Genomic DNA, 144,179 nt, shown 5'->3' with positions numbered 1-144,179 from the left:
CCATCAGGGATAGAGGTGAGAGTGGGCTTAGCAGCCTACGCACAAACTTCTGCGCATGTAAACAGTCAGCTATTGAGTGGTGTTACCGAGTAACATACTGAACCCCACCGCATCTCTGTGGCTTCCTCTCCATTGGGTGAGTTATTGATAAAGAAAACATTGTATTCCCCCAGGGGGTGCGGTGGGTTGGACTGGGTCTTGCTCTCTAGTGGGTCTGGGGTTCGAGTCCCACTTGGGGTGCCTTGCGATGGACTGGCGTCCCGTCCTGGGTGTGTCCCCTCCCCCTCCGGCCTTACGCCCTGTGTTGCCGGGTAGGCTCCGGTTCCCCGTGACCCCATATGGGACAAACGGTTCAGAAAGTGTGTGTGTGTATTTGCCCCATACCTGCAAATATACAACATGACTTTTTTTCCTTATGTATCATAAGAATTTAAAAAATATAATGGAAACAATAATGACAACTTTATTGGTGCTTATTTGCATTTAAAACTCCGTGATCTCATTTTGTCATTGACTAACTCTTTCCTTCTTGTTGAGCGTCGTTTCCCCACGACCAGACCTGAGGAGGCTGGCTGCGAAAGCAGCACTCTGTGTTGATGGAAGCTCATGACTGCATGCTATAGTGGACAAGATGCCAGCTTATTACCATTAAGTGACAATGTCATCAATAGCTATAAAACTGACTTGTTTTTTTATAAATCTAGAATCACCAGGAAGGGTGTGTAGCCACTGGCACTGGGACCCCTATAGGGTTGGTCCGCTGCCCCCCAAGCTTTAACTTTGGAGTTTTTTCTTTCCTCTGTGGCAAGTTAGCTTACTTAAAGCTGTTATAAGTATAGTTATTGTATACAAAAGTTTGCTATATTTAACATATGGTTAACCTTTCATTTGTATTATGCCTCTGATCCTTTGTTCAGCACTCTGTGACTGAGAAGAGTGCTCTCTGAAAATGAATTGAGTTTAAAATACATTTCATAATATAAAAAGAGCTTTTTCATAATTTTAATAAACCTCCACCACTCCAGGCACATACAGGCATCTTGATAATTCATAAACAGAATAGGGAAAAGTCAGTTATTTGTTAGTACAGACAACATGCAGCCTGCTCTAAATTTATTAAATACCATTTACATATTGATGAATAGCTGTTTATGGTCTGGTTCAGACTGTTTTAAGTATATTTTGCCTTTGAAATTGATACAGCTTTGTACCTCTGCCATGTGGCTTCTGATCAGAAAGAACAACTTTCTATTGACCAGATAAACTGAAAATGCTGAGGGACACTTTCTAGAACACGTACTCCTTTGTTAATTCAGGTCAACATATTTTCCGACTATCCTTCTGTGTTGCATCTATATGGTGATGGAATCGACAATCTACTCACTCTCGGGGTAGTTAGTAAATTTGTAATTTATTATAATTAGTAGAGTTCGGTTGATCACTGTCAGGTTTATGTTACCATAGTAAGCAGTCAAGTTTATACTGTCAAGTTAGATGTGGTCCCATGAACAACTGACTGATTGTTTGCAGAAGATTAACAAATATGCATATACATATTTACCATTTAACAAAATGTTCCATATGCTATATATGCATGTGTGTGCACCTAAAAGTCTTAACCCTGGATGTACCAATGCAAGAGAAATTATAAAACAAACATGAACTACATTAACATTTGCTCTCCATTAAAAAATACCCCTTAACTCACCATTCATTTAATCACTACTAGCTTTGTGATGTTTATGCCGAAGATTTATTTCTCTGATTGAAAATGCCAGATGGTAAGTCTTTGAATTTTAACAATTCCGGAAAACATTTGTGCATAAGTGATGTAAGCGTCATATTCGTCTGAGTGAACATGTATTTTCTGACACATAAAAATGATTTTTTTCTTTACTCTTGCAGATGATGTGAACACCTTTAGACTGAGAGAAATTGATTTGAAATATCAGCGATATACTGAAATAGGGAATAAACATCAGATAAAAAGTTTAAAGCTTTTGTGCTGATGTCTATGTGCCCACTGTGTTTTAAAGCTCTCAAAATATCTACTTTTAAGGCCTTACTTGTAAATCCCCTTGTGTCTGTAACGTAAGCTCTCACGAGTCTGTGGAGAATGGTTTTGAATGTTTAATTAAGATACAGAAATACAATTTTTAAACTTCTGGTCAAAGGTTAAATAAACTCAAGTGGAATCAAACTATGTATGCAAACGCTGCTGTAGCTGAGTATCACTTGAGATTATTTAAAAGCATTTAGTGTTTAATAAAAATGAAGTTTAAAGTAGCAATGAGCAGCCTGGTAAGTCCTCAGCCTGAAGGCTTTAGGTTGAAATCTTACTCCTGCTGTTGAACTTAAGGTTTTACTCTGCTATATGAATGCTTAAATAACCACAAGAGGATTAATGTGCAAACATGATAGCTTACTTTCATCTTTTTTGACAACTTAAACATATTGGTGCTCTGTAAGGTCTACAAGTCAGCTATTACTATTTCTGCAGTAATTGCTTCTTGACTGTTTTCTGTTTATAGTTGTCCTGACACATCCACACAAAGTACTTTAGTTTCCTTCACATACCCTGAATTGAATTCACTTACAGCACACATAATCCTTTATTGTTTATCAATAACTGAATTAGTATTTACAGGTGCACCTTGCATTTATTAATGCAGACTTTGGTGGAATTGCAAGTTTTCAACTAGGGGCTTGGTTTATTCTGCGCTGAAGAATTCTCAGTCTCAACCACTGATTTCAAAAAGCAACCCTCTATGACTTAAGTTGCCATTGCCACAGGGGGCAATAAAGTAACATATCCCCTCTTTTTGGTGAGTGGAGAACTTTGCATTATGTCTCATACTGAAGATTTAAGCTGTGTTTTATTTAGCTAACACTTTTCTCCAAAGCAAATTGCAATTATTTACACACTTACATAGCAGGGTAATTTTAGGGGAGCAATTTAGGGTAAGTACATTGCTCAAAGGTACTACAGCCAGAGGTGGGGATTCAACCTCTAACTTTTGGAGCCAAAGCTAGTAACGCTAACCACTATGCTACCAGCTGTCCCCAGTGCTAATAAATTAAGTTACTTGTACCAGCAAGTTTGAGATCCTCATCCTTTCATTGAAGCATACAAGTGTAATCTTGGTACCAAAGCAGCCTATGTCTGGGTTTGCTAAGAGGAGAGAATCTTGTGGAGTTCCAACATTTATGCACCTCAATATATGTATATACTTGATTTTCTAAATGTACATTCTTGATGTTTCCTGACCCACAGATCTTTGGGACCTCTTACAATATTATACTGGGTGCGTATGTTACACTAGGTCTCATTGGTCTAAATTAGCAGTTTTGGCATGAACAGATGCCTTAATGTCAGCATGAAACCAAAGAAAACTGAGTTCATGTTCAGTCACTGTTTTTAAGGTATTGAGAGGTACTACTGGCCAAAACTGTTGCTTTTTAAATTAGAATTTGTATGCTGACTCAAACTAAAATCAAATGTTTCTTCGGTAGAAACAGTCTTCCATAGTAAAACAGAACAGCAGTTCAAACTGTGTTCTTAACTAAAAATCAAAGCCTGGATTTGTGATATGCCTGTAGCGTGACTACCTGGAGGTTCAAGTCCTGCATTGCCACCGTGAGAGCAATTACACTCCTGGGACCATAAACTGTGGGCCAACCAGAGGCAGATGAGAAAGAAGGATAATAGATTGAAAGCAGTAGTACAGTCAGATCATATTTGCCATTTTTAATATTCTATTACTATGCGCAAACTTGCCTTCAGATATGAAAATGTAATGGAAGCTGTAATAGACTTTACCACAAGCCAAAAGAAATATGACAAGGAAAACCGGCACACAAAAATAATTGCATTTATTTTCCACTGAATTCATTAACAATCAGAGGACAAGATCAGTCAAGTCCTAATTTAAATATAGACAGAAATATCCTGAAGGCTGAAAACATTGAAAGCATGGATTTAAAAAAAAAAAAAAAAAAAGACAAACAAAACAAAAGGGTTCAAAATAAATATTTTATTCTGAAGTATGGTAGGTTTTAATTCCTTTGGCCTACATGCCTTTTCTGTACCATGCTCAAGTGATGTTGAAACAGTTCAGATTGCAAAATTTTGATTTCACACGTTGTAGTGTTTGTATGGGCAGGACGGCGGTGCTGCAGCTAGACTGCAAGATTAGGTATGGGCTCCATCCCCATTCAGTCTGTGTACATGTTCTCCCCATATTTGTGTCTCCAAAGACACAAAGACATGTGTTTCTGGTTCTTCTAAATTGCCTGTAGTTTGTTTGTTTGTGTGTGTGTCCAGTGAGTCTGGGGCAGGCTCTGGACTGCTGTGAACCTAACCAGGAGAAGCGGTTATTAAAAGTGAATGAAATATCTCAGGTCTTTCTTGACTTTAGATGAAAAACAAAATACTGTGGACATAAATGATAAAATATAGAGCCAACGCTCTTTCACAGCACTAGTAATACTGTACCAGCTTCCATCACGTTACAAATTACATTTCTTCATATGTAGTAAATATTTTTATTATTGTTTCATTGTTTATCCAAGTCTTTTATCCAAGGCAGCTTAGATATTTGTCCATGTTTCCAACGGGAAGTTCATCCTGAGCAGTTCAGGTTATGCACATTAATGAAGGGTACTACACGAGGGTTTAAGTATGTTATTTTCTTTGTGATTCCCTGCTCTTTGAAATGAATCTGTAATGCAAGGCAAAGTATTACATGCATTGCTCGTGTAATGAGGCTCTCAACAGGCTGTATCATCTCAGGGATTCAGTCAGTGAAGATAATGTACTGACACTGAACTGGTAGATGGGAGTAACTATGCTGCAAAATTGCTATAGTCACTTAAAAAAAAAAAAAAAAAAACATTAATGCACAATAAGAAGGTAAACAGACAAAAAGAGAGGTAGACAAACTAATAAAGGAATTTGCCTATATATACTTGCAATTTTGTGTCACCAGTTGACTGTAAAATGTGAATAGTTATATTACTGAGTGTGTGGTTGGGTGGGGCTACCCTGCAGTAAACTGGTGTCCCATCCAGGGTGTACCATTCCCCCCCCCAGCACTTCTGGGATAGGCTCTGCGTTCACTGTGACCCTGCTCAGGACAAGTGGCTATTGAAATTGGATGGATGGATATGTGAGTGTGTGTCAAGGAAAGCCAATCAAGATGCAGTGTATAACTGTTTGACTTTTCTGCCAATATTACTTCTTAAGTGTTTCAGATGGCATTGGGTCTTGAGTAGCCTTTTTGGCATAAATTCCCTGTTAACAGCACTTCCTACATACAGTGGAAATGTGCCATGCCTGTATTAACATAGCGCAGGGCCTTTCCAAAACATATGGGTCTTATAACTGTGATGTTCTTTGACTTGGGGCCCAAGGACAGCTACTAGGAAACTCTCTCGACAAAGGTGAACAGTGGCACGACAGTCTAGGCCAGAATCTTGAATTGTAGCGCTACCATCAAGGTGTGAAGAGTATCATCTCTCCCTGCCTCATGACTGTAGTCTTTCTTGTTTTGTCGTTCAACAACACGATTTTTGTTTTGGACCTCAGCACCACTGCAAAATAAAGCTTGCACATGTATCCACCTACCTCACTCTGACATGTTGTCGTATCACAGGGTCACCAAAAATATCCATTTCAAATGTAGCCAAAAGTGACATTTCAGTTTGCGAAATACGAAACACTGACTGCATACCTGCGTAGAACATTACGTTTTTGTTTGTGATTCGGAGAGATCGAAGAACAAATCATATGGGTATTCGATATAGAAAAACAGGCCTTTGTTGCGCACAATTCATTGTGTTACAAAAGAAGCTATGGGTTCTGACAGTGGTTTGCCCAAATGAGAACAGATTTCTGTTGCTTAAGCAGATTCTCTCATTGACTTCACCAAGTATCAACATTCAGAATGGGAAATTGAGTCTCCCAGGAAAACATGCGGTAGCCGCAGGCCATACAATGCACCGCAAGGCTGGCAGAGGAGAGAGGATATTTGAAAGACGAATTAAAGTGGTATTTCACAATAGCTGCACACAATGACTCATACAAAGCAGCGCAGAAGTAATAAGAAAAAATGATTAGTGGAAGACAATCTCACTGTCAGCAGTTCATTCTACCGACTCTCCTTTTAGCTATTCCCCAATTTTATTTATTTCAAATCACGATGACATTCAGATGTACCTCTTTTCACAAACGAAATCATTCATCACCTTGTTAATTTCAAAATATGTGACTTCTGCCAGAGAATCAAACTGTTACGCACCGGAGACAAAACAAATGTGTGTCGGTGTCATACATCATGTGTTAAAGTCTATTGAATGGAACATAAAATATCATAGTAAACCTGAGGCAAGACAATGATAAGGAGTTTCCTGATATGTTGGGTCAGTGCTGTGGTGTATCTGTACAGTACTGCGTTCACTCGATACTTTTTTTTTGGGGTCAGTTAACGACAGACTGCGTTTTTCTAATTTTACATAAACTGCCTGCTCAGGATATCTGAGCAGAGAGCCTTGCTAAAGAAGAAAAAGAAACAGTGCGGTGCCTCTTGTCCAGGAGAACATCTCCAGCAAACTGTGCTAATGAAATCTCTGGCGTCCTTTACTCATTGGCTTGTAAATTAGCGAGCAGCTTTTATTTATCTGTTCACCTTTTTTTCCTGTCACTAAGGATTACCTGCTGATTTATTAGTGGTACAATGAAGGAAATTAGTATGTGAATAATGGTACTTGTGTGAGCACAGGCATGTGATCCTTCTCAGAGGCGTATTTTAGGACAAGAGTTGGGTCATTTAAGGATGCTCTTAGAAAACGCATTTCTGAAAATGATATTGTGATTTGGGAAAAGATGTGAAAGTAAGGGTATCACACACTTTCTGAACCGCATGTCCCATATGGGGGCACAGGGAACCAGAGCCTACCCGGCAACACAGGGCGTAAGGCTGGAGGGGACACACCCAGAACGGGACGCCAGTCCGTCGCAAAGCACCCCAAGTGGGACTCGAACCCCAGACCCACTGGAAAGAAAGACCCGGTCCAACCCACTGCGCCACTACACCCCCTCGCTAGTAAGGGTATCAGTTCATGCAAATTTTAGTTTAATACAAAACTGCACAACTGGGCCCTTCAAAGCCCATAAGTCCTGCAGGCTTAATTAAGGGTCAATTTACCATTAATCTACAAGGTGAGTTGACTGACTGTCTAAATAATTCTTTAATAAAGCAGCAAGGAGCTGAGAGAGGCAGAAGAACAGTACACCCCGTGGCCCTTGAGGACTCGCTCTGACCCTGGTTCGAATGATTCTCTTAACCCTGACCCTAACCCTAACACTTTGCACATTTCATCTGAGTGTGCTGTAATCAGAACAGTTTTGCAGGTTTCCTTTTTCCCATCTGATACATAAATTCTCTATAAATCTTACTATATATACACACACACACACACAGTCTGAAACTGAATGTCCCAAGCAGGGTTGTCGCAAACCAGAACCTAACCCAGCAACATAGGGTGCAAGGTTGGAGGGGGAGGGAATACAGCTAGGATGGGATACCAGTCTGTCATAAGGCATCCAAGCAGGACTTGAACCCCAGACCAACTGAAAAGGATGCACAGGCCAAAACCACTGTGCCACCACACCCTCATATGCTATATAGAGTCTTACTATATATTACTTACTATAATCTTACTAAATATATAAATCTTAGTATATATTGTAACGGTGGTGGAGGAGCTTCAATAGCTCCGTGTCAATAGTTGTTATTAGTGTTCATATCTGTACATAGTTGAGTGTGTTGATGTGATTGGGTGTTGTTCTGTTTATGCTTGGTGCGTCCTGAGGGGAATGCTGGGGAGTTCTGGGGGTGGCCCCTTAACCACTGGGCATGGTAGGGGGGCTGGAAATGAATCAGGGGGATTCTCCAGTGCTCGGGATCACTTGTACTGTCTGAAGCGTCTTTGTTAAAACTGCTGTCAATAGACATGTACCCTGTAAATAAAGAGCACTTTCCTTTTACCCTGACTCCTTAACCATTTTCTAGTAGCTCCGTGGGGGGATGCGACAATATATATACAGTATATACATGAAAAGTGGCTAAAAGAGTGATGAAGTTAAATACCTTACCGATAGTTCTGTAAACTACTTTCACTTGCTATTTATTGCAAGAAAAGAAAAGGAAATGCTTATAGGTAAGAGAACCGTACAGTGTTGTCTGTAATTTTTCACTTCTAGTTTTTAGTCCAATAAATATAGATTCTATGTTGAAGGCGATTAGCACTTCACACATTTCAAAATCATTAATTTAGCAAAATGATTCGCTTTCAAAACGGTAATCTGAAATGAAACGCAATAAGATGTGGTTGCACTAAGAGTCCCCTGGTGGTTACTGCGGTAAAACAAGGCAAAAATAAAGGCATTACCACAACCTTTGCACTTCAGATGCTGCATCTGCAAAATACTGTGCCACAATACCACACAGAGGTAAAGGCACTGTACATGCAGAAATTTGACATGGCAGTATGCAATAACAAAATAGTCCATAGGGAACACGAAAACATTCATTTAAAAAAATGACTTTGACAACTTTGTTGGAATGGCAGCTGAGTATAGTTCCTGGAATATGATTAATGCAAACGCGTTACAAACACCACACACTTAACAGGCATTTCTGAGCATTGCGTGGGAGTGCATGGAAATGTAAGTAACGCACAATCTTGGCTTAATCAAGAAGACACTATAACAAGGTAATATTAATGTTTATTCAGTACGTAGTACATAGTCGGCACTCCACAGGTATGCGAAGTATCCGTCATATTGTGAAGGCTGGCAGTGGTGAGTAATGGATTACCACAGAGGCGTACAAAGAGGTGCAGGAAGGAGCAATGCGGTGGGTGGTGATGGGTAAGTAACGGCAGGTGGTGGACGCCGGTCCCTGATTCTGGTACAGGAGCTCTGTTTTCCCAATGGGACTTCCTGACGCATCTGCGTGTGGGCTTGTTAAGCTTTAATAAGATACCCCTGCAGGCTGCAAAAGGAGCCAGGGAGCAGAGCGATGCTTTAGACTGAAGAGACATATGGTTATACGATCAAAGGTTATATGATTTTTTTTTTTTTCCCTCCAAAAAAGTTGGACTTGTTTATTGAGTAAAAATGCATTTGGAATCACCAAAAATTGTGCTCTAGTTTCCCTCTCCCGGTTGTCACAGTATGACTGTAGATGTGTTGATGCTGCCTGATATTGCTGAGGTGTGTTACTTGGCGGATTTTTATACCAGCAGGCAGACATTTCCTGTATTGAAATGTCACACACAAGAACTGACAACAGTGGAGGCTAAAGGCAAGCAGGCGGAAAACTGACAAGTGTAGCATTACCTCCCTCTTACTGCACTGGCACAATGCCGTAACCGCATCGCCTGAGGACTGCCCATTGACAAGGGTAAGAGTTTCGGCCCTTTACCACACCTGTCAAGTTCTTGGTGTCCCAGCAACTCACTTCAAAGGGGTCCAGCTGGGGCGAAGTGTTCTTTAAAAGAACCTGTTTTATATATATAAAATATATCCTCTCCTGAGAGAGGAGCTAGAAAAGAAAAGAGGTCCCCGTGGTAATCGGAACACCTGGGGCTGTGACCCCTAAGCTGGGAGAGTGGCTCCAGCAGATCCCGGGAACAACATCCGAGATCTCTGTCCAGAAGAGCACGGTCCTAGGAACAGCTAAGATACTCTGCAGAACCCTCAAGCTCCTAGGCCTCTGGTAGAGGACCCGAGCTTGAAGGAGTAAGACCGCCCGCAAAAAGGGGGCGAGTGGGGAAATTTTTTTTTTTTATGCATATATACATGTATATGTATGTATGAATTGGGCTTTAGTTATTAATCCCTCGGACAGACAATAATTTTACAGGAATGAATCGGCAATTTAAAAAAAAAAAAAAATCTGTGAACGCGGTAAAAAACAGTCTGAACCCTAATGTAACACTGAAGCACTTCCCTTCATGTAAATGTTAAATTTTACATTAGTAACTACGTTGCATTTTCTCAAGTACAAAGAAAATGTGTGCATGAATCCATCTTTCAAGAAACAATGTCTGCTTCCACACCTAGAAGACAGCATTGTTTAATGTCTCTTGAGCTAAAATGAGTTCTTAATTGCTCAATGCTTTTGCCTACATAGAGTATGAAGAATTTTGCTACATAACAGGCATCCGTTCATTGTCAACGGCTGCTTGTCCCAAGCAGGGTGGCAGGGAGCCGGAGCCTTCCCAGGACAGGATGCCAGTCTGACAAGGGGCACCCCAAGCAGGGCTTGAACCCCAGACTCACCACATAGCTGGAACTGGTTGAACACTCCATGCCAGCACACCCCCCCATAACCAACCAATGTCAAGAACCACTTGTCCCAAGCGGGATCACAGAGAGCTGGAGCCTATCTCAGAAATACAGGGTGCAAGGCTGAAGGAGGAGGGGACACACCCAGGACAGGATGCCAGTCCATGGCAAGGCAACCCAAGCAGGACTCGAACCTCAGACACAGCAGACACCAACCAAACCCACTGCACCACCACACCCCCATAACAGGCATACAGTAAGTACGTTAAAAGAAAGTAGGCGAGCTTCAGTTTTGTTTTTTTTCTGTTTTCCCTGAGTGTCCAGTATAGACGGTATTTCAGTGCAAGTAACTGTGTGGATAGCAGTTATCCATCATACACGAAAGGTTTTTTTTTTGAGGTAAATTTGCATTCACTCGCCAAGAAATATACTGATCCTCTCACAATGATTTGCAAAATGATCTAATTCTGCATTTCAAAGTGCCTGTCTCTTCTATTGTGAAAAAAGCTCCAGAGAAACAGCATAGTTGCAACGCAGCCATGTGACTAATTCCACTATTGTTAGGAATATAAAGCCAGTGAGCTCAGTGACGTGGGTCAGAAAGACAGTCAGCACATCTCCCTGAAATTCCCGCACCACATTGTACACTGACCTTGAGGAAACCAGCCACTGCCACGAAACAAAAAGATCTACATTGTTTTACCCTCGCAGGGTGCCATGGATGTAGCTTTTTCTCTGTATGCTGATATTTTCAGAAAATCCTGGCTTTTTTTAATTTGACTTATTCTCCATTGAATTTATCTCCTTTGATTATATACTTTATAGGAGAAAAAAATTAAACCAGAATTTTTAAAAAAAAAAAAAAAAAATCAACATTTAAGTTTTTAAACTTTTAACTCGTTCCATCCAAGCAGCTTTGTGGTTAATACCGCTATATTGTAATTGAAGGGACCTGGTTTCCAGTTCCAATTTATACACCCTTGAGCAAGTTACTCTCTTAGAATTAACTCAGTAAAAATAACCCAGCAGAATAAATGGGTTAATAATAATAATTTATTGTTCAAAATAAAAAAACCACATCACTTTTTCCATCGAACATGCCCTGGCTCCCCACAATATTAAAATAGTCAAACAGAAGACACACTATATTTTTAGCTCACAATATAAATATTTATTATTGCCACTATGCTGACATTTTTATTGTGTTTTAGGTTAATGCATAGCTACATCAAGAGGCCTTTGCAAACACGGACATATGCACATGTGCATTTTGGCATATTTTTATGCTGCATGTCAGAATATACTGACAATGTTGTAACTTGAAACGCACTGCTCTTCAGGAGCCCAACAGTGAAATGCAGCAGCCTTCAGAATGTGATGCCGTCTCACTAAATCATTCTCAATCTAGTCGTCACAGGTATATTTTGCAGGCCTTCTGGGACATTGTGGGCATGTTAAGTGGCGTGGCCCAAGGTGTCCACACCGAGGCACTTGCACAGGCCTCAGAACCCACCCTGGTGTGACTGAGTTGCCTCTTGTCTCCCAGATAAGAGCAGCAAGTTTGGGAGCTCCTGGTGCAGGAAATGGAAAAGCTGATGTGATCAGAAAAATGACTGGCAAAAGGTCAAAAGATTTTTCCCATCTTCAGCATCAACATTCTAGGGTGCAGAATATGTTGCCTTGGACTTCAGACTTTGGCACGGTTAGTAGAGACCCATGAAACTGTAGACAGCATCTTTGATGTCAATCAGCAGGGAGGTTGTGTGTTTAAAGCATAGTGATACTAGGAAGGAAATAGTGAAAAAATGAGCATGCATGCAAGGTGCCGAGGCAGACCTGACCCATACCGACCACTCGTGTGGTTTTCAAGGCAAGTCAAAGGATGAACAGAGGTCTGTTGCCAGGTCCTTCCTCTGCTTGTTGGAGGAGGCAGATGCAGGGAGAAACACGGAGCTGCTGTGCACCCCATGTAGGACTTGAGCCCCAGGCTCATGCCACCCTCCTCCAAAGAAAAAAAAAAAAAAAAGTGCACTTGTCCCCATTAACCAGTCCTAATTCATTCAGAAATGTCAAATTGATGGAATATCAAAAAAAAAATCTGATAATGAAATTATTATTCTATTATAATTTTAAGGGGAAAGAACCTAGTTCTTTCTAACATACTCCCAAGGTGACCCCAAAAGTACTCTAAATTATGCCTAATACTTTAAGGCAAATAATTTTCCATCATGGTGGTGCTGAGAGTAGTGTTGTTCTCTCAAAACTTCTTTGAGCAAACAGCCCTAGCTGTGACTCAGGATATAATGTTTTGTATACATGAATTCAACATTACTAACTCATCTTCTAAAACTAAAAGATGCTTTCAAAATTAAGGCATATTAAACAACTCTCTAACTTTAGTAGAATAACTACTGTCACACGGAACCAAGGATGCCGGGACGGCTGGACCCAAGTGCAAGATCGTTTGTCAGGAATCAAGGGGTCAGGCGAGTTCTCGTTGTCCAGGACGTGCAAAGAGTCGGTCGATCGGCGGTCAGAGTGAGAGCGAGGATCCAAGGACGTGGTCAGCAAACGAAGCAAAGGGTCCAAAGCCGGAGGACAGATACTGGAAGCAAGGGATGAGGAAGAGCAGGACATAGCCCAGGAGGACGGTTGTTTCAGATGAGATTCCGCAAGTGTACGGGAGCTGAGGAGGGTCTTTTAAAGGTGAGTGGTCAGTCAGGTGCTTGATTGGTGTCAGCTGCTGTCGATTGCGGTGCGGGCGTGACAACTACAGCATTGACTTTCAAATTTGTTAAACTGTTCACCTTCTAGTCTGCATAAGAAAATCAGTTGATTCAGTTTTCTAACTGATATAGATGCTTTTAGTAATGAAATTCAAATACGCCAGTAAATGAATATTCCATTATAGCCCTATATTTGAAACTCACATGTGTGCTCACGGCACAACAAAATACCCTAAGTACTGCGTATTGTCTCTCCTTTTTCATACGCTTTAGGAATGTATGTGGTGGCCTTTGAAACATGTTTCTGTTTTTACCCTCTCCTGCACTGCTTCCACCACTTCGGTGTTTGACTTTGAGGGGGTTGGCATTGGCTACCCCCTGCCTGTAGCTGCTACTGGCCAGACAAACAAGTTGTGATCATACCTGGCAGTCAAAGCCCTGAAGAGGATGCAGCTCCGTACATCTTCATGCCAGTTTCAGTAAAACCTCACTGCACACTTTCAGAAAAGAAATACATGACAGTTTTACATGTACATTCTAAACGGCACTGCTGATTTTATAATCGTCGCCATAATACAATCGTCTGTAAATTGATTTGTTGCTCACCAGCAGAACAATTAATTTGCAAAAAGAACACTACAGTGTGTACCATGAAATTTTCTTCCAATTTTTTTAACAAAACATATTTTATAGTGTTTTTTTTTTTTGTACGTGTCTTTAATATGAATGCGTTTTTCGTATTACATGCACTTGCGTATTATGCTGTACCGGCCCAAATTACTTAGAGTTTGAGTGGGAAATAGGTTTATTGTAAATAGTTGTATTGTGGGAAAAATGGAATTAGGTGTCCAACTGCTGGGGGGGACTTACAAGGAATATAAGGGGGTGGCTGTGTTTGTCAGGGGGAAAGGAAGGGAAGTCCAAGGGGTGCGAAGCAGGCTGGGAAGGCTGGCTTGAGGTGCAGGTCCTTTAGGAAAGAGCATTATTTCCATGTCTGCCGGTGTTCCAATAAACGTTCATTATGAACACTGCCCGTACTTCCTTCTTCGCCCCATCCAAATCTAATGCGCTACGGCATGCAGCCTATTTCTAATGTAAATGTCATTGCTAATGTTGTATATTTTTACCAACATACCGTAAACACTCCAGGAGAAATACATTTGTAAAAACACATTTCAAGTGCACACATGAGCACTAAATGGACAACTTAAACTAGGCCTTTGTGCAATAGACTCTTCAATGGGGTCCAATGGGGATCCGGAGTAAACCGCCCACACTAGCTGTGCCTCTAACACAAGGAAGCTGTGTCCTGCCTGAGGCAGGGGTACGGTGGGTGTGGGTTTTGTGTGCTCTGCCTGCACGGAGAGACTTGTGTGGGTGGCCTACAAGGGCCCTAAACTGTGGGGACCCCAGTGTGAAACGTCTGAAAAAATCAGCCATGGACACAACGGAGAGGGCTACACTTTCAGCCATTTGGCCACATCGCCCCCTGTTGTGTACACCTTTGGTTGAGTATGTTTATGCATTTTTTTCACATTCATGATGTTATATTTTTAGTGATGTTAGTATTGTTTATACCTGCTCACCTGTGCTCTCATATGTCAGACATGCTTTCATAATACAGCTGTGTTAATGGGTTGGAAAAAGATACAAGAGAAAAAATATCAAGTTGGAAGACTTGCCTAAGGATTGTAGCTGAGCTTTCGCACGGCAGTCATCACAGGCCTATTTTCTCCCCGTCAATCTCTGTTAATGCAGTTTTGTGTTGTAAGTGAAGTGACTTAACCGTGATCCAGAATGATCCCATCATCTGAAAACGACGGCCATTGTGCGCAGGCTGTACTTGCTACTTCTGCTTGCAGTGATTCACAGGAAGCTGCTCAGAGAATTCGCCCCATCAGCTCCCAGGCCATTTGTAAATTAGATTGTGATTGTCATTATTACTGTTAAACTGGCAGAAATGGTCAAATTTCACATTATTGCATTTTTGGAGCATGCTCAAAATATCGTTTCCTGCATCTGGGAGTTTTATTTCAGCTTTATATCAATGTTGATGGAAAGCAATTATAGTTTTATAAATTTATTACTCTTTGTTTACAAAAACAAAACTGGCAAATTAGATTTCTGATGAAGTATGATTTTCATTTCAGACTGAACATATGACCACCAGCCATTATTAGAAATAATGAACAAAGCCTCCCACTTGTTAACCTTTGTGATAATATTTATAGTAATAAAAAGTGTTTATAAGAATTTCTCTAAAGTAAAGTTAACAGAAGGCCACAGAGCAATTTATGTCTTAATAAATTGTGCTTATTCAACCTGATCTGCTCACAAGGGAAATTCTAGACAGAGATTAATAGAGATATTGAATCTTGATTAAACTTGGAGCTTAATTAGGGGGGCTCTCAGCAGACAATCTTGCCGCTGACCCACCTTTAGAGACCTGGTTTAAAGTAATCAAAACAAAAGGAATGTGTAAAGCATGAATAATCAGGCAGAAGGTTTGGGAAATAAAAATAATAAAAACCTGGTAACACAGAGTAATATTGCTCAGTGAACCTGAACATGGAACAAAAGGCTGTCCTAATGGCTGGATACATTTTTAGAGAGCAGGAACATTACGGTCAGAGTAATTATAGCTGATGCAGACAGACAACAGCATGTGCATTCATCAGAAGGCATCTGCCACTGGTGTGAACATTAGACCAGAATATCAATTCTCAACAAAAACCTAGCTACAGAATTTAGCAAAGCAGGTCAGATCTGTGCAGTTCAGCAAAACTGACAGGAGCTATTTTTCACACTTTGCATCTTTAATTTATAGCAACTTGAATAATGACATTATTATATACGATAACTTTACGAACAGAATACACAGAACAAACATAATGACGACGGTGGCACTTCTAATCACAATTGCTGCATACATCAACGTTTTAAAGACAGGCTTTTTGTCACTTTTTTGGGTTAAATCAATGCATGCAGCTGAAAATGTGAAAAAAAATCTGTTTTAATAATAGTACAGCGCACATCGTCACTTGTAGTAGTTGCTCCTCCTTCAGCCTTCTGTGAATTAACACCCAGTACCGAGCAGAGTGAGAGACGGAGACAACATGGGAACGGAGGAGGAGTTTTGTAATATACTGTACTTCCTTAAAGGCAGAACTGCAGACATCTGAAAACAACATGAAGAAGAATCTCAAAATAATTAAACGAAAAGCAGCATTTCATGAAATGCAACACTACGTTTTAACTGCTTGCTTTCTATAAGCCATTGTGGCTAGAAGGGCAATTGTGATCAGGAAGACTGATACTGGACACAGATTGGGCGGAAAGTGGCAGACTATTTCTTATTTGCTGGAGATACAGTCAGGATAAATACCAGGTGCTTGCATCCTGTTTGTGAACACACTGAAATAAAACTCTGAAAGAGAAAAGGTGAACACCCAAAGAGCAAGTAAAAGCAAAAAAAAAGAAGCTCAAAATCAATAGTCCTTGTGGGGTATTTCTCTGAACACACATCAGCATACTTAAAAAGTTAACCCAGCCTTCTCCCTCTCTCTCTCTCCCTCTCTCTCTCTCTCTCTCTCTGCCCTTGTTTGAGAAAGTTAAATGAAAACAAGACCTATCACTGTATGTGATTATTTTTTTATGGTATCTGGGATTCTCTTTGCCGCTCCGAACGGACCACCCCACATCCTCGGATGCAAAGTGATTCTTATACTGCAGCTCACAAATGGGTCCAAGGAAATGCACTGGCCTTCTTGGAAAGCAGGGATAAAACAGTACAGGGACATGTCTGAGCTGACCATTCGTCCACAGAGATGAGGAAGTGCAGGTGCCCGTGGCATCTCACATGGGAGGTCCACAGTTTATTCTGTGCGAGTACTTTGTCAAACTCTTCAAGGTCAGCAGCCTGCTTATACGACCGGCAGAACGTTTTCATTCAGTCCATTCCTGTATAGCTTCTTTCAGGTTTTTAACCTTGTTTGTGTAGTATGTTTATTTGACTTTCATTTCTAACCCACATTAAAGCATGTTAATTTCAACTCCAACCCTTCTCATATGATATAGATTTGTCTTGTATCATATATCATAAATACAAAGAGGAGGCAGGTTCTTATTCATTGAAACAGGGGTTCTTATCCTTTGTAGTGTGGCTCCCCCCAGGGTTGCAAAGGGGGTAAAGGGTAGGTGAGGAGAACATTAGTCCTGATTGGATCATTGATTGATTTGGGGAAGGATGGGAGATGTAAACATTCAGGTCTCATTCATGTCAAGTGTGAGGGTAAAAAGGTTAAGAACCCCTGCTTTAACATAAGATTTGTAATAAAACCTACAGTAAAACATAACTGCCTTTGAGAAACATTTAGATGTAATTTTCCCTTTGTTTATGGTCATCATGAGATATCAGTTAAGAGTGCTTCAATGCTTATCAAGCCTTGTTTTCGGTCTAGCGGAGATGTGATTAATGTACAATAAACAAAGTGGTATTAGCAGAACGAATAAGGCAGGTATTTCTGTTGTTTCTGGCGCATCTGGGAGAATGATTAATTCTTTTTTTTTTTCCACTCTCGCCACTCCGTGGGCTGGAAATCACCTTGACACTGTTTTGTGGGTGGCTCTTTGCGGCCTTGCACTGGCGTCTGCGCCAATGGAGACGCCTACGCGGGGGCCCCCGGAAGCGCCCCTTGTGGGCTGAACACGCTCATCGGTGGGGCGCAGAGAAGTGGAAGCTGCTGCAGCACGGTTGTCGGTGTGCGGGGGGAGGGGGGCTACTCTGCCACTGCTCCAGACGAGTGGGTTTTTTGGTCTTTCTGTGCACACAGTCGGAGTCATTGGCGTGACTGTCGGGGCGCCAGGCATGTTGTGAAGACGACGTGCTCAGATGCAGCAGATATTAGGTGACCCTTCTTATTATAACGTCCCCATTTGTTTGGAACACGTCAGCTTTCCTTTAACAAATTGTCATTCCATCTGAGCTGAAAAAGAATGTGGAATCATTCCAATAAATGCATGTCAAACGAAACAGAAGACACTCGTTTTTTCAATATGTGAATATAATGTATTGCTATTTTACGGGGAAAATAACGAAAGCAAAGCAGCAAAGTGTACAGCTGTCTCTTTGAAAAATTACGTCTGCCGACCACAAAACGGTAGGATGCTTTACTCTGGTTATGGTATTTGTCGATTCTGTTGCGATACACCACTGAAATACAGATGCACATACCAATACATGGTACATACCGATGTACCATGACGAATTGCAGTTAGAGTTCTTCCTTTTTCTGTTATTTCCTTCTGAATACACTAGGTGTTAATATGCATACATGCTAACAGGTAGGAGAATTGTTTATGTGTTCCCTGTGACTCACCAGCTCCTGTGGAGCATCACGCTCATTGTCATGGTGGGGCAAAAAGGCCATCTTTATAGCAGCATGAAAAGAAAAAATCCAGAAACTCCCACTGAGTCCAAGCAATGCTAGATTTGGGACTTGCTGGCAATCACTGAATTATTCTTTTGTCTTGTGTGTAAGCCTGCGTTCACCTTGGAGTGGGTGGGAAACACTCACAGAATGATCGTTGATGAATATCATCACGGCACTGTCAGCAACTCACCGCATTCCTTCTGCAGAACCTTTCTAAAGATATTCAGTTTAACAAAGAATCTGCAGATGCAATCATTTTCCCTTCATATACAATAGGGAGGAATGGTTGAAGTTTCCCTCACTCATACTCTGTTCTTTGAATCACAGAATACAGAATAACCGTTCTGTCTGGTTACTGAAGCTGTAGCCATTTTAGAAAATTTGCTACTGAAATTTTCTACACCCAGCAAGACCCATTAAAACAGCCCAGAGTTAATCATTTGAATATACTGTTGAGTTCAAGTGCAGAGGTTTCTCACTCGTCCAACTTCGGTGTGATTTATTTTTTTTTTTGTCTTACAAAACTGGGACTTCAGAGATACATTTTTAAAAAATGAAGAGAAATTTACAGTTTTACTGGTTACACATTAAAAATTTCCATGAAGATTTTTGCAGTATGAGCAGGGTTGGAGCATCTGTGACCAAATATGTGTATGTCCTTACCAGCTTCCCACAGAATATTTGTTCCCATAAGAGGTGGTGTAAGTCTGTGGGTCTGCAGCAAGGTTTTCTCCAGATTATCTGTCTTACCTTTATAAGCTTTCAAAAAGTTATTGTATATATGAACCTTAGGCTTATTTACATTTATTCATTTAGCTGACATTTTTCTCCAAAGCAACTTACAATGTTAAGGTTACAATCACTTATTCCTTTACACAGCTGGGTAATTTTACTGGAGCAATTCAGGGTAAATACTTTGCTCAAGGGTACTACAGTTGGAGATGAGGCTCAAACTTGTGGGGCCAAAGGCAGTTGCTCAAACCACTGCACTACCAGCTGTCTTGCTAACAAAATAATACTGTTATCCACCAAGTCACTGTATCTCCCGCCACAGCAAAATATGATGGCGAACAGTTCTTGTATTTTTGAGAGAAGAACAAAAACCAATACTCTGTGTTTCTATCGCTGTCCAGTTCTCAGCGGAGAATAACAATGAATTTTTAAATCCTTGTCTTGATTAAAGGTTTTTTTTTTTTTTTTGACAAATTCCTCTGCATTACTTTTATGTAAAGAAGAACAGGGTCTAAAGACAAAAAAGGAAGAGTTGCTGGAATGACCAGAAGAGGATATTGATAAACAGCAAAGTCTGGAGATGTTGTTTCTGGGAAAGTTTTCCACTGGGAGTTTACCGAGAGACCATCAGGATCCATGATCCAACTTTTCCAAGTTTCTGTCATTTCTTCACTTTCATTCTCTGGGGTTCTCACATCACAAAGAAAGAAGAAAAAGTTCAACTTACAAGGTAGATCCAAAAACCTGTACGATGTGCATACTTCACCATGAATACTGTGCATTTCTCTCAAACTCCAGTGGTATGGAATATGCTATTTTTAAACACAGAATTAGACCACATGGCTGTCTCAGATTTTAAGTACAGAAATCTAAAGATTTTAAGGACAAAAATCTATTCTTTATTCTTTAGTCCAGAACGACTGTTTATACCATTGTTTTGTCGGGCAATGCAGTCTGTTGCTTTAAAGCCGAACAATTGATTACATACCAATCGGTGATGGTGGAAGAAACACTTTCGAGGTTGAAACACCGATTCTGACATTCTTAAAAATTTTAAAATTAATTTTATGACATGCAAGTCTTAGAGCAGCTCAGCGATACATTAGATAGTGCTGGTATTTTAGTGCACCTGAGCTATGGCTTTGTGCATTTGTTTGATCCCAACTCAGTCAATTTGCATGGGTTTTCTCCTGCAGTCCAAACATATGCGTTTCAGGTGAAGTGGTGACCCTAAAGCTCCCTTAGAGTGTGAGTGGCCAGGGTCTATGTTTTTTGAGATAGGCTCCACACTGGTGTAATCCTGGATTAGGATGAGAAGTTTTTGAATATGACTGACTAGTCTCAGCCATTTAGCCAAATCACTGCTTTTAGTTGTGCCGACCTGTTGTAAGTCAACTGTATTTCGTTGCTGCTGATGACAGCAGGGTAACCGAATTCCGAAGACTCTTCCAGGATATCAAGATGCTAGCGTACTGCAATGGTACCCAGGAGGCAGCAGAAACAAAAAGGCTGATGTCTGCACAGGTGTTTACTGGGAACTCTTGACTAATGAGTGGGAATACAAGGAATTAGGGCTTCTTTGTTTACAGAAATATGAACATTATGACTTAAAGATTTTTAACAGTTGCTTGCAGCTGTAATGTTTACAGCGAGTCTCCCTCCTATTTTTTTCTTCTATCTTTACCACAGCCAAGTACAGAAGCGCACAAACAGGCTCTGGTTCACGACCTTACAACCAAGATGAAACATTACCCTCGGCGTGTGAGGTAAATATTGATCTTCCCAATTTAGAGGGGCTGTACAAACAGCAATTAAATTTGCATGCTATTCCATTGCTACAGGCTCAGAAGAATCCAGGCAGTAGAAGATAAGAACGTTTGAGGAGATGACAGTAACAGCACGTTCATTTTCTTCCCCAAGTGGTAACCTCCTTCCCCAGATCAATGGAGGCAGCCATTTTAGAAATAATGCCAAATCAGCAGGTGCATCTTTTCAGCAGCCATTTCGCAGGAGCACTCGGGAGTTTAGAAAGCTGCCACAGCAAACATTTCAGATGTTTTGCCATAGTTGTGTCAGAAAATAATTGGTCCAAGTGTATGTAAATACATGCCGTGATTCACGCGCGCTGTAAAAGTTTGATAAGCAGAGAATGTTTAAGAGAGATGATGAAATACGCTGTTAAACTTTTTTTGAAAAAAAATTTAACCACGTCTGAATTTCAAAAGTTTTGGTTGCTCTTCAAGTTTTACTATCACATGTACTTGACAAATACAATGAATTTCTCATGCTCTGGGGGTGTGGTGGCGCAGCGGGTTTGGCCTGTGTCTGCTTTCTGGTGGGTCTGGAGTTCGAGTCCTGCTCGGGGTGCCTTCCGATGGACTGGTGTCCTGTCCCGGGTCTCTCCCCTCTCCCTCCAGCCTGGCTCCCTGTATTGCCAGGTTAGGCTTTGCTTTGCTGCGACCGTGCTTAAGAAACTTGGTTTCTGTGTGTGTCTTGTGCTACAGTTCTCTTCCTACAGTAATGTTCATTGGGGGTGGAGGAGTGGGCAGTGGAGTGTTATAACCAACAAAACAAGAGTGCAAAGGCAGGACAATCAAGTTCAGCAGTGCAATTTACAGTACTAAGATAGAGTAATATAAGGAATGGATCTTTACATCCTTAAATAAGTGGTGCAGGGTGGCAGTGTGTAGAGTGACAGCATGAAATGACTATTAAAACCAAATGGCAGTTTGCTTTGGCAGTAATGGCTCAATGGATAAGGAGAGTGATGTGAGAATTGGGCAGGGGGGCGGGGGTGAGGAAGCAGATCACTGGTAGTTCAGAGTTCTGACAGACGGTATGAAGAGGCTTAGCAGGTCAACATTTTCACCGCAGAAAGCTGTTTGGAAGCAGCTAATGTACAGAAGTTGTTGAGTGATTTCTAATATCCCTCAGCTGACAAGGTTAACAAGTTTCATAAGGCAGTGCCAGCAGTGCAGGTGCGGTGTGTCTGAAATTGGGGCGTTAAGAATCCTTTATTGCTAGAGTACACGTTTCATTTAGGATCGTCTCTATCCGCTAAGGCCCAGAGAATGCAGGTCCAGGCGGAAATGTGGTTCCTGCTGTCAGGTGACATTAAGGCAAATTGCCATGATAACTGCCATGATAACTCTTACAGGGGAAATTGGAGCTATGCTTACTGCTCGGGTCTAACTCGTACTCTTTTTGCAGAGCGACTCACCTTATCACACACAACTAGTTAATGTGCCCTTACTGTTGTGACCGTTGCTTCTACAGTCTACTGAAACTTGAATATCTGGTTTTAGATGTGTTGAAAATGCTGTCATCCAATGTCGATAATGTGAAATGTCATGAATGCGGGACCCAAACTGTTGAAAAATTGTTGACTGGGATCATGAAACCAACATTTCCCTAATCGAACCGTTTAATGCTGAGACTGAGACTGAGAAGATAAATCCTCTATGGCCCTGCGTGCTGTTTAGCATGTATATTGCACAAAAACTTTGAATCAAGCCAATTTTGTGCTAGCAGGTTAAAAAAGTTCTGGGGAAAATCTTGAGTTTGAACATTTCTATTTTTATTTGTTATTTTTTTAAACCATCCATAGTTGCACAAATGGTCTTCTGATGCAAAACTTGATGCCAGGGCTTTGTATGATAAAAGAATGAACAGAAACAATAAGCTGTCTGTTGCAGAATCCTGCCTGTGGGCACAAAGGCAAGAATGACATTAGGCCAGAATTAATGTGGCAGGCCACTTGTCCAAGAGGTTCTGCTTCCTAAAAGGGTACCCATTTGAGATATGGCCAGATAATATGGTCTGAAAAGCATTCCAGAAAGTGGCCTGCAGCCAATCAGCGGCTATAGCTCAAGGCCACATCTCCTGGTCTAAGAGACTGCTGCTTTTACATGCCAGGTCAGAGTGCTCTGCTGGAAGTTCTCACCTGGCTGCAGTCCTTTCCGCTAGCAGCCATGAAGAGGATGAGAGCCATTTTAAACCTTTGTTCACATACACCATGCTGTAAGTGCTTTCCTGTGGTCAAAAAAGGATTTTGACACTGAGAAGCATACAGCCTTAAATTCCTCCAAGTTTCCATGCAGGCATAAAGTGTGAGTACCTACAATAGTGACCGTTGCACAACGAAAATGTATTTTACCGCAAATTATGCAAATTATGTTTCACGGAAAAAAAAAAATACCTGTAGAGATTGCCAGTTTCTAAAAGGAAGACTCTTATGGAATGCATCGGTTCTATTTTAAAAATCCCTGACCATTGAGGTTATCTTCAAAAACGGGTTCATTATTTTTAATAGTCCTGTTAGGGGCTCTTTAAAGCAGCTGAATTACAGATAATCACTGTTGACTCTCACCCGTCTCTTAGCTCTTTCTTTATCATCCTGCCGGTGTCAAAATAGTCGGCCCGTGTGTCTGATAAGATGCACTTCAGTATTCTATTAAGAAACATTCGTCAAGATCTTTATAGAGGATGCAGTGTTTCCATTGTTCTTTGCTTAGTCAAACTTCTCCATGGAGCACAACATAAAAGTAACACCATATATTTCACACACACACTCTTGCTGGAATCACTTGTCCCAACTGGGGTGACGGCAAGCCAGAGCCTAACCTGGCAACAAAGGGCATAAGGCTGGAGGGGAAGGGGACACATCCAGGGCAGGCCACCAGTCTGTCGCAAGGCACCCCGAGTGGGACTCAAACCCCAGACCCACCAGCAAGCAGGACCTGGCTAAACCCACCGCACCACTGGATCCCCTGGACCCCTACATTTCAGATTTTTAAAAAGTTATTCTTTTATTAATCATAAAATATATTCAGAACAGTAACAGAACCTTTGCATACCTTTGTTCCAACAAGCTTGATGACTGTCATATCTGCTTTGTGTTTTTATTTCAATGAGTATTGCATGTAGTTTTGTATGTCACTGTGCGGGGAAAAAACATGTCTGAGTGAAGTGAATATAACTATTTCACAACAAAACCTCGTACAAGTTTTAAATGGCACAGATTTTTTCTGAGGAAAAAAAAATAAGTGAAAGGTAAAATTAGATTGTTTAATGTAACATTAAAATGAATTTCAGTACATACTGTGGTAATGTATAAAGCATAAATGTCCTCAGAATACATCTATTGATGCCAACAGGAGCATTAAAATTCTGAGGGGAGTGAAGAATTTGGAAAAATGCCTTAAGCTTTTCTACTATTGGGATCAGTATTTAAACCAGCTTTCCATTTTTTAACAGAACACAATTTAAAGGAAGCAAACTCAGTACACAGGACGCAAGGGGAAAGGCCAGTAGGTTCAATGTTGGTGGCTACTTATGCAAATCCTCTATTTATCTGTAAGCCTTTTAGTAGTTGAGAGAGCTGTTGCTGGGCTTGTGGCTGGTAGTTATGATTCAGAGAAGCAGATTGTGAGTCATAGTTGTAATAGAGCTTTTGCTGACACAGAATTCTAAACATCCATCTTCACATTTAGACCAGGGGATTAATTCTTACAGTATCTTCCCTATCGATGGTTTACTGCCAAGGAAATAAGATTCCACATCTGTCTAAGACATGGATTTAGTCTGAACTTCACCAAATAATGTTTACTGTTAACTTTGCATTTGAAAGTTTAATATTACAAAGATTAAAATTGTCGAAACGGTAGAAAACTGTCTTGCATTCACCCTAATTTAACGATTGTATTTCTTATTATGGGGAATTACAGAAAAAAAAATTCTAAATATTAAAATTACAGCCTTGAAATCAAAGCCTTTGTTAAATAGAAAAAAATGCTGTAAAGAAATTATTAAAAAATAGTTTAACTATTTTGATGACCATTTCTCTTCTATAACTGTGAATTATAAACAGCGGTTAATCATAAACTCCAGTCATTTCTATAATTCACCTGAATGCACTTTAAGTGAAGTAACATGACTGAAGAAGAATTTATTATGCAAGGAACAAGCGGCAATGGATTATGCATTTGTTTAATATAATGGACACGTAGTGTAATGAATCCGTAATATATGTGCAAAGTGAACTGGACTTGTTTTATAACAGATGCACTGCCTAGAATGTATATTAAAAATAAAAATTGTAAAATTATTGCTGGGCCACCAGGTTGCCCTTGCTAGCGCAAACAAATACGATAGTTCGATAGCCAAATAATCTGATCTACATCTGTCTACATGTCGACAGACTACAGATTTTTTCTGACTATAGCTCAGAAGCATGTTGCCCAGAACTGGTCCAGAGACAGAAATTGACCTTATACTGACTTCTCAGGGTCTGTCCTCTAAAAGACACACACTGACCCTTTGATACCTGGTGTTTGGTCTGGAATAGCTATCCTTTCTCTTAGATTGAGTCCGGGAAGACAGCCACCAGGCCATAACCACAGACAGACGGTAAAGAGATTTGAAGGAACACCGAGGCTGGACAGGCACAGGCCAAACAGTCAAACTGTTTGTAGGGCAGGAACTCAGGAACCAGAGAAAAAGAGAGTCGAAGTAAAGTTGGAACCAGGTACAGGCAAAGGTCATACATCTCAAGGCAATAAAACTGGAGACTGAAAAAAAATGTTTAAATGAGCCTATATTTAAGTGAGCCATCTAAAATACCAAAGCATATAGTACAAGAAATCATGCTGAAAGGAATAGGAAATAACATAAAATACATGTTATTGTTTCATATTTCACATGCTGTTGTTGTTTCATATTGTTAGCGGCAGAATGAACAGTCTAAGAATTTACTGCCGCAGCCAATATTTCATAATGCCACTGCTGTTGTTTCCCTGTGCCGTCGTTGCCACATGAATCCAGTCTGTCAGAGATTCATTTGAATTTACAGAATGTTAATATTTTTTCTCTATCGGAACATGTTGTAAAGCTCCTTTCTAGTGCATCCATTGATGTTTTTCGCTCACAAAGCTCAGAGAAAACCTTCGCAGCTTAATCATTTCCTATCAGCCAATAAACAAATAAAATATTTCCAATACTTTCTTAGAAGTTGTGTGTCTGGCAACATAATTATCTTTAGTTACCAAATCATTCTGTGTGCCAATTGTGCTCATTATATTCTACCTTGAAAATCCCTTGACCTAATCGTGGCTTTAAAAACAACTATAAGCAAAATTTGTACTAATTTGTCTATGTGCACTACTGAAATGACCTCAGAGGAGGGGTGGCTCTAGAATCTGCAGTTTTTGATGGTGGCTTTTTATCATTTATAGACCTCTAAATCCAGCCTAAATCAATGTTCACCCCAGTCTGATGGTTTGATATACTTGAACTGCTCATTGACTTGTACGGTCTCCTTGCACTATGGAATAAGAATCCTGACTAATATTTTCATCAACACTCTGCATGCTTTTAGGAGAAATGTGCTGAATGAAAGAGCAGTAAAGAAGGTAGTTGCATTTACATTTACATTTATTCATTTAGCAGACGCTTTTCTCCAAAGCGACATACATCTCAGAGAAAATACAAATCTGTGCATTACATTAGGAGAAAGAGATGTAGATGCAGATTTGTTATTGTTAAGTAAACCTAGTTTACTTTCCACATTATGCACTAATGTTCATCACTCGAGTAGATGCGTAAAACGCAGGATGGACGAATCCTGATCACCTTCCTACAATGTCCTTTTTTAAATAAGGTACACAAACATTCACCCACAATAGTAGCCGCTGTGTAAAGGCTTATCTGGGGATGATCATAAAGTTACGGTGCATGAACATTTTACACCATACATGAGCTGGAGATCTTTGGCAAAGTGGGTCAGCAAAAGGTAAGTTTTCAGACCCTTCTTCAATGTAAACAGAATTTCTAGACATGGTTAATACACTATGTATAAATTGCTGTAAAATAAAATAATTGTACAGTTCATTGTTCTTTTAACATGAAATTTACATAAATTCTTGTGGCACGGAATGCTCCTGGGAGACACCATGAAGGCTAAACACTCAAGGTGGGTGTGTCTTTCATTCATTCTTTTATGTAGAAGGTGGTGAATGGGAAGGAAGGGATGGGGGATTGTTCAGTTTTCAAGGAATGTTGTGTAGGTCAGGGTTGTGGCCGATGCGTTTGGTTCAAGCCCTGAGTCCAGCAGGGCTCCTCTGTGCTCACTCGTGCTCTCATTCATGCCGTGGAACTTGAAAACTGTGCATATGCACAACAGAGTAAAAAACTCACTACTACATAGATTTGTGAGGTCTTTAATAATAGCAAATGAATGCATGAAACAGTATATATGTAGAGGGGGTGCGGTGGCGCAGTGGGTTGGGCCGTAGTCCTGCTCTCCGGTGGGTCTGGGGTTCAAGTCCCGCTGGGGGTGCCTTGTGGCGGACTGGCGTCCCGTCCTGGGTGTGTCCCCTTCCCCCTCCGGCCTTACGCCCTGTGTTGCCGGGTAGGCTCCGGTTCCCCGTGACCCCGTAAGGGACGGGCGGTTCTGAAAATGTGTGTGTGTGTGAGTATATATGTATGTCACCTGGAGCAGAGGACACGGGCAAGGCAGGACCCAAGTGCAGGATTGTTCATTCAGGGCAAAGGGGATAAGCTTGTTCTCGTTGTCAGGAACAGGCAAATGGTCGGTTGATTGGCGGTGAGGGTGAAAACGAAGATCTGTAGACAAATTCGAGAAACGAGGCAAATGGTCCAGAGTCAGGGAATGAAGAACAGGGGTCAGGGACAAAGGGGACCAGGACGTGAAAGGTGGTGAGTACTGTTAGCGCCGAGGGGCCGGTTGTCTCAAGTGAGATTCCGCAACTGGGAAGTGGTTGAGTAGAGGTTTTTATAGCCTAGTGTTCCAACTGAAATCAGGTGCTTCACTGAAGCCAGGTGCTGAGGTGCCGGCGTGGCCGTGACAATATTTTATGAATATCAAATACACACACACACACACACACACACACACACACACACACATTTTCGGAACCGCTTGTCCCTGACAGGGTCACGGGGAACCGGAGCCTAACCCGGCAACACAGGGCGTAAGGCCGGAGGGGGAGGGGACACACCCAGGACGGGACGCCAGTCCGTCGCAAGGCACCCCAAGCGGGACTCGAACCCCAGACCCACTGGAGAGCAGGACCCGGTCCAACCCACTGCACCACCGCGCCCCCCAATATCAAATATAAAATTTAAAAAAAAATGTTTAAGCCAAGGAAGGGGTGTGGTGGCGCAGTGGGTTGGACCACAGTCCTGCTCTTTGGTGGGTCTGGGGTTCAAGTCCCGCTTGGGGTGCCTTGCGACGGACTGGCGTCCCATCCTGGGTGTGTCCCCTCCCCCTCCAGCCTTACGCCCTGAGTTGCCGGGTTGGGCTCCGGTTCCCCGTGACCCCGTATGGGACAAGCGGTTCTGAAAATGTGTGTGTTTAAGCCAATTTTTGTCATTTTAAATTAATGGCAAATTATTTTGAATAATTACTCAAAGGCCTGAAATAAATGAGCACTATAGGAGGTAGCACTAATGAAGGTATTAGTGTAGTAAATACTTGTGTTCTGCAGCATAATACTCCCACACTTTGTATTTTAACACTTAAACCCTGTGGGACCCTAGACACAAAAAATAGCATTGTTTGTATACCTTGGGAAAGCAAAATCTGACATCTGAAAGAATTAATCCTCAAGGTGGAGAGATTTCAAAATAATCTTTTTTTCGCATTGATTTTAGTGTGCTACATTTTACTACACTCTACAAGTGGCTGATATTGAATTGCATGAGAGGAAGGATTTGACTGAAGGTAATTTATTCAATAGCAAGTAAAAAAACATTTTAAGTTTAATTCAGAAATCTTCCTAAAAGTTACACATCTGAATTACAATTCAGGCAGCCAAGAAGTTCAGTGCTGTAGTAAGGATAAATCACCATCATCAGAAAGGCTGTTCTCTAGGTGCAAATTTATACTTGTCACACTGAGATACGTCATGTAAAAGGAAATTATGAGAAACATTATGTTTCATTTGGTCTTACAAATGCTCACTTGTGTGTCACAAAACCCACCAGTCTGAAAACTGATTTCAGTAATTGTCATTTGAGTATTTATGTTTTTCATTTAAAGGCATGTGGGACCCAAAAAACAGGTCAACAGAGACAGGCGTCATAGAACAGAATAAAAAAATACACGTTCCTTGTGTTAATCCATCCATCGTCACCAACCGTTTGTCCCGAGCGGGGTCGCAGCGAGCCGGAGCCTTACCCGGCAACACAGGGCGCAAGACTGAAGGGGGAGGGGACACACCCAGGACTGGACGCCAGTCCATCGCAAGGCACCTAAAGAATGGCACAATCCCAGACCCGCCACACAGCGGGGATTGGCTGAACCCATCGCGCCCCTCCACCACTCCCTCTATTTCTTCTGTTAATGAGAAGCGTATTATTATTATTACATTGCAAAGTATTAGTGAGAAAAACAATGAGCTGTACTTTGAAAACCGTGGCCGTTGAGTACCAGATAAGAAAAACTTTCTGCCATTTTAAACTATGTTTTTGAGGTACTCTTATTTGACATGATATCTAATGTTTATCTAGCAGATGCTTTTCTCCAAAGCAACTTTATATAATGTTACCAGGCCACACATCTTATTCACCAAGGTGACTTACACTGCTAGATACACTATATACAATGGATCAATCATCCATACGTCAGTGGAATACACGCTCTCTGCGGGAATTGAGCCTCAGACCCACCAGAGAGCAGGCACAGGCCAAACCCGCTGCACCACCGCACCCCCAGCCCAGCATCTTTCTTTATTTATTTATATGGAGTAAATTAAATTAATGGACAGGCGTTATGTGCTGTCGAGCACATCTCCTTCCAGTTCCAATTTTTGAAATTGTAAAGCCCAGCCCTGTTTGCCAGTGTATAGGCATCCCAGCCTACTATAATATACAGAAGAGGTGTGTTAGCCAGGACCCTCCAACAATGTATGGCATTTTCAGCACTTTTGAATCTCATCCTGCTCTATTGCCTTGGAATTACAGAGTTGTTTCATTACTGCCATAACCTTTGCTGAAGAACCATGCCCACAATGCAAGTGAACTTTTACAAAATGATAAGGTTAACATTACAGAATGGCTTTCTTGAATGTAACCACATCGCAGTGGCCCCTCTGAAAAGGTTTGTTTCATTTCCAGAGTCACCTAACATAAACCTGCTGCTCATATACACACACACACACATTTTCAGAACCGCTTGTCCCATACAGGGTCACGGGGGAACCGGAGCCTACCCGGCAACACAGGGTGTAAGGCCGGAGGGAGAGGGGACACACCCAGGACGGGACGCCAGTCCGTCGCAAGGCACCCCAAACAGGACTCGAACCCCAGACCCACCGGAGAGCAGGACTGCAGTCCAACCCACTGCGCCATCGCACCCCCCATGCTGCTCATATATTTCTCTACAGTTTGGTTTTCGCCAGAGATTCCTGTGAGGCTTAAAGGTTCTTGACAGAGTAACTGATTTTTTAATTCCTTTGCAAAATTTATACATTTTAATTGTCCATGTCTGTCATCATCCATCAGTTCCGAAGTGCACCAGCATGTTTCCATGGAAGCACGGCCCCTCATTCAGAGCCATAAAGCACATAATCTGCAGTGCAGACATTTTTACTGATGAACTCCTACCAACATGCTGATTGTTTTATATTTTCCCAGCAGATTGTTTCTAATTTTGAGCACAGCAATATGTCAGAGAGCTTGGTTACCTTGCTCTGACTATGATACATAAAATAACCCTTGAGGTAAAACACTTTTGGTACAAATAGTGCTTTATTTTCCTTAGAAAATGTATTTTGTAACTGACCATTGTATTATTTTCATTTTTAGTATCAAGGGCTTTAATTTGAAGTGCCTGAAAGAGAAAAGGATCATGTTGGTACAAGTGAGGTTCCTTTGCTTTTCTACCCAGATACTTTACACTTTACGTAGAGGTGTTTTCCTTCTTTCAGAAAGGTAGATCAAATTTTCTTCACTTGTTTTCTTTTAAGGTTGTTGCTGAGAGGTTAACAATCTTTCATTCTTGTATGCATGGAGATAACATGCATGTTTTCAATTATTTTGCAGGCTTTATGGTAAATGCTCGCTTTTTTCCCACTCATAATTCTATAAATACATTCAAAATTCTGGGCTTCTGCTGTTCTTACTATCCCCCTAATACTTTGGTGATATGTTACTTTCCGTAGTGTAGACTATAATCAAACACCTTCCCCATCTTTGTTGCACTCTGTGACCTCAGTGTTATATTTTCGATATAACAAAGGTGTCTCTGTGTTGTATTTTGCAGTGTACTTGGACCAAGACAGATTGATCTCTACATCAAAATGGAGCGTTCAGAAATCATTTCCCTCTCCAGTGGAGAACTATCCCGACCAAACTCCGAAATCTCTGAAGTGAAAAACTTTGTTTTATAACACAGAAAAATACCGTTCTTCTAACCTGCGGCAGAAATGATAACATGCAATTAATACTGAAATGTCATTTTTATCTTAGCTTCTGTTCTACTTCTGCTGGACATGAAGACCGATGTGAGTTCATGATGCTTCCCATTACAGCCCCTGTGGAGTCGATGAATGGAAGCATCATGAGCTCACATTCCACAGTATGGTGACAAGTGTGTAAGTATCATTGTTATTTATGTGTTAACAGTTTTATTCGTTTTAGGATGTCACATATACAGTATGCACAATGTAGAGAAAGCCAGTGGGACTTAGCATGAGCAAACATTATTTTCCGGAAGGTTATGTTATATTAAAGATGATCATTATAAGTTATTATTTCAAAGCTTGGTGGTATATATGTGTTGACAGCGTTTAAGACATACCAGTTAAATAACATTCTTTTTCCATTCTCTGAAATGGAACTACAGTTAATTTAATTGCTAAACTGTTAGTCCATCAACTGAATTTTAGCATGAGTAAATACCTTTTTTCTTTATTCTTCCTCTTTTCTATTATACAAGATGCAGAAGTGATTTTGCAAATATAAAGATAAATGTGATTCTAGACAGTATATACAGTAATAATGTTCTCGCACCACTATGCTGATATTCAGGACTAGCAGATGTTAACACCAAGGTAGCCAGAAATTCACTCCGAACAGCAAATCTCAGAATCTCTTTTGGGGTTTTGTTGGTTTTATAACCACTTTCATTATTCTATATTATGACAGAGATACATTTGTGATTGTCTGTTACAAGCACTTTGCCTTTGTTGAAGACCTGGACTTTCTAAGTGTCTTCAGTCTGTTTTAGAGAAGTCTTTACTACTGCTGCATGGATTTAATCATTTGATATGTAGAACTGTGCAGCTTTAGTGATTTCTCATACACCATTATTGACATGACCTCAGAAGATCTCTTGCTGTCTGAGAGAAATTGTTCTTTACGCTACGCTGGATTTTGCAGTTAATGCATTGCGAAATGTGTAAGGCTCAGAGGTTACATCATTAGAAATCCGAGGAAATGACAACAAGTTGAAGAGTTTAATAGACTATTTGCAACTTGTAACTATAGTGAACCAAATTCTGAATGTCTTTACAGGATGCTAAAATTCCCCTAATTTTTTCTTGTCAGGTGTTTGATTCAAAATCAGAAGTGCCAATACGCAGCAGAACTGCTGACGCCTTTTCTGCTTCAGAGATGTGATAAGTTCTCAGGAAGCTCTTATACGGTACAAGTCTCAGTGGCAGTTTAACATTTCCAAATGCCTTTATAGGATAGTTGTGAGTCATCTAAGAAAACATTAAGCTGTAAAATGTCAGCAATTTTCACTTAAATAGCTAACTTTTCCACTCGGCAACTGGACCAAATTTTATGCATAAGGTATTAGGTGTTGAACATAGTGGTTAAGATTTCCTCTCATCTCCACTTCAACCTCTATGCATTTTCACAAGAACAGCTAAAATATAGTAATGCTCAAGCATTCCAGTAACGTGAACCCAGTGACATTTATGGTGTCTCAACATGCACTGGGATCTTTTTAGGATACGACTGTAGGTTTTTTGCTATGTGATTTTACTGTCATTAATGATTTTACTGTGATCCAAGCAACTGAAGGACATGACAGTTCTACAGTGATTAATACTGGGGAAGATTGAAAGAGGGGTACTGTTGTGAATAGTTGGTAAAATACTGATTTTATTACTTTGCCATCAGTGCAAAACTTCCCTTGCATATGGTTTTTCATAGTGTGGTCACCCAAGGTATTTCTTTTTGTTGATATCACTAAGAATTCAAATACTTAAACTCAATACTGCACCTTCAACTCCAAACAAAGGTTCTGTGCACAAAATACAATGTAATATTATTTAATAGAACCACTTCGTGGTGTGGTAGGAAACTAGAATTAAATATACTGATGATCTTGTCAATTAACACTAAACTACAATCACTTACAGTTTTCATTTGTTTTAAAATGTGGTAGGGCTGCAAGTAAAATCTCGGAAATGACAAGAATCAGAAATTATGTTCGAACTACTAGCAAAACATGGAAGGCCTGCAATCTATGGTTTATTTTTTTACAAAAAGTAATGGTAATTTTACTCCTCACAACAGGAATTCCCCTAACAGGGTGATTTCATGGAACAATTTAACCATTAGGTATGAGTGTATTAAGAATATATCTCTTCTCTTTTTCTAAGAAGGTAGATGTGATATTAAAATACATATATGACTACCGGTACTTCATTCCCATGACTTCACCTCCCTCCTGTCTTTTATATACTGAATGTGTGTTCAAAATGTACCAAATAAAAACTGATATTGAGAAACACATACACACATTTTCAGAACCGCTCGTCCCATACGGGGTCACGGGGAACCGGAGCCTAACCCGGCAACTCAGGGCGTAAGGCTGGAGGGGGAGGGGACACACCCAGGACGGGACGCCAGTCCGTCGCAAGGCACCCCAAGCGGGACTTGAACCCCAGACCCACCGAAGAGCAGGACTGTGGTCCAACCCACTGCGCCACCGCACCATATTACTGGTATATTTTATCACAACAGATTAGAAGTTTTTATTTCATATGGCAAGGTTTTATTTTTTAATCAGATTTTATACTTCATAGATATTGTCCAGTTGGACAGCACAGTGGCACAGCATGAAGTGCAGCTGCACCACAGCTCCTGGGAGGTGAACATGGGTTCAGTCTGGGCACAGTCCATGTGAAGTTTGCATGTTATCCTCTTGTTTGCATGGTTCCTCCCAAAATCCAAAAACACGCAGTTAGGGTGAATTGTTAATGTTTAATTGCCCGGAGTCCCAGGCACTGATCAGTCAGTGCTGGTTTCAGACCAGGGTAAATGGTGAGGGTTGACATCAGGAAAGGCATCCAGTCTTCAAATCTCTGCTCCAACCACACCTCCAAAATGCTGCGGCACTTTGAGGTAAAACGGCCAAACCCAGGTTCCCCTGGAATTACAGAGCATAAAACTGAATAGTAGTGGAAGATATACATTGTCCAATTGCAAAAATAATTGCTCTGGAACAATTTTCTATGGGGAAAAAATGAACATTTTCTTGCTATTTTAATAATAGTTTTTCAGCTATATTTCAGTAAGTTAAAATTTGTTTGATATTTGTTCCCAGATACAAAGGAATATTTCTCCATGGACATTCATCTGCTACAATGTTAATATCATACCAACAAGTGTACCCTACAGCACCAACAAATATATAGCAAACCTCTGAAAAGGTATTTCCGTGATGGAGAGGGAAGATAAGAAGGCTTTAATAAGAGGGCTCGGGAGCTATTCACTGACACTCATGGCAACCACAAAAATTTGATGCACTTGTGTACTTGTGGCTATAAGAACAGCTGAAGTGCCCCGTCCTTTTCTATTAACACCGAGGTGGGTGCCAGGGGAGGTATATAACTCATTGCTATGCTGAATAATGTGAAAACTATCAATTTTCACTCCTCTATCCAGGGATGAAGAACAAAGTGTTGCATTTTGCCACTTTGACCATATACATCAATCAGCACAAGAATTTATGCTGTGTGTAAAATGCAAATGCCTGTAAGAGGTACCAGCTTTTTTAAACTGAAAATCCTCCTTCCCCTGTATATTCACACAAACTTTGTAACTGGTTTGGACCCTCTGGGACTTTAAACAACAATGATAGAAGTCTGTGCACCCTGTCACTGACCTCACTCTGACTCTCCAGGTCTCTGTTAATCTGGCTCTCCAACTCTAGATCTACTTCACAAACCAAATGTTGCTTCTTCTGGTTGTTGCTGCATCTCCTTTATTAAACTACAAATAGGTAATTATGTAATGTCTTCAGATAAACCTATTTACGTGTTAAATCATACCATGTTTTCTTTAAGTAATAATGGTTTAATGATTAAGTAATACTTTTACCATCTTGCAGCTATCATCTACAAAATATTGGAAGAACAGATTTTTAACAGTTATGACTGACAATGCATTATACCTTGTTTAGCAAGATGGACAGGTTACAGAGATCTGCCCTGCCCTAATTAAATGATGACAGCCAGCTGCTGACACTTGAGTGTACTTATATGGACTATAAAGGCAGCTGGACCGAAGCCTTTTGAAGGTCAGGTTTTGACTAAAGGATAGGTTGTGAGGGTGGCTGAAGACAAAGACAAAGATTTGCAAAGGCAAACATTTTGTTACCAAGTTGCAGCAAAACACCAGCATATATATCCAGATTGAATGGGTACCTACGTGATGTCATCAGAAGAGAATCCACACCAGATGCTTAATGGTCAAAAATGGCTCAATATGAGAAGAATCGCTTTACTGTACATCAGAAATGTTTCTGAAATAGTGTTCAGACAGTTATGTCCATATGGAATCCAAGTAGCTTACAGCCATGGAAAACACTGTAGACCATACTCTTGCTCCTTTGGCAGACTGTCGGAAACCTCAAAATGAAAGTAATTTGCAAGTAATTTGTAAGGTGGGTACTGTGAACGTCATTATATACAAGACAGAAACTTTCAACACTGGTACAGCTCGTGGTGAGGAGACACAATACACTAACTCATTTCAATTCATGAAGATAACAATGAGCACATCTTCAATTGAGGGTTTGGGCCTGATTTGATTGCAGACAATGTGGGGATTTTCTTGGAAGCCTGGTTCTCCAGACTGGATTCTATCAGCTGGCATGTGGATTTGAATGTTTTCGCCGAAGGATAAGACAAACCTTAGTAATACTGGATGGGATCAGAATATTCAGAAGCCTGAAAAGGTCAATAGCAAAGGGTCAAGACCATCCATCTATTGGGATCACCTGATAATGTATATAAGCACATTGCTCCCACTTCCCCACCATTAAACTATTTATCTGCTGATGATTACCTAGATTGGTAACAAATCCTTGGTGCAGAAAATGTCAAGCTCATCCCTGAACTAATAACCAAAATAATTCTCTGAAGCAACTTATCTTCTCTCGTATCTCTATTATTTTGGCACTTTGTGGGCTCAGCAACTACAAGATGAAGGTTAGGCGTTAGCTGGAATTGCACCTATGTGGCAGGAGAGAGCTGCATGGATTTAGACACACTGAACCCTGGAAATGGAAACTGTGGTAGTGGGGGAAGCAATAAAGTACTGACTAGATATACTTGATCTCACCTCTACACAAATTGTGAGCTCTGGAGCTGAACTTTCTGATTGACAGTGGTCTGTCTCCTATTCACAAGCTCATGGCTGAAGGCTGTGTAGTTGATTTATATAATAAATTAGAGGGTTGTCTCAATGCGGCTCTGAGTTTCAAAGAGGAAACTATGGTTGTTTGTGCATTTGAACCAAACAGATGTTAGCAGTGCTCCGCCTTAGACAAGGTGGCCATGTCCTTGAGAGGGTGCCTACCAACTTTGGAGTGCTGTTGGGGGATATTTGTGATTGAGGGCATGACTATCCAAAGCAAAAATCATGTTTGAACACAAGGATGCTCATACCTCTGTGAGAAGAGGTTTGTGGGCCATTTTGAATTGTCTACATTTCTGTATGCATTGCTCCTAAAGTGTGGTTTTTATCTTCATCTGCACAATAATAATAGGTCTTATTGAACAAATGACACACGCAACAATTTACATTACCGAAACTGAACGGTCCATGTTCAAGACCTCAATTGCAGAGAAGCCTGTCAGAACCTTTGGCCTGGTACCTCTCATTGTGTCAAGTCTAGGGCTCACTGGTAGACACCAGTGGTGAGGGATGTTTGGCTGAAGGAGGCCTTGTAAGCAATGCTTTCAGGGTATTCTCCTGACAGTTGTTGAAATAAAAGTATGAGTATGGACAGAAACTATTTCAATACCGCCAGTAATTGTCTACTGCACAGTATGTCATTATCATGAGATGTCTAGGAATGTATACTGTACAAATGCATAATTTTCATTATGAATTTTCAGGCAGCATATTCATCTATAGTAACATGCAGATTTCCCCAGTGTTCTACAGCCTATAGTTTATTATTTGTTATTAACAATTAGTTAACTACGTTTGCTAAGAGTAGTATATTCAGGGCCATTCCAGAGGACTATATATTTATTAATTTAGCTGAGTAATTTTAAGGTAAGCAGCTTGCTGAAGGGTACTACAGCTGGAGGTGCAGTTTGAACCTACAGCATTTGGGTCCAAGCACAATAGAGCTAACCACCACACTACCAGTTGCCCACTTAACTAGTAACTTAACCATTATGAAACTTTCTCTAAATCAAAAACAGCCTGAGCTTGTATTCAAGACACATTTTTAAACTTTATGTTGTGACATAATTGCTACATACTTTTTAATTTTATATAAGTTACAAAATGAAAACTGAAGCAATCTTATTCAGAATATGCAATGCATCTGCTGTATCATTAATGCGGAGGACTCTAGGACATAATTTTCTGGAATAGGGCAATGGTACAGATTTCCCAGGGACCATAAAAAATATTACTAATGTGTGCATAAGCCCAAAGGCAACATAAATAATACTTCAGACAATTACAGTGTGGTACCTCTGGTTTTCCCTCGATCCTGGGCTTAGACTGTAGCACTCAGCTGATGAAAGCACTGTACTGCAGTGAAACGGGCCCTGCTTCTCAGCAGCACGGCATTGCCATGCTTACAAAAACAGGGGTTGGAACCAAACTCATACAAGAACCTGTGCTGGTCTCAATTCACAACCTAAAATCCATTAGTGTGGGGACATTACCTGATATGCATGTCTCTAACTCAAGGCTAAGAGCAATGAAAAGAGGGTATATTTCAGAACATATCTGCTTGTTTTTTATATATATGAGATTGTATCTGTGATGAGCATAAAAAGTACATGTGGGTTACCTCTACATTTTTCAGACATCTACCTTGTATCTGCCTCTTAGTTTTAACTCACTTATCAGAGTTGTAAAGAACGTGACGCCATGCAGGACTGTGTGTTAAGATAATATTTTTACAAAACCTTATAGCTGTTGAATTCATTTTAACATGCTCATGTGATCTTCTTATATAAGAACAACAGACCTTTGTGATCTTAATGTTTTATATTACCACAAACCCTCTCCTTTTCCTGTTTTCTTGTGTAAATTTTGCTTCAACAACCTAAGAATGACTAAGTAATAATCACCGCAAAAACTGTTACATGAGTAAAGAATAATCTTGAGTCTTAGTTATGAATACATAACGACATGATATGCTGTTAACAGATGGAATACATAGACAGGCGGGAAAAAATGTCCATTTCTTTTATTTTCCTATGTAGGCTACCATGTCTTTGGTCAAAATGTTGATTGAGTGCAGTTGATAGCAACAGTTTTTTTTTTAATACATTTTAATCCATTTTACAACAGTCTAAAATAAGGATTTACACACATTTGGATTATAAAGCATGTTTTGAAATTAAGGCTTTGATTATGAAACAGGCTTATTCATGTGACATCAAAATATCCATCCCATTCTAGCCTTACCTAGCTGGTAGGTATGCAATACCAGAATTACGCTTTTCCGTTGATGGTTTTGTTTTGCCGACACGTGGTACATTCCATGTGACGGATTTAGATTTACCCTACAGAGATCTGTGCTGAACTCACACCATCCATAGCCTTACACTGCCTAAGAACCTGATCATGAGATTTAACCCACATGTCCCACTACCAGACCTCTGGATCAACATCCCCCTGCCTGCTGCAAAGTTCTCCAGTTAAGCATTGCAACAAAATCATGACAAATTACAACCACTGGCAAAGGGTGCAAAAATGTGGCTATGGGTTTGGAGTTTGGTGACAAAACCAAAAAAAAGCTGTGCTGCTCCGTGGCGGAAAGCCTGATGCTGGAGCGCTGAGGGCCACTGGGAAGCGGGGCACCGAAGCAGGGTTTTTGCCTTGAATTAATCACATTCCGTTTAATGGCTCTTTGAGGCTCGCGCCTGACGCAGTGAGGAGCCTCGGCTCTGCCTGCCCTCTCCCTCCGACACACTCCGGCGCGCGCTGGATTTCCCCGAGACATCCGTTGCCCGCCTTTGAAAAAAAAGAAAAGAAAAAAAAAAAAAAAAATGTCTTAGCTTTGGAGTGACACTGAGACCCGGCAGATTTGCATCTGGAGAGAAGCCGGCAACTCGAGTCCGACCACTCCTTATTTAAACAGGTAAGCCATTTAACCTTCTTTTCCAAACGGAAGAACGTCATCTGGTTTACTTATCCTTCCAGATGCAGCCCGCGTCGCAATAAGACGCGAAAAAGCTGTAATACTTCATATCTGACCTGACAGGAGGGGGGGGGGGGGGGGACAAAAAAAAAAAAAGAAAAACCAAAAAGGTTTCTTTGGACGTAGACCTACCTCGGACGCCGTTGTACCGCGGTGAGTCCGTGTTAAATTCAAAAGTAAATATCCGGCTGGCGCTTCATATTAACGGGAAATCTCATATGATATTCTTGAGCAACTTAAACATATTTATTGTACTTGTGCAAAGCTAACCGGAAGTGTACAAACGGGGTGTTCTCAGTTCAATGATGCGCCTGTAAGATATATTAATTACATATCATCGTACCGGGTAAAAATCGCTTAAACCAAATAAAGACATGTGCTTATTTATAGTGGACTCTGTGTTATAATTTAAAAGCAGCGCAAATTGGTCACCGGGGAGGTGTATCAGCCGTCTCTGGGAAAGGAGACTCGCTTTGCATTTCAATTAGTCTCCCCTGCTGAAAGCGCCGCTGTTTCGGAACTGAACGCGAAACTTACACGTTTTCCCGAACACCGATATATCGGCCTCCCGCCATCGATGAAGAGGCGAAAACGTGTCGCGCGCAGCTGTACCTCCGTGCAAAGGAGAGGCAGAGAGAGAATAAGGCGCAGACGCGTCTTCTCCGTGGCCGAGCCGACGCGTTCGTTCAGCACCACGGACAGCCGACGCCTGTCGTTTGCCGCTAGAGTTCGCCTGCAGCCGCGGAATCCGCAGCGCTTCCTTCCGCGCGGCCACGTGCGCGGTGGAGCCTCTCGTCGCCGCGCGTCACGCAGCTCGCCTCCCGCATCCCAACGAGTGTAGCTCCGGCGCAGCTTCACAGCGCGCAAAATCAGACCAAGCGCAGTCTTTCTTCCCCCTACGGTGGGAACAGCTTGCCTTGCTTCTCCCAAACGCATACAGAGTACGTATGATCCGGCATAATTCTATAATATGCATAAATTCTACAATAAAAAGCCTGGCATGCCTTCAAAATCAAACTTTTGCAGCGCCCTGGCTCTATAAGAGTGCAATATGTACTTTATCTCTAGTGACACATTTAAGATAGTTGTGCTGTGTCGGTTGGGGGTGGGGGTGTCAATAAGGGAGGTTCAGAGCGCGCTTGCATTTGTGACGTCAGACACACTATGCATGAATCTCTATACGGATAGTCCAAGTCCCTAAACTCTCCCGGGATGCGGTAAAAAAAAAAGGGGGGCGGGGGGGGGGGGTAAGTTTTATTTTTTTTTCCTTTGCTCTGAGCACCAGAAAAGGTGTTCATCAGCAAAGCGTGTGCTGCCACTTACAGAAACCAGTTTATTAAAATTAGGTGTGTGCCTAAGTGTGACATGCAGATTTGATGCTATGTCGTAAAAGGAAAACAGCTGATGCGATCTGAAGTCTGAAAATGCTTCTCTGATATTAATTTACAGTTACAATTTTAAGTTAATGTATTTCTCCTCCTTTGCTGGCATTTCGGTTTGACTGTAGTTTGCCATATGTTTAGCAGCAAATTTTTCTACATTATCATTATTTCTTAAGTGGTCATGAGAAAAGGGAAATAGCCATTTCGGGACTGTTTTGGCTGTAGTGTCTTGAAATCACATATTCTGTTCTACAGTAGATAATGCAGGGTTTAGGCCTTACATGCATTTTCATGCAGTATTTGAAAGAATGTTGTTTATGTTTAGATTAAACCACTGCATACACTAAAGCGGTGTTGTGAGTAACACTGTAGTGACTGAGTTAACATTACTCTGTAGAGTTTAATAATTTACACATTTTTATTGTCGTTGAAGAGTGCCAACCTATGCCCTGATAGAGTTAATGGTTAGTTTAGGTTAAGGGTATTTGACATGCAAAATCAGGAAGGTTATACCAAAATGGGTACACAACAAGATAAGACCTCTGTGCTAAGTGTCTGTGACTAACCCCACAGAGTGGAGGGTGGCCACATGGAATGCATATAGTCTATTGCAAAAACAATGCCTCATAATCAGTTGCATGCATACACTTTTGTAGTAATTAGCTGAAAATGCAGTTATATGGAACAAGAATCTTACTAGGTATTCTTATAGTAAGCAGAAAGTATTGATTCATTCTTGAAAATTGTTTGTCCTGGTCAGAGGCACAGCGGTGTCGGCCCTATCCTAGAATCAGTGGCGGCAAGGCTGTGGGGAGTACACTTCGCACAAAACAGCAGCCCATCACAGGGTAGCCAGACACAGTCACGTTCTGCAGGCAATTTCTTGTGTTTGTTTCCCCTTAACCGTATGTATTTGAACTGTGGGAGGAAACCAGAGCACCCAGTGGAACCCAGTGCAAAAATCAGGTGTAGACCACACTAAATGCACTCACCATTTCTGGTGACACTCCTTCTAGTCTTCAATGCCTTTCAATGCTCAAATCCTCTTTATTTTTCTATATAAGCATTTCAGGATACAGCTACACAAAACTGACAATGAATCCAGGGATTTTATCAGTGGGGGTATGTTAGGTCTACTAAGACAGCATTTAAATGGTTAAATAAAAAAGATACAAAGATGCAGCTCGCAGCCTTTGGTGTGATCTTCAAGTCTTGAAACAAATGGAGAATCTCCACCCCTGGGCTTGTTAGCTCTGTGTTAAGATTGATATGACATGTATGGCTTACAAACATAATTTTACTGCTCACTGACTTGGTTGTACAGTTTTTAGTCTGGCTAAAGAAATCAATTCAGAAAATTGCTGACCAAGAAAACAAGCACTGCTACTTTAAAGACTAAAGTATATTTACTTTATTAATGACTGAAATCATAAGCCATGGATAAGAGTGCGGTTTATCTATTTGGTAAAGTAAACTGGACTCAGAATGACTTACCTTTTGGAACGTGACCCTTTTGTAGTAAAACAATTGTATAATGCAACATATAATATCAAAAAAAAAGATTTAATATTGTGCTTACAGATCTATGTATGTGTCAGTGCTTGTATGGAAAAAAGAAGTGCATCTCATTCCTATGAACTCTTATATGAGTAACTGAAAAAATCAGTGTCCCAGTATCACTCCCTTAAAAGCATGAGTAAATCTAAATTCACCCTTTTCAGGGCATTGTGAGATGGTGTTTTGAATTTTGCATTACCCTGTGGCTGATGATTTGGATTTGCAGTGTAAGGGGTACTGCTAATGCCAGTAGGACATATCTTTGTTTGCAGTGTATGGTGGAAGTAGCCAGTAAAATTACTTCAATGTTCTCAGCAATCCATATAGGGTATGTTTGTTTTTTACATTCACTGGAATACATTTTAGTACCTGGAGTGGAATCACTAAGATACTAAGAATGTCTTATTTCAAAGACTAATTAGAAATATTCTATCACAAAAAAAAAAGAATTAGAACACAGCAATTTGAAAAGTTATAGGGTACTGATCATCCCAGTGTGTCATTCCATCAGCTGCCAATCACAGAGACATTGACCGTGCTTCTAAAATCAGAGAAATGGCTTTGCTGAAGATCTTACACAGTTTATAAGCAGATCTTCTCGATAAGGTTTGTAGTGAGTTTATTGACCTGTCTAGTGCATGCATGTTCTCCTTTGATCCCAAATGCACATGAACTACGCAGTTGCTTGGTCATCTGCACGTATTGTGTCCTAAAATGCCATATTTCTAAGAGAGTAGATGATCTTCATGCATGGCAGGGGCTCTGAAGGCGACAGGGATTAGGAAATGTGAAAAGTGCTCATGGTGGCTCGCATGAATCAATCTCGGTCCCCGTTCGCCTCCTGTCTGTCCTGAGCGCCTCTCTTATCGAGATGTGTTGCTAGCCGATTGAGTCAGCTGTTTTGTATGCATGTTGACTCCGTTGCTTCGTGGAGGAGAGCGAGATCGTGCTGTGGATACATAAAGATCCACGGGCTCCACGCGAAGCATCGCAAGGGACGAGGGGACCATAAACGACCTTCCGTGTCACGAGCATTATTTGTGGAGGAAAGACGCGTATAGAGTATAATCATCATGTGCTAAGGAGCAGGAGGAACATCGATGCGCTTCTTAGTAACACTCTGCACACACCGGACTGCTCACTGGCCAGGCGCTGTGCAGCAGCAGGCAGCGAACTTGGTCTGTATCCTTACATCAGTGACAGAGTGAAAACACAGTAAGTATGTGGATAGACGCGGTTTGTCTCAATGATGAAATCACACATGGCCACCGTAAAGTTGGAGTCGCCGGAGGTCTGTTGTTATGACCCGACGCCTTAGGTTGTCGTTACTCAGTCACTTCGGAGGAAGCGCTACCTACAGCAGAGCAGTGGGATTCGAACCGAGAACCGTTCGATGAGCCGAGCCAGGACGCCGCCTGCTGCCTAACGAGTGCGACTGTCGTAACAGTGTTTCAACAATCGTGCCCTGCTGCTCATTCATGTAAAGAAGTGGACTTTTTCGACACAGACAGAGGGGAGTCGAAGTATACAGTTTAACGCGGATTTTAAACCAAACCAATCAGCGGAGACAAACAAGAGGAGGTTTCGTGAGAAGGGGACGGGCGTGCGATCCCAGTCACACCGAGCTCCCAGCGAGTCCACGAGAAAAATCTCTCCATCTTCTTCTCTCCGTTTTCCCGTCATAATTTGCGCGCGGTCTCTCCCGCGTGCACGTGGAATTTGCGGGGTCCCGCGAGACGCCTTTTCCGCTGCCGAAGAGAGGCGAGCTTTGGACTCGAACCCACCTTTGTTGAAAAGAGAGGACTGAGCTTGAGCTGTTAACCTGCAGGACTATCCTGAAGGCAGTACCAAGAAGATTAAGCTTATTCCACAAGCGTTCTGTCTTTTATTGTAACTACAGAACACTCGTCTATTCTGCATGTGCTTCTGAATGAGGTAAGAAGATTATTATTATTATTATTATTATTATTATTATTATTATTATTATTATTTACACCTGAGTTACCTAGCATATATAGTATGTGTTCATACGATGATTACAGCTGCATATAAACACATACACTCAACAACGCACTGTGAACAATGTAAGAATAAGACAGTTTACCCTGCTCCTATAACACCTATATAACGGCAGTCACTAAAATACTGTACTAATTGTACCACGTATATGTCCTGTCTGTGCCGTGGCCTGATGACATATGAGGTATTCTCCATTTTTCATGGCTTTCATGAAGATGAGTGTCAATGTTTTTAAAGTGGTGTGGAAAAGACCGGCGTGTACCAGGAGCAACTCGTTTCTGTGGTCTGGACCACGGAACGTGACGTTGACCAGAACTCTAAATATTTACGTGAGAAGTTACACGTTGTACTCTATCTTCTGCCTTCTGCCTTCTGCCTTCGCACGACGTAAACCTGGCTTCTCACCATAATTTAGTACGCCTACAGATGTGTAGCACCGTAAAGTGTTTTTACTGCTAAATCGGTGTTGTTCTCAGCTCGATGGCGGATGGTTAAAGAAGAGATCAACTTTGGTGTGGTGAGGCAGCTCACATTTACCGAACCTGTAACAGAAAATACCCCTTTCCGGGCGAGAGTTGGCTCCGCACAGTCTGCGCGCTCTCCGTTGAGTACATGGCGACGCGTGGGGTCCTTGCAGAGTAACGGGATCCAGACATCGCGCGCCCCCATCCCCCCCTCCATAGATGAGGATGTACGCACGGGGATATCCATCTCACAGTCTGCTTTTCGCTTTCATAAACACGGCCACGATTTTCTGGGGTGCCTTAATACCAGAAGAGCGTCGTAAATCGGAAATCCCGCTCATTTAGTGATGGACATCCATCACTTTATATATGACAGAGCGAACACTTAAAAAAAAAAACGAAGAGAAGAGAACAGAGAAGAGTTGAAATGCTTCGTGGTGAAGGCAGCTTGTGTGTGTGGCCACATTTGCGCGTTGGGGTTGAAGCCGGGGGAGCTGTCCGTGGTGCTGAATGGTCTGGCTGCAGTGTTGCGGTTCCCTACGAAGCGCACGTGGAAACGGTCAGCTTTCAACGCACTGATTAGTCCCCCCCCTCCCGTACATCTTACAGACATGCATCGAATTTTGGAGGAACCCTCATTAAGAAGTTACTCTTACTGATTTAGTGAGGCTGTCCGAGTCCGTTGATTTGTTGGTTGCTTTTTTGGCTCCTTGCACAGGATTAATTGTGTGTAATTAGTGCAATGCATGATGTTCGATTTACATTTTAAACACAGAAGTATATGATGTCTCTTCCACTTGCTTTAGAAATAACCCTTCACAAATGGCATCGGATTTTCTATGTTGAATACTCCGTGAAATATTTAAGACTTAGTATAACCACAATGAACTGAACACTAGCTGAGAAACACATTCACAAGATTTGTATTTGGACAAAATAAAAATGAAAGTGTCTTCGTAAACACTGTTTACACTATGACTTGTCACTTGAGTTTGTGTGCCAGAAAAATGAATCACTGAGGTTGTGGGATATTTTGCAGTTATTGTACTGTTTATTGAACTTCTTTAATTTACATAATTTCTATGAATATATAAGTGATTATTGTTATATATCAATACATATATTAAACAGTCACTTTGGGATTTTGGTCTTGAATGAGTACAAAAAAAATGTAATATTTGTAAGATTCAGTGAAAGGTATTTACAAATGGTACATTTAATATCTGTTATACTGTAAATTATGATGTCTTACTCAGAGGAAATACAGCATAGTGTCTTGAACATAAAAAAAAATTAATGATGACAGGTTAACGATAATGTGAATGCGGATATGATGTCTGTGATGTTAATGATGATCTGTCATTGGTGAAAGACGAGGCTGTCATCTTTATTCCATTAGTGATGAGAGGGTTCTTGCAATTTCCTGAGTGACATCAGATTTTATACATTGTTCTCAGTGTGGGAGGAAACCTATGATTATATAGTTGTTAAAAAGAACATCACGGATTCATACTGAAGGATAACCATTCACAGAATCTGACTGATAATGAATTAATGAATTATAATATAATTTTAGGTTGCTGTCTAAAAGAATAAGGAGGTGAAGGGTATGGTCATATCTATTAATACTCTTTTAATTGATCTAATAATAGGATTTTGGCATATCATGCAGCCAAAGCTGATACACTCTTGGGGTACAGCCTCATTTCCCACAAATAGGTATTCCTCATAAGCATGCAGGTGTGTTCATGAGGGAAGTGGAAACACAAGAGCTTTAAACAGCGTGCTTAATGATGCCCTTCTCCTTCTGCGGTGTGCACCCCCTGTATTAAATCACTCTCGGCTTTGGAGAGGAGGTGGCTGAGGCACTGAGGGACACGGCTCATAGATCATTAAACCCCTCAACTCTGCCTAGCAAGGCTATCACTCCTCGTCTGCTTTGTTTACAAAGGAGAGAGTTTCTTTTTCATCTTACAGAGTAGGCGGCAGAAGTCTGAGGGTTGGAGGGAGAGCATGGGGGACCAGGGGAATTATCTTGTGTGAGGCTTGTTTCTCATCAAGAAAACTATGTAGTGTGTTTGGGCACACAGCAGAGAGCCCCAGGTACTGAACAGCAGCATTTCTCTCACAGCAGCACATGCATTCTGAACCCTGTAGTTTTCATGTGGCCCCTTTAGCTTCCAAGAGGTGTAAGTTCACCACAGGTTGAGAGCTCCATCCCTGATTGAAAATTATATTGTCAGTGTGCTCACCTGTCCACCTCGTGTCCTTGCAAGAGGAGAAAGAAAAATGTTTTTCAAAGTAGCTTCAACTTTTCCTCATAAAGCACACATCTGTATTGATGAAGATATGTTTCTCAAGAAGTAACCCATTAGCATGGCTTCCCGCCTCTCACATGTCACAGAACTAAGGTGACCTCTAATAAGGATCAACTTTTTATCAATGCAGTTCTGTAAAAACCAAGTGTGGTGTTCTTTCCATGATCTGTAGTTCAAGTTATTCTCAGTGTCTACTCTGATAGGCCTGAACGTTCTTCATGCACAACAGGTACAAATTATAAGGAGTCATGGAAGGAGAAATGCAGGCATTTTCATTTTGATGACAGTCAGCATCTCATGATTGTCAAACTAAAGCCTCCAAGGTGTCCCCATCTTACGGTGATTTTCTCTTTTTTTAGCAATGCACTATAGGTCAAATTTGATAAAAACTGACAGCTTTTCAGTGTACTTTGAGTGGCTAGACCTATTGAGGATTATGCCTATGAAAATTCAATATGGGGCTGTAATTTGCTAAATAAAGTAGAAATTATTAGGTTAATATCCCCAAAGCCTTCTCCCTTGGCCCCCACTTTATTGCACAGATGTGAAGCAGGTTTGGTGAATTGCACCGTGTATCTCTAAAGGTGTCTAGAAGGAAACGGGCAGTCTGTGTGGCTCATTAACTTTTGGCCACAGCTGAGATGCATCCACTTCTGGATATTCAACAAGTTTTGCATTTAGTTTCAGATTCAATGGAAAGTGGGAGACATTGTGGAGGTAGCTCAGAAATAAGTGAGGTGATCAAAGCCATTGAGACCATTAGCAAAGGGCTCAAACAAATGTTTAGATATCTCTTACAGAGCTTAGCTATCATGGCTTTAATTACTAAAAATACTTCCAGTCACTGCTTGATATATAGAAAATGAGACTTTAATGTATCCATCTTAGAAAAATAAATCACACTTTAATATAGTGACATTATTGATACTACTGATTGATTGATGGTATTATTTTTGAAAAGTGAAGCCCACAAGTACTCATATTTAACATGCATTCAACATTATACTTTGTAAAAATGGCTAGTGTTGGTAGTATAAGTCAGATGATTCTAGTTAAAATCCATAGATTTAAATGTTGCTTGTATGAAAGTACATTGAACTTCAATTCTACACTGGAAACTCCATCTTACAGTGTCAATGTAAACTTAAAATATGGAATTAATGTCTATATGAACTGCTAGCTTCTTATTATGTCTCTTACAGCTGGATAACTGGCAACATTTCTTCATCAAACTAAAGCAGGTAGTTTCTGCCAGATGATTCCCAACACAGGGACAGAAGACTTGGTCCTAAGGCTGAGGCAGCTCTTTAGTTAAGGTTCATAGTCAGAAATTTCAAATAATTTTATACTGAAGGTCAAAGGCCGTCTGACAAATCCAATATGAGAAACAGTCTTTTTGTTGACAAAGCACTGAATAATAACATGCGATGTGTGTGTTCTACTGCTTATGGCTGTTTCTGCATTATGATGCTTTACACATTTCAGAAGTTATTAAATGATTATAAAAAATTAAATTCTGTTGGGTGTCACAAAACTACATTTATGTCAGTTCACTTTGAACAAATTTCATGTTATCTGCAATAGCTTTTCAGAAGGAATAGTCTGAATTATGTGTTGATAAACCAAATAATTAAATGCTGTTTGAAACATCTGTACTTTGAAATGTGCATGATGGGAAAATATTGCCTGTCTATTGGAAGTCTACTTTATTCCTAAAGTAGCTCATAACAATGGTCAGCCTTGGTTGGAAGCTGAGTATTGAGACATTCTTAAAGATCCTTCAGACTACTGCAAAAAAAGAGATGTTTTACAGTGAACAGTGACCATGACTTTGCATCATTTTATTTTCACAGTCTATGATACATCTAAATATACGCCAACTCAGCTGTGACACAAACAAGGAAAAGTGATGACACGGAACAGGTGCAAAACTGTTTAAAATTTCCCAGCCAAAAGTGAGTGTAACACAAAATCACCACAGATGGGCAATTACAGTGAGACAGTGCCAAAGAAAAGAAAATATCAAAAGGAAACAGTCTTGCCATCCACCCTAAAACAAAGAACTCTGGTGACTAACAAAACACTCAACTATCCACCCAAACAAAAATACTGAAAGTGGCAGCTGCCTCCACCTACATGTATTGAAGCACTTTTAATAAACTACAATATACTTTAGGTGTGAAATCAATAGTAACTGGTGGAAAACAATCAAGTTAAAACAAAGTGCAAACTTCCTAAAACAGAAGGCAGATTACACAGCAACAGCACACTTTCATTCACTGCTGTCTTCCAACTGTTTCTCAATTCCTTTCCTACTTTTTGTTTACTTGGAACCAACTCGGATAAGATAGCCGGCCAGTGTGGGTCAAGTATGTCCATTCGTCCACTGTGACGATGTCTGTTTAAGCCAGTGGTCAGTTTGGAATAGAGGTGGGTTTAAACCAGGAAAAAAGGGCAAAATCTTATTTCCTGAAAGTGTGAAAAAGCACACAAAGGCCGTAACGACACATATTCTGTTGCACTTAACATATAGATCACAAAATCTTTCACTTTCGTCATTTTCGCCTTTCAACACTGGAAATTTTTTCAATATTTTAAATGCACTTTTTAAAAGCAGTTTTTCCCTCTTTGATAAGATGTTATCCAAGGACCGGAATGTACAGTTAATGCTACTGTTAATGTTATGGCACATATGACCGCCTACTTTTTCATGAGGCAGCACTGGTTTAAAAATACAGAATATTCATTGATATATGAGGAATAGACTAATATGGATATGCTAGATAGACCCTTCTATAAATAATTTAACTTTTTACCATGAAAGGTCATGAGAATGTAACCCTCACTACTGGTGAGTGGGGGGTAATTAATGATGATTTAAAAAAAAATCATAAAGGTGATGTGGCAGCTCCCCAGAGTCTCATTTACTAAATGTCTTACTAAGGAGCCAGCTCTTTCAGTTTGAATAATAATTAGTTATTGCCAAATTGGCGACAGAAACACATAATACCTATGTACTGTACTTCTACCACATGGCATGTACAAGACTATATACTTATAGAACTGTGTGTGAACTATATATTAGGGACTCTCAGATTTCTTACAGTAGGTTGAAGTAGGAATGTTCATGGTGCAGTTTTTTTCTTGTTCCTCAATAGTAGTTCAGAAGATAGAATGTGCGCTGGGCATTTCAGTAACATCTTATAGACAGAAGCTCTTTATAATTCTGAGGTATAACATTAACAAATGCACATTTCAGCTTTGTGTGTGTCTCTTGATGAATGTTCGAGGTAGCAAACCTAACCTCATGAATCACTTCTTTGCAGAATAAATGAACAGCTGATGAACTATTGAGCAGATTTTGTTGCAATTGCAAAAATAATTGCCGTATTTTCCCTTTCCCACAGTAGTCAGAATTCATCTGCCCAGAATAGTTTCAAGGTCAGCCTCATTTATAGTCGGTATATTATTCGTGTGAAAATATTAAAGACAGGAATCGGGTGGGTTTTGTGGAAGAAAAAAAAATAGCTTTTTAAAAAGTTACACTCGTCAAAGACTGATGCAAACATAAAAAATTACCAAAGGAAAACTTTTATTATTACCAAAAAAATTATAATGACTGGAAGATATAGCAGCCAAGTTTTGCATTCACCCTAAGTCAGAAACCCAACATGTGACGAGTGCCAGGGCTATTATTTGAAATCTATTACAAAGAACAGTGTGTCACCAAAAAGAATTATGAATATCACATACTGCAGAAAAAAAAACTGAACAATGTAAAAAAATTCTTCAGAACACGTGGCTGTAGTAAAAATGAAGACTCCATTGGAGTCTTAATGGTTTCGGTTCTGAATTAAACTAATTCCACATACTTCTAATAACAATGACACAGCGGAGAAAGGAATTGAATAAAACAAAGACATTTATAAATCCTGGGTTGTGGTTTTCTGAGAGATTTAGAAAGGTTCAGTGCCTGTGAGCAGCTGGAGGGCACAGCATTGTGTCATGGCAACCCTGGTACCACTGAGTGATGATACCTCCACCTTTCAACTTAACTAACAACTGGTGGGACAATGAAAAAGAGTTTCAACGGAACAGTGAATGGTTTCCAGAAAAACAAAAGTGGAAGAGTACCCGTACTTGTGTTATTTGCATTTATTCATTTAGCAGACACCTTTCTCCAAAGCAATTTATAATGAATACAATGTAGTATTTAACTGAAATCTTTTTCATCCAATGTGACTTACAGCGCTAGATACACTACCTCCAGTGAGTAACTCATCTATACACCAGAGCAATGTAACACACTTTCTCTCACACACTATGGGCGATAGAGAGTCACAAATTCACTTTACATACCTGTCTTCAGGCTACAGGAGGAAATCAGAGCACCTGGAGGAAACTCACATGCACATGGGGAGAATGTGCAAACTCCACACAAATTATCTAGGGGATTCAACCCACGTTCTAAACACCATCCTTTGAAGCAATAGCGTTATTTACTGTGCTGTCATGCCACCCTCAAAACCGGAAGGAGTAAATTCAAACAATGGAGTTAGCCAATGTGGTCCAGGCAGGATAGCTTACCTTACAATGAAGGGATGGCTCCTACCATCAAACGTGAGCTGTGGAAAGTTAGAGCTATAAAACCATTAATTCGATGTCATGGCATCCACAGCGCCGGAGCGTGGTGGTATTTACACCTCTCTACTTACAAAACATTGACCCTGATGCACCGAATCCTCTTGCTGTGTGGTGGTGTGAATGAGTACAGATCCAGCTAGGAGGGGAAATCAACCCGTGAACAGCAAGTACAGACCTCATGTTTCTCTGTGCGTATGAAGACAAGACCACAAACCTAGCACTTATGGATGTGGGCTCACAAAGGTGACCGAAAACAAAACTTGTTTATTTTTTTTTTCTTTTTTTAAGATTGCTGTTGTTGCAGTTTTCAACAACCTCCTTTAGTGAAATAATTTGTTTCCATTAAATTGCAAGCTAATAAGTTGCTTTAAAACATTTAAGCATCTGTTGAGAAACAAAAAAAAAAGATAAAAACATTTAGGGCAGCACATGAATAATAAACAGCAGATTTCCAATGGCAAAATATAATAAGATGCTAAATGTGGGCTTAAAATAAAGGGACTAAAGATAAATTTCCTAAAAAGTTTCCAAATGTTATTAGGTTTAATTACTGTTCTGTATAAAGTAGACTCTGGCTAGCAAATAAGATCATCTAAGTTTGTATGACTACTTTGTCATGAGCTCATTAAGCAGATCCAAACTCTTCCAATCCCACATAATCAGATGAAAGGCTGTTGCAAGCAAAGCACTATTGCATTGCATAGAGCAGTTTACTCAGACCACAAAATACCCAAAACATAAACAAGAAGGTAATGTAATGAGCCATCGAGTACTCATCATTTGGTTTGCAGTTCCTGTGGGTATTGTTAAGGTGGAGGAAAAGACATTTAATTTGAACTGAAATATATATTTATATTTATGGATGAACTCTTCTGGTGGGCTTTGTGGGGGCAGGTTTGCTCTGGTTTTGTACACACACACACATTTTCAGAACCGCTTGTCCCTGATGGGGTCACGGGGAACCGGAGCCAACCCGGCAACACAGGGCGTTAGGCCGGAGGGGGAAGGGGACAGACCCAGGACGGGACGCCAGTCCGTCACAAGGCACCCCAAGCGGGACTCGAACCCCAGACCCACCGGAGAGTAGGACTGCGGTCCAACCCACTGCGCCACCGCACCCCCCCGGTTTTGTACATGGAATGCTAATATTTTTGAGAATGGTAAATAAATGTAAATGGTAATTTTTAATTTTTTTGTAGCCCTTATTCTCCTACTTACCTGAATGAACCCGTTCATTAGATGACTAACTCTGAACAGGATACGAATGAATACGCATGATCCAATGACATCCTAATTTAGATGAGGAACATAGTGATAGCTGACAGACACCTCATTTCTTAATTGTTGCTGACATTAATACCAGGATGACAGGCACCAAACTAACAAAGGTAAAATATACTGCAGCATACGTTCAGCGTGCAGATATAGCTACTCCCATTCTTAGACCATTTTCATGAGTTTTTTTTTCTAAGAGATAATAAAAATATGTTGTCAAAAAGATAGCTTCACACTATAATCAACACAAACATGCATGAAATGTCACACTCATTCTTAAAAATACTTGAACATAAACAAAATGTCATGAAAACCACATTAAGAATGTGACTGCACTTATTGAATGAGTCTCCTGTTCAGTGGAAAGTCCTGCGGCCAATCACTGTAATTAGTTCCTCTGGGAGAAGAAAACGTGAGGATAAGTTTCTTCTGCATAAAGTAGGGAATTGAGTCCACAGTACAAAGACGAAAAACACTTCTAGAATTCTTTCAGCTCTAAGGTGAATTGTCTGAATTTCAGGTATATACCTTTGCATTTATTTGTTTGTCTTGTAACAGTGACATGGTGTTGTTTGGTTTTCAGTAAATAAAATAATTGGGAGGATCACATTCACAGCTAGACATGGAATGTTTTCCTTAGAATATTTAGACTCAAGTAACTGCCATTTGTGTTACTCAGGCTCAGGTTCCAATAAAACTTGTCTGCATGAATTTATTCCTAATATGAATTAAATATGAGTATATCAGATTTCTGCAAAGCACTTTTGCGATGCAGTTATTATTCTGTGTTGGCATACATAGTGGCTTGATACAGTTGTGAATGTTTGCAGACCAAACGGACACAATGTTACCTCCTACCCATATTTGCTTGCCATGTTGAACATATTCTACAGTCAGCAGCAAAATGACAGAGAAAGAATTGATTAGGCCTAGAAGTAGACTGCAGCATCTTCACTCTTAATCCCTGGCCAATGAGGGACCTAGTAGGAGGTTCCCTTCATGGTCCACCGAAATCAATACTTTATTTCTCCCTCTGATTGCCAAGTGATCGTATTCAGTCTGCCCCTTTTTCCATGAATTGCAAAGATGTATTGACTGCCCCAGATCAACATGTCCATAAGATCTCAAGCACCTGTTGTGTTAATTGACAGGCTCTTCAAAAAGATGTGTAATATATTTTAAGTTGTGCAATATGTCACACTTTTCTGCTTGTGAAAATAATTGAAAAAAGCTATTTTCTGAAGAGTAATACTAAATGTATTTTAAAGAATGTTTCATGGTAGATTTTTCTTGCTAGTTATTTCATCCATCTGATCTTATTCTAGGTACCTGTCAGTCTGAGATTGCTGTTGGTCTCTGAAACACTGGGATTAGGTGCCAAATCAGTGCAGATTTGATTGTTATCATAATACGACATTAGCTATCGAACATTTGTCCTAAATCATATTAGAGAAGAAGGAAAAGAAATGGCTGAAAAAACTCAGGGATGGCTTCACTGCTTGGAAAGTAACCACTTAGTATTATGTCATTTATGTTAAACCTCTGGAAAACAGAACGTGAGTGTTGATAATGACACAACCTGATGTACTACTTAGAAAATTGCAGAGATATGATAGGCAGGGGCAAAGCATCATGTCTCAGAAATCTTGAAACGAACAGACAAAGCTAATAATCGCATAACCCCTTACATAGACGCCATTTAATTTCCCAGCTGAGTTCTCAGCACAGGTCAGATTATTGATGGCTGTCTGCAGATTCAATTTGAGTGAGTAATGAAAGCATTGCTGAGGCAGAATGTTTATTTTTCATTGCTTGGCAACCTTTGCCAAGTTTTTTTATTTTTTTAGAATTCTTATTAGATTCTTGTGAACCAAGACTTGTATTTCAAAAGTGGTGGATTTCACAGGTGAAATACAGCAGTACTGTAAATCTGTTCAATATATCCTAGTTGTTTGCATACCTGCTTCCTGGAAAGGTACTACATTTCACAATGTGCTTTTTGAATTTTATTTTCCTTTTGTTATAAATGTCAAAGTTCTCTCTTGTTCAGACTTTCACATACAGCGCTTGGAACTCAACATATTCTAGTCAGAATATATCTATTGTAAAAAGTACATTGATGCTACCATCTGGACATGTGGGTCATAGATGAGTTATCTAACTCATAAAGGAATGGAGACTCAAATAGTTATATCCTTTTACATCCCCTTTATCTTTTTGAACAGGCCCAAAGTGAATACTTAGACATTCTGCATTGTCTTCATCTTGCGAATACTTGAGGATAAGAGAAGGTCTCTTTCATACTACAATGTTGGGAATAGTCCATGTTAGTTTATGTTCTTATTAACAACATCCTTCATGAGGTTTTTGAAAAGCTTTTTTTTTCAGTAGCAAAAGTTAAAAAAATTACTTGAAAAGTATATGAAAGAGTGGTTTGTATAGCAGTAGATAATATATCTTCAGCTATCAGAAATAACCCTGAAAGAAGACACCAGTCTATTTCTGTTACTATGTTCAAGCATCCTGCAGAAGAAATTTGAAGTGTTATAAAGCAGTGCTCTGTGAAGAGTACACGCCTGTTTTATTATCCATATCAGAAAACGACTTGTAGAGGTATAAAACAAGGAATCATTCAGTTTTGCTACTGGGAAAGTTAGAGGATTTCATGTCATGTGAAATGTATAAAGAGAGAAGTAGCCATGAAAAAGATAAGTGCCTAAAATTTGTTTCTACCATGAGGTTCAGCTACCATCTTTATATTGTGCAGAAATCCACCAGTTTGAGGCTTTTAAAATCATTTTAAGATGTAAGTGTCACTCATGTAGTAATCACAGAACTTTTCTTTGCTGATCAGTGTAATGAAATGTAAAGTAGAGATGGCCTAAAAAGCAAGAATGCATCCTGGATGTCCATTTCAGTTCACTTACAGTGCATTACAATGGTGCAAAAACTTTAAGAACTTGGGATACCTTTTAAGGCCAGGGGATAATCGAGCAAGATGTCTATTTTGCATTATATTTGCAGGGGACTACATCGGTTCCTGAGACATGTTTAATGTCTCTCTGGACTTAAGGGCCTCTTAGTGCTTCAGTAAGATGAGCTCTAAATTACAAAAGCAATTTAGTGTGTAGACCTTACAAGTTGAAGCATTGTACCAACCCATCTCCCAGCAAAATTTTAGATGGATAAGAAAGATTGCTCTAAATAGTATATGCATTGATAGTGCGTGAAAAGTTTTGAATCTTGATTTGAAAGATTTAAAATTTTGAATTTATGACCTATCATGGATTGAAAAAAAAGAAAAAGAAATACATTCTTCATCTGACAGCTTACATTATGCTCAACAAGTTAATCAGTGATTATAAATAAAATACAAAGAATAATATTTCAATAATGGCATTTAGAGATGAATCACACTAATTACTTTAGAAAAAAACTGATAGAATCATCACAATTTTAATGTGCCAATATCAAGTCTTTGTTTACAGAATATATAAGCTTAAATCTTTATTTGTTGTCACAATTTTATCTGTGACTTTATTGGCAAAAAAAAGCATGTAGGCTAGACTTGTCAATAGCTATTCTGGTTAGCTGACAGAAAATCAACCCTGCCAGGCTGGGGGAGGTGGCTGTCAATATTTGGATTTCTTTGCAGCCATCAGCAATACACACATACTAATAGCAGGATACTGTCTATTCCCCCATGTGCTGTTCTTGGGAGGGATGTTATGGAAAACAGTTAAATTAGAAAGAGTTTCTCTTCCCACTGCACTCTGCGGTAATATTCTTTGTGAGGTGCTTTTGCACACATGGCATCATTTTAGCATAATACATAGAGCAGCATCATTGTCGTTACTCTTAAAAGTAAACAGCCACCGAAGTATAGTCATGGATTAGACTGAAACATAGGTGATCACAGTAGCTGGTTTTAAAGTTGACTGTTGCTCAAAATAGTACCAGCAGAACTGATAGAACTAACAGCCTCTTTTGTTCATTTGTCACTCTTTTTGCCATTCCTTGAATAAAGCATTAATATAAAATGGATCTATTTCTTGAATCTTCCATTGCAACTTTTATGGACCTTGAGCAAATGGGTTTTGTCATTGATGACAACTCATGTATGTTAATTGTGACATGGTCAGTGTGCAATTTAAGATCTTAGTCCAAAACTAGCTTAAAAAATGTAACCAGAACCCTTTCAGAGAGATTTCACAGGACGAAATATAACTGCAGAAATGAGTAACGGAACACAAAAGATGAAAAATTGAAAATACAAGACCATTTGCTGCAGACATAGACACTGGCTAGGAAAATAAATGAGAAAATATGATTTGGTAATCTAATACACACTCTGGAGATGGACCTCCATATCACTGTCTTTATTTCACATCAAAAACTGCTCCAGAGCTCAACAAGGTAGACAAGTACATAGTGTAGTTGAGTTGTAAATCCCAAGACTGGTCCTTCTGTTGAATTCTTGACCAAAATCCTTAACCTGAACTGTTACCGTAACATTTCTAAAGTGGGGAAAGAAAGTTAAGATGCTTTGAAAACTGAAACCATGCAAACCAGTGTTTAATTCAGTAGCATCCCAAGGAAATGCAATAATTTCAAATATTTACAATGATATTGAAGGAGATTTTCCAACAGCCAAAACGTAGTCACTAGAATCAATACTAAGAATTGAGCTCGAAAACCCAGTAAGACTTGTCCCCACGCTCCAGATGCAGGCCATTAACTCGACAGTGCACCTGTTGTTTCTTCCCCGCATGTGCCCTGTTCTACTTATTTAGCCGCCGCGCCACTTGTTTTCCACCTGGTGCACCTCGTAAAAGGCCACAGCAAGGGTGGTACTCAGGAAGGTCCCATATTGTCAGACAACCACCTGTTAGGTGGCAGTCCTCAAGCTCTGCCGGAACTCCAAGCAGATCCTGCATATTGATTTTAGCCTCCAGCTCACATTAATGCCACCACATGAACCCAAGTGCACATCTAATAGGATTTCAGGACTGGACTAAGGAATTATGGCACCAACACAGGCTTACAATACAAATAATAATCAAGGCACTCAATGAAGGCAGAAAACTGGTGATCATTTTCTATGCTTTGAATGTTACACTATGAATTGCGAGGACACATAGAGCTCTATGAAAAGTGGAGCTTCTTTCTGGCGCATTGTATGTTTTTGCATAATTACTCATCAAGATGATGGATGACGGTGCAGAAAGGGACAAAAACACTAAAATCCGGCTGCTTTTCATGCAAGTGATGAGCTGTGAAAAAGGAGCTGTAGACTACTGGCACAGTGTTTTGAAAATGCCTACTCAAGCCAGGACCTATAAGAAGAATCTGTATTTTTAACATTTTCAAACTCCAGCCTCTAAGGAAGCTGCCAAATCAGGTCATTGCAGTGAATACTGTCCCTGCAGCCTAGCAGAAGGACATGTGGATGTCCTTCTAAAAAATGAGAATGAAAAATTAGAATACATTATATATAATACATATTATACATATACTGTATATAAATAATAACAACATATACATACATTGTATTAAATAATAACAACATGATTAATTCAATGAATATGTAAAGATGTAAACATGGAAACTAGTAAGTGAACATTTAAATTTGAACTTGACGTTAAATGTAAATATGCTTCCCTCTGAGATAAATTGTGTATCCATCAATCTGTATGTATTGTCCATTGACTGGTTTAAATTTAATTTCCGTGTTTCCATATTCATTTACATCAAGTCCTCTGATGAAATATACACTTTTCAGTTTTGAATTCTGGACTTTCATTCTTTGCATTTTGCTTCTTTGATGGAATTCTTTTTCTTTGATGGAATCTGTTCTAATTATTGTGTTGGGGACCATGCGTCAGAAGAGCCTGGTGGCAGCAGTGACAAAGAATGCAAATATAAACCTGAAAGTTTAGTTGCAGAAGATGAATTTATTCACGTTCTCAGCCACTGACCACATGATTTTTTTTTTTTTGAATAACAATGCACTGGAGATCAGGTCTCAAGATACAGAGGGCTACTTTTTCTCTACATGACTATGTGTCGCATGATATATTTACATTTATTCATTTAGCAAATGCTTTTTTCGACAGCAAATTACATTGTTAAGGTTACAAATGTTTACCCATTTGCACAGCTGGGTGATTTTGCTGGGATGGGTACCTTGCTTGGGGGTACTGCAGCCAGAGGTGGGGCTCAAGCCTGCAACCTTTGAATCATATATCAAACCATATCCCTGAAATAGTGAAGATATTCATTGTAGGTGGTATGATTTTATGATCCTGCGGTTTCCTAGTTTCGTGGCTTTACAGCTGGTGGGACATCCTTGCTTCAGAAGTGTGACGTCCATGGTTTTACAGTGCAATACAGCTGGCAGATTACAGGCCCTTTGATCTGGATCACCATTCACCATCACCCTTCAGGGGGTCTGCTGCATTGAAAAGGTCCAGAACATACTATAAACTTGTAAGACACAAAGCAGGTTACAAAGCAATATATTTCATTATACAGCTATTTTCCGAACCCTTCAGTGGTGTTCCATATTTATGGAACACATATATATAAACATATTTAGCAATGTTTTTTGTAAACTTTTGTGTGCTTTTTGTCAGTATTTTTCATAAGTTTTTACAGCCATCCAAATTGTTCCTCAGATGTGGTATCATGTACCACACTGCAATTGTTGAAATGGACAGATAGCTACTGTACAAACTATAATCATATTGTCACTATTCCATATAAAACTCTGTGATTATCTTTTTGACTTGCAGTTCTGAAGACATGTTGAAGTATTTCTTGGCTGATTTGTGCTAGTGCTCGGTGCTCTCCAATTTTCACTGCCTGCAAGAATGAATGCCGCAACCTTGAAAAATGACACAGAACTCTCGGCTGCGCTATGGTGATGCCACTCGTGTATGAAACCAGGAGATGTGAGCGGGCCTTGCAAAATGTGTATTGTACATTGCTTACTGTGCACTTTAAGATATTTATTCAATCAGCATCAAGTTTTGATTTACATACTTTTCCATGAAATGTCCTTGAGATATGAACCAATGCAAATGATGTGCACTGAAAACACAAACTGTTAAAGTGCTGTATACGCTTGGCAAATACCCTCTGATTCCTGTCACTTGTTTTGTAAAGTTGGTAATTATTTGGCCCACATGCGTGTATCTGTCAGAATTAAGTCATGCATCCTCCGAGGTGCACCTCTCATAGTCCAGAGATGATACGTTGTGTGCTGGATTGTATGAACATTGTGCAAAGATAGCAAAAATAGGATTCATCACTTCTGAATACATGTTATTATGCAAAATAAGTGGCAGTGATTTTAATTTGAGCATTTTTTCCAGAGGAAAAAAACTACAAACCAAGGTATGGCTCATCACTCCTTTAGTATGATATACTTACTACCTTGGGCATTGTCTCCCTGCAGAATTTTTTCAGCATAGTGGCTCCCAGATCATATAGTTAAAATACATGTATTTTGAAGCTGGAATGCTCAATTGGTTTTCTTTCAGAGCTTGGGCTGAATATTGATTTTCAGCAATACTGGAACTTTTAAAAACAGGCTTAAACATTTTCAAATGCTGGGAAACTCATAAAGCAATCACAGCTCCCATAAATGCAATGAAGCACTCTGGTTCCTAAAGCACTTACCATCATCACCTTGTTCCCCCACATTGCATCAGAATCTGTTTGATATTCTGTACACAACCCCTGCTTACACAACCCAGTGCTTGGTTATCGAGGCCAGTGGGTATAAACAAAAAGGAAAAGAAGTGCAGTGAGTTACGAGAACAAGGGTCTGAAACATACCTGGTCATTTGGTTCTCTCCTCCACTTGATATGTTTCAAAGTCCAAATGATGAGCCATTCTGTGTTTTGAATATTAATAAGTATATGCTTTGAGCATGTTGGACTCTTAGTCACCCTTCTGGATTCTTCTGAACAGCAGGAAGAGAATTATATATAGACTTGCTTCTTCATTAGAAATTATTAGTCTAACATTCTGGATTTGAAAAACAATTTTGTGTCGTTATTGTCATTAAGTCTGATAACGTTAAACCATAGGTACTGCATAATAATAGGTATTTTGATGGAAATGTAATTCATTTCCTGGCCTTTGAACAGTTTATAATATCTTATAGTTGAGTTTTTAGTAACCATACACAAATCGTATCTAATAATATGTGAAGAATTTGTTTAGATGCAATTACATAGAACGTTTGTGGAGTAAATTGTTGACAACCCTTTCTGTGGTTTTGTTAAAGCAGGATGAAAATGTTTTCCCAAGTACCATTAAAACCTGTCCAAACCTGTCTGTTTTTCTGTCTCATCTCTCAGTCATTCGGCAGCCAGCCCACACCCTATGTCTCCCCATCTCCTGTAGAGGTATACAAACTCACCTTGCATGCCAGGGGTAGGCTTGGAGTTTGTCCCCAAAAAAGCCTAAAAAAATACAAAAATTTCCAGATCATTTACAGAATGCTTACAAAATGTTTTGGAGTGGTTAAAAATCAGGCTGATAAAGAATGCATAGTGTCCAGCCGAGTGCAATTTGCATGAGTTGGAAAAAATAAACAAAGCATAAAATAACAAAATAGAAAACAATTTAAACTGTACCTGCAAAAGCAATTGTCATGCTCTTTAGCGCAAGCAAAACTGGGTAAAATGAGATGAAATGATTCTCTATTTACTTTACCAAAAATGTGCTTATGCATGAGCTATGGAAACACACAAAGTCAAGTTGTATTCTGACCTCAAAGCTAACCCCTTTGACCATAAGCATAATTCTTGAAAACCTTCAGAATATAAATGAAAGAATACAGCATACTGAATATATCCAAAAAAATCACACCTTCAACAATTCATTTTCCAGTGAATATACTGTGATATACTCCATATAACAAACCAATGGTATTTTGCTGAAGATGGTTAGAGAAAGTAAGGGGGTGCGGTGGCGCAGTGGGTTGGACCACAGTCCTACTCTTCGGTGGGTCTGGGGTTCAAGTCCCGCTTGGGGTGCCTTGCGACGGACTGGCGTCCCGTCCTGGGTGTGTCCCCTCCCCCTCCAGCCTTACGCTCTGAGTTGCCGGGTTAGGCTCCGGTTCCCCGTGACCCTGTATGGGACAAGCGGTTCTGAAAGCGTGTGTGTGGTTAGAGAAAAACAAGGTCAATTTATTTTTTGTTAAAACTCAAGAAAATGCGTTTCTACATGATCTGAGAGATGAGCTGAAGGTAGAATACGGTGTGAACAGACTACTCACTCTGGGCATTAACAAGCTTTATTGATGTCTTTAACACAACTTTCGTTCAAGCTCTTCAAATCAAATCATAATACACAGAAATCTGTCAAATCTGTGGGATATGATCGTGAGCTACGGATGCACGTAATGACCGTGACGTTGCAGAAAGCCTGCGTTCTTGTTTCTAGAGCCTGTAGAGTGACAGGTTTCCCGGGGCTAAAACAGAGCAGTAACCGGTATGTTAGTTCACAAACTCAGATTCAAATCACAACACTTCTTTTGGGGGACCAGGTGCAAAGAGCTGAACGTGGTCATAATGAGGTATCAAGCTGCTCAGTGCACCCTTGTTAGTGTACCGTGCAGCCCCATGACGAAGGATGTGTCAGCTGAAGTGTGCACCACACAGGGTTCCGTGTCATGCGGTCGCGGTAATGCAGGGGCCCTCTTGAGGAGGGAGGAACGGAATCCAGGCGGCCGCTAACATGTTAGGTGAGACATCTCCGCCCAGCACAAGTTCACTGAGAGCCATTGCTTTCTTCCAGCGCCGGTGTGACGCTGCAAGTCACATGGGTTCCAGACTGACGGAAGGGACTGCGGGTGCGAACAGGACATCTGCTTCATCAACATAAAAAAAGAAACAACATAATCCCTCATTCTTCTAGTGGATTGTTCTCATAACTGTGTGCTTTTGGTTGCATTAGCGGCACCCCTAGGGTGAGACAGGGGAGAAGCGGATAACATAAACAACGCTTTAGTAACATAGTTTACAACTTGATCCCAGAGATCCAGACGGAAAGGGGACGGGGGGTGTGCGGGGTATTAGCAGAGTAAGCCTGCTGAGCGCCTGTTTGTAAAACATGCTGAGACTGTAAGCCACCGAATTAAGCAGAAGATCTATATGCCAAGTAGTATATTTGTTAAGTAGCAGATGTATATGCCAAGTAGCATATTTGTTCGGCAACAGATGTATATGCCAAGTAACATATTTATCCTAAGTAATGCTGATTTGTAGACAAGCTTGCGGAATTAATTGTCGTGCAGTCCTGTGCGTTCACTCTAAATTCAACCAAATGATGCACCTTATTGGTTAAAACTAAAAATCAATAGCTAATTCATCTTGAGATAACTATTCTTAACTATAGGTGAATAAATTCTATTTTCAAATGCGAACCAGCAGGAAAAGATGCTTTGTTCCTGCACTTGTCAATCTGATAAACATAAAGTCTACATGTATAATTTACATATGAGCTTATCTATCAGCTCTATGTTTAATCTTCAGGTTTACAGTGTCTCCGCACCCAGTTCCCTCCGATTTTATAGGGCATTCCCTTTTGAACGTCTCAGAAAAAAAATGTCCTTTTTGAGAATGAGATCAAAGCCTAAATGAAACAATTATCAAACTTAGGAATCAGATTAAAGGGAAAAATCTCTGCCTTAAAGAAATTTCACTAATTGATTCATAACTTCAAAGACATTCCAGCAGCCAAGAAAATACAGCCTGTTTGGAAGATATACTTTACAATTTCTCAAAACAAAAAAGCCCTTTAACTCGCCCTCAGCTCGAGATGGAGGACCCCTTGTTAATTAAAAAGCATCTATAATGAAATTATTTTATGATCAAATTGAACATAACTTTAATTTTAGTAAACAGAACACCAAACTGACTTTCTGGGACTTGGCCATCAAAGGAATATGAAGTCAATCCTCTGTTCTTTATGCAGATTTAAAAAATCCTTTATTAGGCTAACATGGATTAAGCATTCTCAAACTTTTATTTTTTTACTAACTACTACCCAAGTTATGTTTTTTTTTTTTTTTTTTCCACAAGTCTTACAAGGGGGGAAATGAATCAGTCACAAGTGTGTTTTATATGAAATAGTTTAGTCAATATTAGGGTACCATGTCTACTACATTTATTATTTAGCAGATGCTTTTCTCCAAAGCAACTTCCAATGAACTCTATGTAGTGTTATGGGCCCACACACCTTATTCACCAAGGTGACTTACATTGCTAGATACGCTACTTACACGGATCCATACAGTACATCAGTCAAACCCACTCTCTCTGTTACACACACACACACTATGTGTGAACCTGAGCAGCATGTCTTTGAACAGTGGAAGGAAACCAGAGCACCCAGAGGAAACCCATGCAGACTCCACACAGAGTGAGCAGGGATCGAACCTACATCCTCTCACACCACCCACCCACTGTGGGACAGCACCCCAACTCCCTGTGCCACCCTACTCAGTAAAGCACTGTGTGGTGATAGTCCCATTTTTGGAGTTAGAGGTTTTGACCTTCATGGCTTACAGTGCAATAGCAGATGCTATGAAATGGGGGACCAGCAGAGCTATGGCTTGGTCTGACTTCAGCATGCAGCCTACTAACTCTAATTAAAAGTGATCACGCTGAGACACGCTCCAACACAGATAAGCTTCAGGCATGGAAATCAGATTAGACCACTAAGCATACAATAAATTGACAGTTAAACTGGTGAAAAACAGTTTACAAAAGCTAATTGTTGATGTGTGTTGTTCATACTGTGCAAAGATCTTGCAGTTCTTCTTCCTAAATGTTGTGAAATTTTGTGGTGATATAAGTAATTATTGATCCTTATCAAAGTTTTTGTGTTTTGGAATTATTAAAGAGAACTGGCTGGATTTCCATAAGTCCTTTTAAAAGTGGAATTTTACAAATCAGCGATTAAGCTGTAAGAGGAGGGTGTAAGAATGAGCTAATAAAATCACAAAGCTTACAGTAAATCTATTTCCTTGCTTACATTTCCACAAATCAGTGCACCAAATTCACAAATTGTTTTAATTAGGCACATATTTGATGTCAGTATTATGCCTCCTTTACCTGTGTCATGTGCTGTTCCCCAGTAGCCATCTCTGTTGAGGGAGACTCATGAAACACAAAGTGGCTCATGTTCCCTTACATGGGTGAGATGGTTAGATTATTGTGCCCACAGCGCTCATGGTGAAACCTGCAGCCTGCCAGGTGCCTGCAGGGTCTGCTGGTGGAACTCTGTGAATAACGCTCCCCTCTGAGTGTGTTCTGGTGCCCAGCAAAACATACAATGCACTGAGTAGGAAGCTCAGAGCATGTACGCTGGAGTAGGTGTTTGCGTTCGCCTCCCCCAAGTTTGCATGAATGGTTTACGCTGATGGGGAGAGCAAAGAATTGACTTCAGTGAATTCTGCTGTTAGAGCAGTCAAAATTCGTACAAAAAAAGCTACAGCTTCGGTAACTAATGTCAAAGATAATTTATTATGGAAAGCAATCTCCTGTTATGGGAAACTGAACTGGTGATTATGTGCTCTTCTGGGATATGGAATTACTATCTGAAACGTTCTTCAAATAAGTCAGATATAAATTGTATTTAATGCGCAGTATGTTCTCCTTAAATCCCCGTATAAACAGCCAGTGTGACAATTTTGAAGAGGAACTTGGCTCATATCCCTTATCCAATTTTGGCTCGTATTGTTCAATGATAGAAGCATATGTACTTTACTAAACAACCACATCTTTCCTTCAAATCATACTTCATTAGTCTTTCTCAAACCCAGGAGAATTTCCCTTTTCCTATGAAGACCAGATTCAACACAAATCTGCTTTTCCAATTATTTAATTCCTGTATGAATAAACATTAATTATTAGCACAGGTAGCTGTACAACATCTCCATATGAACAACTAATACTGTATATCAGCTCTCCAATGTTGCCCGGGAGATGTTCAGATGCACCCCCAACTCGGTGTGCTAAAAATGGGCCAAAGGCATAGACATCAGCAAGGCCCTCCTTTGCTCTCGTTTAATGAATTCGGGATTAAAGGGCAGAGTGCCCCCCCCCCCACCCCACCCCCACCCCGAGTTCCCTCCTCCTTGAAAACCATCCATGCTGAGTAATAAATAGATATGTGAGTATCAGCTCTGCACTTTTTGGACTGCCGTGGATGAGAGCTGGAATTAAAGAAAGATGCTATTGAATTTCACGAACAAGAAGTGAAAGTTATTTGTGCCTTGAAAGCTTTGGAAGTAGATTAAACCAGCACTAAACATCATTTAAAAAGGCTGTCGGCAGGATAGCTCTTCTGCATCTTCTTCATTAATCATTCTGCGGTTGAGACACATTCGTCAATGTCAGTAATGGCAATTATAATTATTATGTACGACTATAAAACCTTGTATTTCTCAGTTTTTTAAATTTACCTACTATGTCATTTTTTTATTCTGAAAGGGTTGGCCTTTCGTAATCTCCTTAATGTTTCTACGATCGCCAAACTCATGAATGACCTGAAGAAAAGTAACAGCAATACCACATTGTGTTCCTTTACAAATGGAGTGATTTCTCAGACTGATATGGCTTTTAAAGGTGTTCTTCTGCTACAGCAGATTGTTAAAAGTGAGGCTTTTCATTCAAGAGTCTTACGTTCACATTTATTTTATAGTTCTGCCTTTTTATGCCAGAGACTCTCTGACTCCTCACCATTCGAACTTAACAATCTATTCTGCTTTTACATGTATTCAGTTATCTGATGCTTCTCTCCAAAGCAGGCTACAACGACACCCATTTATACAGCAATCCAATTTTTCCTGGAGCATTTTAGGTTATGTTTAGGTTAGGTTAGGTTTAGGTTAGGTTACTTTGTTAAAGGATGCTTCAGCACGTGTTGGGATTTAAACCTTGAACCTATGCTACCTGCTCCCATAATATTTCTATGTTATTTTTTTTATTAAAATAGGGGAACATTGAATTTATTCTTACAGAGTGACACAGAACAATGAAGGCATACCAAGAACAGATATATCAGATATAAGGCTATCCTATAAATAAAAGGTTAGCTATACATTTAATGACTATAAGAAATATACAGGCTAGTAAAGCTATATAGTAAGCCAGTTGGCAACAGGCAAGGAAAGGAAAACAATAAACTCCTAACCCAAAAATAAACCACAGGGGTACAAGTGCTAGTGGCTGCTCCCCCCACACTCTGGGCATTCTAGGTAGAAAAGAATGCCAGTAGTTACAGGTAAGATAAGAAAGGCTATATATAACATTATTTCATGTGTGGTGACTGTTGATCTTGAGGAGCAATTTTTTACGTTCTTCAACCATTGACTGAAACGCCTGTCATCACCGGTTAGACGGAAGACGAGAAATGGTAATGGGTCGTTTGATTTTCTTGCCTTCAGAATTAAGCCGAGCTCCCAGCTGACCGTTTGCCACGTGCCATTCTGACCTTCTGGGAATTGGGGACATTGGCTCTGTGATTGTAGGTGTTCAGCCCCGTCTGCTCTTTTTCATCACAAAATCGGGAGGCCTTGCTGTCCCATCTCTGCTCATTGCTCTCTCCCCTCCCTCCACTCCTTTGTCACTCTCCTCTTTCAACTCCCTCTGTCTCTTCATTCTCAACTCAGCATTGTCTCCTTCCACTCTTTACCCATCTTTTTGCTCTTAATATCTCTCCTCCCCTTCCCCTTTCTCCCCCACCCTCAGTTTCTCCTCAATCCAGTTCGGTCTCTTTCTGCTCTGCCAGCATCTCTTCTGCTTTCATTCTCTTGCCACACATTTCTCCTTCTCCCTCTCTCATTATCTGTCTCTTCGTCGCCTTTCATCTGTCATCGTCATTGCACTAAAAAGCCACAACTGCCTCTTTTGGAGAATTGTAAGTATCATTCAGAACAGTGCAGTAGCAGTACATTAATGAAGATAGTGCATAAATACTTAAAGAAAGGTCAGAAACTCAAAAGTGAAACAACCTCGATTAACAGGCAGCGAGAGCCATGAAGTGTGTTGGTCACCTAAATGAAAATTGTCATATATCAGGTCACCTCCTCTGCCACTGCCAGTGATATTTATGAAGGGTGGCATACAGCTGTGAATCAGAAAAACGAGTCAATATGTAATTCCTTCTAAATGTGTCCTCTGTGTGCGGCTACAGTATGCATGGCACAATGATTCATTATTATGGCAATTTTTAGTTAGCTTCCCACTTGATAGCTGTTTGTAATTTTACATTGCAAGTTACTTATTTTCACAGGGCTTTCTATATTTTATTGCATATTAATTGTAAAACACAGAATTCCTATATTCTGTTAGTATTATCATCTTGAAAGATATTTTTCATGCAATATACATTAGGACAAGCTTTAACATTTCATGTCCAGCCAGATTCCTTCAGTGGAAAGTTTTTTAACTTCTGCTCTTTTAAACTAATTTGAACATGGAAAACACAAATGTTAAATCATTCTTAATTTGATCTTCCAGTAGTGTGTGCTTTTATTATACATGTCAGCATCTGCTCCTTGTTGTGGGTTCATACAGGAAACTATTCATGTCCCACAGCAACTGCCGAATATGTCATGACAAAATGCATCCTAAAGCCATATATTTACAACTGTCACAGAAAAAAACAAAAATAATGAAGGAAGCAATATGTTACATATAGTGACATTTAGCTGACACTTTTCTCTAAAGCAACTTGCAGTTATATACCCATTTGTACACCTGGGTAATTTTACTGGAGCAATTTAGGATAAGTACCTTTTTTTACAGGTACTACAGCCAGACAGGAGATGAGATTTGAACCTGTGACTTTGTCTACTACGCTACCAACTGTCCTTGTACATATATGTATAGGTTACTAGGTATCTATGCATAACATTTACATTTATTCATTTAGCAGACGCTTTTCTCCAAAGTGATGTACATCTCATACAAAAATACTATGAGTGCATTACGTGAACAGAAGGAGAGATTTGGATGCATATATATAGAGACACACTGAGTCATGCGAGTGTATTCTGTTGCTGCAGCATACTCCAAAGCACTATTTAGTTTTTCCACATCATCCGTAGGGCTGAGCGCTGATACAACACCAGCGCCAGAATATCTGCAGTGAGACGAGAGCAACAAAAATGCTGACATGGCATGTTGGGGCTGAAATACACTCAGCGCAGGGTAATTAAACAGATGAATTGCCAGTCTTGCTGCTCCAAGCATGTACTCTCCTTGCTAAACCTGGACCACAGTGGCCTCTCTGCTTGCCCAGCTTGCTGCCATTCTCAACTGATAGGGCGAGCTACCCGCCCAGGATTGCTGTGAGGAACTTAATCAGCGGATTCCGCATTGGACGGGGAAATGTAAACTCTCTCCGTGAGACAATTTTGTTATTGTGCTTATTGGTCCTAATCCCTGGTAATCCTATTGAGTACAATATGGCAGGAACAGCCAACACCTACAAGGCTAGGTATTCCTGGAGAGACTGCTGGATTTATTACCTCTGCCTGAGCCCGTCTTTATGTCTTCTGGAGCTCCATAACTACATGTTTGTGTGATTGGCAAGGATGTTATTAAAATCCAGCCCCTTTTATCCACACCGTGAGGTATAAAATGCTGCTTAACCACAGTCTTTATGCTTAATGCAGTTTTTTTCAATGCCTGCATTCAAACAGGGACTGAAGTGTTATTGCTATGTAGGTATGCAAAAGAAAAAGAAAAAAAAAGCGGCTCATATTAGTATATTATACAGATAACTGACAGTTTCAGCCTTCATCATCTGTCTCATTTGTGAATTTCAATCTAGGCCAGTCTAAGCTATTTTATTGCAGCTTCCTTTTGGTGCAGGAATACATATCAGCCTCGAGGAAATTAATTTGGTCACAGCTGCATACATACACATGCAAGGGTAAGCTGGAGCGGCACACATTCACACTGTACACATGCAGAGTGCTGTAAACATAAACTGAACTGTAAATGTAGCTCAGATGGAGTTGTGAAACATATGGCCCTGTTTGTGTCTGCTCACTTTTAATCCTGGTAATCCATTAGGCGCGGCGCTTATGCTGTAAGCACGTCAGGTTTAAGAGGAAAAGCGGATATAACATTGCAATGGAAGACCTGTCCTGGGGCCGAGATAACGTTATCAGATCAGCAACAGCTCTGCCCCCCTGCAGAGGTCCTTGATGACTTTTCAGTGCCCAAAAGTGATCCCCTTCCTGACCTCATGAAGCTACACGTGAGCTCCCGTTTAAATGATCTCTTTGCATAGCGCGAAGCTAATTTTGCACACCATTTTATTTTTCAGTATCATGTATGTATACACGTGTCAGTATTGCGTGTAAAATTGGCTACATATTGTAACGACCAGCGTTACTGTTTTTTAGGTGGGAAACCTGTTAAATATAGATAGTTGCATTATGGGAAAAATGTGGAATGTAAGTGTGCAACCGCAGGGCGCGCTTCTGGGGAAAATGATGGGGAGACGTGTTTGCCAGTGCGTGAGAGACAAGTAGACAAGTAAGTAAGTGGGTGGTGCTAAACAGGCTAGAAAGGTTGGCTTAGTGTGCAGGTCCTGGAAGAAAGGGTATCCTTGGACCAAGTGCATTAGTTCCCTGTGTGTTGGTGTTCAAGTAGATGTTTGAGACGAACTCTGCTTATGTGTCCTTCACCCCATCCAACCCTATGGTGCTATGCACCACAATATTTTTGCTCATATGCTTGCATACGTAAGATATGTTTTTTGCATTTTTTAATAATACTGTAACCATTATCCTTTTTTTTTGGTCAAGCACGATAGTATACAACATTTCTGCTCATCAAGCTTGAATGGGGTGATTTGTGACACACCTGAACTGAAATCTGGTGTAAACTGAGTTTAAGAAACTAGCTGTTCTACAGAAACCAAACATATTGAGGTTGGTGGGTGTTACTCTTCCAGTAGAAGTGTTGGTGTTCTTCTTAAAATAACTGTGGAGTTGTGCAAAATGCAAGCAACATTTGGCTATTCCAATTTGTCTCTAGCAGCACTGAAGAATATGAACTTTTTGCGATGACCTCAATTAACGCACGTGAATATATGATGTCAAGTCACATGAGGGCTGAGTTAGTTCCTGTTTCATGGCTCTCAATCCCTTTCTGAAACTGAAAATTTTCCATTTGCATTCAGATGAAGTGCGACATGGAACAGATGGATTTAGACAGTTTTTTTATGGAAGTTTCTGGATGGAGCTGGGATTTGACTTCGTAATGGAATTTACATCTCGGAGGCTGCCTGTGCACCATGCTGCTGTGACTCAGGACTTGTCTCTCACAGGCTTGTAAATGGCAGCATTAATAGTAGCCATCTGGGTGTCGCTGTCACGGTGCGTACGTTGGCCTCCTTTCTCCTTTCTCTGCGATCTTTTTCATCTCCGAAGGAAGGCTCGCTCAATCATATCGCTAGGAGGCCGTCTGCCCAGGGGCCTGTCTCTCTCCTGGGCGCTCCTTTAGTATGAGGGTGATGGACGTCTTAGCACTCGGGCAACGGTGATCGCTGCGGTGATATGCAGTCCTGCTCACTTGCCTTACACCTCAGCCACCTAATGGAGATTTGTAGTGGGATGGACAAGAGCCATACATTGTCTTCTACACAGTTAGATCCATCTACGTGTTCATTTCACCTGAGCCCTGGGTTCCACCACTGGTTCTCCCAGTAAATCACCAGTTGAAACTTGTTTCTACATCATCTGGTAACAATTATGATTATATCCATCCCTATTTTACAGAGGGTTTCAACATTGCTTTTATTAAAGTAATTAATCTCCCTTGACTCTAAAGAACCATGAAATGCCAATGTCAGAGCTGACGGAGTGAATTAATTAATTGTTAATGAATGTTAAATGAACTCAGGTGTTCTGTTGCTTGACTTTGATGTTTATTGTTGTTCGAAAACATTTTAGCTCCCATGTTTTCTTAGACTTGTATGTGCTAAATACACACACATTTTCAGAACTGCTTGTCCCATACGGGGTCACGGGGAACCGGAGCCTAACCCAGCAACACAGGGCGCAAGGCTGGAGGGGGAGGGGACATACCCAGGACGGGACGCCAGTCTGTCGCAAGGCACCCCAAGCGGGCCTCGAACCCCAGACCCACCAGAGAGCAGGACTGCGGTCCAACCCGCTGCACCACCGCACCCCCTGTGTGCTAAATACCTGTTGGGTTTTCGAAATGCAAATGAGCACACAGACACACATACACACACCAAAAAAACGATTGTATCTAAAGTTACATACTGAACTTTTTTCATTTTCATTTGTGCGCCAATGAGTTTTGCCGTGCGCATCACCTGAAATCATCCCTTCCATCACGATAATGCTTCTCTAATAAAATCAATAATTTAATATATTTTTTTTAATTTTAAGATCTACTTCATCAGGCAAATTTTATAAAACTGCTGTGAAAATGTACTTGTCATGCAATTTATACAATTCTGCTCTCTTACTGCTTACTGCCCTAGGACAGTCTTAGAAGAAACTTGTCTTGTCATTTTTGCTTCCCTTTTTACTGGTCCTTTTCAAAAAATGTAATTCCAAGAGTATGCTTTTTCTTGAGAAGAAGGTGAATTTTGTGATATTTTTTCCTCTACTTTTTTTTGGACTCGGGGGGGGGGGGGGTCTCTGCTTTCGACACCTGACAGAGAGGGAGGCGCAGAGAAATAAAGGAGAGAGTGGAAAGTTTGGTGTTAGCCTGGGGGAAAGATAAACCCCTGTGAATGCCCTTATGTTGGTGGAAACCACTGAGACTCAAACGTCTTTGAGAAACACTTGTTTCATTTTGAATGTGGTGTCATCCTGAGATGCGGCCGCTGAGATGAAAGATGTCCTTTGTTGCGCTGAAGCGCCTCCCTCACCTCTCCGTCGATCTCTCAAAGCGCCGGCCGGCATTTTGGCCGAATGCGGCTGCTTCACACTTAATAGAGACAAACTGTAGAAGCTTCTTTGAATTGAGGACTTCATTTTTTTAGGAGAAACTCAGCAAAGTTAAGTTAGTCATGTGCAATTTGCAATGTTTTTGTCCTAACCAGGGAATACAACTGTAGATCACATCTCCTGAGACCTGGAGCACAGGCGTTATGGAACCAAGCAGTGAAATATTTCTCTCGACAACTTGTAAAAAGGATTGTGTGTGAAGTGGTTCTTCTTTTCACCCCTGGTGAAAGTTTTTAAAGATGCTGCTGGCAGGCATTTTTGTGTTCGTGCTTTATGTTGAGTTCGATATGATACTGAATACTGGATTCCACTTCATCAGGCGGAAATCATCACTGGGTTTTGGCACAGTGTTAAAAGAAAGTGTCAGCTCAATGGCAAGCGCTATTTGAAATGCCAGGTGTTGGGAAAGAAAGCTAGAAATAATGATAAATAGGGGAGGGGGGTGTTGGGCATTCTCAAAATTTCTGTAGTCTGTGGAATGCATTGATGAATATTTTCCAAAATGAAGTACGTATTTTTTTACATATTTCTGAAGTCTAACGGGTGAAGTAAGTAGAGTGTACAGATACAGAAGAATAGGGATTTGTATCAATATAAAGGTTTTAAAAGACAAAAATGTGAAAGATAAAATGGTATCTCATGGAAAAAGGTCAAAGGTGCTGTAGGTCAAAGAAATTGTACCTCCTGGCATTTTAAATTGCCTTGGAACACATCATTAGTTAAGTCGGTCAGTTTAAGATTTAACCATCCTAAATGTAAGGAATAATGGAATGAATCGGCATTTGAAAATGGCATTAATTAGGCGCACAAGCTACTTTTACCCCATTCCTATTACCTTAGGCAGACATATCATGCTTGAAGACTAATTTTTGTAATTAGGGTGACAAGTCACTGACTGCTTCAACACTAACAAATCCACATCATTTTCAAAAGAAACAAAAAAATCCATTTTTTTAAACATATTACACTGTACACAGATTTGTGACATTCTTTGTGCTGTATAGAACCTAGATAAACAAATATGATTTCACTGTATGGAGCCATTGAACTATTTTTTTTTCAGATATGATTAAAAAAGCATTTCATACAGTTCTGTCAGTTGTGCTGCATTTGTGTGAAATCAGTTATTTCAGTGAAAATGTAAACATGTAGACTCCCCCATCCACCATCTCTCCAGTAATATGCAGTGACTTCTATATTTAAATGCAAACACTAAAAATAGAGGCTGTATTTCTGTCATTTGAAGCAGTAAGCAGAAGACAGTGTATTTTATTTTATATTTTACTATTTTCTGCTTCAAATAAAAGGCATAGCAAGTAAACACTATAAAGAATGTCTAGCAAGTGAAAAGTACAAAGCATGTTTCTTCGCTCTATTGGGTTCTACCAAATGCCAGGTCTAGTAAAACACTGTTCCTGTTTCTTTGCCATGCCCTGTCTTGCTATAAACCACTCAGCCCTTTTTCATGACAACAATAGGCCTGCTGCATTTCCATAATTTAACAAAGCATTCAGGTGTATTTGTAACCCAGCTGTCCTAATCTGCTTTCAAACTGCAAAGTACCACAGAACGGGGCATCTGCAAGGCCTAGCAGTAGGCAGGCTTGTTGTCATTCCTTGAGACTTCCAGGTTTATGAATGGTCACATGCAGGTGTGAGGGCAAATACAAGGGCCTGGGGCAGGATGAACAGTGGTGAGTAGGAGACTAAGGGGCTCAGATCATCAGTGTAGAAACCCCTGTAAGAAAAAGGAGAGGAGTAGTGCTTGACGAGAAGTATAAGCTTTCTTGATACCTGTGGAGGGCTGCATACCTAGATATTTATGACACTAGGGAAATATGGCTTTATAATGTCATGTAATTTACTGTGAGATGTTTTATAACAATTATCTTCTGAAAAGTAGGGGTTTTTAAGGATGTCCTTTGAGAAATTTAGAAAAAAAAAAACCTGAAAATAAATTATTCAGTTGCTTCTTAAGTATACAGAACCATTTAGCATAATTTAAAATGTTCAAAGATAAAAATTATCTGTTTTCGGTGCTTTCATATCAGCATCTGTAGACGAATCCCGAAGAGATTTTCAGACGTGTGAGTTGGTCCATGGAAGAGTTGAGTGAAAACTGAGACTACTTCCATGTAAGCCTTCACATAGATTGGGTCATAAGTCACATAATTCACAAGACCCATCTGAATGATCATTAACAGGAGCAGTGTCCCCTGCCACCAAGGGCTCATTATGACTCTCGAGATTAAAGACGGTTCTTTCTTTCTTAGCGCTGTCGATTCCCAAATTCTTCACACATCACAATCCTGTTTGTGACAGGAGGCAGGGACACAAACTGCTGCTGCTGCCTCTCCGATCTCCCGATTAGGGTTGTACAGAGATACTTGACAGGAGCGAACCGGCCCTCCCATCTCTCACTCAGTACGCAGTGATACGGCAGCCGGTCATTCCTTTGCGGCACAGGCTTTCAGCTGGGAAAACAGAGAATGGGATGGCAGAGAACCTCTTGCATGTGCCATCCATATTCAAATGTATTTCATCCCATGGATCAAATGGAGGAGCCACTGTGGTGCTTCCTCATCTTTACTTGGCAGTTTTTGTTTTCCCCCTCCATCTAAATATCGCAATTTATATTTTGAATCCAGACTGTAACGATTACTTGCAGCTTTGAGTCAGCTGGCGTGTTCTCCATATTTTATTCATCGGTGCAGAATTTGCAGTAGATTTTAGGATTTATTTTGCGTGGAAGGGATTTGGTGTTCCAGTGTTATGTCAGCTTCAGGAACCCTGTTTTTAGGATCAGCAGAAAGAGCTTTCAGTCTGAACCATTAGGAAGTCAGAAAAAGCACAACTCTTCCGAGAGAGAGCATCAGATGATGTGTTACTTCAGTCTAGTTTCCATCAAAAGCAATGAAAATTGTGCAAGGTACAAATTACTGGCTACTGTATAAATCATGTTAAAAGTATGTCTTACTGTACCTTTTTGAAATTTCTGTTTTTGGCTACTTCTAAATTTAATTACTTTCTGAATCGAATTAGTGCATGAATCCATTTATTTATTGCCATTCTATCAAATGCCTCAAGTCATTAGGAATGCAATTCGAAAGCAAAAGAAGGCCTGGGGTATGCAAAATGTATTATTTATTATTATTTTAACCTTTTCCTATTCCTTTTTACTGGGTTCCTTTTGTCGCTATAGCTAGACATCTTTTTACTGTGAGAACTTTATATAGCAGCCCCAGGGTACTGTATTATGGCACAGGCACAGTGGATATGTCGGCGCTGGGGGAGAGTGTGAGGATGGGAAGATTGACAAAAGGTACCACTGGATATTAGAACATGTGCTGTTGCTGTTGTCTTCTTAGTGGAACATCAGTGCAAGCTCATATCTGCAGTAATAAGTCACATAAATCACAAGTATGTCTGTTGTAAACACAGAGAAACCATCCGCAGCTGTCAGTGAGAACAGGACATGTGGAATGAAAAGTCGCTTGTCCTTGAATTCAATCATTTTGTCAGTTGCGTTTGTCCGTTAGTTGTGGTTTGTCCCGCAATTTGTGCTTATTATAATAACTAATATTGAGTACTTAGTAAACATGGCATGTCATGGGGATTTCTGAGCAACTTTCTCTATTTTTAGTAGGTTTCCTTTGTCCAGCTGTTTAGTATGTCTTGGAGGGACATATTATCTAGCCGTGCAGTAGATAGAGGAGCTGGAGGCCCAATTAGAAGAGCCCAATTCTCTGCTGAAGGCACAGGTGAAAATCAACATCTGGAAAAGAGCTCCAGCTGTCTCGTTAGCGCTGCAGGAAGTACACGGACTCTGATTTTTGATTACAAAACATCTCCACCTGACAGGTTGGATTTTGTGTTTTGGGTCCATCACCAGAGTGGCATTTCCATGAAACAGAGGGAGGGTGACATGGAAACAAGGGGAAGTGCGGGGAGTTGTCGGAATGTTCTCATGTTGCCGACTGTGCTGGCTTTTCCTCCTTCCCTCTGGATGTGATTCGCTTACTGGTGACGAGCACAGCATTCGTGCCGTGAGTTCTGTCATAGCTCAAGCAATGTCTAACGGTACCTTCTCTTGACTTGAACTATTAGTCATGTTTGACTTCAGGGAGTTCTCGGTATGCCATGATTTCTGCATCTTCATCTGACTCTCCAAAACACTTCTACTTGCTTTATCAAAGGGCCTTGGGGCCAGATCAAGCCCCTCACGCCATGCAAAATAACAAGAGAGTAATGCATTGATGAAGTGCCCTGATTTGGATGTGGATCCATCAACTGGGATAGTAAAACAGAAGGCACACAAGAATTATAAATAAAATTTTCTGGCTCCACAAACAGATGAAACAGCCAAGTAACCATCCTCCCTTTTGCACTTTCAATGTTAAATGTGATGTGTACTTCATAGTTAGCAAATTTTGGTTTAGAAAGTGAATGAGCTACTTCTGGTCGGAGGAACGGGGTCTGAGCTCTTCAATGTCTATGATGAGTGACACGGAGTGAGCAGCGACTTACACAACAGCTCAACACACGCAAAGACAATGGGCGTAACAAGCATACGCAGCCGGCATCCGGCCAGAACACCTGAAGAAGAGAATACCAAGCAGGTCGCCATCAGCCCAGAGATCGAAGTGAAATGACAAGGCATGTTGTTTAACAGTGCCCTTGGGCAACGCATTAGGCATTCATCAACCCACTGAGTCTGGCGAGCGTGTGCATCCTCCGTCTCGCTGTGCAGCCGGTGCACACCAGCGGAGTGTTCCTAAATCAGCTTCTTTACAATCCTTTCCTCCAGACAGCTGAATTTTCCAATGACAAGCTTTAGAAGATTACTGCTAATATTAAAATATATATATTTAATTGCTTCAGCAGAATGACTTCCATTAGCATACATTAACGTTGGAAACACCCATTGCTTCAAATCCCTGAATTACTTGAGCTAAATTTGCAATGTTTTTTCTTTGTGTTTCTTAACAAATAATTGCTCACAAATAATCTGGTCTATACAGTAAGAGTCTTGCTGGAATTAATTCCCCGTCAGAAAACAGCTACTAACATTCAATTCTAATTCTAATTTTCATAGCTAGTTACAAGTTTAATTTCTTAAAATACTTTCACCATTATACTGGAACCACTGAATATGATTCTTCTACAAACGGATAAAAGTATGATATTGGTGCCGTACACACCAAGACATGGCTTTTGAAATATTATTGTGATATAAATAACTAGGAAACTGAAAGTGTAAAGATTATCACAGTTATTATGGCAGCCTGAAGAATGTAACCTGTAGCATCAATGCAGTACATTCGATAGCACGATCTGATGCAGCCATTTGTGTAATTTTACTTACTCTGCTGTTATTTATCCGAGGACTGTTTTTGTCATGAATGAAAGATTAGGAATGGATCTTCATGAATGAAGGAGGGCAATTGGAAATAATGGTGAGAGGGGAAATTACCATTCAGTTCTATGCTTTGCTCCTTTCATTTATACCATGTGAAATAGGAAACAATTCAAAAGTTACATCTGGGCAGGTTGATAAACAGTGTTTCCATGGCAACTGTATCTCTGAGCCCTTTCAGTTAAATCGATAAAAAAATAACTCTTATTCAGAGTTCAATGAATGTAACACAATTGCGTCGCAAATCCTTGTTCTCTTAGAGGTTCCAACTGTCTTCTTTTTTATTTTATCCTCGATTTTATTTCACTTTTTTTTACATTTTAATTTAGCTGTGTTCAATTACTGCGCTGAATTATGGTTGTTCGCTTTTGCTCAGCATCGCATATGATGGAGTGACATCAAGTTAACTACTTTGGAATAACTTTTGAGTTGTCATTTCTGTGTGAAAAATTGTTTCACAGCAAACATTAAAACGCAGAGACTAGGCTTTGTAGGAAATGGCAGTGAATAAAGAGAATGTGTCTATCATTTTTCATCACGTGTGAACACAAATAAAAATGGGATGCCAAAGAAAATAAAATAGTGGAAAAAGACATGGTACTGTGATATGAAAATTCTAAAATGGGAAATGTTATTTTTTGCCTTCAGTATCTAGCCATATATATATTAAAATATTTAGTAATATTTTATTGTGTGGATCCTCTAACAACTGATTAATATGCTTATGTTGCTAAAATTATTCTGCTTTGTGCAAGATTAAAAATAACCCATGGCAACTATTTATTTGACTTTGTGAAGTCTCTTTTTCTCTTATAGTTTCTTTCTTTTTTTTAAATTCCATACTGCTTGATTTGTATTCTGAGCAAAACCTGCTGAAGGCACAATTTTAAGATTTCTCAGATCAATGCAGTACTTTATATTTGTTGTCTTGCATTAAAAATTGTTTATTTGTGGTGGAATTAAATGGTAATGTGAAATATGGCTTACCAGCAGAAAAAGCATGAACAGCTTTCTTTTTTTGGTGTAAATGTATTATGTTTCTTTTGTAATGCATTTACCATTTAGTCCAAGTTAGAATGTAATTATTGTTTTGTCGGTTTAGTGATTTAACTATATCATTCGTGGTCTAGAGTAGCATTCAAATTACATACTGACATGAAAATAACATAGTGCTGACATGAGATAATGGTGTGCCCATATGTATTAAAATGCTCAGGTGGTCTGTGTAATGGTGGGTAGCAGAGGTTATACTGCAACTGATGTGGAAAAATGTAAACCTCGTTTTTTACAAGATGAGCAAGTGATGCACCCCATCTCTTTCCCCACCACAGGCGGTCATCAGCAGTATCCTGTAATTAAGTTTCAGTAATTCTCACCTTTGTCCTTTCTGTTGCTCTCACAGCCAGACCTGCTTCCAGCACTCTATGGACAGGTGCCATACTCAACATGCCCTTATGGTGTCTGCACTAGCACATGACCCTAGGTGTCACCTGTAGAGGAGCACAGAAGGGGCCTTATCCAGTCAGGTTTTGAGCATGTTACTGTAGTTCTACGGCAATTATTAATATATTATGATATATTGAATATAATATGTTAAAGACATTATTAAAAAGGACACAATTTCTGAACACATATAATGAAAGAGAGTATTTTTGACACTCGAAAGAAATCACTTTCATTTCAGCAGTCGTTTCCATGTCATTGGAAAAAAAATAAATATATATATATATATATTTTTTTTTAGGTGTGAAAAAAATAGAAGGGGGTATATTGTCTGGAATGTGGTGTTCAGTAAATAGAAACTCTGCAGCTATGATTGTTGCTTCTTAAAGTTTAGGACCCTGCTTGACATCGCTGCAGAAGCAGTGACTCTTGTCAACATGTTAAAATTATGATCACATCCCCCCACTCATGTTGGTTCACCTGTGTGCCAGACCAATATCTCTGTCCTTCTATTACTCCAGAGAACCTTGGGAAGTAAATGGTACAGCGACTGATCCAAATAGTATTGCATCTGAAACCTGATGTATGCTGAGATTGATTTTACTGTGCAGGTGTTCCTTTCCTTTTCCAATTACCAATTTCCATGCAAATGGTATAAGCTATTAGCTATCAACAGCCCTGATTGGTTCCTAAAAACACAAAAGTACTATATTCTTAGGTTGTAAGTTATTAAGTCTGTCATTTTTTTAAACCAATTTACAGTAACTTTATTTTCCCAGATTCTGACTGATTACACTTGTACGGACTTAGTCTTTATTTCTTTTGCCTCCATCCGGAAACAGATACTTTGTATTTGCCATCAAGATGCAGATCAAAATATTATTTAATATAAGAAAGTAAATGACTCTCATTTCAGAAATCAAAATGGAAAAAGAGAAGGCAGTATAACACTGTCTAACCGCATCTACCTGTAGGATGGATCAGCCATTGCCAGCCACAATCTAATTAAATTCCATTTTCCATTCCAGTAGTAAATTTGTTTCATTCACAAGCCAAAAAAATGCAAACCTTCAACACACACATACAAAAACAGTGTTACACCTGCTCAGGGAACATTACACACTTCTCATAACGACACAACTGGTCCCATTTTATCTAATGCGGCTCACCTGATCAGGTGAGGCTACCTGATGATCCCACCAGAGATAGGCTGACCATCTCCCTGCTACACAAAGCACAGCAATGTTTTTTTTTTTTTTTTTTTTTTCTTTTCAGATCTATAAACTGGTCTCAATTTTTCTTTTGTCACACCTTTGGTTGGTTCAGTGATAATCTCCCCTGATATTCTTTTCATTCCATTCCCATTTCAGAAAAGCGAGCTGCGTTGTCTTGTCTCTCAAAGCATTGATCTGTTAAGTAGAAAGTGAACTCTGACAAAGTTCTTTACACCAGAGGGATGGGGCTGGGCACCTGTGCCTGAGCACTTCAGCAGCACTCGGAGCTTTAATGGACAGGGTACCGCGGCTGCTCGGGGAGAGCGAGGGAGCACCTTGACCTTGCTGGCTTGATTGTGAATTCCACTGTGCTTGCTGATGCTTGAGTCAGCTATTTAGCTACAGTAACACAGTTGGCTCTGACTGGCATATTGTTCGTAAGGTGCTTAATGGCCAGATGGTCGAAGCAAATCAGTTGCCGCGAATTGATTTTGCATATTTATGAAGTGTTGTGAATAATTAATAGGCCGAAAAATGGAACTGAGGGGAGGCAGGGGCCCAACTGTGATAACTCTGCATGCGACAGCCTTGAACCCACCCCATCAACTACGCTGTACTTTGCAGAATACGCAGAAGCTGCCCTCGCTGCATCTGCCACGGCCCACAGCAGAGCTTGACCCGCAAGGCTTGTTCATTGAGGCTGAATTATTATTATTATTATTATTATTATTATTATTATTATTTTAAGAAAATCTTTTCCCGAACATTCCTGTTCTTGGTGTTAGAAGACAGTGAAATTCATTTTCATGCCGTATGCATTCAGAATTGCATCTAATTAGCAATCTGCATTTGTTTGTTTACGGATTTGGATCCCGTTCCTTCATTTGCTTTGTCATCCTGTCAATCTGAGAAGCGTGTAAAACATTTAAAGGACATTACTGTGTGTGGTTTAATGTGGAGTCTCTCTATTGGACAGCTGGTTTAGTACTCTTGTGAGTTTTTCCCTCCGTATTATGGAAGTGAGCTAAAGTGCAAACGTTGCGCTGTGTTATGCATAACAACTGTGTTTATGTTATGTTTAATGGTTAAATGCTGTTGTTTGGTTTTTTCTCAAAACTGACATTTTCTGAACCGGTTAGTGAAATCATTAAAATGGAAAATTACAGCTGATTGCATCACATTACAGAGGATACTTTTAGAGGGAGTCTGAGTCTGAGAAGATCTCATTCTCAAATGTTTTTAGACATCCCTGCACCATCTGGGCACTAGGTACTGCACCAATCAAATGTACTTAAGCATTAAACTTTTCTTTCTGGGTTTGGAACAAGTTGCATTCGAGCTCATTTTCATCAAATTGCAGCAGAGTTCTCTAAATTACCTTGAATGAATTCTACTCAAACTTCGATGGTGGCCTTGACACAAAAATGGCAATTATTTCATGCCAGGATGAACTTAACACAAGTTTTATGATGTGTGTCTTTCTGCTGATACAACATCGCTGATGAACTATGAACTCAACTCTTTTTTTTTGTTTTGTACCGCGGTACAACTTGCGCTTGGGACCAAGATGGTATAGTGTTATTGTGTGCTAACACCTGAAGAATAAATGCATTTCAGTAGCATACGGTGGGCCCCGGGCCTAAGCTGTGGTGTTTTAAAAGCGCTGCTGAGTCCTGATAGATGTGTGTAATGCACTGAAATGTGATGCTTTGGGAATTCTTAACAAGGCATTGTAATAGCTGAAGGAAAAAAAGAAGTAAACAGACTGTCCTCTTTTTCTTCTCTTTTCCTTTCGTTTCTCGCTTGCTCACAATCACTGCATCCTTACAGTACACAGATCCTGCACGAAAACATCTTCCGATCGTTTGTGAAAGAGGACTGTGCATCCCTCAGCTGTCTCCCACTCTCTGTCATCCCCACATGAAAGTCTGTGGGCCCCTTGCGATCACTTCTGGCACTTTCTGGAGCTGCGGTTCCACTGTGCTGGGAGATGGGGATAGGGTTGGGGGGACCTCGGTTGGAGCGTGACGGTCACGCGCGGACAAAGCTACCCCGCCCCGATGCCGTCTACCCCTGCCGGCTCTGCAGAGATGAAGGCAGTGGATGAAAAGGGACCCACGTGCGATGTCCTACTTTATGGATCCTTTCAGAACATTTAGCTCTGAGGGTCTAAGTCTCCCACAGGAGATGTATCCCGGCAGCAACCAAAATAATTAACTCCAGTTTTGTTTTCCGCTTCCCAGCTACACTCAAACTGCTGTAGTCTCTGAGATCCTGAAGTTGGAAGAAAATTAATGTTGTATTAATTTTCTACCACATTGCCTTGATTTTTTTATGAGGGGTTCAATTAACTTGAATCTTGTCGTTTGAAAGCGTAACTTTGGTTTTGAGCAGTGCCAGAAAGGAAGGCTTATGTAGTAAATGTAGAGACTGAAACATATCAAAATATATATTGTTTGTTCTGTGTGTGCTGTTCAGTTACATTTACATTTACATTTATTCATTTAGCAGACGCTTTTCTCCAAAGCGACATACATCTCAGTTTCCTGTAAGAGTAGCTCTCGCATCACAAAATCTTCTCAACCATGAGCTGGATAATGGTATTTATTCATAAGTACGTAGAGGGAGTAATAAAAAAAGAGAGAAAAAAAGTGAAAGTACTGTGTTTTGAAACAAGTTACTGAAGTAAAAGTACTAGTTCAAACTGAGTAAACATAAAAGGTATCAGATCAAAAAACTCCTCAAGTATCAAATTGCTTTGAAGAAAACTAGGCTTTTGCATGTTTTTAACCACTAAAACAAGATTTTTTCCCCATTCTCATAGTTTTACTTCAGGCGTGAATGAACTAAACAGTGAAGGCAGAACAAAACTCAACACTAAACCCTGATTGGACAACCTTAACCTCTGACTGGTCAACACTAAACTTTGATTGGTCAGCATTACAATCTGGTCAACACTGTCATTGCACAGTGAAATGTTAGCCTTTACTGAAATAACACGCTGCTCACATGTTTGGTGGTCACACATAATATGTCATTGTTCATGATATGATAAGCTATGGTCAGTCAGAGAGTCAGAAGTGTAGCAGACAGGGAAAATAACTTGTAACCTGAAGTTTGTCAGTTTGAACTCTACTGTTACCATTGCTACATTATCTTTGAGCAACACATTTACTCATAAAAGGTCCAGCCTAAATACACTGTTCTATAAATTAACTGAATGATATAGCTATTTTTTCCCATAAAAATAGGTTGCTAAATGTCTATGGATCTCTGTCTAGGTGAAGACCGACTGACAACTGACAATTGCCAACGAAATGCACAGAACTCAGTTGACAATGAGGATGTTACAACAGTTGGCAGAAAAAGTTGTCTGAGGTATGTAATGCTTAACTTGGCCTCTTTTAAGAATACAATAAAATACACCGGCTCATTTTACTACAAACATTTGAGTAATAATTTATTTTTTTTTTAACATAGAGACATTTTTCCCCAGATTATTTATTTATTTTTTAGAACATTTTCTGCTGTGTCATTAGTTGGCAGCAGGATTTACTCAAACCGAACATGGCTGTGACAGTGCCGTGTCTGGTGTTTGCGGGTGTCCATGAGAAAGGAGTTGAGGAACATTGTAAATCAGTGAAAACTTAGAGTTCGCGGAAAGAAGGTGTTTTTATTTTCAGTCACTTCAAATTGGTTTTTATTTCAATGTATTTTGAGGTTTATAAAAACACACACATCATCTGAAACCACTTGTCCCATACGGGGTCACGGAGAGCCAGAGCCTAACCCGGCAACACGGCGTAAGGCTGGAGGGGGTGGGGACACACCCAGAACGGAACACCAGTCTGTTGCAAGGCACCCCAAGTGGGACTCGAACCCCAGACCCACCGGAGAGCACGACCTAGTCCAACCCACTGCACCACCCTGCCCCCTGTTTATAAAAACATTACAGTAAAATGCTTTACATTGCATTTTTGCATGACAGCTAAGAAACCAGACAGTATAGTGGTTAGTTCTACTGCTGCTGGGTTTGGAGGCTCTAGGTTGAAGTCTTACTTCCTGTTATAGTAGCATGAGCAAAAGAAAAATCACCCAGCTGTGAAAATGCCTACACATTTTTAAGCAGCTTAGCAATTTTAAGTCACTTCAGAGAAAAGCATCAGGTAAATAGACCACTTTAAGAAGTGTTTCAAAACATATTATCAAGTTTTAATTGATTGTGACTTAGTGGCAAAAGGGACTCTAAATTTTGGAAGAAGTCAAGTTCTGAACAGTCTTCTAGTCCAAACTGTGTTCATAAATTGGGAATAAAATGTATGCTGTATATTGTTATTGTAGTAAGATAATCAAAAGTATCACCTGCCGTTAAAATCGTGTTCATTGCTTAAAAAATAGAATAGATACCATATAGATATCTGTCTATCTGTATACTGTTGTGACCTTGTGCTGTCTATAAAACCAATAAAAAAGAATTCAAATGAGCAAACAGAATAGTAAAACAGTTTGCATTAAAAAGTTAGGTTGGTCATCTGCAGTATAACCCAATATTTTGAGTTAAATTTTAAAGCAGATGACCAATTTGCACCACTAATGCTCAGAACATCTGCCTCTTAGTGTAATAACCACAAAAATATGGTAGTCATTCTTGAAATCATATAGCAAGAGTTAGTTTTTTCTGACCATAATATCCAGTTATGTTTTTGTTTGTATTTATGTTCTACCGTGGTATTTACAGGGCAGCTGGTAGTGTAGCAGTTAGAGATGCTCCCTTTAGACCCTAAGTTTCTAGGCTGAAATCTGACCTCCAGCTGTAATACTCCTGACCATGGTCCTTCCTCTGAAATTACTTCCCTAAAATTACCCAGCTATATAAAAGGGTAAATAGCTGCAGGTAGCTTAACACTGTAAGTTTCTTTGGAGAAAAGTGTCAACTAACGGAATAAATGTCACTGTTTTATTCTTTACACTCTGAAGGTGTGAATAGGCATGGAAAACCTTGACATAGGAAATATAAGTCAATAATCTATGATCACATGCAGCCCATGTGTTTAGTTTTCTTCGTGGCAATTCAATGTTAGACAAAACAGAAAGTTTAACTGTGTCAGGTGTTAATGGAAAGAAACCTCCCAAGCTCGCATTTTAGTCCACTGGAAAACAGGAAACATCTTTTCCAAAGTACTATTCTCCCAGTAAACCTCAGTGGAGAACATAGCCTGTCAACATGTGTCCAGGTGTGAGAGAGAGATGGTCCTCTTTTCAATTTCAAGTTCAAGTTCAAACTGTTTTTATTGTCATTCCTCTATATAGCTTGAATACAGTGGAACGAAATGTCGTTTCTCCGGAAACAAAAAAAATGCCATGTGATACCTTAGTTCTCCGGTTTCCAGTGAAATACAGCGCATCCTCAGGTCATATCCTTGAGTTACAGTTGCAATTCTAGATACAGGTTTCTTTATTTTCTGTGGTATAGTTTTCTAAAGTATTGTTTTATTTTTTGTGTTGCCGACAGTTAATAAGAACATTTCCAGGAATTATTATCTAACCTATTCTATATTCATTACAGCTGTGTCAGAAACTTTGAACAAACTTTATCTGTGCAGTATGAAGCTTTTATTCACTGGAGATTACAACTAGTATTAAAAATGATTTTGGGTTTAAGAACAAATCAAATTCAAAAACCAAACAGATATCCAGTTTTAGTTGTGTTTGTAAGCTGAGGAGTCAGCGTTTTTGGTTTCATTTTAGCAAGTGAATATACTGTTGACAACATATGTTGTCAGGGTGTATTGGTTAGAGCGGTCCTGGGTTTGAAAGCCAGCTTTGAATCCCTGCTCTAGCTCTAGAACCCTTGAGTGAGGTATTCACTCTGAATTGCTCCAGCAGCATAAATGGACAAATAATCATAGGTAGCTTAGAATGTAAAAATCAACATGATAAGTCACCCTGGACAAAAGCGTTAGGTAAGTAAATGTACTATATCAAAAAGTAATATTTCCAACATCTTAACAGTTCTGAACTTGTTTCTTTGTGCTTTAGGTCCATATGGTTGAGCAGTTTATGTATCTGACAGCATTGCATCTTGCCTTGGAGGCATTTTTATATAGTACATACATTATACAGCACATAACTATTTTCTTGAACCCGAAGCAGGCAGGAGAATGCGTTATGTCTATGTTTTCATGAGACATATAACGCTGAATTACTGTCATTCAGGAGCCACACTGTAAGATATAATGGCAAAGATGATGCAAAACTATTTTAATAGCAACATGCTCAGCTGGTTTTGTGATCCTTGTGAAAACAAAGCCGTTGTTTGACATATGTGGGCATTCTTTGTCCGCTGAGCACATTGCTGTTCAAGCCCACTCATAGAGTTGATGGCAAATCCAAGCTGATACCGTGTTCTTTCCTGTGGCAAACCGCATTAGAATCCCCAAACAACACACAGCATCCCTTTTCTGCATTCTTCCTCAGAACCGCATTCAGCTACCAATGTGTACGAAGTGACATGTTGAAAGAAACCTACAGAATGTGTTCTCTTTTTTTTCACCCTCAGGCAAAACAGAAAATTTCTGCTTCCAGACAGAGTGAATTTGTGCAGATTAGGACTAAGTTTGTTCCACTGAAGTGCATTTCACAATGAAAAACTGGCAGACGTGAATATAGCCTCGACTCTCTCTGAATTCAGTTATTAGGTCAGAATGGCTCCAGAAATCGTACATGTATATAGCCAAGCTATAATAAATGCACAAAACATGCAGAGAACAGCATTTTACAGAAAAAACTGTGCAGTGTCTAAGGTATAATGAAGTAAATTAGAACCGTTGCAAATAAAAGAGACTGAATGAAAGATTGACTACAAGAGTAATGAAAGAGGCTCTACCTCTAGCCATCAGTGCAGTGTGGCTTCACTATAAAATAGCAGAGAAAATGCTGGAATGATACCAAGCTATAAACGATGTTGTTATATATAGCCCATAATTTATCTCAATTACTCGGTGCACAGACCCAGGCGTTTATCTCTACTAAATGCCCCAGAGTGCAACTAAAACATACATGACAGCAAATACCAATGGTTTGCACTGGTGGTGTTAGCTTTGCATATGAGCCCCTCTGTTTATGTAACTCCTCCAGTCCATTAGATCCATTAGCAAGGAACGCAGCCTTCGAGCTGCTGCACTGCAGCTTCATTTGCGTTGGCTCACGACAAACGGATGACACCGGCCAGGGTTTTCGTCTCCTTTTCACCCCGGGGGAAATCTGTAAAATAAGGGAACATTGAACAAGATAGGCCTCATCTACAAAGACTTTAACTCTGCGGAAGCAATTACTCTGCTCAGAGAGGGATAGAGGAAGATATGTATAAATTGCTTTCTGTTTTCATAATTGGGTCGATACAGCAAAGGCCGTCTTCTCATGCTTGTCTTCGATTTCTTGTCCCCGTTGGCATTTCCCTCTGAGACAGTGTTTTAATACGAAGGAAGGTACAGTGGCACGACATCTTTCCCACACGGCAGGATGGTCCCACAAGTGGCTGGACGGCCATCCTGATATGGCTTTGCCAGACTATACAGATATAAAGTAGGCCATGGACTTCTGTGTCAGGTGTGCTGCTTGAAAAGGTCAGAGGACTACATCCCACCACTGCCAGTCATGTTGATAACTAGGCTAACCAGAACTGGCTGCAGGGAGAGAGTGCTCAAAGACCCAGATGTTCATAGGAAGCACCCCGAACAGTCTGAGACAGCCACTCACAGGCTGCAGCAAATCGGCCAAATGACAATTCCAAAAAAGTTTTGTTTCCACAGTGCACTTCTGACAGATTCTTTGAAGTTTATTTATTATTATTATAATTAATCATCAGCGATTTTTCATGTGCAGCGGTATGGAGTGTCTCAAGATGTGAGTGTGAGAACTGTGGCTGGAGAAACAAGCTGCGGTACTGTAAGTGTGAATGTCTGGATTATGAATGTAACATCATCAGCATAAATGTTAGTTTATCATGCCCTTATTGTTATGTTATTGCAATTTTGAACAATAATTATGATCACCAAGCAGCTAAACTGGACAAAAGGGTAATGATGTGAATTTTCTGTCATGTATAAAACTACATTTAAAGCATATATTTGGTGTGCAATGTATAACACCTTGCACTTCCTCTATATACGTATACAGTAAATCTTAAAATATTTGCCAAATAGGACATATTTTCTGTTTTGTAACCAGCTTAACCAAGGCATACTTTTTTCTACCCATCCATCATTGTTTCCCACCTAGCTTATGGACTTACCGAGTATGTCTATGTGGAAAGGATGTCTAAATCATTAGATGGCATTTACACATATTACAGTGCTTCGATGTAATCTAAACCTAATATATATATAATGTCAGTCCTTGATAAGACAGCATGACAACATGTTGCAAAATATAATATTGATACTACAGCACCCTGTTTCCAACATCTCTTTGCTTGGTCTATAGGCACACTTTTTGAAAAAATGAAGCCTTATGAAGGTTTGACCAATATGCTGATACGCTTTTTAATCTTTCGCAATACCAGTTGGCACTGCTGAGCTTTCTGCCAGTATTACTGTACCATTTCATATTCAAGTTTCATTCATGAATAATTGACATCCAAAAATGCATTCCCCGTCCAGCATGAAGGCAAAGCTCCCCCCAAACTCGAAGCTTGTGCCAGAGGGCCAGTTCTGAATGGTCCTGAGATTTATGGCGCAGGGGAAGGAATGTTTATTATCAAGTGCATCGCACTCGTAGAGGCACAATCCCTCAAGACCCATTTGGCTTCCTGTGGGTGGTTTTCCCACAAATGTGCCAATCCCAGGGACAGCTGGGACACGTCCCTGATTGATGCAGCTGTCGGCACAGGCATCACCATGAGGAATGAGCCTCAATTCTGCAACTGATCTGGGTGTGGCTAAATATGTAATATACAGCTTTTTTTATGCATGAGATTGCCTTTATAAATGCAGCCAGAGTGTATCAAAAGATGTATGGTCAATTTAATACTGCTGTGCATTTGGAAGCGGGTAAAAAATTAAAAATGAACAAAAGTGAACTCTTTCAGAACTTGTCCTAATTCAGCATTTCTCACAAATCCTTCTTTCTTTCCACAGTACGAAATATCTCCATTAAATTACGTGAGCGGCCTTTTTTGTGCAGTTTAAGTGTCCATACAGTTTAAAATTTTGTTTAGATACATTTGCATTTTACTCATTTCGGTGATGTTATCATAACATTTCACTTCCTGGCTTATTTATTCATTAGTGTTATAACTGTAGTTCATCCTTCAGGAAACAAGTGAGAAGCTGTTACAGTTACAGTGATTTATTTGTATGTTTTGTGCTCTTCTTTGGTGATCAGTGGTAGTTGTGTGGAACCACTGAAGATGTTATGTACTGTGCATTAACCCCATTTCCTCTCACCATAAGCCAACTTGTGTTGGAGTTAGCAAATGCTGGTTCCAGTCCTAAAAGGGGCCCTGCTATAGTACCCTTGAGCCAAGTACTTCACCTGAATTGCTTGAGCAAACTGCTCTGCTGGAAATTGTAAGTCATTTTGACAATAGCATTGGCTCAGCAGTGAAGTCTTGTTGATGGAGATGTTGATGACGCTGATAATTGAAAAGTTCATACAAATGCTGCTTGTACAGTGCTGAGGTCAGGATGCCTGGCCCATGAGGTGATGAATGAAATGGGTGAGTGGGAGGGGGACTTGCTCATGCGGTGATGTGGCGTAGTGCTTCCCTACAGGAAAGCAGTTGCCAGTGGAGCAAAAAGCAGACTTTTAAAATCAAATCTAGTGCTTGTAAATGTCCACCATCTCCGCAATTTGCCTTCTCAAAATAGCCCCACGGTCCCATTGAATGGTATCCGTCATAGCTTTGACTGGCAGGGATCGCTGAATGGTCTGCTTCCCAGAATGCCATCCTTTGGACCCGTGTTTGTGCATCTTTAGAATCTTGTGACCATTTCTTGGGAAAAGCTGAGGAGAGCTTCGGGCCTTTTTGGGTACATGTTATTTTACTTTATGTTTAATTCCTAAATATTTTATGCATAGTACATACATTATGTAAAGAATTTTGAAACAGTAGCACTGGCATAACTGTTGAGGTAGCTGATATAATGTGTGGCCTGCAGAAGCAAACAGTGCTGTTGCGTGACAGCAATGCTGCAGAAACAAACATGAGCTTTAACTTTAGTTCTTAGCTTTATTCTATGATGTCCTCCAGAAAAAAAAAAAAAAAAAGAAAAGTAAGTGTAAGGCTTTTATAATTTTTTAATATCACGACAGCTCTAGCACTCAAGCCTTTTCACACAAATTATCTATTCATGGTTTTTACCCCACTGTGTTGTCCATTTGTTGCATTGCTCAGACTAACACCAAGTGAGAAACCAAGAACATTAAATGAAGATCTGAATTTTGGTGGCTCGGCTGACAAAATCATTACCTTTTCCCTTCTCTTTGTGTAGCACATCTTTGGACTACACTACTATTGTACAGTACTTCAATTCTTCACTGTATGGCACAATGAAAGTTCTTTACTCCGATTCTGGTGTCTGCCGAGCATTTTTAAGAGCTGCTCAATACTGCAGAGACCATCCTGCCTTTCTCCTAAAGGCCTGCCACTTTTGTTCAGCCTCCATGAATAGGAAGGACAGGTAGCAGAACATTCTTTGTGTCTCTTCATCTGTAAATATTGTCGCGAGCATTCTCAAGTTCTTTAATGATTTGTGATTTCAGCGCTTTCCCTTCAAAGCCTGTCCACTGTGATTGACCAAAGCCAGTGCTATGATTTATTATTGATGACTGGTGTGCTGAACCAAAAAATAGCAGCTGCTGTTCTGTGTCTGGATCACAGCGCTCAGGAGTTGAATCACACTTTGCTTAATGACGAAGTTACCTATCTCTTAAGCCGTGACCTCCTCTTGTGTATTTGCTGAGTGTTTTTTTTGCTTGTTTTTGTTACGTTTCCTTTTTAACCGAGTCTGGGTGGACTGAAAAATGATCAACGTTTTGCTTCAGTACGGTTTTACCAAAATCGGCAAGCGCTGTTTTTTACTTATTCCCTTCGGGTCATCCTCAAGTGGACCATTGCAGGCTATTTTTATCTTCTTACCCATGCGCGTGCCCCCCACCCTCAACCCGACATGTCAGCAGTGGACCAGTCAGTCAATAGGATTGAATGTGAAGCAACCCAGTGCTAATGCTCAGCACGTTGAGAACGCAGTGGGCTGTATACCGCTGCCCTGGCTCACCACTGGGAACTTGGTGTTGGTCTGCTGCTCGACACCTCCTCAGTCCTGTTGTTGCAGGGTCACGTCGGAGAGTGGAAAGCCGGGGTGTGGGAATTAGATACGACTTTAAAAAGGAGTGGGTGATGCAATGACAATATGAAAATATTTATATGGAAATGTGACAAGATGCAACTTTTTTCTTTCATTCTTCATTCTCACAAAGCAAATATTATTTTGTACACAGGAACACATTAGTCATGGTTAAACTTGACAAAACAATGCCTCTCATAACGCCTATGAAAGTCTTTTCATTTACCTCAGTCATGCTCAAAGACGCCTCCTAGCCTTGGTTCAATGTGGGCTGGTGCAGCTGCAGGATTGATGCTGCCAAGGACTCCGTGCTTCCAGTGCCTGCTCAGGGCCATGAAATGGGTCATTGAATAGCTAAATGGAATCATTATGATAAATAATTAAAAGAATGGAGCACAAGACTCCAACTTTTTTGTCCTCTCCTTTTGGTCTTCCCACATTCAAGTTTTCACAGGCCTTTCCTGGATGGCAGCTGCCTTAGACTCAATAACTATACCCTCTTTCACCGAAATGCAAATTGCATCCTTACCAGCTAATTAAACAACATTATCTATAGTCCTCAGGTTTATTAAAATTCTAGCTGCCTTCCAGATTTCTGTGGGAACAAAATTAGTTTCCGGTATTTTTTTTTAATTGCTTAATTAATTTATTTTTACTCCTAGACAGGGTTCCCTCATATGCTTTCATAAAAATTACACATATATGTAAGCAGTTGTATCATAATGTTCTCATCACAAGCTGTCAATTCACACAATAAATGACTTACAAGAACAGCAATTTCTATTGAAAATAGATACCTTAGTGACTTCCAGGACAACATAAGGTGACTATCCAGCTCCCTGTTTAGGGAGTGACTTCTCCCAAAAATTAAAGTTATTTTTTATTTCACACAGACACACACTAGGAGCAATTCAGAGTCACTAGTACACCTGTAACATATGGACTGTATGAGGAAACCAGAGCATCCAGAGGAAACGCACAGGACCACAACGGCAGATTAAATTGGTGTCAAATTGGCACCCAGTGTGTAATTGTGCCATCCAAGAATAATTAAATATAAAGCAACACTGTTATGCATGAGCAACATTCAACATGTGTGTCTTTAACCTGGATTTAAAGGTGTCCAGAGCAGTTCTAACATTCAGGACTTGTTTTTGAGTTAGACTCTTTCTGTATTTAAAAGGTATGGTGAAAATTTTGCATGGTGAAAAATAGGTCAACCTGTGCAGGAACACATTCTATTTCCTGATTTAATTTACTTCCAATGAAAAGTTGATTTCATATTTCTCTTTACAAGCAGATTGTTATGCATGAATTACTTTTGTGTTGCTGTTTTACTCTTGTGATGTGTTTTATTTGTGTTTTGTTTGCACGTGTTGCCACTGGATCTGCCTTCATTAAAGCAAAAATGTTCGGCACTTGGTGTCGCCGAGTGAGAAGAGGGCTCTATAAAAATGCGCTGAATGGAATTTATTCAGTGTGAGAATGGTGATCAAATTCCTCATCATTTCCTTGTATAATTGGAGAATGCATCATATGCCCACATTATGTTTTTGTTATTTCAGGGACAGCTTATGAGCCATCATAAAGCAGACAGGAGAGATGCGGCTTGGAGTGAAAAAGGTGCAGCTTTAATAACAAATAAGTCCTCCTGTTCTAATAGCTAGTCTTTAGTCAATTAAAAATGTGCAGGAGAATGTGCCTTTAAACCTCATGTAATTCTGTGAAGATAAAATGCTGTTAAATAGTACATTTATTAATTCTAAATTAATTATGCTTTCTCACTTTCTGGTAAGTACAGCAAACTGATTTAGCAAGGCTTTGTAATGGTAGTCAGCACCAAACATTTTCATCCTCAGAACATGTGCACTCATGTGTTCCAACTGCCAGTCCCACCCAGTCAGCAAGTTTCTAACACTGAGGTGGCATTTGTAGTCATTACTGTTTTATTCAGAATGGCAGACTTAACACGAGCATAAGTACTGCTTGCCTGTAATCGCCACTGACGCAGAAAAAGAATGGCAAAATGTGTGCGAAATCTGTTTAAGAAATGGGAGCTACTGGAGCGCACTTTTACAAATGTGAGAAGTCATACTGCTGAAGTCACATCAGAAATTCTCTTTTCCAATCTCAGTATTTGTCATTCAGGCATCAGAGAGGATTAAATTTAATGTGTCTGCTCAGAACAAAAGTTGCCCCAAAGACAAAGCATCTAGTAACTGGCTAAATGAATAATGTGAAATTATCAAAAAAAGTTAAATCACATTGACTCTGCATGGACACAATGAGCCACTGTTCAGTTCTTTTTAAATTTATACAGGTATTACATTTAACATTTTTGATGAAACAGTTATTGCATTTGGGGGGGATGCAGTGGTGCAGCAGGCTTAGCTGGGCCCCACTGTGTGATAGGTCTGGGGTTCAAGTCCTGCTTGGGGTGCCTTGCGATGGACTGGCGTCCCGTCCTGGGTGTGTCCCCTCCCCCTCCCGCCATGCACCCTGTGTTGCCAGGACAGGCTCTGGTTTGCCGTGACCCCACTCGGGACAAGTGGTTTCAGACTGTGTGTGTGTGTGTGTGTGTGTGTGTGTGTGTGTGTGTGTGTGTATACCATTTAATGACCTTACCGCAAAAATCCAGATTTTTTGACAAACTTTTTTTTTGTCCCCATAACTGACATTGTCTTAAGAAAATTGCTGAAAATTGATATCATGCATAAAAAATTAATATTTTCCTAGATAAAGAACCACCTATTAAGTGAACTAAGAGAAGTCTTAACCATTGCGATTTGGTTTTGTTAGTAGTTTGAAATGCATTAACTCCAAATTACAGGTGAGCAAGAAAAAAATAATAGTGTCATCTTTATATGCTTTGCATTATACATTTACAGTAAATAACAAAACAATTTTCCCAAATTGTTTCTCATCTTGATTAATGTGCAAATGTTGACAGCAGCCTATTAAATATGATTTTAATTAATTACTTGATGCACATTGTTATCAACTATATACGCAGTACCTAAGAGCAGTATTACTGTGACAGATACAACTTTTCTTGGACAGAACTTTGAAAAGCAAGTTATTTCCCTCACAGTCATTTCACCTCATGACTGGATTTTCACTAAGCATTCAGGATCTTCTGCTTCGGAACCACATCCGAAGCCACGTATCACTGACTTATCACATCCAATCTTATCGGACAACTTTTGCATCAGTTTGGGTCTCTTTGTAAAGCACCTGCTCTTATTTAAAATCTCTGATTTCATTCTGTTTGGCAATATATGCTTTTGCTTTTCTTTTCAACAGGGTGAAAATCGGCACACAAGGCACATGTAATGAAATGAACACATACTGTATGCTGTAAAAAAAAATAAAGTTTTATATAAGGTCACATGTTTTTCTATCCTAATTAGTTTAGCTAAATTTTCAAGGTTAGAGTTTTGAGGCAGCAAATGTTTTATCTTCTCCTGACAATAGGAGATTATGGACAGAATTAGGCAATCGGCTGAGAAAACAGTTGTTATGGTGACACTCAATTTAAACAGAAAGGAAAGTCAGAGGGAAGCACAGTCCGCAGGCTAATTTTCTGAGACACTGCTGCAGGTCACGCAATGTCACGCAGTTTGAGGAGACTACAAGTCCAAAGCCGAGAACTTCCGAAGCGAAATGTGCAATTACCATTTATAATATTGCTTAAGCTTATTATGGCCTTTATGATGGAATTTGAAACAATGTGACTGCCGGAAAATACTGAATTATTGATTTTAAATGATGTGTGTGTAATGCCTTGACTATTCAGTCTGGAATTTTGTTAATGCTCTTGGTCTATGAAGACAGATTCCAACTTTTAACACAGCTTCTGAATATTCCATGCAATGTGTACATTTTGTCTTTCACTTCTGAAATTCAGAAAACATAACCCATGCTAGATTAAGTAGAAGCCTGACATTAAAATGATTTTAAAAAAATGAATGATCTTTTTCCTTTCTTTCCTTCCTTCTTTTCTGCTGTTCTTTAACTGCAGGAAATGCAGGCAGCCATGAGGACAAGAGGAACAACGGCATCAGTGAGCAGAAAGGTGCGTTCTGACAGTTTAAACTGGGTAATTTTTCAGGGAAATCTTATACAGCGCACCTTACAGGTTCACAATTAGAAAAGGAGTAGTAAGAAGCAAAATGTGGTTTTGCCATACAATGGCAACGAACGTATCGGGAGCTTTTAGGATGATTTATGAAATGAACAGAAAATGTGTCTTGAAAAAAATAATAAAAATGAGATCGGAAGCTGACGCTGCAAACTTTCATGAGGAAGTTCAGGTTAAAGAAGCTACTCATGGATCTTCTGAAATTTTTTACGAGAGATGAAAACGTAGTTTAAATGTGCTGGAGAAGTCACAGAAGACTTGTATAGTCATTTTATTTATATTCTTTATTAAATATTTAAAAGATTATTGACAACTGGAAAAGGTGACCGATGGCAATCAGACTATGAACAATGTTTTTGCACCCTAATTCCAACAACTTTATCACTTGGAATCATACAGGTGTTAGATAGCAATTTAATAATCATTTCAATTTTTTTTAGCTATGAGAACTATACATTATAACTATTTAATGTACCTACCATGCATTGCCGGTATTATCTGTATCTTTCCATATAAATACTACATTAAGTCTTTAAAATAGGAATAGTGCAATTTCAGAGAGAATCCTTCTGATTGTTACATATTATATAATAATAGTCCCGCTGCCCACTCCATATTATAAAACCTGAAGCCCATCCCAGGATATCAAAATTAAGGAGCTTTTATAGAGTGTTTGCCCTTTAATAACCAGAGCAGCATTAAGTCTACTGACAAATGGAGAGCTTTCGCAGAAACAGTGGTCTCCATTCAGCCGGTCTTCCATACACAGAGAGCTGAGACCCACATTGGACTGAAAGAACTACAAGTGCAGACAAAAATATGCGTGCTGCTAAAGAAGAGGGCTTTTAGATGTCGTCTGTGTCTGTCTCACAACATAGTAACAGTGCTACCCCTCTCTTGAAACATTATACAGTATATAATTGTGTGAGCATGTAACTGTAATTTTAACCTGATACAAACAATATTAACATAATACTAATACGGCATTTTACTTTACTAATACAGAATTTGACAATGACTAAGTTTATTGTAATTTGACACAATACTATTGTATTAAAAAAAAACAGAAATCTGATTATTATTTGAGTATTTGTCAATCACTGTGAGTTTGGGAGGGCTTAAAAATTGTATACTTTTTCTGGTTACTTTTTCATTATTAAATTGCACATGTAACTCACATACACACACATTGAGTGAAACTGCTTGTCCCAAGCGGGCTTGCAGCCTAACCCAGCAACACAAAGCAGAAGACTGGAGGGGGAGGGGACACACCCAGGACGTGACACCAGTCCATCACAAGGCACCCCAAGCGGGACTTGAACCCGAGACCCACCAGAGAGCAGGCACAGGCCAAACCCCCTGCACCACTGCACCCCCCTGTGTTTTTAACTGCCATGATTTAAATATTAGGATATATAATTAATAAAATTTGCAAGGCAGCAATAAAAATGAACCAGCACTACAGCTTTGCTCGTCCTTCTCTTGAGTTTTGAACTTCTAAATGAATTCTTGCATGTACGGTTCATTGTTTTCTCTGTGATGTGTAAACTCCCTGCTTCTTTGCTGGGTGTCAAATTAAAAAAGGCAGGCACGCATTTACCTCCCCAGAGTAAGGCCCATGTGGAAGCCCTAGGGCAGTGCGCTGAAGCAGTTTGCCTCAAGACTCATCAATCTATGTACAGGATTTTATTTAATTTAGCCGTTTTTGCAACCGTATGGTGGTAGAGGTGCCGCTGTAGAGCAACACAGGGAAAGCAGTGACAAAAGCATTCCACGGTAAGAAGATAACAGGGTGCTGCTGGAGAAAAAAAGAACAGACAAGCATGAAATATGAAGAGCGTGACAATAGAAAGAAGTTTAACAAGAGAGTAACTCATTATGGAAAGCCTAAGAAGATATTTTATGCAAAATTAAAATCATAATACACCATGAAGAAAGCAGAAAACAATAGGGTGACAGAAAGAAGAATGCATGCGTAGCTAGGTAACGCACCCCTTGTGAGGTCTAAGGGAGAGGTCTTCATGTCATCCAATTGATTCTTCTTCTGCTTTTATCTTACAATACAGACAGGTGAAGATAACCTGTACAGTACTCCATGCGAATATCTTCTGACAGGTGTTGCAGAGGATAACATCACAGGAAGAGTTAATAACAGTGTCCACATACAAAGAGCACTGAAGGTTACAAAGTACAGTCTTATCTTAATATTTAACAAATTAGGACTTAGAACTAAAAGACTGTCAGATTGTGTCTTGCTCATGATAAATTGAGGAAGAACAGAAGCCAATGTGCGGAATATGAAATTTGAACGAGACGATATTATAGGACTATAAAGGTTTTGCATTGTGTGGTAGACATGTGTGATTTTAACTATAAGGAAGAATCATGATGGATCTGAGCATCTTATCACCTAACCGATCCTCAACATAGTCTGTCTGAAAACGCTGCAATATTTATTGCTTTGTCAGGGTCCTTGCTGCAACGGTTCCTGCTATTTAAAGGGTGATTAAGGGGTAATCTAGGCCATCTGATAGTAAGGCTTTGCAACAGTCTGATCTTCATAGAAATGTGCAGATATTTTTTTTCCAATATTAAGCTGTATCTATGTTTTGGCACTCGTCAGATGGAGAAAGGGCACTGTTGACTATTTGAGAACAACGCTTTAAAGAAAGGTCAAGGTCACTTGTTACTTCAGGACCTCTGATCACTGCATTATGGGGCATTCAAAACCCAGTTGTAGCAAGGAGGCCTGAGTCTAGTAAGGTTTTCTTCTCTCCTTACAGCACTAATAGCTGGAAAAGGAGCTAAAGGTTTTAGTCAACTTAGCAAGTTGAATCAGGTGGTTCCCTGGCTGACTGACATAAAAACCTCTTGAACTTGGCCCATCAGACCATGGCTGAATAACACTGTCATTACTTTGTCTGTAGGAAGTAGGGAGACTGGGACAAAGGAGCATTTTTGGTTTATAAATGCTGCCAACTGCTGATGGTGAGAGTAGACTCAAGAGGTTAATTGGTTGCAGGTGTTTGCAGAATTTGTTTCCTGTCCTTGCAAATTTCTCTTAATAACACCATTTAACAGCAGGATCTTTGACGTCATGCAGTTCTTCAAATCTCTAAGGTTCCTTCTGTAATTTTGTGAACATTAATTCGTCATCTGGTGTCACTGATGCATTCAATTCAGTGCGATGTTGGGACATATGTCTAATGTATTGTTAAAGTGGAATGTCAGTCATGACACATGACAAGCCTGTTTTCGAAAGCAAGAAGCTACCTTCCCTCTTCAGACTTAAGTGGGACTGTCAACTAGACTCAGAACTGGACTCATGGAGATGACCTCGCTAGGACTGAACACCACTTTCTTTTTTTTGCATTTGAACTGCTAACACTGCCAGCCGAAGCTTCATGATCAAATGGCAGAGCCCCTGGCCACACAGTTGGGTCTAAAAGTAAGGGACATTGCTATAGGGTATCAAACCATAATAGATGAAAAGTTGAGTAAATGACAGGAAGTAGCAGGCAAATCCACTGTTTTGAGTTTTCATAGAGAAGACCTCCATATTAAAAGGGAGACACATTGTTGTTTTTTTCTGAATTTCTTTTCAGACTTCCTTATTAAAAAGAAATAAAAACAGCTATAAACAACAACCTTCTGGACATTAGGTATGATGTTCTACAGATATTCAGGATCAAATGTGACTACTTGAGTGGATGTTAACTCAATTCTACGTCTGTTGCTCTGTTGTCGGCTTTATGCAAGTAAATCTTAAGATCACGGGTGTGTGTATCACTTACGTTAATTGTTGACGTTACACAGGTGGTCCCCGACTTCCGATGGTGTGACTTTCGATTTTTTCGACTTTACGATGGTAAGCTGGCGATAGACGTTCAGTAAAAACTGTACTTTAAATTTTGAACTTAGTTTTTCCCGGGCAAGCGATATGTGGTGTGATACTGTTTCGTGATGCTGGGCAGTGGCAGCGATCTGCATTTCCCAGTCTGTCATGGAGAGGTATGTTTTAAGTGTATTGAATGCATTTTCGATTTACGATATGTTCGAGTTACGATCCATTTTGAGAAAGTGTAACCCCATTGTAAGTCGGGGACCACCTATATAGTGATATGCACAGAGTTGTCAACTGTTTTCATTGATTTATACATGATTTTACTTTACATTTATATTGAGCTTTATGTTTACTGTTATTAAATTGGGAGGTACAGTGGATTAGCAGGTAATTTTGTGGTCTCATAGTCCCAGGTTTTCACAGCGAATAAGAATGCAGCTGAGTCTGAAGAATCAGGGTGCTTTCCTCTTGGCACATATTTGAGCACAGGATGGTACCATATGTAATTAATCTTAAATTAATTTGGGATTAAGTATATGTGCTTTCAACCATGACTCCTTAATATTATCTCTGATGCAGAAGGTGGCTGGAACTCATAACTCAAACATGAAGAGAATGCCAGGTCAGTAAACAAACCAGTGACATCAGAGATTCAATATGTGAAAATTCCAACAACGTTAATTAGGAATGTCCGTGCTGCTAAAAAAATTCCAGGGATTTCAATACATAACACAACAAGCATGCCAAGAATAACACATCTTTTAATAAAACTTTTAGCATTTGTGCAAACCATTGTTTTCTTCTGTGCTATGACAGTTTAGACTTTAAAATATAATCGTAACAAGTTGCCCACATAAGCGTTGTTCATTTAATATGCCCAGATGTTGTTCAGCAAGACTGTTTTGAAATAAAACTCTTAAAAATAAATAGCCTTTTTTCCTGTACAGTTGCAAGCTATGCTGTTTTGCAGTCATAAGCTGTGAATTTAGCGATATTCTGTTTTTCTCATTTGTTGGTTGCCTTGGTGATTAATGAAGTTCCTCACCAGAGTTACTTTTTTCATGAGTGTTACTATTTTATATAATAATTGCACAGTTGTCATTGCAAGAAAATCATACTAAGAACCCTGCAATACATGAATATATAGATGTGAGTCTATAAATGTTTAACTTTTCTTTCTTCATACATCTTTTATGTTGTTCCTTAGTACAAAGCACCAAAGTCTACATAATACCTAGCGCATACATAAGAAAAAATGTAATTTGAAAAAAAAAGCAGCTTTGACGAGTGGGTGAAAATATCACTGATTGTGCCAAAATGAACAAATCTGAGAATCCAGCCACATAAAATGTGAAACGTGTGAATCACTGCAGACATATTGTAATTCTATGACTTGAGATGGTTCTGTAATGGAAAGATAAAGCTAAACTGAACTAAAGCAGGGAAAAAGGATTTTGGTCCTTTGTAGCTATAAGTGCTATATTACAAATAGCTGAGCGTTAACTAATTTTAAACAACTAGCACAACCCTCTGTCCACTAAACTGTTTAGGCACAACTGTTAGTGTCATTTGTCCTACATCGTAGCATTTTAATGAGATGGATAAACACCCCTAGCTCTTATGTGCAGATAATCTGTGGGCAAAAACTGTTACTGGTTGCTTATGCTGTAATTATAAGGATGCTTTACTGTTAATGTACATTCTGGCTCATCAACATTAGTGCTGCACACATGGCGAGCTCCATTATTAGCCATTAAAAAAAGCATTTATGGAGGAGTCCAAGTTAGCTCTTCAAGAGGTATGTTCTGCAGTTTTCAGATGCGGATACTAAGCATTAATTTAAGTAATTTCTTTTGCGAGTTAGAATCCTGGTCATGTATTCTACTGCTGGGTGAATCTCTCTGCTGTGCAATATTTCAGTTGCATTCATATTGCTGTGTTTTCAAACAGGACTGGTCTCAAGTGACTCAATAAGTACTTCCAAGGTCAAAGGGCAGCAATCAGGTGGAAAACCTCTTTGCGCTCCTCATCCCCTCAGTTGTTGTCCCTCCCCGTTGTGCACAAATCTGCTTCTCTCACGAGGGCCGTACTGCTCAGCATGATAACGTCTACTGACGCTCGTAATTACGTTCTACCTTCAGCGAGTCGGATCTGAATTGTTTTGTACTAATTTCGCGTCCACTTTATAAGACATATTTCAATAAATTTCCTCAACACTCTACCATCGTCAGTGCAACGTTCAAAGCGGTGACAAATCCTTCTCGCACTTCCATCACAGACGCTGTTAAAACTGACGTAGTGAAGTGTGCATGGAGTCAGCACTGTGCCACGTCACCAACTTTTGCTCAAAAACCAGTGAAAACCTCTGATAGTCTCTATGAAAATTTTTCATCCGTATTACAGATGTCATTTTAATCATAGATAAAAAGCAAAAATCTCTTTTTTCAAGTGGATTTTTCAAATACACGTTCATAATTGTATGAGTCTTATTGGAGTAAAATTAGGAATATTTTATTGTTTTAAAGAGGGAGTCAATGCAACACCTGCGTCTGTATGTGGTTGTAAGTGTGTTTGTTTATTCATCACTTTATTCGGTTTTAACATCTGTGAAATTTTTAGCGATTGCAGGATCTCAGTAAATCTGACATCCTGTCAGGCGGAATTTGATAAACGATTTGTTGGGTGTATGAAGAAATAATGGAGCTTTGAGCTGAATGACCGTCTCATGACAATGCAGCGAAACACTGGGTGTAATGTCATTTCTGCTTCGCAGTTCGTGCTTCTCATTTCAACCACGCGCTGACGTGTTCTTACTAAAGCGCTGATTGTAACACTGAATGTCTCTGCACCTTCTGTGCTCAAAAGTGTACATCAAAGCTGTGATAGTGCGTAAGCCCATGAGAGCTTAAATCTAAGCATGCCTCCCTCCAAGATAAGATCACAGACCATCTTCTTTCGCTCTTCGTGGAAAACAGTAAAAAAGGCTCCTGAAAGTTGCACTGCTACAACAGGGAGGGTGGAGAGAACAACAAAATGCAATGTGTTGCATTATGGTTAACAGTTCTAATGAAAATATATTAGGCTGGCCCATGCGTCCCGGTCCATCTGTGTCGTCTCCCACTATTCTTGCGATGAATTTGGCTGTAGAAAGACGCTGAGGGAGTGTTTCTATGACAGGTCTTTCTCAGGATGCTGAAGCGTAGTGCCGGCGACCTACTGAAGTAAAGAGAAAACCCACGAGCGCAGGCACTCGCTCAATGCACCGCTCGCCACAGGTTTTTTGGGAATTGGTGTAAACCGGAAAACTCATGGAATACTTACATTTGACGGTTGGGAAATAGTTTGAAGTGGTTTTAGTACCAGATACAGAACTGTCTTCGTTTCGGCTGGCATTTTAGTCCGGATGTTCATGACTGGTATCCCATGACATCGGGATTTAATCTTAAATTGCTGGCTACTGCCTACAATAAATTCGATAAACACTAAATAACAGAATGTTGTTTTGTAGCAGTGAAGAAGGGCCTTTCTGCGCTAGGTCAATGCGGTACGGAAAATCTGGTGAGGTTTTTATCACTAAGGAACCGGCGAACCAGTTCGTGGGCCTGCTGTTAAGTGTAAAACTGGCGGTAGGTGCAGGTCCTGTCCGGCGGCAGTCACGGTGTCCTGTGCGTGTTTGGTTTGGGCTGTAGGTGGGGGCCGTTTCAGGGAAGAGGGAAAAGTGCCATCTGCTGGAAGATAATCCTCTCTTTCAACAGGCATCCTTCAGCACAGATGTCTCTCATGCTGAGTCTCAGCGAGCTCCTGGCTCTCAACCTCAAGCTCCGCACTTCCTGCATGCACAGTGGTGGTGTTATTCACCCTGCACAAACAATGGCTGCTTTTCAAAAACCCCTTTGCACAACAAAACAAAAAGCGTCGCATGTTTTAAAGAACACCTGAAACTACCACAAACTTTAGATTCAATTGCGCCGAGGCCAGAAAGGTAAACGCTATCGACATAAGCAAAAATGTTTTCTAGCGAATTTACATTTACACTGTTTACGCTGACATTTATGTTTCTCTCTCCTAAGCAGTTTTTGTGTTCTGAAGATACAAAAGTCAGCTGAAAAAAAAGCTTCAAATGTAGACAATCAAGGAAGCATCAGTGTTTCTTCTGCGCTACTGTTTCCTGTGTAATGGTCTATTTATAATTGCTATCGCATATAAACTGAATAAATGTATATACATTTACACATATGTATATGTAAATGTGTATGTATGTGTATGTCTGTCTTTGTGTCTGTGTGTATACATACATATATATATTCTGTACATATTTCTGTATTCTGTATAAATATGTATTCTGTATATATATATATATATATATATATATGTGTTCTCTGGTATAACTAGAAAAATATTAAAGAATTAGCAGTCTTCAAAAAGGTAATAGAGAATATATTTCATGGATGGACACATAATAGACATAAAATTTCTGAACTTTGCAAAAGTTAAATGATTTACTGTCAAGTGTCTGCAAGTGGGTAAATGCCATTGTGCTCTTCATTTTATGCCTGGGCTCTGTGGTTTCATTCAGTTTCATTCTAACATAACAGGATCTCCGAGCACTTTAAACCTGCCTTGCTTTCAGATAGTGAAGAAACTTCTTTATCAAGATTATTAGTGGGCAGCATCCATTCCTTGCTTTGCCAAGAGCTGTGCTGTGGGGCGGCACGGTGGCACTGCGAGTAGCGATGCTGTCTCACAGCATCTGGGTGGTGCGAGAGGAGCTGGGTTCGGTCCCTGCTCAGTCTGTGTGACATTTGCATGTTCTCCCCGTGTCTGCGTGGGTTTCCTCTGGGTGCTCTGGTTTTCTCCCACCCTCTGAAGAGATGCTCTTCAGGTTCATTTTTACTGTGTGATAGAGAGAGTGTGTTCTACTGATGTATGGATGAGTGACCCAGTGTAAGGAGTGTATCTAGCAGTGTAAGTCACCGCGGTGAATAAGGTGTGTGGGCTCATAACACTATATAGAGTTCATTGGAAGCCAGTTTGGAGAAAAGCGTTTGCTAAATAAATAAATGTCATGTAAGTGCAGAATCCCCTGGGATTTAACTCCTTTCTGTGCAGCTGTGGCTAACTGCTCCCTCTGACTAATGAGGAATGATCTGAAAGTTTCTGGCACTGTAGCACTTGGTCTTAACACTTCTGATTATACCACATCCCCAGTGACCATTTTTCTAACCTGTTCAACAAATCTCACAGAAGCGGAAACTTTTAGGGAACAGCTAAAGATTGCTTTAATTACAGCAATGACTGATGCTTAGAAATATCTTGATGGCAGATGTAGCTGATAACCTCCGCAAAGAAGGTAAAACATAAGACGGTCCCGGAGGAGGGAAATCTCGTTATGCTGAATGTTCAGAATAAGCTTGCTCCTCATCAGGCCTCCATTTCAGATTATAATTCACATCTGTACGCTTAGGTGGGACAAAACTTATTGGAAATGGTAATCACAGTCTTTTTGTGTTCGGCTTTGATTTTCCTATTTCAGAAGGTAGTTTACGTGGTGCGCAGTATATTTCCTTTTGTAAAAATAATATACAGACATCACTTCTTTCTGCCCCAAGTGTTCGAACCAGGTTGGAAACCTTTATCTTCATGTATGAGAACATGGTGGAATGAATCTGTGTTCAAAGGAATTTTATGTGAATTTTAAAAAACTTATGTGCTGGGGTATTGCCAGCACTACTCTTAGACTGCTGAGAAATAATTCAACTTGTACTTTTGCTGGCTGGAAAATAAGCTACAGTGTGATTAAGTGGGTTGGGGAAGAGCCCCCCCCCCCCCCCCCGCATTTTACCCTGGGACTTCTTACTGGATGATTGTATAATGTTGGAAAGTCTTGCACTGAGGGGTAAAGCCAAGGTGTTTACGACAACATCAAATAAACCTTTGAACGCCACGTGTATGAATATGGAGCATGCCAAGTTTATTTCCCTCTGGCAGACTTCCCGATGTGAGCTTGTGTATCGCACATACACAGTTATATATATACATTACATACTGAAATTAGGATTTATGCCCAAAAGATCTTATTCTTATCAAAATTCACTGGACAACATGTGATACCCTAGTGTCCTATAAAACTGTACTGCATACTCTATACACTGCATACTGTATAATGTACTTATGCACCAAATATACAGAGGCATATGAATTACATCTACAAATTAAAGTTAAGCACCATAAGACTTTATTTGTGTCAGATCCCAGTGGAAAGAACTCGGTATGTCCTAGCTACCGATAAAATTGCACTATATATACAGTTACGTATGCTATAGGAATATGGAATATGTTATATAAGGCTACAGAAATAAAGGTTTTGTAGCAACACATTATTTTTCTAAAATGCTTTTAGAGGTGTGACAATATGTTGTTTGTAAAAGGATTGATGGCTTTGATGCAATTTGATTCTGAGAAAATATAGTTGCAATAACCTTGCAGGCGTTTTCATCTCCCATCCTTTACGTCACAATATGAAAAGATAGCCTACGTTAAACAGTATATGTTTCAAAGGTCTGACATATTTGCCAAAGGATTATGATTTCTTTTTCTTTCTGCAACCTACTGGGTGCCTTCTGTACCTTTAACAGCTTTTCAAATGATCAGACCTGTAATATGGGATGTATCTCTTCAGACAAGTCTTGCTGTGCCGATATCAGCTCTGACAGTTTTGTATAGCAGTCTGAGCAGGTTTTTCAGGAAAATGTGTCTGGATGTGTCAGGATGGACATTTCTGATAAAAGAGTCAAGTGTCTCACAGCTTACAGATATTTAAACCTTTGTCAGCAAATACATATGTTATACTGTATATACAGTATATTATTGTCAGCTTATATACATATGTATTATTTTCGTTTATATACTTATGTAGCGGGAGAGAGAGAGAGCGAGAAAGAAAGGCTGGCACAATGCTACCGGCTCACAGTGTCTGAGATGTTTGGGTGTAGGTTTAAATCCTGCTCAGTGTGTATGGAGTGTGTATGCTCTCCTTGTGTCCGTGGGCATTTCAGGTGAACTAGATGCTCTATTTTGCCGATAGCGCGTGACCGTATAGCTACGCTACAGTGGATTAGTAGTCCGTCCAGGATGTAACCCCCCGCATCTTTGCACCCAGTGATTCAGCAATAGGCTCTGCACCACAAGGACAACTCAGTGAAAGCGAGTGTGAAAGAGTGCCATAAGGTGTGTTAAAGCTACCTGTGTGGTTCCGACACTATTTGTAGCATTTAAAGACAGGCAACATTGTGAGAGACCTAGTAGTTTATGTCTTTGGTGTTACGAGATTAGTCACACATAACGCTCGACAATTACATTCATTACAGCATCATTTTAACTCATACTTCAGATTTGTTGCTTAGGCAATGCATGCTGTATTTTACTCGTAAATATTATGCTAACTTGGTACATTCAGTTCAAAGCAACACAATTCCGTGTGCACATTTCTACCTTTAGAAATCTGAACCTACAACATGTATACTTATGTGTACATGAAATACTCGATAATCATCGAAGCTGCAAGCTTAACAAAGCAGAAGAAAATTAGGCAGGTTTTTGTAGTGAAATGAAGAACCCAACCCTAGATGTAAAATGCCAGTAATAATATGTGGGGCTCAGATGACCACCTATAGGAAAAAACTGAATGCTTATCCTCCAAGCCATTTGCATCCCTAAGTGCTACTTAAAGCACATCCCTTTAATTTATATATGCTGCAAGATGTCTAAAGGGAGCCATCTGCTGATTTGAGTGACAATAAATTGAAGGTAATAATTCATTATAGGCTGGGGTGTTGGGCCCAAAAATATATCTACAGTACTTATTGGTAATCAATTATTCAAATCCAGAAGGCTTACTCCCTCATTATGTGTAATGGGAGTTATAAATACCCAAGAACAGGGGATAGAGCACGATCAGCTCCATGCAGTGGAAGGAGGGATCTCTGTTTGCACCACACTGGGAGCCAGTGGGGAGAGCCCCATGTGAGGGTTGGGTTGGCATGGATGTGTGCTAAGTCCTAAAGGGCAGCACCTGCAGCGGAGAAAGCGTGTGAGAGCAGTTAATAGGTCACCCTCTTAATGGGAGGGCAGCTGGAGATCTGGATCATTCAACAAATGGGGCTCTGTGTCATTGGGCCCTGTGACGGAATATGACAGTGGATACATGGTAGGGGGTCCTTCACCCAAAGTGGACCCAGGGATGACCCTGAATGTAGGGGTGACCAGAAATGATGGACTCTATTTCGTTACCTAAATAAAGAGAGATAAATGGCATTTTTCCATTGTTTTCCTATTATTTTTTACTGAAAATTATTTTTCGATGACACATATTATTTATTTCACTCCAGAAGTCATTCATGCTTTCTTTTTTTTTTTCTCAGTAGCTGAGCAGAACACGCATTCAATTCCTGCTTTTCGAATTACCTCATCTGCGTTCATGATTTCAACCAGTAACAGCAATAAAAATGCAAATGTATGTATAGACTGCAGCCTTGCGTTGTCACTCAGTCAGAATATGTCACAACAATCGCAAAGCTCTCATCTGTCATCTTTTTTATGCCATGATTATTGCTTTATTTCATACTTGATCTTAGACACATTTGTTTTTAGGGGCATATTCCTGTGACATCACTGCTGGGATTTCCTGTGGATCATTTTGCTGGAATCATTTATAAATTCAATCAATTATCTGTTTATGAAACAGTTCACAAATGAATTTTCGGGCACCAGCCATTTTTTTTCTATAGGATTCTTGGAGATCGCTACAGAATTCGACTGTATTGCAACAGAATATACACTACTGTAGAAAAAAGAGAACATGTAATTTCCTTCCACATCCACCTTTGTAACATTCTCAGTATTTCGATTCCCTCCAATTTTCCCTCTCACTCCTCTTTTTTATTATTTGTGCTCTTTCATTTAGACCAAATCCTAGAGGCTGAATTGTCTCCCAGCTCGGTATTCATGCTGCCATCCGGCCCTTGTTTTCCTGTGAATCCCCCAACGATTCCACATAACAACTCCTCTTCATTTCTCAAATTTTTTTCAGATTAATTTAAGTCTGTATTCATGACAAACTATATCTATATATTATATATAACTCTCAGGTTATAACTTTTGTTTCATTCTCCTTGTTTTGTGCAGAGGCCTTTCAAGTTGTCTAATGATACACCTCACCAGCTATTTGCTTCTGAAAATGAAGATAGCTCATATAATTTTTTTTTCTTTTTGTCCTTCATTGTCAAATGAGACTCAGCTACAGTATAAATGTATTTGTTGCGTGGAGACTGTATTTCTGTTTCTTGGAAACTAATAATGATGATTTATTATATCAATAAGAAGATGATCCACTGAGAAGGTTCTAAACATAAATAAACCTTGAAGTGAAAACATTTATGTAATGATACAGTATGTCATTTAAAGTTGAAAAAGTGGTTTTGGCAAAAGGTCTTAAAGGACAACTGTGCAATTAATGAACCCTCACCAGGACAGGTGGTAGTGAAATGGTTAGAGCTGCTGCTTTTGGCCCATAAGGTGACAGATTTGAATCTCATCTCTAGCTGTGGTACCCTCGAGCAAGGTACTCACCCTAAATTGCTCTAGTAAAATTACCTTGCTGTATAAATGGGTAAATAACTGTAGGTTGCTTAACATTGTAAGTTGCTTTGGAGAAAACCATTAGGTAAATGTAGCCAAAAACTATTTATTCAAAGGCACCAATAGCCCACAAATTTTCTTGGTTTCACAGCATCCCACACCTGCCCTTTTCTCCACCTCTTGTCCCTGATCATTGAGATCAGCAGGCTGGCCCCACACAGTTCTGTTAAAATCAGCTGCATCCAGGCAAAACAGAAAATATATTGCAGATACTGAAAACAATCGATCCGTAACACAGCGTTGAACTGATGCATAGTCTCAGAATGTATGTCCGAGATTCATATGCAACCCAAAAATTGTAATTATCATAAAAAGTGCAACTTTTAGTTACAAATGCCCAATTTAAAAATGGTTTGCAGAGAAGCGAAGTACTGCTGGCTTTTTGTGGAATATCGGTTTTCCCTTTCATCATTTTTTTCATCACATCCTCTATTTCTGTATCAGCTTTTTACTTTTTACTGATAAACTCCTGTATGCATCAGGAAAAAAAAAAAAAACGCACTTGACTGACATTATCACCACAGGTGCCCAATTCTCTAACATGCTTTAAAAGCCATTTGACTGCTGTATTTATTGTTTTGTGTACTTGAAAAAAATCCATTAACATTAATGGTATGATAATTCAGTTTTGCAAAATTACTAAATGCATGGTATAGGCTGAAATATGCACTTTAACAATTTTAAGCATGTGCTTCAAAATTCTGGTTTTGTGTAGTGTATCATTAAACGTGGCTCCTATAATCTTAAGGCAGCCTTTGCAGCTTTATTTTTGGTCCCAATTTGATTATGTTTTAATTGTGGTGTATTGAGCTAATTAGTCCTTGAAAATGGCTCACTTGAGAGATTTAGCTTGTGATGATAAGCCTATTCCCAAATATTCAATTTGTACACTGACTGTAATATAAATTCAAAGTAATGTTAGTTGCTTTATCTGTCTGCCTACCCTATCAACTCCAAGAAGTTTGCTGTAGGGTCCCATCATTATTTATGAGAGATGGTATGCAATTTCTCTTCAGATCTACCCACATCTTGTCAAAAAAAGTCTATATTAGCCATTTTAGTGCAGTTTGTCTCATAATGCTGAAAAATGATTATCACAGTGGAGTGTGAGATGAAAATGAAAAAATGCACAACCTGTGGGCACTTCTGTTAATGCCACTGTAGCTTTTCCAAACAGAAGCCATATCTTGTGTCATGAAGCCGGATTATTTCTGGAACTGAAATAAACACTGAGCAAACTGTAAAGCTGAAAAAACAGTGAAACAACTTTTTGAAGAATGACAAGTCAAATCAGACACCCGTAAGACTGCTTGACTCTCAGTCAGATTGAGAAATTTTTTTATCTCTCAAAACGCCAGCACAGTACAGAAACCCATCAGCTCCATGTCATTAGTGATGCAGTTAAATAATAAGACATTTTGCCTCTATCTGTGCAGAACTGGTCCTTTTATCTCAAAGCTGCTTTATGAATAATGATGGAATGCACATGAAAAAAGTTAAATGCATTTATAAATGTATTGCTTTGTACAAGCGGTGCTTATTTACAGTGTAGGAATGGTAGCAAGTAGATGAAAAAGATGGTCATCATTTGATTCATATTCTACAGTTCTGAATAGTCAGTTGACAGGAATTTCTTATTCTTTCTATGATAAAGCACAATGAGTCATCAAAGGCATATTGCCTGCTGCACCGCTCTTTCTGCACCTTCTCCAATGTCATGTAGCAAATGTCATGGTGATATACACTTGGCTTTCTTCTTTACTTTGTACTGTCTTGTTCTTCTACCATTTCTTTAAAATATTTTTCATGATATAACCACATGATGCAGCTTTATTAATAGGTACAGATATATACATATATAACGATGTTTGATCCGGTAAGGTGGGAACCGACTCAAAATCAAAATCCGGCTTGTTAACTAAACAAAGGACATTTACATACAGAAATGTTGTGTTTATAATCAAAAGCCTGTCATGGGCTGAAATAGGCATGCATTTGCTCCAGGTCTGCTTTAAATTAGGCAGTTGATGCGAGACGGCTTTCATTATTAGGTTTGGATTGAGCCTGAGAAGGGTAAGACCTCACAAGACCCATGCAATTAGACCGAATTATCTGTATGATAAATCAATGGGGTCGGGTGCATGCAGCAGACGTTTTTCAAAATCTCACTCAGGACATTCAATGTATTCTAAAGGTTAGAGGAAAAAATGTTCTATAAATAGCACTGGATATATTATGAGCTGATTGGCTGGAGATTGTAGGCCGGAAGGCAGCTGCTTCACACAGAAAAGGAGTATTGTGTAAAATGTTTAATAATGTAGTGATATGGTGCCGATAAGCAATAATGGGGGATGTTATTTGCTACTAGAGAACATATTTAAAAACTGGTTCCCTATTTTTTCCAGAAGGAAAGAATGATATTCTCTTAGAAAAAAAGCCTTTATTTCACTATCCACATGCTTCCCTATGGCAGTGAAGCTACCACTGCTTAATAATGAAGGTACAGCTATTCTAAGCACATTTCTTATTTTGTGACTATATTTCCCCTATAAATACATGCCTTGCAGACTAAAGGATTTGCAAGAAATCGCATTCAAGCTGGGAGTCTTCGTAAAGCATTTATAACTTAACCTTAACAGAAAGTCTGACATTTGTTCATTTAGCTGACACTTGTGACTTACAATGTGAAGGTACCAAAAATTATTTACCCTTCTGTACAGCTGGGTAATTTCACTGGAGCAATTTAGGGTAAGTACCATGCTCAAGGGTACTACAGTCTGTGGTGGGATTTAAACCTGCAACATGCAGGTCCAAAGGCTGCAGCTCTGCCAATTATGCAACCAGCTGTCACTTATTTTCATCAGTGTTTCATATGCACCGTACTGTGCATAGTGACCCTACGTAGTGTAACTCCATTGCAGGGCTTCGACTTTATACCTGTAAGAAGTATTGTAAGGAAACAGCAAATATTAACGCATCATCTGATGCTTAGTGTGTGCCTCTTAGTGGCGACTTGCATCGCCTTCGCTTCAGCCACTCTTCTGAAATAACATGAAGAAGATCACGGGTCGGTGTCAGCCTGATGGAGACAGCCACAGGCTTCTCGGGGGGCTTGCGAATTCCACCGTTTTTATATAATACCTCCTGCTTCCCTCAGACTCGACCTCCGTAATTTAATTCTCTTTAGCTCATTGCCGCTCGCGCGATACTCTGAGCTCGGCAGCTTTCATTACAGCTCCTAAAGTGTGCGGGCAGGCTCAACAAGCTTAAACTGATTCCGTTTGATAATATGACAGCATTAGCCGCGGCCCAAGGCATGCAAAATTCAAATTGTATCACTGTCTGCTTTGGTATTGATACAGAATAATCAGAATTCCTGACGCATAAAACAGGGAGTTGAAGGTTGACTAATCACGTTTCTGCATGACCAGTTGATGTTGGGGAAACACGCACCTGTTGTGTCTGTGCATGATGACCTTTTTGGGAAGCTACATCACACCACCTTAAAAAACAGCTACGGGTCGGGTCTTAGATTCTCTCTCCTCGGTCTTCAAAAAGATTGTTGCCTACAGGGCTGTCTTTCCACATTTGGCAAACCCTACTATTACCTCTAATTTAAACAGATTGCAAATCTGAACAGTCAAACTACACCTCACAGCTGCATCAACTTGTTAATAGAAACTGAGAGGTCAGCGAGGTTTAATTATGTTAATCTCAGTTAAGACACAGTTTTTTTTTTTTGAAGGCATTTCACAACTGCATCACCTTGTTGACAGTAGAAAAGCTGAGGTTTAATTATGTTAATCTCAGTTAAGTCACTCTTTTTTGTTATGAAAAAGCATGACTACATTAACCTTGATGCTTTTATAATTCAGAACTAAAACTAAAAATATGAATACAGATGGTACTTTTCCAGAGAGCATGGGCTTTACTGCATTATAAATCTCTTGGAATATTGTTTTTCTAAGTTCAGTTATTCCCAATTAATCAAAGAGCTCAGAGTGTATGGTAAAAGAGTTGTACATTACCTCCCCTACCTCCTTAAGCAAAATGAAATCTTTAATCAATGACAAGCACTAATGTGGTAAAACTCTCAGCTCATTCGCAAGCCGTGCTAACGGATACAAAACTACTGTGTTTAAATCAGGAAAAAAGAAAAGAGAAAAATTAAATATGCCCCGCAAGGGAAGCACAGTCATGCAACTTTGATGTTGGTTCTACCACATTATTATTAACCTGTTCAAGCAGCAGCACTGAATGTGTTCTGTTGTGATCTGCTGCATTTTGCTCATTTTCATGGCTATGTAATGCATGGATTCCTTATGTGAATCAATTTTTATTTGCCCTTTCCCCCTTTTGTGCTGCCATGGCAGCGCAAGAGAAAAAAAAATTCAATTTGCAGTGTTTTAAGGTAAGGAAGCTACCTGAGGAACCTACGTGGAATAAGCAGAGCTTCGTGATTGACAAAAAAAAAAAAAAAAGAAAAAAAGAAATCAGGCCTCCGCTATTGATCGCTCTCAGGGAGTCTTCTTTGTACACATGTTATACATGTTTCAAACACATTCAAACACGTGGATGGCAAACACCTACAGCATGTACTCCTTGAGTGGCCCTGTAAAGGCTAAGTGCTGCATTGTGCAAATGGAAGCTTGAACATGTGTGTTAATGGTTCTGTCCCAGTCCTGGGCCATTAGGCTCCAACTGTGGGCCACAGTGGCTGGGTGCACAGCTGGAAGAGCTGCTCACAGTCAGACTCTGTAGAGAATGCAAAAACAGGAAAGAAAAATGGGAGATGCCTTCTGTTCATGTTCCCCTAATATTATTATACTTACACTGGATTAAAACAATCATTACAAATGGTCTTTAAACTGTGCGCATGTTAAAAATCTGTTTTTCATGATAAAATACCTGTTATGCGTGATATTTAATGCTGATAACTCACTTGTTTTCAAGTCTGTGAAAACATTCCTCAATGGCTTTCTAACATTTGTAAATATATGTGTAAATATATTATAAATACATTTATTTATTATACCGAATAAATAAATTTTTATGTAAATATAAGGTGGGCGCACTGCTGCAGCGGGTTTGGCCTGTGCCTGCTCTCTGGTAGGTCTAGGGTTCGAGTCCTGCTTGTGATGCCCTGCGATGGACTGGCATCCCGTCCTGGGTGTGTCCCTTCCCCCTCCAGCTTTGCGTCCTATGTTACTGGGTTAGGCTCCAGGTCACCGCAACCCCGCTTGAGACAAGCACCTTCACTCAATGTGCGTGTAAATATAATATTATTGTAACTAGGGGATGCGGTGGGTTGGACCGGGTCCTGCTCTCTGGTAGGCCTGGGGTTCGAGTCCCACTTGGGGTGCCTTGCGACGGACTGGCATCCCGTCCTGGGTGTGTCCCCTCCCCCCTCCAGCCTTACACCCTGTGTTGCTGGGTTAGGCTCCGGCTCCCCGCGACCCCGTATGGGATAAGCGGTTTAGAAAATATGTGTATTATTGTAACTATATTATAAACTTTTCTTGATGGGTGGCACAGTGACTAGCCCTGCTCTCTCACAGCACTTGGGTGGTGCAAGAGGACATTGGTTCGATCCCCGCTCAGTCTGTGTGGAGTTTGCATGTTCTCCCCGTGTCTGCTTGGATTTCCTCCCACACTCCGACATGCTGTTCAGGTTCACCCATAGTGCGTGAGTGACAGAGAGAGTGTGTGTGTCATCCACTGATGTATGGATGAGTGACCCATAGTAAGTCGTGTAGCAGTGTAAGTCGCCTTGCTGAATAAGGTATTTGGGCTGATAGCACTACATAGAGTTCTTTGGAAGTCGCTTTGGAGGAAAGCATCTGCTAAATTAATAAATGTAAATAAACCCTTCACAGAGAATATTCTTGATGTAATAGCTTTGTTGACTGACTTGGGGTACAGTAACCCACCTTATCGGATTACTTTGTTTGAACCAGAGCACAATGAATAGAAATAATTGCTAAAAGTAATGAGAAAAAAGATCCAGTTTATACAGTCTGTTTTTAATTGTTAATTAACTACTGTTAAAGTCAATCAAACCTGGGTCCACAAGCAAACTGGTCAGACAAACACAGAAGAAGAGAGCTGAATGGTAAAAGAATATATGCAATGCTTCATATCTATGCTTAAAAGTAACATTAATTAAACCGCATGCCCAAGCCACGAATGTCAAAGGAGACTTCAAGACTTCTCTCTCATATACAAAACAAGGTTTAGCTTGATTTAAACTAATTTCACCTCTGCACATGACTAATTGGATTTTGTGCATTGAATTAATTTTGGTTATAAAACGGTGAATCCCTGAACACTATAATTTATGCAAAACATAAGCTAATAGAGAGCTGCTGGACAGTGTTATTTCCTAATGCTGTTTCGCTAAATTAACATGGTTCAGGTGCACTGAGGAGTCGAATGGCAGATATGCCTTCGTTGCTGTTTTGATAAATTAATGTTTTTTTTTTACTGTGATGAATGAGAGATGTGTTACGAGCTCAACGTTGCGCATTCAAACATTTACACAGCTGTGCACCATTTTTGCCTTTGTCCAAACTTGTTTATTTCGAAAATCCATTAAAAGAGCTCAGATCTGAATTCTCACACCAGCAATAGAGCTCATTAAGCCTACGTACAAGTCTGCTGTGAATGTGACTTCACCCCCTGGAATCATAACAAGACATTTTTGTTCCATTAAACAGGGACCTCTGTCTTTAGCTCAGCAAGTCAATCATATCCCTTGCTAGGAGGTTGAGCCAGGTTGTGGGTGCCGAGGACTTGAGATTGATTCTTTGTGCGATGGTGCTGTGACTCAGACATTAGACTGATGCTTGTCAACCTGCTGTGGTTACTGTGGACTTTGGAACAGAAAGAGTCTAGCAGAGCTCATGAACCCATCATGATGGTGTTGTAAGCAAGAGCCGGATTAGTTCCCTCAGCAGGGTCTTTAGCTCAGCAATATAACTCTTTCTCATGCCGGGAGGTTGTGCGGGTTGCTGCTGCCGAAGACTCGGACTCCACATTCGGACCAAACCTCTTGTATTTGCTCATAAGTGTTCAAAGCGGCAGTTTGGTGTGATGATAATGCACAAAAACAAGGCCTGCCCGTTTTACACAGTTGTGTTCCCGGCAAGCGGGTGTGGAGCTCAGTGGCGTTTCCTGAATCAGCACTTGGAGAAGTACCAATTCACCTGCACTTGCTTGCAGCTGTGGAGACGCGGAGCCCAGACTAGAGGAAAGAGCACCGGCTTGATGGTCTGGAAAATTACATAAGAACCTGCAGGTGCTATTCTACATTTGCACCTTCCTCTCCTACTCCTTGTACATGAGCGGAAACCAAACCGATAAACAGACCCTGTTCCCACGACGAACGCGGTGCTTTCATCACCTTTTTTCAGATTTTCTTCAAACGACAAAGATGGAAAACATGAATCAGACGAATCAGTGTAAATCAGTGTAAAAGCTGTAACACCTTAGTAATTACTCCCCATCAGCAAGCAGCTCTGTGCGCTGTCTGGCATCATTTATTTAAGGATTTGCATGTTAGTGTCTGGAAACCTTTAACAAAGGACAGTCCAGAAAAGGACAAAATTCAAAGCGGTTTTTAAATATTCATCATTTGCTGATATTACGCTATGTATCAAAACATCATTCTTTTCTCCTGCAAATCATTGACTTATGTAGATGCAGTACATCTGTATGTATGTGATTTCAAATGGAGAACGGAAAGTGGTTTATTGTTTTCTCTCCCTGTCATACCTTTTTGTTATTTAGAGATTGTCTGATATCGTTCTGTTTTTCATATTTCTTGCAGCCTTTTCCAAACAGTGAATCTTATCTCTAGGAATGTGGCCTTGCTTTTGGCCCAGCCCGTAGGCAGCCCCCCAAAGAGACGGGCAACTCGTAAAAAGGGTCGGCGACTGGATGAAGGGCTCTTGATCAAATCGGACACAACTGCGGTGAGCCGCACAGATACCACGGTTCAGAAATGGGGCTGTTCTTTTGTGCTGTGCTGGCAACAAGTTGTGAGCCTCATTGTGCAGCTTATTTAGTGCCCCTCATTCATTCGTTTTGTAATATTCTTCCCACAGATCAACCATTTTTAGCTAATGTTATGCGTGTACAAAATTGCACTGCGGCAGCATGGTGGCACAGCACATGGCTCCAGTACTTGACACCCACTGGTCTCAGAGATAGGACATGGGTTCGAACCCCGTTCAGTCTACGTGGAGTTTGTATGTTCGCCTTGTGTGGGTTTCCTCCCACAGCCCAGAGTTTCCAGTTAAATCTGTGTGTGTGTGTGTGTGTGTGTGTGTGTGTGTGTGTGTGTAGGTTATCTTACTGTGTCGACTGGATGGTTGAAAGTAGCTTGGTGTTTTTTAAATTTAGCATTAGTTGCTTAGTCAGCTTGGACAAAGGTCTCAGCTATACTAATCCCAGTTGGTTATGTATCGTACATTTTTACAAGAAAAAAAAAATCACAAGACTGACATAAGCTATTGAACCGACACGAAAAAAAATTAAAATTTTTATTTTGGCTGCCAATTAAGTTCTGAATCTTTGGCTCATTAGCATGTTGTGATTATTATGAGGCGTTACATTGTGCAGGAAGCAGGACACCGAACAACTGTACTCGTACATTGTTGACTTCGTTCCGCATGAGTTTTCTGCGCAGTTTTCCAAATGACTTATAAATAAATCTGCAGATGAAGTACGTGTGAAGGATATTATGAATTAAAAAAAAAAAAAAAAACAGCACATTGATTCGTTTTATGTATGCAATCCTCAATTTGTAAGTCATAGCAAAATAAATGGTCTCAGGAAAGTTAAAGGCCGTCTGGGAAACGAATGCAAATTCCTGCTGCAGCAGGACAGTGCACAGCGGTTATCACAGAGGGCCAGTCAAACAGAAATAATTAGTGCACAACCCCTTCCGGAGGAGGGAGGGCTGCCCCCCCGGGGCCTCACAACTGTCTGTTCTCCAGCATTAGCTCTGAGAAAAGGGCAGGGCATGCCAGCCTGCGCATCACAATGGTTAATAGGGCACGCTAATTGCGTCAGTAGCCAACAGAATATATTTACCATCTTCCTCCCTTGCCTTCTTAGTAATTCTGAACTACATAAAGCCAAATTACCTGCTTTCCCAAGAGAAACACTTTCATTTTGGCTCAGTTGCTTCATTAGGCCCAGTCCTTCTGACCAGGGTAGTGATGGGAATTTACCTAAGGGGTGCGGGGGTGCAATATTGTGGAAGAGGAGAGGAGAGATGAGAGAGCAAGGTGACAGGCAGAGGCTGTGAGAGAGGAGAGTCCGGGGTCCGGAGAGACACACCTCCCGTGCCCCACGTCATCCGAGGAGGGACGGAGCGGAGGCGGCCAGCGGGCCGTGACCGCCCGCAGGAGCTTCCGCAGCCACAAAGTGTTGCCTCGCACGCTGGCGAGGCACCCCGAGGCTCGGCTCTTCGCAGGTGCGTTCCGGCCAGACTCGCGACGGCAGAGCGAGTCGAGAGTCAGACTTCACAGAAGCTGCAGCTTCTCCCTGAAAACCCAGACTTCCAAAGCTCCAAGTAATAGCAAGGATAAAGGGAGACTAGTAGTCGTCAAGTCCGTGCGACGCAGCCTGTGCTGCCCAGCTCTTGGCCAATATACTTATAATGCTGCCATGAAATACCCATTTTGAACAAAGCAAAATATGTATAATAAGGTATGAGTGGCATAAGACAGTAAACATCTGTTTCTCTCTATTGTCTGGAGGGAACAACAAGAACTGCGCTGCTGCTGCTGCTGCTGCTGCAGTTGCTTACTTATGAAATGGCCATTTTAAAAACCAATGGAAAATGAGAAAATTTTGCAGAGAGGCTGTCAGTTCTTGATTCTGCCCAGGGCCCATGTGGGTATTTCATTAATGACAGTTTGGTTGGTTTTGGGGTGAAATACATGCTACCAGTGGTTACAGTGGTTGTGTAGTTTAGAAAGCTGTGCAATTTGGATCCCAGATACGCTTAAAGTGTTGTAATTTGGGCTTTCTAATTTAATATTCTCTAAAGCATTAAGAATTAAATAACTATTTGCTTGTCTCCTACAATATGCTAAAATGCAGCTGTTTACGGCTCCTAGCTGAAATGTTTTCAAAAGTATTCTCACCAGAGGGAATAGTACTGAAGCTCTCGGTGAACTAATGACTCTTTTCCCAAGCTGTGTCAGAACGTGAATAAAAGTGAACAAGAAAAGGAGGCAACTTTTCATACAAATGATAGGGCGATAATTATCTAACGCCAGATGTTGCCTGTATGATTTTGACATAAATCTGCTACCTCGTGACCAATGCTTGTGTATTCTAAGCAAGAAGATTTATTAGTGGTCCAACACTCGCTCACTTACTCGTTCGTTTGTAATAAACACTTGGCCAAGTCAGGGTCTTGACAGTCTGGAGCCTATCCTGGAAGCACAGGCCTTCCCACGGTACACCATTAAAACTGAAACGGAATGTTGTTCATTTATTAGTTTGCCCATTTCTGTTTTACTAAATCAATATGTAACTTCGTGTTCAATCTGGGAAAAAAAAAAAACAAAACATTTTGTTTTTTCTTGTTTTTCATAATTTATTAGCCATGGTAATTACAGCATTCATTTCAAGTACTGGCACAATTCGTTGGTGAATTTAAGCTGCAAAGTCATAACTGAAGGCACAGGTCCTAGTTATCTCCAAATCCAAGGCCATCATACAATGTGAGGACAGTCATAATTTTTAAATTTTGCCTGGCAAGAAAGGTCAACGGGAAGCATCGCACAGTGTCGAAGGTCAGAAACCCATCACAACAGTCCAGAAATAGCAAACAGGCTTGTTTGTTAGACGGAAAACCGTATTTCCAAATGTCAAGAAGTAATTAAAAAGAAGATGCCCCCATAGAATGAAGCATGCACAGAGTGCGTGGACTTATTCGTTGAATTATTAGGTTACCCAATGTGCTGGCACCTCTTATATAAACCTGCAATTACCATCTGTGTCATAAAGCTAAGACAGGAAGGAGGCTGGCAAAGCAATGTTCTTTTCAGGTGGGAAATGCAAACAACCCAGGATCACTTAGTGCTAATTTTGAGTCCACCTGGGGCCAGAATATGACTGTGAGGTGGAAACAAATTGAAAAAATAGGGCTGAAATGATCCACCCACAATAACGGAGCACAACACGAAGTTTCGAAAAGAATCCATTCTCATTGGTCTGTTTTTATGAGCTTTGTGGGTGTGCTAGACACCAGCCCATCACATAATTCTGCTACTGAAATCTTCGTCCTCCCTCTGCTTCACCATATGAAATAGCAGAGACGTGGGAGCGGGGCTAATATGACAATATGAGTAATGCCAACAAACATTGCTACTAAACACTAACGTTTTGTCTGGTTTATACAGACGATTCTTTAAAAGCCAGACTGGAAACATGCAGTATTTTTGGTTTTAATCACTGTTGAAAAAAGAGAAACCAAATGATAATGCATCTTCTATTAATTAGGAGGCATTGGAGCAGACGCTGGTGTACAGTACATTATCCAGTGGAGGGGGTCACGGTGGACCGATAGTGGTCACCTGCATTATTAATGTCCAGCGTCCCTTCAGGTTTGGCTGTGGCTCCGTGAAGTTTACACTTAAATGATTCGTGCTTCAAAGCCCTCATGTGAGAGAGCTTAGGTCAGGTTATCCACACATTCGACATCTGACATTTGGTGTTGAGCTGAAAGGTCACAGGCATGGGAATAAAGAGAGGGGGGAAATGCTTCAGGTTCATAATCTTCCTTCAAAATAATGTCTCACCTGATCATAGCCCACCACTTTTTCTCCGTTTCAGCATTTCAGAGATTTCAGCTTTTTGCTGAATCCCAAAAAAGTGTTATCCATTTATAATGCTGTTTATCACTTGTGTAATTGATATAATTCTAAGACTCCCACCCAATGCAAGTGGTTTCCTCGGTCTAAGCTCTTACTGTATGGTGACTGACCGCTTTGTTTTATGGCTGACCTTGTGCTGAAGGAACTGTATTTTAGGTTTATGAGATGAGTCAATTGAGGCAGTGCTCAAGAAGCCATGCCATACTGCCCAGACCATCGGTCCTTGTAAGCATGCAACCAAGACAATGTAGATTATGGGAATAAAGGTCAGCGGAAACCTCAGAATAGCGCTAACCTTTTTGCTAGGAAGTGTTAAATGTTATAACTTGTAGTGGCTTTGGCCCTTGGCATTTGTGAAGGTTCGGACTACCCCGAAACATCCCTCCCGAAGTGTGTTGCAGAAAACGGGGAGTCCGCGGTCACCTCAGAGTTCACATAAGCAAATCCCTGAATGAGAGGAATGAGGGACCAAGAGTCACGGCTTTCCCATAGCTTTACGGCCAGCCGAGGAAGCGTCAGCCCTGATAACGGTGTGGGACAGCTAGTAGCGTTGCAGTTTGTGCTGCTAAAGGTTGTAGATTTAATTCCTACTTCCATCTGTAGGGGCCTTGAGCAAGGTGCTTACTCGAAATTGCTCCGGTAAAATTACCCAGCTGTATAAATGGGCAAATAATTGTAAGTAGCTTAATACTCTGAGCTGCTTTGGAGAAAAGTGTTAGCTAAATGAAAAAATATAATGTAAACTCTCTGGGCTCCAACTACGAGGCCTGGAGGAAGATAGCACTGTGATATGTATTGTCCTTGAAACTTCTTTTTTAATCTTTGTTTCATTTTTTTTGCAAACAGGATGTCAGAAAGCCTTAATTCAGAGGAGAAGGTATTTAGAATATATAAACTCCCAGTCAGTTTACAGCATATGCTAGAAGAAGGCCATTTCCTCTCCAGAAAAGTGAAAAAGAATTATTATAAAGCTTAGCACTGAATAAAAAAATGAAGAAAAGACAAGGGGAAACTAAAAAAAATTAAACAAAGATACAAGAACACAAGCTGCTTACTCTTATAAAATTCGCAATCAGAGGAATACTTGAATGTCTAGACTCTTACACACCTTTGAAATATTGCAATCTATTGCACTTGTCCTATGCATGTGGATGTATTTGCAATTTCTCAGTTTCTGTCTCTATGCTTCTGTGACCCGGTGTTTAAAAAAAGGAGAAAGAAAAAGAAAATTACATTCTCAGCTAGATAAGCTGTACTCTGCAATCAGTTGTACCAAAGTATAGCAGCAGGTAGTGGCCATTAGTCACATTTTTGCGAACAAAGAAGAGCAGTCTCATGTCTGTATTAACTGATTCAATAAATTGTCCTCTATAAATATTTGAAGTGATCAATTACGTACCCAGTATGAAATTGCGCTGAATTTTCATGATCAGTTAAATTGTCAGATTTATCACAAATGTTACAAAGATGTTATGAATACCGCAACATAAGTTCGATCTCAGCATGTACTGCCTTGAAATGTTGCAATAATTAAGGTTAATTAAGGACCTTATTTAACATTCCTTTTTAAATTTTAATCCAGTTATATTCATAGCATGACTTTATCTACTAAAGTGACTGGATTAAAGCATCTACTAAAATCAGTTTCATGATAACAAAATGCAGGACAAATATGTAGCATCTTTGCTTTGTGTTGTGTTTTGTATTGAATTAACAGCATTTTATTACTGTATATTATTACTGTGATATTATGCACTCTGTTGAATTACCCCCAAGTTTATTATGTAGGTGAGGTAAGGAAGGAAAAATATAGCAATAGTCACTGCAGAGGCATTATGTTTTCTAATTATGACTTTTGTCATACCTATTACTGAGTATGCTTGTAATTTAATGGTTCTCATATATTTTTGCATAAACAATGTCTGTATATTTGCATAAATAACAATAGCTTGCATTAGTTAAGGGAAATTATGTAAAGTAGGACTGCTTTATGACAATAAATATTGCAAATTAATGCTACATCTTGCACAACAATGTGTCTTGTAATGAATTCTATATTTTATACATAAACACACAACTCCTGTGAGCTCAGAAGGGATTTTTTATTAACAGACTTATTATAACTTGGTAGCAACATGTACAACACTGAGTCCTTTGACGCTGAAAACTTTCCCATTGTCCTTGAGTCCTGTTTGACGTTTCAGATCAAAACACTAGCAGAGACAAACATATTGGTGAGAAATAAAGTCAGGTTTTAAACAAAAATTGAAAACACAGATTAACAAATAACATTATAAGCAGATTTATAACAAGGGAATTGGAGCAGTTTTGCTCTTTGCATTGCGCATTATATTGTACAATTAATTCCCATTATGTTACGAACATCAAGTTACCGACATAGCGGCATCCGAAATCACTACCCTACCTGTTGGCCCAGGCATGAATTCGGTAAAGCGGACTAGCATCTTCTTTATGGTAATACGTTTAGATTAAGCTACTGTAGCTCAACTGATCATGATTTCCTTCATGTTAAATCACTTCTGTCTCATTTTTCTCCGTATCATCCTAGCGGCTACACGTAATTTAGATTTCAGTATCGAAAGAGCAATGCTCAGAGCAGCTGTGCTGCTGCCGCTGCACGTACTGTACCGCATGTGACAACAAGACAGTGGTGGCTACGGAAATGCCCGATACACGCGGAAGAAAATGCCACGGCTGTTGGAAAGTGCCAGACATCAAAGGGCTCTCCTCTTCATGGAGTGTGACCGCTTGAGATAACCGAGCGCTTAGCCATGAGACGAGGCCTGGCGGTGGGCACATGGGCATGTCACACTGTGACAACTCACACGTTCAGCCAAAGGACTGCAGACACTAGGCCACGCACAAGCATATGGCCACTTTGTTCCCCGCTCGATGTTTCGGAGATTTGGTTTTGCTGGAAACGGTACTACTCTAACAGCGTTTTGCTGACACAAATGATCAACAGAGGCCCGCAATCTGGTGTGTTGGTACCGCAGTAAACATGAATTCTGTTTGCTTTGTAAAATTTTGGAAGTACTCGCCCTGTGCATGTTCAGAGGATAGAGTACGCGCACTTATGATCTCGCTTCAAGAATATTAATATGTTGTGGATTTGGCAGTGATGTATTGTAAAATGTGCAAATAATTCAATTGCTCCAGTACTACCCTGTACTGAGATATAAAAGAATCACATTCAAGTCAGCAGAAGCACTGCTGACAAATAGAATACTAATTTACAAAAACAGAATTTAATGGTTTTTTTTTTTTTCGTGGATGGATTCTTGCAACTCTTTCAGTTTTTTCTTTCGTTCATGATGCTTTATTATCGGATTATTTCGCAAAAGCACCTTATTATTTACCAACTATGTAGTTTAAACAAATATGAAGGTGGCATAGCTGTATAATCATGTCATATCAAGATTTTGAACTGAGTCTTAATGAGTCCTACTAGTCACAAGATCACACCCATATCTGAAGCACCAAATTATTGACCATAGCACTGTAAACATATAACCATGTAAATATATTGCAGAATATATTACATGATTAGTAGATTTAAAATAAATAGAAAAAGCTGACTCATTTAATAAAATATGGATAAAGGATAAACTCAGGATAATTAGTTAAAGAGGAATTTTATTGTTTGTTTTTTTTCTTCCTTTTAATTTCTTATTGAGTTGATTGATTTGAAGCAATCACCCAATGAGGTGAGAGCAAAATTGGAAGTCCCGCCTTCCCACGTGGCAGTTCTGCGGGGGGCGCCGTTTTGATTCATTCTTTGACAAGTGATAACGTCGTGAGTGGGTCACGCGCTCAGAAACTTCTGACCGAGTGGGATGAAATTCAAGGAATTGAGAACATTGTTCATCTGTTGTTTCCGTTGCATAGGGATTCGGTCAGTTTTTATTTTTACCTGGAACAAACAACGAACTTTTACGCGAGAGCGAGCCACCCGAACTTGAGAACCCATCTACCTAGATCTTGGAGTCGGACAAACTCACTTCTTCATTTTATTGCCAGCCATGAAGTGACTATTTTTCATGAGACTGTATCCATTAAAGTTTTTTACAAAGAACAAACTCATGGCCATTATTATGCAGGAAAAAATACACATTGATTCTCCACTAAACGGCGAGAGGTTAAAAGTTAAAGCCTAATTTATATAATGGTTAGTATGCAGCTTTTGATTCCCATGCATGATCGAGCTGTCACATCTCATTGCAAGCAGAATTTTTCAAAATCCCAATCAAGCTCAGGTTTCATCTTGCATCTTGCAGGGGCATCCAAATAGATCAGAAGTAAAAAGGGGGATTACAGTGACACAATGATGTTGGACACAAACACCAATCATTTCGCAGGCAGAGTCCCCAGTTCGCATTTTTCGCAGAATGATTTAGACGCTTCAAGCATGCCATAATCAGAATCAGATTTATTTGGCCAAGTATGTACACACATACAAGGAATTTGGCTTCAATTGCCAATGCAAACATACAAAGAAAACCCTTATAAGCCTTATTAAATGTATGTATTGAAATCACACACATGCCACTCAGTGTATGTATATATTTAGGGGAAAAAAAGTACAGAAAAGTGTCACAAATCTTTAACTTCTCTATTCTGCAAAAAAAAAAAAAAAAGAAAAGTGAAAAGTCACCCATGTTCAGGTAATTTAATGGTAACAGTCTAATTCTTAAGTGGAAAATTGCAAATAGTCACAAGAGGACCCTGGGTGTAGTACCCTTCGAGCAAGGTACTCTATTTTACTTAGGTTAGACTACTCCTGTGAAACTATATATAATAAATACGATAATGAGGCAAAACACAAGCTGGATTTCGTGCAAACTGTTACAACGTAAAAGCCGAAAATGTTGATGTGGAATTTCAAAAAATCAGTAATGAGCTAACAATTCATCCTCCTTCAAGGACTGTGTTATGTTTCGTGAGAGGAACATTTGTGCATTTCCATGCTAAATTGCAGAGGAGACATCTTCTAAAAGGTTAAATAGACACTGGATAAAAATAACATGTACATCTAGAGAGGGGTACAGAGAGGTAGACTTTTCACAGTGAGGTGTATTCCAATGGAACAGCGGCTTTTTATAATAATGGAGCACCGCTGTGTTATGAAAAATGAACATGGTTCTTCAGTAACAGCTGTGTAATGATAAACAGTTTCTATTACCATAGTAACAATCTCTACACAGTAAGCATTTCAAGGACCTATCACAACATATAGATAGGCTGCCTATTGCATGAACATCACTTTCTGAATTTAGTGGAAACTAGAACATTTAAATGAAGCGAAACTGTACAAAAGATTAGTAAAATAATTTTTGTTTAATTTTATTCAACAAAGTGGCACATTTATACATCATGTAATAGACATGATACATCCCTTTACTTAAATTAACACATTTATATAAACTGCCCAGTTGTCAGTTGAAATCCGTTCTAGTTTTCCGTGTTCCATAAATCATGTGATTTATCGTTTTGTTATATTTTTTGTCAAATATGAACTGAAAATTACTTAAATGAATAGCACTGACAGAAGGAAGAGTGGACTCTTTATATACACATCCACATGACTGATAGCTGATGAATGGCTCACTGGGGCTACAGTGTGGGGAAGGGTGATCTGTCCGAGTAAACTGACCTCTACTGAATGGAACACAGAAAAATCTGGAGCACAGACTAAGATGAACTCTGCCGTCTCGATGTCTGCTTTCAAACATTCTGAGGGTTTTGGTTCACCTTTTGTGGAAGTCGAGCAGTTTCAATATACCTCGGTCATAAAGGGACATTACAAATCCCATGGACAGATACATGGGATGTTGACCTTTAAAAAGTGCTCTTAAATTTTCTTTCATGTATTCTTCCCTCTTATTATAATTCTCATGTATGTGTGACATTCTTCCAGGTGCTCTGGTTACCTCCCACAACCGACTGACATCATGGTTTAGGTGAATCAGCAACACTAGGTTGCCCTGACTGTGTGAATGTGTGTATGTTGCTACCTTGCAATGAAGTGGTGCCCTGTCCAGGGGGTACTGCTCCTGGCTTCTTGCCCAGTGATTCTGGGATTGGCTCAGGACCGCTCTGACCCTGAGAAGCAGCTACTGAAAGTGAGTGATAAACATACCTGTTGAATATAGAAGTTTACAGAAGTTTCCACCATGTACTATGGGGAGCTCTTGTTTTCACGCTGAAATATATGGCTGAGCCTTTTCGCTACAGGCTGATATATTTATCAGACTCTTTTCTCCAAAGCAACTTCCGATGAACTCTATGTAGTGTTACCAGCCCACATACCTTATTTACCAAGGTGACCTACACTGCTAGATACACTACTCACAATGCGTCACTCATCCATACATCAGTGAAACACACACACTCTCTCTATCACTCACACACTAGGGGTGAACCTGACCAGCATGTCTTTGGACTGTGGGAGCAAACCAGAGCACCCAGAGGAAACCCAAACAGACACGGGGGAAACATACAAACTCCACACAGGCTCTAACTAAACCAAACAAAGAGAAAAAACTCATTCAGCATCACAGTTGACATTCACCCTTTGCCAAGTGTGCTTTAGAGACTCCTAACAAAGCTACATGCACAAGTGTAGGCTATGTCATGACTTTATTTGTCCACTTTGCCCAAGTCACAGTAAACAGTAAGCTCAGTTCAGCAACACAGGATACACTGGATAGACTGGAACAGGGGGACACCTGCAAGTACAAAAACAATGAGGCAAAACAAGCATAAGATCTAAAGCACAGCAAAGTCAGCAGAAGCGCAAAGATCAGCAAAAAGCTCCTGACTCTTTCTCTGCCTACATCTGCATCGACTGGGCAGTTTGTGGTGATGCCATGGATCACGATGACTGGCAGGATTAGGGATCAGTGCTGTAGTTGGACACCTGACACCTGTAAATCACACACATTACCAGGTAACAGTAATACATAAAGACATAACACCATTCCATTTCGCAAATATTCCTTGTCCTCTCCATCAAACATCTCTCATGCGAAAAAATCTTGATCGGTTTGTTATAGACTTAATAGAAAGCATTTTTCAATCCAAATTGATCAGAGAACCCTTGGAGCAACTAGAGTTTCCATGCAGAGTGAAACCACATCAATAACAACAGGGACAGCAGGTATTGTAAGGGTTAGAGCTGTCACACTTTAGTGTGGTTTCAAAGCTGTTTACTCTGAAAACACCCTGCGGTATGAGTGGGTAAATGTTTACGTATAAAATTTGTGTATGTAAAATTTTAAGTTTCACCAGACAAAGGCATCAGCTGAGTAGAAGTCAACAATGTTGACAGTGACTTCAAGATTATCTTTATTATGCTGTAACTACCTAGATGCATTTATTTACTTGCTATTGCAAATGCAACACTGTATAATTAAGCCATCTTTATTTTTAGTTTAGAGTTAGGCTTTATCATTTTCTGGAGAACTAAAATCAATCAGTCATTTGCATTGTAATGAATGCCTCATGGAGTGCTTTTTATGACTATATTAAAATTCTTCATTTTGTTATTTTCTGTATGTTGTTTCCAACACCCTCTAAGAATTGCAACAATATTTTGCTCACTGTTGTCACCTTGTTCCTTTATTATTCATGTTCTACCAAGAGAATATTTTATTTGAGTCTGATTTACAGATGAAACACCCAGTAGGGTGATCTTGACTGTTAAAAATTCTGGGTTAGGAGTAACCCGGTGCACAGCGAAAAATGATCAATACACATCCTGGGATATTTCATCCCCGCTTGCTTTACTTCAGCTCGTTATCGTTATCCATTTTACCGTAATGTGCAAGGTAATTTGCCTGTGCTGTTTTATAGAATCATTTCAGGCTGATAAGGCTGATACTAATCACCGTGGTGTTTCCAGCTTTTATGATTTAGTGCATTTGGCTAAGAGCATAACACAACATGCAAAGTCATTTCTATAACCCAAGAGAATTTTATTATGTCCAATACGTGCACAGTACATATGCCTTTTAATCCCGTATTACTGAGTTTGTATTATGCAAATTCTAATTTTAATCAATTCATTAAGACCTGGAGGTGAGTGAAATGGATAGTTAAATTGTTATGCAACTTGCGCATTCTGTATTGTAACGACCTGTGTTACTGTGTTTAGGCGGGAAAGTGTGTTTGGCCTAAATAGTTGCATTATGGGAAAAATGTGGAATTTAGGTGTACAACCAGTGGGGGCACTTCTGGGGGAAATGATGGGGTGACCGTGTTTGCCAGTGTGTTAGGAGAGAGCCTGGGGGTGTTAAGTAGGCTAGGAAAGTTGGCTTGAAGTGCAGGTTCTGGAGGAAAGGGGGTCCTTGGACCAAAAGTATTCTTTCCCTGGTGTTGCTATTTGAATAAATAGTTTAGGTGAACACTGCCTTTGCATTTCTTTTTTGCTCCCTCCAAAGCTGCAGTATACTGTACACTGGATTTCAGCTCTTTGCTTTGGTCAGACTTATGCCAAAGGCTTTTGTTCCAGTGTCAGCTGAGTGCTGTCACAAACTCTTATTTTACTGAGTTATTGTTTTAATGTTTATTTTATTTCTGTTATTTTTTATCTGTGACCACAGTTTAAATATGTAGATTTACTGAGTCTGATAGGCTATGTGCTCAAAATCTTTTTTCTGGAGTAATTACCTTTTTATTAGAATGTCGAGGCTTTGTTAAAAATTACTCAGAAATAGGTCTTGAACCAGTCAGCTTTTCAGGTGAAAGAACAGGACAGACTTTCCAGTGGCATAATATACCCTTTGTGCACATGCATTTGGTATAATAAAGAAGTATCCTTCCGGTACACATAATGTATTAACCCTGGGGGTCCAGTTTGCCTGAATTTTCCCTTGATCATTAGTTGCTGAGTATGGTGCAAATATTTAATTAATTCATACATTTTATTAATATGCCCTTAGAGTAGATTATATTATTCAATAATTGGCTGAATAAGGCAATAAAAAATTATTCAGGGAAAATTCAGAATTTCCTTCCCCTAGGTAAATGGTTACGCAACCATTTTCTCACACAAACACAACTTGCTTACTGTGTATTTCATTTTATAACAGACGAATCTTTTATGTCTTATTACTGCATACAGTACAAGGTGAAAAGTGTTTTTGAATTCGGTTGCCCTAAATTATTGTATTTCAGGACAATGATTAATTAACCTTTTAAGGATCTTAATGAACTAAGGGATATTAAAAATTTAGAAAAGAGAAAAGTGTTGCGATGCACATAGCAAATCTATTAAAAACAGACATGCATTATCCCAAGAAGTCCTGTCCAAATGTTCTCCTAGTGCCAGATTATTATGCATTAGCTACTTCCCCTCCCCTGGCACTGTTAGAGATTATCACTGACTGAGGAGTTTTCCAGTGCCATTTTTGGCCCAGTTATGCCACAGAGTGGGCGAAGATGGAAAAGAATTTAATAGTTGAATTGAATTTAAGTATTGTGACCCAAAGTTAATTACTTGATACAGGTCAGGACCTCCAGACATTAGAAGTTGGATTTCCTCTCACTGATGTTTTTCCCCCAAGGACAGTTGGCTGGACTTCAGATTCAAAAGGTTATAGATGGTGGATATGCATGAAAATCCTGCACATCCTGCCAACGCACACCCTGTGGTGCAAAGGTCATGCTGTGCAAAGCATTAGCTCCTGCCAGGAATAACCTGTATTACACTGGACTTGACGACTTGGCAATTAAAAACTCATGTCACCCTATCATTAGCCTGTCATGGCCACATATCAGACAGGTTCCAATGTATTTGAGGGCTTGTGACGAACCAAGTGGACACAGCGCTGTAACTGCGCAGAGGGGGTCATGTAGCACTGTCTGTGAAGTTCCAGAAAGGTAAGCAGACTCTCCAAAATCCACTGAAGTGTCCTGCAGGTTGAGTGTTAACTTTTCTAGAGGAAGAACGTTAGATACATGAGTCGTCCACGTACTTGGGAAAGGTGCTACTGGTGTGGACTACAAGGGTACAAATCAAACTTTTTGTTAAAGAATTGATGAATTAACAGTTTCATAAAGCATAGATCTTACCATGTTCCCAGAATAAGTGCACCAAAGTGCGCAGAACCGACTTATATTTAAAACACAGCTGAGATTTCCCCAATGATACCCTAAAATGGAGTAAGGTGAATGAATGAACTTGAGGTAAAAAGAATTTTAATTAAAACATCAGTACCTGTTAAAGCTGAAGAAAGTTGACTTTAACTCTGTCTCATTTAATCTGAGCAGATATGGATATCTTACAATGATGCAATAACACTTTTCCTTTCTTTTGAAAAATATTTGTCCTCTTTCTCTTAGTTACATTGATATTCTAGGTAGTAACTGTAAGGGAAAAACTCACACAATTTAGCAATAAAATAATGGTGTAACCCCAGTAATACAGTTTGTCATATTAACAGATGATACAATCTAAATGGCAACAAGTGACCCAGTAAAATAAAAAGCAGAAAAGAATGAGAAAGAGCAATATAATATAATATAATATAATATAATAAACCTATGAAGGAGAGTAAATGTAGGTAGAGATTAATTCATCTTATTTCTGATATCAATCATCTCCTACAACAACAACACCCCAGAACCACCTGCAAATAAAAAAAAAAGGTACAAGTAAATACCACCCCCAATAAATTAAAAAGCTCTGTAAAGTCCAAAAAAATTGAACGGAAAGCATGAAGAAATTCAGATTTTTCTAATACTTAAATACCTTGGTGTCAAGCATGCAAATCTTCCTTTCATACAGCCATCTGAGTCAAGATGGAAAAGTGAATCCACGTTACATGTTGCATTGAGCTAAAGCCTTGGATCAAGCACTGAATTTATGCAGATTAATCAGGGTCGAATCACAGAGGGAATCGCCTTCGAAGGTGATCCAGTATACTAGATAACCTGGGGACTGGGAGCAGGTGTACTGGCAGGGTACTTGTATATAAACTCTATCTCAGTCGGAGTAGGTCTGGGTGGAAAACCCACCCAGCAACGAGTATACCTTCCCCTACCCTCAGTTAAGAACACAATTTTCAGTTGTTTGTGAAGGGTCTTGTTTTCCAGCTAGTAAACTGTTTATTAGTGCAGCTCAGTTTTCAAATACAGGGCAGTTACCAAATCAGTCTTGTCAGTCTGGATATCATCATTATAAACCATGCACCTATTATAGGCCAAGCATCTTGGCATATCATTTGTGATGTAATATGGGATTACGGGGCATTTTGGGTCTTTCAGCATCAGAGCTCAGTAGACCTCAGCCTGTGTCCTGGTAGCACGACCTTGATCTTACAATTTAACGGTCTTGATCTACAGCCATCGGGACGATTTTTTAGTCCTCATTTTCTAACTTCCTATGATACCCAATGCCCTATAGGTCCTATAAGAAGACTGCAGGGCACACCCCTTACCCCTGAAACTTTTCAACAGCACTGGTTCCCCATTACCTTTTACTTCACCATCTTTCTTTCATTAGCCTCTTCCATCCATTCTTCATAAGGTACTGTGAGCTCTAACAAGATGACTCACTTAGAAGCAGTAGCATCCACACACGCACACACACACACACACTTTCAGAACCGCTTGTCCTATACGGGGTCACGGAGCCTACCCGGTAACACAGGGCATAAGGCCGGAGGGGGAGGGGACACCAGTCCGTCGCAAGGCACCCCAAGCAGGACTCGAACCCCAGATCCACCAGAGAGCAAGACTGTGGTCCAACCTACTGCGCCACCGCACCCCCCAGTAGCATCCATTCACAGTGAAAAACACTTTTTAGATGTGTCCATAACACCCACCTTGGACTACAGACCCCAACTAAACTCTTTTGCCTTAGATCTGTCTGAGAACCTGGTGTAGCAAATGTAGGATATTCTTCATCGTCCTTTTAGAGAGATTTTGCAAAATTTGTGAGTTACGACCCTTAAAATCAAGAATCAAAATTCTGAGCTTTTACAATGGAGCCAGAGTGTTACCAGCTGTTTTTGATCGCACCCATGTGACTGACTAGATCACTAATGGTTAATAGAAGAGCACAGTGCTCATTCTATCTTATTTGTCAGTTTTTGCCAAAATACATTATCAGTCATAGCATGACGAAGCCCCTGTTCATAGTTAGAATTCAGTCTTTATTTAGTTTCTTCTACCACTGTTGCAGTGACACTATGCTGTAAAGAAACTGTGGGAAAATATCAATCATATGGAAAATGTGTCTCAAGATCAGTATTATACTGTCTGTGAACAAAGTTTACTTTTTTCCCTACATGTAAAAATTACACCAACTGACAGTAAGGAGGCACTGCGTTGCGTACTGCTCAGCAATTCATTACCTTGCCTCCCAAGTCCCTGTTCACTTCTCCCTCAGTGCAGTCGTACAGATGTGCTACAGAGTCTACAGAAGCACTAAGGAAGTTCTCCATTCAAGCCTGACCACCAAGACAAGTTCTGGGAGTTTTCTCAATTCTAAACATATCTGTGTGCTTGTGGTTATCACATTGCACATTTGAGGCTTTTATGGCAATTGACGTGGGCTTACCAGCCTTGCCTCATGAATACAGTGGCGCTTGTCAAAATACAAAAAAAATCTCCAAATTTTACTGAGTCTAATAATGTAAAAATTGTGATTTTTGCCTGTTTCACATTCTGTTCACTCCTTAATACTTCTGATGTGTTTGATTATACATCATAGCAGTGAGGCCAAAGGTACAACTCCCATTTCTTTCTTTGTATTTTCTGCTCATGTACCTCCCAATATGAAACAGGAGACAGCCTGTGAGTTATGATTTTTCTGGTGTAACTTTAATTGAACTGATCTGAGACCAATGTAATTATGTTTGTGGATCAAAGCGAACCCTTTGGTGCCCAATGGGGGTTGTCCTACGGAAAAAATTGACAGCACATTGAATTCAGTAGCTGGAAAAATAAACAACTGGTGAGGCACAATCTGATTTGAGAGGCGCTTAAGTAGCTTGAATGTCTATTATGGAAGGAATGGGTAGTCTTGCTCTATGGATCCTGAAGTATTGCCCCGAGGTCACAAATGAGATTACGTGTTCCGGTGTTCGTAGGAGGAGACTTCTAAAAGTCTATTGTATAACTTTACAAGTGATTTTCTTAACCTAACAGAGCCCCTGACATCCAGTGAACTCCTAAAGTCTGTGTTTTACTCCCAATTCCTACTAGTTTCCCTTTGATCCAGAGGGTAACTTGACTCAAAGACTTTGCTGTTCACACCCTTGCGTGAATCTTTTGGCTGTGAATTTTGCTTACAGCTGCCTGGTTTGGGATCAACACATTGAGCCAAGGAAAACTCTAAAACTTCTATTCACAAATCTTCTGCCTTGCCAAAGGGCTAGATTCACAGCTCATTAATAATTGGTATTTCAATGTTGCTGTCTGTGCGTAACCATTTAAAGGAAGAGTACAGCTAAGGTGTTCCAAGTTTGCTGATTCAGTTGCCTCTGTGATGTGCAATTGACCTCCGCCACTGCCATTTCTAAGAAGGGCTATGAACTCATTCATTTCAGTCTGAAATTATGGGGCAATACCAATGACAAGGTCATACAACAGCACATTATAAATTATAGGTCAAATGGGGCCTTTGGGACCTAATCTCAGTAATGAAGACCTATACCTTTCTTCCTGATTCTTCTTTTAGGGTTTCTTTTCTTTGTCATTCGACAATTTATTGTAAAACTTATTCAGTAATATAGTGAAGCATTTTACAGACTGAATCCCATGCAATTATTGGTTGTATGTCAGTATGGAAATAGACTGCAAAATATAATGATTCATATATTACTGTATGTAATTGTTATTAATATAGCTAATATTGACAGAATTGCAATGTAGGTATTAAATTTTGTTAATATTTACATAATTCCCTAGTTACAAATTTCTAGTTTAATATTTTGTTTGATATGAAATTATAAGCAGTTTTTACTCCTTTCTAGGCTGTGAAAGATGTTTTCAAAAGAAGAAAGTGTTCATGCATGAATCTATCAGTTAATTTTAACAACTGTAACTCTCTTTGATGAAGGACCAGAGTATACACCGGTGGCATTGCCAGGCCGAAAAGCAATACTCAGATACAGTATTCAGACTGAAAAAGGAAAACAAAAATTGAGATGCATAGTTCTGAGTGAAGTTGCTTAGAATATGTAACACAAAAGGTGAAAATCTGTGTTTGAAAGTTGCTTTATAAACTGTTATAATGGGCCACCCAGTTGTGGGCCATGTATGTTTTGGTGGTGTGGTCAGGTTCAAATGCAGTACTCAAATATGAAAATACAGGAACTTTTCTATGGAGGAAAAGTATATAAAAAGTGAAAGAATAATACAACCATTAATTTAAGAGGCCATAATAGCATGTTTATCACTTGAGACAAGCATCACTACATGCTAGTAGAAGTGGCATTTATTTCGTAAAGAAGCAGGGAGGCAAGTATTAAAAAAATGAGTTTCCTTAAATGGATGAGATACATATTATTCAGATGTTTTGCACATTATTTAAAATCCCTAATTGTAGTATCCACTGAGGATTATAAATTTTACCACCATTTATTTTTGTCTGTAAAACTATTCCTGGGTTAAGCTTTTTGTGTAGCACTTTAAGAATAAGTTTTATGGTATGGTAACATGGTGTCAAGTACAGTATGCCCAGAAACACAAAAAGTTATTAAAATATTAAAATTAAACAGAAAACATTATATTGCTAAGAGAAATAAAAGATACCAAATGGACAAGGAAATAAACTAAAAACATGTATTTTTGTGTTGCCGGGTAGGCTCCGGTTCCCCGCAACCCCGTATGGGACAAGCGGTTTGGAAAATGTGTGTGTGTGTGTGTGTATTTTCCCATTGATAGAAGTTGTGTTCAGTGAAATGTTAACATTTAAGAGTTTAGTGTTGCATTGTTGGAAGACTTGCTTTATTTGTGTATATCTTTCTGAAAAAACTGAGAAATGAAACTGTTTGCCCTATACAGTATAGTTCTATAATACTGAATGTCAAGTAGATACTGTTTTTTCCTCACTTGAATAGAATGAAAAACATTGCTTGACCGTTGCACTTTCAGTGCCCTAGATATACCTTTAATTTTTTTGTAATTTCTTATATTTAAATACAGCTAGTACCAAATTCAACACAAAAGAATACATGATTAAATATACACACACACATTTTCAGAACCGCTTGTCCCATACGGGGTCACGGGGAACCGGAGCCTACCCGGCAACACAGGGCGTAAGGCCGGAGGGGGAAGGGGACACACCCAGGACGGGACGCCAGTCCGTCGCAAGGCACCCCAAGCGGGACTCGAACCCCAGACCCACCGGAGAGCAGGACTGTGGTCCAACCCACTGCGCCACCGCACCCCCCGTATAATACCAATAAAATTTTACTTCTGAAGTTATTTCTCTAATTAAAACCGTTAATTTTTGGTTTATGTATGAAATTAGTACATTTAACTTAACTTCTCTGTTGTCACCACAAAGAAAGAACCCTAAAATGGCCATGGAACCTCATCAAGGGTTTGTTTCTTTGCACCAATATAATCTTTTTGACTTAATTTAGCATTTTTTAAAAAGCGCATATAAACATATGAGTTCTAGAACTCTCAGGGACAGCTGGTAGCGTAGTAGTTAGCACTACTACCTTTGGACCCAAAGGTTGCAGGATTGATTCACACCTCCAGCTGTAGTACCTTCGAGCAAAGTACTTACCTTTGTGCTCCAGTAGCATCACCCAGCTGTTCAACTGAGAAAATAATTCTAAATACCTTAACATCGTAAGTTGCTTCGGAGAAAACTGTCAACTAAGTAAACAAATGTAATGGGGAAAAAAAGAAGTTATGTGCATGAATGCCTTTGTCATTACGGTGAAGAAAAACTGGTGTTTTGAACTATCAAAGTAGTCAAATTATCACCAGAATTCAAAATTATTTTGTAAAAGTCATACTGGGAATGTATTTTGGCTTGACAGTTCACTATATCCTTGTGACATCAAATAGAAAAACGCCTCTTCTCCAGAGGTGTAGATCCTGAAAAATTAACAAATATTTTATTTATATTTCACTTGCGATAAGCGAATGACTTTCCAAAGCAATCTAGTACAGCAGCTACTTGGAGCTATCTCTTACAAAGGTGGAAGGAAATAATAAACAAGCGTTATCCCCTCAAAGCAATATGCCAAATCCTCCATTTTTCAGATCAGTGCGGAGTCTGAGAACTCAGGCCCTCATGATGCTGTAGAAAACACAATCACAACAGCAACACTGGTCCTCCACTTGAGAAATCTAATTACCCTTCTGCGCAGAACTCATTACTTCCATGTCACTGCCTGTGACATCATCGATAAAGACCTGCATAATAAACTGCACCATACTTTCAAACCATCAAATAAAACAGATAAACCCGCCATAAGCAGTAATCAGAGCGTTCTTCTGCACACATCAATCAAAGCGCAGCGCATGGCTATGAAAATATGTGCTTTGAATTGACTCGGTAAGTGGCTGTGCAGAGAGGGTAATCGCTCACGCCGCACGGTCGCACATGCAGATGTACGCGGTTCTCTATACACGTCAGTTCACGAGTGCTGTGCACACTGAAGAAGTGTACACACGACAGTTGTCGTCAGTATCCGGTTTATCGTTGCGAACGCAGCATGGAACGGTTTCCGTCTCGTCATGTTTGCTGTTAAGTGAGATCGTTGTCCATTCCCTCAGATCAGCCACACGACAGCATGTCAGGACGTGAGTGGGTAAAACATGAGGGCTCCCTAAGCAGCGTGAACTTCATGAATGATTCAGGGTACATGAAGTGTAGCTCACTTGTGTCACAGTCTGGCTTCAAAAAACGGCCAGGGAAATTAACGTGCAAAAGTGCTTGACGTCAGTTGGTGCTCATCCCAACTGTTCTATTTACAGTTAATTATTTAGCTGACACTTTTCTCCAAAGCGACTTCCAGTGAACTCTGTGTAGTGTTATCAGCCCACACACCTTACTCACCAAGGTGACTTACACTGCCAGATACACTACTTACACTGAGTCACTCATCCATACATCAGTGGAACACACTCTCTCTATCACACACGCACTATGGGTGTCTTAGTCATGAATCCACCTGAACTGCATGTCTTTGGACTGTGGGAGGAAACCAGAGCACCCAAAGGAAACCCACAAAGACACGGGGAGAACATGCAAACTCCACACAATACTGAGCAGGGATTGAACCCACATCCTCTCGTACCACCCAGGCATTGTGAGACAGCAGCGCTACTCGCTGTAGCGCCATGACATCATTATCTGACCATAACATATCTACATATGTTATGGTCAGATAATATTTTACAGAACACCATAAACACACATCCACAGTCCTCGATGCTGCTCATATGAAACTGTCATAGATGTATGTATTAACTGAGAAATCTGGATGGGTTATACTATCAGTTCCATGTATAATTAGAAATTGTAGTTCATATAATTAATTTCATATAGTGTCTGAGAACTGGCATTAACCTGTGTTAACAAGTCTCTAGGAAAACTTTTTTTTCCCCCAAAATTTCATACATTATCAGTAAGCAATAGGGACTGAAGAGACTGAAGAGGTGTTTTTCTAACGTTAAACTCAATACGAACATAACACTGATAACATTTCTGCCTTATTATTTCTTTGTGAAATCTATTATTTAAAAAGTTAATAGAAATGGGATTTACATTACAGCATGTGAATGATTAAATTAAATAAACAATTTGACATTTGAATTTCATAATCATGATTATTCTGTCAATATTTGGAATTTTCTTATAAAACTTAAATAACATATAAATTAGTCTTCAAAAAATGAACATCAGATATTTCTTGCTGTGATTATGTGCCTGCCCAGTTTTTCTTAGCATATGCATTAACATATTCATTAATAGCTTTTTTAATTGAAATATCTTCCTTCTCTTCTTTTATAGGTTGTGCCCTCAAAGTCATAAATGAGAATCCAACCAAGGGAAAGGAAAAGACACAGGAGTTTGAGAGCAATCAGAAATGTTAGTCACTGGGGAAATAAGTAAAAGAAAATCTGCAGTGGTGATATACTAAGGCTCGGAAACTCCTCAACTTCGTCATCCTGTAGGCACCAGTGGGAGGAAGTCTGAATGTGCCCACGATGTCCCACCACCTTGTCTGATACACTAGAGACCTGTGAGTGTGAGACCTCCGTCGGTGCATTGGCAACCAAGCCTACTCTGGAAAAAAACGTTTTGCCCAGTATTAACGAAAGGGTGAAGCCGATAAAAATACTACCTGTTCATACCAGAGGTCTGATCCTGCCTTGCTGAAACCTGAGTGCTATCATTTTCACAAGCTGACTTGACGCAATGACTCAAGAATCGCAGATGGCATATCATGGAGGTGTAGCAATGAGTGCCTTTTTCTGGTGGGTGGCGCTACTTTCCTTGTTGCAGACTGTAGGAGTCAGAGGGGACTGCTGGCTCATCGAGGGCGAAAAGGGATTTGTGTGGTTGGCAATTTGCAGCCAGAACCAGCCGCCTTATGAGGCCATTCCCCAGCATATCAACAGCACCATCGTGGACCTACGTCTCAATGAGAACAAGATCAAAAGCATCCACTACTCCTCCCTCTGCCGCTTTGGCAACCTAACGTACCTGAACTTGACCAAGAATGAGATTACGTACATAGAGGATGGGGCCTTTTCTGCGCAGTTCAACCTACAGGTCCTTCAGCTGGGCTTCAACAAGCTTCGAAACCTGACTGAGGGCATTCTTCGGGGCTTGGGTAAATTGCAGTACCTCTACCTCCAAGCCAACCTAATTGAAACAGTGACACCCAATGCCTTCTGGGAATGCCCCAACATTGAAAACATAGACCTTTCAATGAACCGCATCCAGATGCTGGATGGGGCAATTTTCACAAGTTTGAACAAGCTCACCACTTGTGAGCTCTACACAAATCCCTTCAACTGCTCCTGTGAGCTCCTGGGTTTCCTCAAGTGGCTCTCATTTTTCCCCAACAGGACAAATGAGCGCATGGTATGTGACTCTCCCCCGGGTTATTCTGGCTACAGTCTCCTAAGCCAAAATCCAAATATGCCCACATTTCGCAATGCCTTCCACATACTCTCTACAGTTTGCAAGGACGAGTATGTGACTCTAGACATCACCGGGCCTCCGGACACTACAACACTTTCACAGTACTCAACCCCGTGTGGACTTGAGGACTGCTCTTCAGGTACTGAACCCGACGAAACCATAAGCATCATTACCCCATACATTGATCTCGACCTTTCAGTGCCAATTATGAAAGTTAAAAAAGTGACACACAATAGTGCCGTCATCGTGGTCCAGATCCCTCATCCGTTCAAGAAAATGTATATCCTGGTTCTCTACAACAATAGCTTCTTCACTGATATAAAAAATCTGAAAAATCAAAAAGAGGAAATTGAACTGAAAAATCTCAAAGCCCATACATACTACACATACTGTGTTGTTTCCATACGCAATTCCTTGCGATTCAACCATACTTGCATCACAATCTCCACAGGTCCCAAGAATGAAAAGGAGAGAGTCGTTAACAACTCCACAGCCACGCACTATATTATGACCATCCTGGGTTGTCTCTTCGGAATGGTGATTGTTTTAGGGCTGGTCTACTACTGTTTACGGAAAAAAAGGCATCAGGATGAAAAGCATAAAAAGGCAGGCAACATTAAGAAAAACTTAATCGAACTTAAGTACGGGGCTGAACTCGAAAGTGGAACCATATCCCAGTTGTCCCAAAAGCAAATCATGGCTAGTGAGAACATACCCCGCATGCCATACCTACCATCCAGCGGTGAAATGGAGCAGTACAAACTTCAGGATATAAGCGAAACTCCTAAAACAGCTAAGGGAAACTACATAGAGGTGCGCACTGGGGAGCAGCCCGATCTGAGAGAATGCGACAGGCCCATTTCCGGGAACAACCAAGGCTCCGTAGCTGAAATCTCCACTATTGCCAAAGAGGTAGATAAAGTAAACCAGATCATTAACAACTGTATAGACGCACTCAAGTCAGAATCTACATCATTTCAAGGGGTAAAATCTGGAGCTGTTTCCACAGTAGAGCCCCAGTTAGTGCTCATTTCAGAGCAGCCACAGAGCAAGTCTGGCTTCTTGTCTCCTGCATACAAAGATGCGTACCACCACCCACTGCAGAGGCACCACAGCATGGAGGCTCCTCCCAAGTGCTCCAGCACCTCTTCCAGTGGCTCCGTACGGAGCCCCAGGTCCTTCCGATCGGAGGGAGCGTACAAATCGGAGACCAAGTACATTGAGAAGGCGTCGCCCACAGCCGAAACCATCCTGAAGGTCACGCCGGCTGCCGCTATTCTGAGGGCAGAGGCAGAAAAGATACGCCAGTACAGCGAGCACCGGCACTCCTACCCCGGCTCACACCAAGGGGAGCAGATGGAGGGGCCCGGGAGCCGCAAGCCTTCTATCCTGGAGCCCCTGACAAGGTCCCGCCCCAGGGACCTCGCCTACTCCCAGCTCTCGCCACAATACCACAACTTAAGCTACTCCTCCAGTCCTGAGTACTCCTGCAAACCAGCCCACAGCATCTGGGAGCGTTTCAAGTTGCACCGCAAGCGCCACAAAGAGGAGGAATACATGGCAGCAGGCCACGCCCTGCGCAAAAAAGTGCAGTTCGCCAAGGATGAGGACTTGCATGACATTTTAGACTACTGGAAGGGCGTATCGGCACAGCAGAAATCTTGATTAAACAAAGACATTTGCTTTAAAATCTGGACCAAAATAATATAGATAACATTTCAAACTAAACAGAAAGGAAGCATTTAATTAAAAGGAAAAAAAAAAAAAAAAACACTTAGATTATTCTAGAAACTCATCTGCAGCTGTTTTAATTCACAATACATTTCTGGACAAAATGGGAAAAAGGACCTTGGGAAAAAAAAGGAGCCTCATATTAAAGGAAGAAAACTTTGAGAGTATAACTGTGTTTCATTTCCTTAATCTCTCATTTTATAGAAAACAGACAAATAAAAAGAAAAAGCATTGGAATATACTTATTTGGGTATCGCATGGCCGTGTCCTGTTACTGTGGATTAAATATTGTGTACTTTCAGCAAAAAACCATTAATATGTCTGCTGAAAACTCTGTGTACAAGACTGTATGTGTGGTCTCTATCGGAGAACTGCAGTCTCATGCACACGTGAGCTCTCACTCTGCGTTGTGAACTATTTATCAATGCATCCTACAGAAGCGTAACTATGTACAGGTACAAATTCTATATTTGCAATGCTGTGTAAAAAAAGACAATTACCTGTTTGTATCAGGTTTTAACCGACTTTTAAAGACAGCTTCTTCATTATTTTTCAATCTCCAATGAATGTCTTCTGTCCTGATGGATAAAAAAACTGCACTGTTCTACGAAATGGTAAATCTTTAATATTCCCCATTGTTTTCTTTTTACCTTGCTCCCGTTTACTAATGAGTATTTCACATCAGAGGTCACAAATCAAACTGCA

General features: G+C 40.0%; 1 protein-coding gene across 2 annotated transcripts; it reads left to right on the top strand.

The window, feature by feature from the left end:
* The first annotated feature begins 39,741 nt into the window (after positions 1 to 39,741).
* LOC108926331 (protein ELFN1-like) lies at positions 39,742 to 143,862 on the top strand. 2 transcript variants are annotated; one of them, XM_018738983.2, is made up of 4 exons: positions 39,742 to 39,843; positions 84,946 to 85,042; positions 97,034 to 97,087; positions 140,604 to 143,862. In XM_018738983.2, exon 4 carries the CDS (start codon positions 141,012 to 141,014, stop codon positions 143,406 to 143,408), a length of 2,397 nt encoding a protein of 798 aa, XP_018594499.1. In that variant the 5' UTR covers positions 39,742 to 39,843; positions 84,946 to 85,042; positions 97,034 to 97,087; positions 140,604 to 141,011; the 3' UTR covers positions 143,409 to 143,862. The 2 variants fall into 2 exon arrangements, with proteins under 2 accessions (XP_018594499.1, XP_018594490.1); XM_018738974.2 differs by lacking the exon at positions 39,742 to 39,843 and adding an exon at positions 44,339 to 44,777.
* The last annotated feature ends 317 nt before the right edge of the window (positions 143,863 to 144,179 follow it).

This window comes from Scleropages formosus, chromosome 20 (assembly GCF_900964775.1).
Source record: "Scleropages formosus chromosome 20, fSclFor1.1, whole genome shotgun sequence".
Classification (NCBI taxonomy): Eukaryota; Metazoa; Chordata; class Actinopteri; order Osteoglossiformes; family Osteoglossidae; genus Scleropages; species Scleropages formosus.
Note: the sequence above shows the minus strand (reverse complement) of the source record. Positions and strands in the feature narration are given on the sequence as shown.

What these genes read in the sequence shown, in the direction of transcription:
- LOC108926331 (XM_018738983.2), top strand. Translation starts at nt 141,012, where the DNA reads ATGACTCAAGAATCGCAGATGGCATATCATGGAGGTGTAGCAATGAGT.